The sequence below is a fragment of the Phalacrocorax aristotelis genome, chromosome 2 (genome assembly GCF_949628215.1).
Source record: "Phalacrocorax aristotelis chromosome 2, bGulAri2.1, whole genome shotgun sequence".
Classification (NCBI taxonomy): Eukaryota; Metazoa; Chordata; class Aves; order Suliformes; family Phalacrocoracidae; genus Phalacrocorax; species Phalacrocorax aristotelis.
Window position 1 is genome coordinate 143,659,647 of NC_134277.1, and position 134,692 is coordinate 143,794,338.

General features: G+C 42.8%; 2 protein-coding genes across 9 annotated transcripts in view; one reads left to right on the top strand and one right to left on the bottom strand.

Moving 5' to 3' along the window:
* Positions 1 to 20,398: 20,398 nt before the first annotated feature.
* NIPAL2 (NIPA like domain containing 2) lies at positions 20,399 to 75,635 on the bottom strand. Of its 5 annotated transcripts, XR_012659273.1 has the most exons (13): positions 75,194 to 75,608; positions 56,824 to 57,022; positions 55,334 to 55,402; positions 52,355 to 52,526; positions 42,089 to 42,148; positions 39,989 to 40,110; positions 33,789 to 33,885; positions 29,347 to 29,482; positions 26,879 to 26,967; positions 25,106 to 25,169; positions 23,657 to 23,751; positions 23,147 to 23,343; positions 21,031 to 22,234 (listed from the first exon to the last, which is right to left on the bottom strand). XR_012659273.1 is itself a non-coding variant. In XM_075085479.1 (12 exons), the coding sequence occupies exons 2-12, from the start codon at positions 56,824 to 56,826 to the stop codon at positions 23,249 to 23,251; spliced, it is 1,002 nt and encodes a 333-aa protein (XP_074941580.1). In that variant the 5' UTR covers positions 56,827 to 57,022; positions 75,194 to 75,635; the 3' UTR covers positions 20,399 to 23,248. The 5 variants fall into 5 exon arrangements, 3 of the variants coding, with proteins under 3 accessions (XP_074941580.1, XP_074941581.1, XP_074941579.1); XM_075085479.1 differs by having other exon boundaries at positions 20,399 to 23,343; positions 75,194 to 75,635; XM_075085480.1 differs by having other exon boundaries at positions 20,399 to 23,343; positions 56,824 to 57,055.
* Positions 75,636 to 116,402: 40,767 nt separating this feature from the next.
* The window catches only part of KCNS2 (potassium voltage-gated channel modifier subfamily S member 2), a 25,646-nt gene continuing 7,356 nt past the window's right edge, over positions 116,403 to 134,692 (top strand). The window contains exons 1-4 of one of the 4 annotated variants that reach the window (XR_012659274.1): positions 116,421 to 116,778; positions 118,399 to 118,547; positions 122,940 to 123,027; positions 124,598 to 126,236. The gene's annotated coding sequence lies outside the window, so the exon portion shown is untranslated. Of the gene's footprint in view, positions 116,779 to 118,398; positions 118,548 to 122,939; positions 123,028 to 124,597; positions 126,237 to 134,692 lie in introns of those variants that run through there. The other 3 variants (XM_075085481.1, XM_075085482.1, XM_075085483.1) reach the window with 3 other exon arrangements.

The window sequence follows — 134,692 nt, forward strand, 5'->3', positions numbered from 1 at the left end:
ATTTCTGCCAGGTTTTCATTTTGACACTTCCTGTTACTTTTCTTTGATTTCCATTCTCTATTTCTGATTTATGATTCTTCTCTCTGGTGAGCCAATGAACAGAAACTGGAATCCAAGTGCATCCTGTTCTGTATATCTTGTAATATTGTTACACAGTTGTTTTCCTTTAAGTCAATGATTTATGCCTTAAGACTTCACTCTCCTTGTAAAATGCACTGTGAGCCTGATAAGTTAAAAATGCTCAAAACTCTCAGCCAAAGTTTGTCAGAAAAATACTGTGACTTTATGTAGCCGCAAGGAAATTTTTATCTGTGGTTGGGATTTCCAGATTCTGAGCATCTCAAGGGTGACTTAGTCATAAAAACCGTGTCAACACCAGATAATCAAGCTGTGGCTAATTAAGCCTATGTTATCTGTGCATCAGCTGGACAGCACGTCTGGGTTCATCATGTTGAGTCAGGTGTAGTTTGCAACACACATCTGTTCTTGGGCCGTATCTTACTGCAGTTACTACCCGTCGGTTAACTACCCCAGAGCATCTGGATCAGCTCCCATGGGCTCTGATACATGAGCATTTTTGGGAACCCAGGAAGCTCTTGCTCAGCAAAAGAAGCTTTCTTACAAGTTCTCCATCTCCCATGCTGTTCTCCAGATAACTTTCTCAAAATGGATGCCAGCACAAACCCTTTGCTTTCATTCCTTGCTTGGCAAGAGTTTTTGGAAGCTGATGTGAAGCACAGAAGGCGATTCTGGCATTATCTGTAACACTGTGAAGGGCTTGAATGCTACTGCACTGCTCCGGTAGCTCTTCCTATGTCTCCCTCAGAGCAGCTGAATAAATGCTGCACTTGAGACTCACCTGGTGAAGGGTCTTTTCCCAGCCTGACCCGTGACTTACATGGTAGTTGCCTGCTATGTTAAGACGGGCGCAGTGACCAGCAGACCTACCACACTGAGTCTCGTTGCTCTGAGATGCGCGTTCTTTACCATTGCAAATCCAGAAAATAAAGTTGCAGAGGAGGGTGGTGATTTCTCTGTGGAATGAGGTGAGCTGGGACCTTGGCCAGATTGTTGAGTTTGTTAAAGACTTTCAGGGCAATCAGTTTGTTTAGCAGTGTGTAAGTAATGGAAGAAGTTACCTGGCAGAAAGGCAGCTGGGGTTGTTGAAACAAATCTGGGAAAATAATTGGCAGGGGGACAGATCTCTTGATGGAGGTGGAAGCCTTGGGGGATCATGGCACATGCAGACAGAGGGTAGTCAAATGCAGCATGACAGTTTTCTTTCATTGCTCTGAATCTGGAAGAGACCGGTATGTCAAACCTGATCCACTCACATGTCCATGTGAGGTATGTAGTAGGAACAGGGCTCAGGGAAGTAAACCACCAAAGGCAGGTTTCTGAAGTGCTAAGACTGAGAAAAGCAGAAACGCAATAGTGTTGTTTTATTTTCCAAAAACACAACATGCAAAAACCAACCCCAAAGCCCCCAGAGTCCCATGCTTCTAAATGCTCTTCCCAGAGGTCAACAATCTAAATAGCACCCACAGTTTACCTCTTGCAAATTCAACTCAGCTGTACTAAAATTCTTCTTTGTGAACACTGGTCTCATCAAATCTCTGCAAGAGCAAGTAAACTTGTTCTGAGTAATGGGAACTCTGGGAAAGGCCAGAGGAGGTGAGCTGAAACCATTTTGTAGCAGCTTTGAAAGTCAGAGTCTGCTTGACCATGGACAAAATAAAATTAATGAGTTCAAGGTAGTTTGCAGAGTAGATGGGGTGACAAAAGAACAAATACACAAAACACGGCTTTCATTTATTGCACTGTGTCTCTTCTTAAACAAATACATTTTCTTCTCTAGTAGGAAAAATGCCTACACAGAATGGATTTTTTTATTTATTTAATTTTTTAGAGACTCCAAGATATGCGTAACATGTACCAGCATCAACTTGCTTGACACACTTCTGTCTTTTCATCATGGGCTTACAGCATTGCTGCTGATCTGACAGCCTTCCACAGCTAAGCCCGATTCTTAAGAAATACAAATCAAAAAGACATCCAGGACACAGCAAGAATAAAGCAGAGAATGAAAAATCAGTCTGATAGAAGAGCGTGGCTCAAATTTCATGATCCAAATATGTGAGGATTTGCTGTAATTTCTAGAAAGGATGGTGCAATTCAATATTTCATTTCACCTCAGGAAGATCAAATAAATAGCCAGGATGAGAAAGGCTGTTTGTTTCAGCACAGTCCTTCTCTCAGCATCCTCTTTAGTAGCCCAGAAAATGTTTTCTTTTAAAAAAATATGATGGTTGTGATGGGTGGGAGAGCTCATGCATCTGTAAACCCCTGTGCCTATCAGGGCTCGCTCTCACCCATCACTTCTCTTAATTTCTGGTGTTGGGTTTGTTTTTTTTTAATGTTGGGTAATAGCAAAAAGACTTTTTATTTTTTTGGTCTTTTAGCAAAAGGATGAAGTGAAAGCAAACTTGGACAGGCAAAACCTGAGTTATTTAGAGCTTTATCACTCAAAAATGAGTTTAAATGCCACCTCAGAAATAAGCTACGTCCTCCTCCTCACTTGAGACACGCCAGTTGTTTTAACTAGGTGTCTACAGTTGTAATTAATTATAAATGCCACACGTACTTCTGAAAAATCATACCCGGGTTGTACCAGGTGCCACCCAAGACAGCTTCACCCATGGCCAAAGCCAGTTGCTCAGAATAGGTTGGGTGAGAAAAAGGGACCACACGTGTCAGAGTCTGTTACCTTTCCTTAGCACTCAAAAAAATCCAGAGTATGTGCACAGAAGAACAAGTTGTAAATCTGCAATTAAAAATACACTTTCCAGATTAGCAGTTGCTTAACACAGTGATTTTTAAGTTGTTGTTTCCTTTTTTAAGATGCATGTGGAAGTGGTTTTGATACAGGCCAGCAGGAGTTAAAGGGTTAACAATAGATCATTTATTTTCCTGTAAGACAAAATGTCTTACAGGAATCGATTGCATCCAGGTTTTCTGAATATTTTTACAATGCAATAATTCTTGTAAATTAGTTGGCAAATATATCAAGGGGGTTCCAAATGAAATCACAAAAATATATGAAATTGGCTAAGAACTGTAACCAGATTTTTTTTTCAGAGAGAAGCAGGTGAAAATAAACAGTAGTGCATCAATAAAATAGTAGTCCAGGGAAAGTCTTAAAAGAGAATTAATTGTAGTTTCCATTAGTCCTTTTAAGACTTTCACTGAGCTACTGTATTTTGAGTCATTAATGTTTGTAAGCATTAAATTCTTTTTAAAAAAATCAGCTGTAGTTTCTATTAGTGTCTCTGAGAACTTAATTTTGTGCCTATAGGTAGCGCACAGTGGCACACCTTCTAAAATGGCAACCCCAAAACTATAGATTTCTGTAGCCCCTAAAGTGTCCCCAGACCTGATGCTGGGACCGAGGAGGATTCCAGGGCAGTCCCCAGCCTGGGTGCACACGTCCAGCAGCCGCCAGCTGAGACAGGCCCTGGGGTGTGAGAAAATGACCTCCGTAGAAATTGCTACTGGAGCAAAATGACAGCACCCTCTGTCAAAAGCTGTGGAAACCCTTCCTTTCCGGGCTGATGGTGAAGCTCTGGATGGAGTCCTTTGATTCTGGAGGAGGGCAGGTAAGTCTAACAAATAGCTCAGAGATCCTGTTCCTGGCATTCCAAATAATTAGCCAAAAAAAAAAAAAAAAAAAGAAAAAAGGTTAAAACACTCATTTTTTTTAGGTTAGTAGACATGCAGAAGGCTAGTTTTACTCCTTTTTAACTTGTCCAACAAAACTGGAAATACCCAGAAAATAGCAATTCCCTGCCTGAAGGCTTATTTCTTATATCATATGCAATCAACCACTTTTTGTTGTACAGCACGCTGGTGTAAAGCTAGAGCTCGCCAATGTTACAAGATGTTCCTGTGCAAGTGCTTGCACACAGGCAGACACACCTGACAAACATGGTAAGAGGGTTCCTAGTGGACGTGCTCCCTTGGAGCAAATAATTTTCTTTGATTGCCTGAGGGGCAGGAGAGGCTTGACACAGCTTTAAAATCAGAACCTCCAAAGCCAGAGGTGTTTTTAATCTCTTCTGGTAAAAGGATTATGGTTTGAAACTTGAGTTTTGTCTTTATTTAGAAAGGTAATTTGAATATTATTCTATATTTCAACTTGCAAAAATGCCTCAAGTTCAGTTCCTTTTTCTTAGTGGAATGTGTCCTTGCAGCCTGTTGAAATTATATTGCAGATACAGTAAAATAGATTGCATGGAAAAATGGAAGTCCTGGGAAAGGCCACCCTGTGATACAGAGCATAAAAGCATACTGCAGCAAGGCAATGTTTGGGGAAAATGTTTTGTCATTCACATTTTTAAACAAGGCAGAAAGATGCTCCAAGTACTGTCTTCTGGCCCACCCGCAGTGCCTCAGGCATCCATCTCTCCCAGGGCTAGAAAGGTGGATTCAGTTCCCACCTGGAGTTTTGTCCAAGACCTGTACTCGTACAGGACAGTGAGGAAACTGATGCACACGCCACCAGCGACACAAACTTCTGGCTGTTTCTCTGGGTGGGAACTAAGCCTGATTCTTGGAGCATCCTGTGTAAAAAGTAGCAGTCATCCATTTGCTGTTTTGATTTTTTTCTATTTAATTTTTTATGATTTTAGGGAACTTTAGTTTTTTAATGGTATTGCTGTCGCCTTGGGTTTATTTTTTTATAGCATGCACACTATAGCACATACACTTTAATGTGTACATTAAAACACATCAAATGAAGAGTTAGTTGTAAGTCCACAGCATTAGCATATGTCTCAAGTAACAGATCTCTTTCGCTAGTTAAAATGCTTGGTTTTTGAGAGCTAAGTATTTCAAACGGGCAGCGTGTGGCTGGGCAGCACCCCAACGGGGACCTCAGCCTCTGTGGAGGTTGCGTCTGCAGCCCCCACTCTGGTTCTCATCGGATCCTTCCACGAGGTCCTCTGCTGACTTGCCCCCATGAGTTCATACTCAGTGCCCTCACCATTTGGTGTGGAACGGTGTATTTTTTGACAACTTTACTGTTGAAGTCCAGTAGAAACCACGGAAGAGGGAAAGGCCACATTTATGCTGTATCTGTGTTTTAAATTCCATTTTGGTCCTACTCTGAACAAATCTTGGCCTTCATTTTGAAATACTGTGTATTTTTTATTCAGATTTCCTGTAAAAGGCTATCAAAAGCTGAAAGATTACTGTCCCACAGTACAAGAAGGGATGCTGTTAGTCTGGCCAAGCAGCTATCAAAAATATGCAGGAAATACAACATAAATTCATTTTTCTCCAAATGTGTTCTACAGACAAGATCCCAGGCTATTAGGTTAACTCCAGGGACAATAAAGACAATAACTTGAACTAGAAGTCCCAGGACAGTAGCCAGGTTTCATGTGGTCTTCAGGGATGAGAACGAAAAACCCTACCAAAAATAACAACTTCCCGTTCACCACTGAAAACAGTGAACTCCACATGTCAGCGAGATTTCAGGGTTTGTTAAGAAGAAAGAGAGGTGACCTCTTCTATCTGCAAGGTCATTAAATTGATGACCATTAAACATTGATTCTCATCCAGATCCATTTGTAAAATTAATTTGCATATTTTCAAGAATATAAATTAGCCTATGGGGACTTAGACTTGGAGAAAAACATACAAGTTGCAGTATCTGTTTCCTCCTTTTCAGTCCTCAAAATGTTAAGACCACTGAGTATTGAAAAATATGAAAGGCTTCAGCCAACCTCCTGACTGAAGTTTGAGTCTCCTTCTCAAACAGGAGCTAAACAGGGTTTCTGACCTCACAGAAAGGATATACTTTTATCCCATAACATAAAATGATAGAAAACCCTTAAAAGATTCCCCTTTGAACTTTGATTGCTGTCATTAAAATTTCTTCCCTTTAGGCTGTCACCTACCTTCTTCCATAGACTGCTGTAGGCACCCTTCAATTAACGGGACAGTTTTCTGTATGTACCTTCAGTTTTTGGTATGGCAAAATTTTTTTCAAGTGGAAAATAGAAGGGGGAAGAATGAAAAGCAGATATTTTCTCTGAGCCTTTAGACATCCATTTTTTCCCAACTATGAAGCAATACATCTTACAGAAAACTCTGTAGGAGTATGGTAAATTAAAATATTAATTTAAATAAAAATGCAAATATTTATAATAAGTTTTCTGTTTCTACTTTCAAGCCCTGAAATACCCTTGCAGGGCACTTCTCTTCCCTAAATCTTTTTTGGGCACCAGCATGCACTCCGAATTGATTCCTTTCTTCTAACAAATAAAACCATCAATCTCTATTTCCTGCCACTTCAAATTCAAGCCAGATGCTGAAGGAAGAAAACTAGTCATTGGCAGAGCTTGGAGAGTGAGCCAGGGGGAGCGAGGAGTGCCAGCTCATCCAGCAGAAAAACTCATGTGAAACAATTCCTGGTCCAAGGAAACCAGACCAAAACTCTCACTATTAACATCCATCACTGATAGAAACAAAAGCTGTCGTGCTCCTGAGTGTGTTCCAATTTAATGAAGGGACAAGCAACCAAAAAGAAAAAAAAAAAAGAGAGGAACCCCCAACTGTGGCAGCACATATGAACAACATCTCTTCACGAGGGATATAAAGCACTGAATTAAAATTTATGGCTTCCCAGTAGCATTACATACCCTGGGAACAGTGAATGTTTTGTTCCTTCCCAATACAACAAGTGTTAAGATCATAAAATCAAGCTCAACTGGAGTAGCAAATTGATTCTAGACTATCTAGTTCTTCCAGGCTGTGTCATGCCGAGCAGAGTCGGTGGTTGGTTGCCTAGGGTAGCAAAATATTAGGAATAACACAGTATTTAGTGACTGTTCCTTATGAGCGTGCCTCCGAGAGGGGAGGTGCGTTCATGTGTTTCTGTGCTTAGCGCAGCAGAAACCCTAGAACTGAGTCAGTCCTGAGTGTTGCCTTTCTAGCCAACTTTCCAACAGCAATGAACTAATAGCATTTCCAAAGGTTAACATTTCTGTAAGTTTGCCAAATGGTAGGGTCATGCCCTGTTTTTCTGCTAACACAATTGACTTCTCTCATTTTTTTTCTCATGACCTTTTCCCCACTATTTGCCACCATCCATTTTGGCCCTCTCCCCTATTCCTACAGACCTGTAACTTACTGCTGAAATTACCAGCTTCGCATTTGTGTTTTGTTCCGTCTGTGCAAGTAAGTGCTGCAGAACTGCTGTAGCTGTAAGGAATCTGCCTAAGCCTTTGCTCCAGTCATGCCTAAGCCTTAGCTCTGATCATGCAACAAACAAGGTAGCCTCTTAACTTCAGATGAGTGCAGGGTTACTCATGTGTACAGTGTGTTCAGGGCTTAAATCTGGCTTTAATGGAATATTAACTTGTCAGCAGTAAGCACATGGAGACATTGCCCTGGTGTTTACCCTTACAATTTGGTGGCACATCCTCCCCCCCCCCCCTTTTTATTTTTTGTTTCAATGAGGCAATGCTGCGTTCATCTTAGAAGAATGTGTTCCTAGGAGCTTTAACTCTTGATAAGAGGACCTTCAACACTTTCACTCAATGTGCAATTACCGGATACAGGTGTTCTTGCCCTTTGCTCCGGCACCACCTGGTTGTGGCCGGAGATGGGATAGTGATCTGGATGCATCACTGGTGATAACTGATGTTGCCTGTCTTATATAAGTTTAGTAGCCCTTCAGTGTTGGAGGATATCCAACACATGGTTCTCACCCTCAGAAACTCTTCCCACTAGGTCTAAAACTTTTTCGTAACAATTTGTTTCACAAGTAAGGTGTCTGCAGGCACCACTAGCAGAAGAACTTAGACGGTGAGCAGGAGCTGGCCCACAAGCTTCGGTGAAGCTCTCATCTGCAGCCAACGGATAGCCAAACATGCCACACTGAGGCTTACAGTGGAGGGCACTACTGTGCAATTTTGTGATCTGCAAGAGCTCACCCCGGGCATGGGATCTGTCCTTCTCTCCAGACCTTATTTCTGGAGACAGCAGACCTGCATTTGGTCGTTTGCTGCACAGAAATGCACCAGGTGCAGGTTTAATGAGTGAGTGAGACAGCAACACCCTACTCCACAGGCTCGTTAGGTGATTTCCAAATCCTTGTAACTATCAAGTCAACAACAAAAATTTCCTCCGGGACCCAGCCCTGTGCTGCACTCCATGAATGTATTTCCATAGCAAATGTCACTGCCTGAGACTTTGCTTTGAAGTCTTGCTTGGAGGATGGGGGAAGGCAGGGAAAAGGTCTGCGTGTATTTTTATAATGAGGGGAGGGTTTTTTCTTCACTTCCCACTGATGCAGTAGAGGCTGAAGTTTGCTTCCTTTCTTCTTGTGAAGGAAATGTTCCAAAACAAACAAAATCACGGAGTTGCAAGCAGCCACAACACCAGGAAACCTGGAACTGGGAGGCAGCAGTTTCCTAAAGTTAGGGACTGAAAGTGAGGTTACAAGCAAAGCCTTTTTACTCTGTTGTCACCCTAGGTTTTCATATAAACCATTGCCTAAATAACTTACACAAAGCCAAGATGAAAAGAAGCAACAAGAGAAGGACATGTTGGCAAAAGTGGGGTATTTCGGATATGTCAATAGAGGGGCGGTCCACAGAAGATGCGGGAGAGGCAGAGGAGCTTTGCCGTGGTGCCACATGCTCATCCACAAGTGCCAATGGAGGGACCGAAAGGGAGAAACAGAGAGGCTAAAGGTGCTGGGGCAGGTTAATGGGAAGCCTCATGGGAGGAGGGACTGTGAGAGAGCTGGCAGAGGCTGTGCATCTGAGACCAGGGGAACGTGCCTCTCCGAGATGTGAAGCTGAACAGAAATGAGAGGAAGGAGGTCCCAGCCCACCTCCTCCTGGGACCATCCCGTCTGACCGGCTGGCCCTGTCCCACCCGTGTGGTGCTCACAGCCTGGCCCACCTACCCCCAGCTGTGCATCAGCTTCATACTGGGGCCAACTATTTTTCAGCTGCTTCTCAAACTCAAGCTTGGGACCTGTATTTTAGCTGTAACATAAACATTTTGAAAACTGTCTTCTTTCTCACAGTGCAGACATGAGGCGTTTTTAATTATCTTAGGGAAGCTTTCCTTGGCCAGGCCAATTTGTTCACTGTTTCTCATGTGTAGTTGGTCTGTTTGTCTTGTGGAGCTGGCCTATAAACCAACTGTTAGGAGTTTATTGTATAACGTTATCAAGAAAGTAATCTTTGGGAAAAAAAAAAAAGAAATCACTTATAACAATCCTTTTTTTCTCTTTGCAAATAACTTCATAGGAGCCAAATGATTTCCATAGCTGACCATCCAAACCTGATAGAAAATGCTTGGTCCAAATGTTTTAGTCCTAAAATGTTTTAAGTGATGATTTGGGCAGGAAAAAGAAAGTTCTTCCTCTAGGGGGGTGATAGGGGAGAAGGAAGACTTCTTTATTTTTCAGAATGATATATTTTTGAGTCATCAATATATGGTGTTTGCAGAGACAAGCAAGTCCTGCTCTTTGCTAAATTCATGTCTGGTTTACACATACACACAGACACACACACCTTCACGTACTCTTATATAAAGAAAGCAAGCAATGGGGACAGAGAACAGCAGTGATTATTACACCTACTGGTTTTATTATTGGTGTGCAAACTCTGAACCACGTGGGTGTTGATGGTTGACATTTTAAGAGACAATGAAGGTTACCTTTGGAAATTTTGGCGTCCATGACGATGAATGTGCTACTCACTTGGAGAAATTCAGTTATCTTAAACAGACTATAACAAAAATTTAATTTTCCTTTTTTTTTTCTTTGACATACTTCTGCATTATCCCTTTTCAGAGCTAATGCCAGTATTTTTCAGGTGACTGTAATTTTATTGCTCTCTTACTGACAAAGGGAAAAGTGGTAACTTTCTTAAGTGCTTCTCAAAAGGACCAGAAAAGCAAGACCGTTGTAAGTACCAAAAGGAAACTGCTCAATATTTAAATTTCATTACTATTAAAAAGGAAATTTGAGGGGGGGAGAGAACTGATGCTAGTCAGACTTCCCTTTTATGTCTCATTTCTGAGGCACCTCTCATTCAGTGAGAAAATGTTTCCAGATTCTTAAAAGGCTACTCCTCAACCCAGAAAATGAAAGAAACCCCTTAGGAAACCTGGTTCTTTTCAGGGGTCTGTACATTTACTGTACGTACCTTTTAGAGCCCACCCACCTTTCTCCCTTGGGATGCTCTTACACTGGTGACTGCTAATCCAAATTTCCTTAAGATCTATACTCCCTCTCAGTCTTGCATGTTTTGATCATCACTGGTACCAGTTAGAGCCTACAAGGTGTTGAATGTATCGTCTCTGATTTTATACTCTAGTTCATGGGAGTACCCAGGAGATCTTACATCTCAGGCTTTCCACACATGCTTGCAGAAGAACAGCGTGGGTTACATTTGCATTGGGGTTTAAACATTTCCTTCGCTATGACAACAATTAGAGCACTATTTTCTATTTCACTGTAAGTTAGAGCTGTGAATAACAATGGAGAGGTCTAACCACCCCCTGCTCTCTGAGCAATCCCTCACGAACTCAGCAGCTTTAGGGAACAATGCAGTGCTCTCAGATGTTATTGTATCTGTGGGAGAGTATTTCTCAACCTGTGCTCTGGGGACCGCTTGTGGTCTGAAAGACTTCAGAGAATGGTTTGTGAGATCACTCTAAAACAAAGCAACTCCCCTCACTATCTCCCCCACCCCAAAACTGCCCAACCCCCCCACCATGTTGTCACAACTTCCAAAGGGCAGCCTAATTTTTAGTTTATTATTCATGAAGACCACTGCATTAAGACTGCTCAAGCAGCCTGCAGCTCAGTCCTCCAAAACGTTCAGGGATCTTCAGATTAAAAAGCATGGAGAAACACTGGAGAAGTAAGTCCACTGTGTTATTTATTTGGGAAGGTGCAAAATATCTGCCTCATGCATTGTCTGTACTCTTCAGAGTCAAAGACAGATTGTTGCATCAGGTTTCCATCTTCCACCAGGTGCTTAATACTCATGAATGAAGCATACTAGATGCAGCCGTGCTAGTAATAAAAACAAGCAATTTTATATTCTTTTACTCCACTCCTTTTGTCTCCTGGACACCACCTCAGATGCTGCTGAAGGCCTTACTACCACTGTTGCATTAGGCTGGGTTGGCTTTTCCAGTATAAATATTGCTCCTGGAATATCTCAGCTACTGCATAGCCTCGGCTCAAATGCAAATCTTTTCCCTTTCTCACAGCTCCACTACACAGAAAGGATGTGCTTTCTGCTGTGCACAGAAGTTCACACTGCAGCTTTATAGCTGCAGGAAGCCAAAACTAAATGTAACAGCTGCATCAGATTGTGGAGCATAAGATGGGAGAGACCTCCACATCAGAGGCTCCTGTGCTATTACAGAATCACAGAATCCCAGGTTGGAAGGGACCTCAGGGATCATCTAGTCCAACCTTTCTAGGAAGAGCACAGTCTAGACAAGATGGCCCAGCATCCTGTCCAGACGACTCTTGAAAGCGTCCAATGTGGCTGAGTCAACCACTTCCCTGGGGAGATTATTCCAATGGTTGTCTGTCCTCACTGTGAAAAATTTTCCTCTCGTGTCCAGTTGGAATCTCCCCAAAAGCAACTTGTGTTCATTCCCCCTTGTCCTCTCCATGTGACTGCTTGTAGAAAGGGAGTCTCCATCTTCTTTGTAGCTGCCCCTGAAGTACTGGTACATGGTGATGAGATCCCCTCTAAACCTCCTTTTCTCAAGGCTGAACAAACCCTGTTCTCCCAGCCTATCCTCATATGGCAGCCTTCCCAGTCCTTTGACCATCTTGGTGGCCCTTCTCTGGACCCCTTCCAGTCTGTCCACATCCTTTTTGTAGAGCGGGGACCAGAACTGTACACAGTGTACAGTTGTCTGTTGCAGACAAACAGATCATACATTTTGCAGGTTCCATCTTAAGACTAGTTAGGTTTCTTGTTTCCACTGATTCTACTGTAAAGGTTGTTGGAGCCTTGATCCACAGCTTGCTTCTATCAGAGCTTGCTGGAAACTTTGTAATTCCAGACACATTTTTATGGTACATATAAGCCTATTTATTCTTGTGTTCATGCTCCCTTTTATCATAGTGAATTCTTTGCCCTGCAGTCACACCCATGGGCCCTACCCAGACACTGCCGAGCACCAAACAAACTTTGCATATGGAGCTGACCCAAAAGGATTCAGTATGAGATGCTAAGCAGAAGATGCCACATGCAAATGTGTGCAGAGGAGTCAAACTGGTGTCCTGACTACTGACAGCCCTGGTGCTACTTCCATCACAGCGAACATAGAAATACCCCAAAGTCCTGCTGTGAAAGGCAAATGGAGGGAATGGGGAAGAGCCAACAGGAGTGGTTGTTCCAGAGAGGAGGGGCCCCACTTTTTATGGCTATACCTACTTCACCTGAATTTGATTATTTGGGAAAAGGACCCAAAACATTGCCGTACCCACAAGCATACAGGAATTCAAGATTGACTCTTCCTTGTGCTGGGGCACTGTCTGTTGTAAGCGCAGGCACAAGGCAAGGGTCTGGATGCCTCCCAGTAATGCCCCCAGCTCACCCCAGCAGTTTGGTTGTCAGTTACTAAGCACCTGAAAGAAAGCACAGGGACTCTGGTATCCCTGTGGCTTCTGGGTTGGGACAACCCCCGATATCAGTACAGGCTGGGGGATGAAGAGGTTGAGAGCAGCCCTGAGGAGAAGGATGTGGGTGTACTGGTGAATAAAAAGCTGGACATAAGCCAACAATGTGTGCTTGCAGCCCAGAAAGCTAACCATATCCTGGGCTGCATCCAAAGAAGTGTGGCCAGAAGGTCGAGGGAGGTGATCCTGCCCATCTACTCCGCTCTGGAATCTACTCCACCTGGAATGCTGTGTCCAGCTCTGGAGTTCTCAGCACAGGAAGGACATGGACCTGTTGGAGTGGGTACAGAGGAGGGCCACAAAAATGGTCCAAGGGCTGGAGCACCTTTCCTATGAGGACAGGCTGAGAGAGTTGGGTTGTTCAGCCAGGAGAAGAGAAGGCTCTTGGGGCACCCTATTGTGGCCTTTCAGTACTTAAAGGGGGACTATAGGAAAGATCAGGCAACCTCTTTAGCAAGACCTGTTGCAACAGGACGAGGGGTAATGGTTTTAAACTAAAGGAGGGTAGATTCAGACTAAATACAAGGAAGAAGTTTTTTATGATGAGGGTGGTGAAACACTGGAACAGGTTGCCCAGAGAGGTGGTAGATGCCCCATCCCTGGAAACATTCAAGGTCAGGCTGGACGGGGCTTTGAGCAACCTGATCTGGTTGAAGATGTCTGTGCTCGTTGCCAGGAGGTTGGACTAGATGACCTCTAGAAGTCCTTCCAACCTAAACTGTTCTATGATTCTATGATTCTGCAATATATGAGCACCAAGATTTGCTGACATAGCGTTAGGTCCATTCCTATCAATTTTTTAGCATAACTGTATACTTGCAGGTTGATGTTGAGGTTATTGTAACCAATTCTTCACTGCAGTGTGTGTTGCATGTTTTACCCTGTTTCATACAGCCCCAACTGCAGCCTAGCTCTGCCATGGCTTGGTGTGTTTAAACCCACCATTTAGCAAAACAAAACAAATTAGTATAGACTTGAGTTTTGGCCAGCCAGACATGATACATTTTTAAGTTATGACTTTGTTTTGGCCAATGGTTAATGATGACACTGTGATTTTATTTTGCATTTGAAGACATTTATGCATAGCAAATAAGTATTTTTTCCAGTTCTAATGATATTTACCACGTGTTTCACAACTTCAGTCTCTAATGAACACATGATAGGGCTGGTACCCGTGAGATCTTAATCTATGCCACACAAGTACCCAGTAAACTAGACACATCCACAAACACTTTTTTCCTCCAAATAACACTATTTCAAGAAAGCAAATGTCCCAGTCTTGGGCACAGCTGGCAGCACTGCTTTGTTCTCTGCTGTAAGATCCCATTTTAAGCTGATGATAGAATTGCCAAATTTCTACCATCTAAGCTGAAATTTTTCATATGAGGTGTTTACCTCAGAGTGCTGCTGATGGTTATTAATAATCAGTTGATTTAACAATATAATTTAACATCTTCAGAGAAAAAGGTAGTGAAAACCGCTTATTTCTTAGCAAAACAGCAACACTGAATTTCTTTTCTCTTTAATGTAGGAGGAAAGAACTGTCTTGTCCTGATGGCCATATGAAGTGCCATCACCGCACCCTCCAGACTGCAGCAACAGGGTCACGGCCAAGTAGAAGTCCTTATCCCCCAATAGCCCAGTTCTTTCAGTTCCTGAAGACGTAGCTAGTGGTCTCCAGTTCAAACTGAAAAAGGATTTCAACTCAGACTTTTAAGCTTCACATTAATTTTTTGACCACTAAGAGGTACTCTGGAGCAGTGCATACCCTGAACTCACTTAGGCCATAGAAAGCCATTTGTTTTGTAAAAAGTGCTGCGTCCTTTGAAGCCACGCCCACCTCCTCGGGCCAGGGCTGCAGGGCACTGTCCCAGTGTAGCTGGTGGATGCAGTTATGCGAATGGTCCCTACTCTACTTTGAGCAGTGGTGGTGAGACTAGCAGAGGTCTCCCTTCATTGACAGTGAAGGCAACACGAGGATGCTCAGCGTGCACTGTGTAATGGCATTGGCTTCAGCCCGTTCAGCTGGCAGAGCTGTGGAGCGTGATGGCAGGCAGGCGGGGGAAACACCATTTTTTACTCAGTGCAGCCTTTGCAAAATTATGGTTTTTCTGCGCTGTAAGTAAAGTGTCTGTAAGTAAGGCAGTGTCTGGGAAGTACACATCCGGGATACTTCTGGAATTCATATAAGTACTTGTTTGACATAACTGGATTCATGAAAAGCTCAGCTCAGATAGACATCTGCAGCATCAGACCCTGAATCAGGGAGGAGGGAGCTGATGTTCAGATCACTCCTTAGCAAAATTGCCCCAAAACTTCTCTCCTTCCTTTTCCTTCTCTTTCAAGGGTGCCCTTCTGTGTTTGCAAATGAAGACTTTGCTGACTGCAGCTGGAGAGCAATGGAGCTCAATAAACAGGAAAGTAAGAGTCTATTTATCTCTGGCGCACCCTGCCTTTTTCTAGTCTGGATGGAAAAGAAGACGAAAGTCCATGGAGCACTTGAGTGAACAACAAATGGCATAAGAACAAATGCAGCAAACGGGAATGCCAAGGTTGTCATCCCCTGTCAGCGGTTTGGATGGGTTTCCTCCTCAGAGAAGCACTGGGGAGGCTCGAGGCGGGACCTCATGCAGGAAGCAGGTGGTTTGCTTTACTAAGAGCCATGTGTAATGGTCAGGGAGCTGCACTGCTCGCCGGGCCAAGCTACAGCAGATGGGCTGCAGTTCGCTCCGCTCAAGGATATTTTTCATGTTATGTGTGGAAAAGAGCAGTAACCCTTGTTTGTTATATGAGGCCTTGTAGGACTTTGTTTGGAGAAAAGCCATTTTGAGATAAAAAAAGCCATTAAAAATGTGAGTCACTGTAATCACATTCAAAGTGCTCCAGCATGGCCTTTTATTGCAAAGACTTCACTATTAAAAGCAGCTTTTTTTTTTTTTAATGAAGAATTCCACCACAAATTATCTTAGGCTAATTGAGGTGACTGATCCATTCATTTGAAATTACTAAGAAAAACCACCCCGAACACCTCAAAGCACTGAGTTTAAGCTATTCACATTTGCAAAGGTACAGCAAAATAGCTGTGCCTGCTCTGTGGTGTAACACAGGACCTTGGGCTGTAAATGCACCACAACGTTCTATCCAAACAAATGCATTTCAAAACCTAGATCCCCAAAAGGGCTGGGGGAGTCTTGTCCATTTTGCAGGGAGAAGAAGCAGGACCAGAAGCACAGGGTCCACCAAGGAAGCAGGACCCTGTGGGGAGCCTTGGGCACCTCAGGGTGGAGACATCCACAGCCCAAGCAAGCAGCTGATCACCTGAATAAGCCAAAGAGACCAGGGCTGGCATGCACATCCTGCTGCTCTTTGAGGTTTGGATGCCCCATTCAGTGCTAGCAGATGCTTGTGTCCTCTTAGAGAGATGCCCAAACTGCTGCTTTCAAAACACATCCTCCCAGTGAGGCTGTGAATGGCAAGGGGCAGAGGGAGCAGCAGCCCTTCTGCCATGAATATCATCATCTTCTCTCCCTGGTGAACCATCACCATCCTTGAGGCGAGAGAAACTGACCTGGGCAGGGTGTCCCCACATCCAGGCACCCCTCCCAGAGCCTATATACTTACTGCACCTGAAACAGTCACCGAATGAGTCACCCTCCTTTCAAACCCAGGCTGAGCTCTCAAATCTCTCAGGCGCTGGAGAAAAAGCAGCTCTGTGAGATTGCTTACTATCCCTGCCAGGTGCCACCATGTCTGTGCCAGTCCATGGGCCAGAGGGTTTTGGGGTCTCCTGCTGTGCTGGGCCTCCCAGAGACCTCTGAGCAGGGGCACCTACTCTTTGGAACGTCACCAAATGCAGCAATGAGTCAGAAGCCTAATCACTGAAAATAATTGAGGCTGCTGCATCTCTGGGCATGCAAAAGAGCTGCTGTTAAATTACAGTGTCAAAACAGAAAGTGTAGGCATCTCCTGGGAGAGGTGTCAGGGCTGCAGCTGTGGGAAGAGGGGAAGCTGGGCACCCGATCATGGCATGCTGGGTCTGGTCCAGTTCTGTGTTACTTGTTCAACACTGATAGGATCTGATTTTTACTCTGTATTTTGCCACTTGCAGACACTGGAAAAATGGAGAGAGAACCGAAAACAACCACAGAAAACAATCTGAGGGCTGACAGAAATGTCTGATGGTGAGAGACTTAAAAGGTCTGTCTGTTTGGCTTAGCAAAAAGTCCAAGTCATCTTACTGTATTTTACTAGAGGGACTTACTAAGTGCTTTAAATCACTGGCAAAAGACAAATAGCTGCAAGCTAAATCCAGACAAGTTAAAATAGACATAAGGCACAGTTCAAAAGCAAACAATGACTCATTGCTAGTACAAATTACTAATGGCATTGGTAGATCCTCTACTTCAACTAGTAGGAGAGGACGGGGTGCCTTCTTCTGTAGACGGGCCAGAGGGTTCACACAGAAGTGCTTGGAGGAGCTTGCCTGACTGGAGCTGTGCAGGAGGCCAGGCCAGATGACATTGAGCTGCCTTCTTATATGAACAACCTGCCATTATTCACACTGTTGCATTGAATCTTGCAGCACATCCACACACCCAGCATCCAGTCAGTGCCTGTTAGTTAACTGTTAAATATTGTCTGGAAAAAATAAACACATGGGTAACTGTGATGCTTAGTAATAGTAAATCATATTCCTCAGCTCCTTTCCCTTGTAAAACACAGAACAGCTGTCCTTGGAAAACTGAATAGAAGCTCCAGTACTTTGTTGTTGTATTCTATTGCCATACGACCTGTTACCAGCAGTAATGTTCAGTGATAGGTAAGAACTGCCTAATTAGCAAACCCTGTGCCATGCAAGTTTTCTCTCCTCCTCTTGGCTGAGAGCACCACAGAACATGATGGCATAAATCTCTGGGCCCAGTACACGTACTATTGAAACTCAAGAAAAACATTTACATTTTTTTTTTTCAAATGGAGAGAAAAGTCCTGATCTTGTGTTCATGCTGCTCTGGATTTATGTCCACCAGCTATCAAACAGAAGAAAAATGACAGTGCTGTTCTTTCAACTAGTTTAATGATTCTGGCAAAAGACCTGGCCGCAGACTCCAAAGATTTCATCTAGGCAAGGCAATGCCTATTCCAAGACTGGAAATCTCCAACTGGAGCTCTGGCAAGCACATATTTGTCCTGGAGGTTTAAATCAATCATTTCTATTTTTCCCAATGTGATCTAGCAAAGTACAGAAATTGGGTCCTTCATCAGTGGCCACAGGCCACTTTTCATGTTTAAGGTATTTGTGCCATGGGCTACAGTAATACACTCATTTCATGTAGAACAGCCAGTGTTAGAACCACCTATTTAACCATTCCTTTACAGTAGCTGCACTTAGAAAACAGTCAATAAATGCCTTGTTGACACTGTCAACAAGAAAGCTGGGAGACCACTGTACATTAGTGGTCCCCTGGAGTCATTCCTCTGTGTTCATGCAAAACTCTTCTGCCACTACGACACATTTTTGATTCCGTTGTCAAACACCATTCCCTCCTTGTTACCTTGTGAACTGACACAAATCCCCCTGGCACCGATGCCTGAGTCCATCAGCAGTCAAAATGCTACTGCAGATTTAAATACACTTTCTCCCTCAAAGGCTTGGACAAACTTTAGGGGTCTAACTGAAAAACTGGAATTTAGATTAAATACAAAACCTAGTCAGCAGCCACCTAACTCTCTTAGGGTCCATCTGTTGAGCCTGGAAGTTCCTGAGGTGCCAATAATTCTGCTTCTGGGGATACCCAAAATTGCCCTTGCTTTCTCTGGTGGGAATTGCAAAATAAAAGGAACGCAACCAAAGACTGTAGGTTTGTGTAACTTCCTTGTAGGGCAGTACCCTATAAACACTTCCCCAGTCAAGGGAAATGCCCTGACAATACTGAATCTTCTAGTCAGAGTAAGCCTGTGGTGTGTACTCACCACACAGTCTAATTTCCACACAGGGAGGACCTGGCAGAGCTCTGCATGCAAGACGGTACATGCCAAAGAGGCATCAATATGATGCTCAAGGGGCCCAGACCCCACAGACTGGTTCAGTGTGCTTCAAAACTACATTTATGGGCAGCCTAAGGGGCCACATCAGCTACATGTGCTCTGAACAGATTTAACACATGACAAGAGGACAACGATCCTTTCTAAATGGATATGACTGCTTAATATGTAGTGATGTATTTGCCAGTGCTGCCTTCTTGTATAACTCAATGGTTACTTTAGCCAGTGTGCTTGGAAGGTGCATTTACACTTCTCCCAGCTTCAAAAGGTTGAACCATCTCCCATCTGCCAAGGGAATGTCTTATTTCCTCTCTGCATCTCTAGGCAGAGAACAGTCATCCTTCACTCCCAAATCAGTTAGAAGAAAAAAAGAAGAGCCAAACTAAAACCACGTACAAAAATGCAAGGAATCACTATTTATTCATTGGTGTCCCTAATTCTATCCCAGAACCCAGAAGCATTTCAAACACGGGATTTCTCAAACTCCTGAGAATCCAGAACACTAAACATTTCTCTATCTTTTTCTCCTGAAGTGGCTTCAGGTTGTAAATCTTCCAGCCTGCCCCTCCAATAATAATTATGGTGGTTAGCCTCTCTCTCCTTTGGGCTAGTTGCTAACACAGTCCAGCTGATTTCTCCAAAAGGAATAAACAATCCAATTTAAACACAAAAAAAAGGCCAAGCCTCAGAGGACACTAACAAAAGGGCAAATTGAAAGACAACTCGGTCTAATCAGCTGCACCCCAGTGTTGTCAGAGTCAACATTTTTCTCTGCAAATAACCAGTGATCCTGCATAAAGTGGGTTGGAAGGAGAGATCGCAAGGGGAAACCATTCTGAGTTCAGAAGACTTTTGGTCCCAGTCGATCCTTCCAGTGCTGTTTGTGCACCTTATAGCAAACAGTCAATTGAAAAAAAAAATCAGTCCTTAGAACAAGTTGTATAGTCAGACATGTGCCTGGGCTTCTAGCTGACCCTAGGACACTCCTAGTGCCACAAGATGCCTATCTTAGCCCCATGAGGAGCCTCTCAATGCTGTCTCGCTCAGGGTTTTGCTGCAGGATTCAGACACTTAAAAGTGATTCAGGAAGCTCATAACTGCTGCATTTGGGACATGGTGATACATGAGGAGTGAGCTTAGCAGGATGCTTTCTGTACAGTGAAAAGTTCCTCAGAAGGAGACAACTAACATAATACTTCCCCCTAAAGAAGAGAGGTCTCGCTCCCTCTCCTCCCTTTCCCCTCTTCCCACCAAATGCTCCAGTCAGCCTGGTTGGCTCAGCTCAGAGAGCCATCCCAGCAAGGAACAGAAAGCAGATGGTTTCTGCGGAGTGAGTGAGCTGAACTGGCTCACAGATAGCCAGAGGCCGTGCAGGGCCTCACAGCCAGGAAAAAGAGGGTGAGACTTTTAGCAGCACTGAACTGTTCAAGCAGCATACCAGGTGCATGAAACCACAGAAGATCAAACCCCTATAATGTCCAACCTCCTTTGGCTTTTAGGTGACCAGTGCCCTTGCACAAAAAACATGAGGCCACCAAAAGCTGGGCTGTAGGGAGGAGCAGGCAATAAGCCTGCCAGGTGAACACCAGGCCCCTACCATTGGCAGAAATACAAATCCCATCCAAAATTCATTTATTTTTGCCAACTGAAGCCATTTAGTAAACATATCCTGATATTTTATGGCAAAAATTAAATGGCCTTGCTCTACTCCAGAGCTCCCATTTCCAGGCCCATGGCCAGTTAATACTTCATTTCTCACTGCAGCGTGACCAGCAGTGGAACAAGCACTAAACAAGTCCTGCTGGTTCTGATCTGTCAAAAATCCCAGGCTGGAGCCTGGGAGACCATGCGAGCCACCGCCTGCCCACCACGCCTTCCCATGGTTTGATTTCCTCAGATCCCAAGGAGGATCTGTTCAAGAAAGTTCAGCCTGCAGGTGCAAGTTTTGCAGTTTATATCTTTCCCACATTTTTGATGTCAGGACAAGGATCATAAGAAAATAACTCATTATTAGAGAGAAGGGCTCCAGAGACTTTTTTGTGTTCCAGTGAAAAGGCTTTTCTTTTAGCAGGCATTTGCCTGTGGTGTTTGCAACCTAAATATCTCAGACAGAATCTAAAAATGACATTGATTAGAAACTGATTCTTGAAACGAATCATGTCCTTTTCTTGGCAGAGCAGTAATGAATTCTCATCACTGAGTTTTTCCGATCTTGTAATACATTAATGAGTTGGAACATGCTCACTTCTCAAAAATCATGTCAAGTCACAAGTTTTAATTGTACGTAATTCCCACCAGTAATTTGCTCCATAAATTACTTTCAATTTCATTCAAGTTTACAGAAAACATTTTAATCTTTATAATTTTTTTATAAACTCATAAGAAGAAAATAAGTGTTTTTCAAGAAGAAATACAGTAGTTTAAAGTAAAGAATAACTTTTGCCAGAGATTTTTACATTTGATTTCCTGCCTTAAAGAGAAAATCCTATGTGTGGTAACCTTTACTATCTCCTTCAGCACTCCTGAACCATGGAAACAGATTTGGGAAAGATGTCCAAGGCCAATCATTTAAAAAAAAACAAACCAAACCAACCAAACAAAAAAAACCCCAAAATCAAACAACAAAAACCCCCAAACAAATAATTTCACGCAATTTGTTTCCCAGGTCACAGAATGAACAACTGTAGGCCTTCTACTTCCAACTTTAGCACACACTGTCACTTGAGACTTAGAAAGTGGCTTAAATCTGACTTGCAAAAGAAAGAGGCATGCCCTTATTCTCTGGAGAAAGCATACAAAAATAATATGCTTTTTTTTTTTTTTAAATTTTAAGCTTCAGAAACTTGAACTCAAGCTGTAAGAGGGGAAAGAAAGGCCACAGCCAGGCAGCTGGTACAAGTAAGGTGCAGCCACAGAGTCTTGTGCCAGCTGGAAAAAATCCACACTGGAAAAAAACATCACAACCCCCCACCACGCAGCCTGGCTCCTGGGACAATGCTGCATAGGAAAAACTGCAGCTCTGTGGGGTTTGAAATGAAACTGTTTTATGGATCTTCAGCTGTACCTGTCTTAAAATGAAATAAACAACTGTTTTGGAAAAAAAGCGACCTCCTTTCCTGACATCCCACTGAAACAAAATACACACAGTGTGTGGCCCCTGTCCGTTACTGCAGATTAATTCAAATCTCAAAGAAGAATCTTGTCCAAGATGCAAACACTTTTCAAGAGCACTTTCACTTGTTTCTGCAGAGGAGGTGTCTAACTCCTGCTGTGCTGGCTGAGGTAAATCAGTGCTACCAGGCAGGGGTAAGTGGACCCATGATGAATTCCCGGAAGAAGGTTTCTTGCTGGGAGATTGGGACTGAGGGACACTGAGACCTCCCAGACCTGAACACAGAGCCTGTACTGCCGTGGTTCCCATCACTGCTGGCTCTTCAAATCAGTGTGGAGACACTACCATTTAAAGAAGGAGAGAAAATGTACTGTTACCATAACTCTTTGTGATCCTGCTTTTTACAGCTTTTCCTCATCCAGGATTACCAGCTGTTTGGGAAGGAGGCAGGAGTTGCCCTACTTTTCTTTTTTAGGAGTATTTTTCCAAGACACTTCAAGGGAGGGAGCCTGGCCACCATATTCCCTCTGGAGAACTTAGCACTTTCTTTACTAAAACCTTGTTTTCCTGAAAACAGCGGCTAAACCTCAGGCTAGACTATACTAACAGATAGGATAGCCCAGCCCAGCCCAGCGCACCAGACTCTTCTGGGAAGATGTAAAATGTCAAGCAAGGTTCCATAGCTCTGCCTTGGCTGGGCACCTCAAATGTGTGCAGGTGCACATGTGCCTATATTTATGACAAATGCTCTCTTCCTTTCCGCTCCTCACACAGGTGTTTATTTCCTTGTAAGATAAGAGAATTAATCTGATGGTGGAAATAGCCGGGATTTTCCCTCTACACATAATATAAAATACTTTGTGTATACATGTTTGTGTATACTGTGTATATGTCCACAGTTCTGACTCCAGAACAGGAAGGATCAGATTTTTTTAAAGGTATTATATATATAGCAGAATACTTTGAAGTCACTTATGAAAATTCTTCTCATTTGCCACCATTGTCTTTAAGCATCTACATGGACCTGGGAGGTTTCAAATGGGATTTTTTATAATCCTGTTTTGTGCCTGTTTGCATTTCAAGGCAATCAAGACTCTAAAAATACCCCCAAGAGCATTGATACTAGGAGAATATTCAGTTTCATGAATGGTTATTTAGCTTTTCTTAAGGCTTCCTTTATCTTCAGAACACATTTGGGACAGCCATGGGATAAATTAAGTAGGATTAAATAATACTATGGCTCATCAACATACGGAAGTTCATAATATACTTGAATATATCCAACAAAAAGGTGCTGCTGATCCTTGTTCCAGTGGCATTCCTCCTGTTATTGGCATGTAAGGTGCTTGTTTCTTTCAGCTTTGACTTTTCACCGAGTCATCTTCATTATTTAAAGTGCCATAGCGTGAACTGTGAGAATCTGGTTGTATTTTGCTTGTCATTTTTTGTCCTAAGGAAATAGGGTGAGAGAAGGGAAAAACAACAACTCTGTGAAGAATCTTAATAAAACAAATCCCCCACCAATCCATCATTTCAACATTCTTTGCTCCAGTAATCATTGTTTTCGTTTGACTGGTTGTAACAATAGGTTGGAAAAACTCTGAAAAATTCTTTGAAAAATCTGTTGGGAGCAGGAATAGAAAATAAGGGAACAGTATATTTATTAAGTATGACTAGAGCACACTTGTGACTCAACTCTCCTAGGTCATCCCATTATCTGATATCTCATTTTTAAACAGAGAGAGAAAAAAAGCCCTACTTACCAGGAATATGCCCACAGTCAATAAAAGGAATTTGTAAATGCTCCTCTTTGTTGTTTCTTGCAATTACAAATACACCAAGGAAAGATAGGAGACACCTGCAAAATAACAGTGGCATAGTATCATTAGAAACAGTTCGCTGTGTCTGGGATGAGAATTTCTTTCCAAGTTTCTTTTTCAAGGACTTCCAAACCCAAGCTGCTCAGTTTATAAAGAAACTTTTCTTACTGGCAGCTCTATAAATTCATCTTGGGCTCCCTTTCACACTAGTTTTTGCTTCCTGAAGCTTCATCATCAGTTCCAAAGGCTCTGCAGGTAAAATGACACTTTCAGCAATATATACCTAATCAAATGCCTGTGCGTGTGAGACCACAACATTTGAATCCCTGAGCAAATCTTCACAGAACATCTAAGCTAGCGTTCTAGCATTTGCAATTTCATTAACAACTCAGTCTAGCTGCAGACAATCAACATCTCTGTTGTTTTTCTCCTTTGACTGTGTGTCTCAAGGGCAAGCTGTAAGCCAGGAGCAATGAGAAACTGCTACGCTTGGATAAATCTTCTATCCGCACTGTGTTGGACACACAACCACTAACTCCTGCCTGCCAAATACATGGGTTGAATTTGCTCATCTCCATTTTCTGTCACTTTTCCTGCAGTCAAACAAGATAGTGGTTGTGTGCACTTACTCCGGTCCAACTGCAGCGCCCGAAGATGGCTGCAGCTATCACCCCCATTTATTTGGTAGCACTGTGGCATGACACCTCCAGCAGTTCTGGGAGATCACAGAATCACAGATGCTTTTAACCATCTTGCACCCATTATCAAGTAATTGCCACCTGTCCCCAGAGTTATTACAGTCATGGTAGCCAGCAGAAGGTTTCTGCTCTCGCAACATCTAGGCCCTTCTTCAAACATCTATTGTTTACAGCTTCTTAGCATGCTCTGAAATTTTCCACGGGCATGCTGTGTCTTTCTTGGCACAGGAGGATGAAGAAGAGACATTATAGTACTGCCTCGTAGGCAAGCGACTCATGTAATTGCCTGCACCTAATGGCAGCAAAGACCAGCCGGACACGCAAGTGGAAGGTAACATGGGAGGAGATTTCTTGCTGTTGTAAAAGCACTCACTATAACATGACCTTTGGTGTAGAGCAGTGATTTCTTTTTCCTGCTGAAGGAACACATGCTGCTGGTTTTTCATTCCATCATGAGATTAGTAGTTCATAACTGTCTCACATTTTTACATATTTGGATTCAAAACCAGGCCTCCAAACTCCCAAAGCACAGACATCAATCTTTCCTTTAATGTTTTTTTATCCTACTATAATGGCTATTCCATAATACTTTAATAACAAAATGGGTTTCTTCTTACTGAGAAAAGAAAGGATTTTGTAAGGCAATGCTGTTTCAGTACAAATGTTAGTGCAGATTTCAGGTCAATACACTTACCCGAACAGAAACATGAACACGCTCAGAGAAGCTGCGCTTTGGAATTCCTGATAAAATACGACCCCTGGAATGTGACAGAAACAAGAATTGCAGATCTTGACTGGCTTCCAAGTGATATGAATTACATCGGGGGGTGGGGGGGGGTGTCAGGAGCAGTCTCATGCTCAAATGGAGGGAAAAAATCCCAAATAAGGTATTAATACACATTGTGAGGGGTTCACTTTATGTGCCCATATGCTGTTACCTAGGCTTTCTCAAGGTACTGCATGGGACCGGAGAAGATTTAGTCTATCAGGTTGGAGCATGTGCTGTGTTAGTAACTGCACAGATGCGGGTATTTTTTGCATTGCCAGCAGCAGTTTTTATGCAGGTCAAACTCAAGGTCTTATTCACAAGCGGAGTCATGCCAATATAGCTAACAGGTTCTTCATGGATTTAGTTAAGCCACTCCAACGGACCATGTGGACGTCTTAACTCCAATTGGGAACCAATTGTTTACACCAAGTTAAGGGCTCCAGCAGCCAAGTGTGCCAAATCTTTCTGGCTGAAGGGATCACTAGCTCTTTCTGGTCACCCCTCTTCTAAGAATTAGCGCCTCTGCAGCGGAGGTGACAGAACCAGATGTGTATCTGGATCTCAGCTGCCCCAATTCACAACTGAGTATATTAGCTTTAAACCCGTGATGAGCATAGTTTTTCTTAGAAATGCCAGAGTGTGAACCAGTGCAGCTGAAGTGTGACTGTATCTTCAAAGGCTGTAACTGGGGCAATCATGAAATGAGGTATCTTCTACGAGCACCCCAGCAAGATTCAGCAGAGGTTGTTCTTCTAAGCCCTACACTGGTTTAACTAACCTGGTGCAAATGCATGTGTATCCAGTCTCAAAGCTATTAAGCCATTCCTGAATAGGGACTTGATCTTTTAAGGAGGCACAAGGCCAAATTCCCCATATGGTCACAAGAACGCAACCCCTTTTTGGCAAAAGTCTCCTCTCAGTCACAAAGTGTAGGTCTCTTCTAACACAGGTGCTGAGGCAATCTGTGCGTGAAGCTAACTCCCCTTCTCATTAATGGCAGCTCTGCATGAGAAACTCCTGCACAGCAATGACAGGAAAGCCCCCAGTGTGTGTTAAAATGAGTCATAAATGTTCTAACAACATGATCATTTTGGCTCATTGCTGATACAGCATCTTAGTCGTTCTCCCTGCTCATGTTCTTACGCTGTGCACCATTTCCAAGATTTGCAGTCCCTCTTTAACAATGCTGAGTTCAAAGTTCTCACCCAGAATAAAATGTTAAATGCTTAAAAGGTCTTTGGAGTAATTTTATTTCCTTCACTTAACCTAGAATTCCACCTTCTGAAATGGAATATACACTAACTACTATGAAACACAGCTGGTTGTCATTTGAGTAGTTTGCCAGGCTGTTAAAATTACTCTACCAGTTCGGATATGAAGAGGCTGGTGTGCACATGGTAAACGCATTTACTAGATGTCAAGATGAGGCTAGGATAAATGCAGGTACTTCTAGTAAGCCAGCAAGGCACAGTAAACTGTACACATCTATTCTGGAAATGATAGAATTTGATTATTTTTATTTTGCTTCAAAAATTGTGAACTTACTCATTTTTCAGAACTTAAACACCTATCACTTAGGAAAAACTTCTTTTTACAAAGACAAACATGACCGGTTTGTGTTCCTGTTCACAGGCAGTAATTCTTGGAAACCTGATGTTTGGAAAATCATTCTGTGGAGGCAAAAAGCCAGAAACAAACCTGAGATGATGGCACTGGTGGTGAAGAACACAAAATTAATGGGTACAACTGCTGTCACTTCGTACAGATGCATTGCTTGATTCAAGAACCTGGAAGACAAGCGTTATTGCACCTCATGCCTATAGGAGGTTCATTGCAATTTAAGTGAGGTTAAGCCACTTTATGTCGGTTTAACAATAAGTGTGACCATTTCTTACCACAATAGCAAATAGCCCTGGACAGATGCATACATGTATTGAATTTACCTTCTGGTTTTGACTCTGCAGAGTACAAACAAATAGGTGAAAGCAAGAAGGTTGGTGTGGATTATTCTGGCCATAGGCTGTCATTGGAGAGTCCTTTGAAGCAGCATTGGAAAAATTTTGTCTGCTGCAGATAAGGGAGGAATGCTAGGGTATTACTGCTTATGGTCTGCATTGGTTCTTGGAAGCAGTGCTGCCTGCGAGCAGCCAGGGACAAGCTGCTCTAATTTAAACAGATTGTGTAAGGGTATATTTGCAGCATGGATATGAACACGCAAGTCCTCATAGGAACTGTTTCACTTTGCTGAAGTCCACATTGCTGCTACTGCTCAATCCAACTTGGCTAAAACACATATTTGTATGTTTATCCATGCAATCATACCCCAGACACACTCGCTTCTGCTGGGAAAGTCCAGGAAGGTGGCTCCGAGCCTGTGCTCCTTTGGTTGGAAACTCTCTGCAGTGTCTCTCAGAAAAGCAACACAAACCCTCAACCAGAATCATGAGCAAAGTGTGCAGGAGCATACACTGCACACAAACCTGCAGGACCAAGACATTGGCCATGGGGCAGCCTGCACAGTCTGCATCAGCAGATGAAAAAGGCAAAGCAATTAACCCACTTGCACAGAGACCAGACCTATCAACATTTACCCATAGGGTGATGAATCATGAGTGTGAACTCTCAGATGCACCCGTGGATACCCTGTTATGTGAACAGTGTGTTTCAGACCGAAAGAAAAATCAGGAGGCTGCAGAGTGTATTCAAAACCTATAAAAAGAACCGTACTTAAATGTTTCACTGGTACAATATATGTGCGCAGTAAAAATCCAAGCTTGGATCTGTTTTAGCCATTAAAGTAATTGCATGGTTATTTTAGCAACTGTTGAACAGTCTCCATGGTGCTTTAAAAATAAAGAAATCCTACATATCCACAGGATAGTCAGGATTTTGAAGTCATTGAAAACACCTCGTTATTTTCTCCCATTTGCAACAAACTTGGTCAGAGGGACTAAAACAGTGATACCAAGGCCCAGCATTGAATCCAGGAGGATGTTGCAGCACAGGCTGTTCTAAGCTAACACACGACAGTCAAAAAAAGAAAGAGAGAAAACAAATAAAGCAAAAAATTCAGCCTGACAGCACTGTCTCTATTAGAAAATGTGTCTAACAGAGAACAGAGGAAGAGACACTGAGCCCAGGGAATAAAATGGGCACATTTCACTTCTGTTTTAACTTTGACCCAGCAAATAAAAGAAGAAAAAACTGGCAAGAAGGAGAGGTTAATTCAGCAGCTTCCTATTTACCGATCGTTCATTTCGTATTTTAAATGCCCTGAGCTGTTCTCCCAGTGAAGACAAGCTGGATGTAAATCACTCTATAATCTGTTACAGGGGAGTTCCTGAGTCAGCCATGGAGAGTCACTGCGTAATAACCCATGGACTTTCTGATTCCACATGGGAATGGTATGTTCTGCCATGAGAAAGCTGAGCTGGCTCTTCTACCGGAAAATAATCATGCAAGTAAACACTCAGACTCGCACTGGAGCAGTCTAGATGAGATTACTGAATGATGCTATCAGCACCTGAAGCAGAGGGACTGGCATAAAGGGAATGGACTCTCTGTTCATCTGCAAGCCATATTTTACCCTGCTGCCACTCCCAGCAATCTGTGAAGGCAGCATAGAACAATCACTTAACAGGCCAGAGGCCAGCAGGGAAAACTCTGATGTCCACTCCACACTAAAAGTTAACTGTTTCTTAAAAAGGTACAGACATACAGGGTAGCAAAGCCCAACATGCAGATTTAACAGAGGCAGGGAGAAAGTTGGGGTAAACTCTCTTCTTTGGTTTGATGAGTGACATAAGCTAGGGAGAAGACATGCATAACAAGGATAAACATGGCCATTGGATTATTAAGGAATGAAGGTTGCTAAAAGTAAAAAAAAATTACATAAACATAAATTTCATTTCATGAGTTCAAAACCTGTGCCAAAACTAGAACTACATTTAGGAAGACCTTGCATAAGGTGATAATGAGATGGGGTAACATCTGTGTAATTAATCACTTATAAACTGATAAATAAAGCCTAAATAAACATCTATCAAGGGTCTGCCAGGAATGTGTTGCCCTTAAGTGCAACTTGGATCTGGAATCGATATTGGTACTGAACAAAACTGACAGATAAATGGGTACAAAGGTTAGAAGATAAGTAGAAACTCACTTACTTGACTTGGAAAGCACAAGAAGTTGCCATTAAAACAATCATGATGTAGAAAACAGGGTAAGTTAACTGCATTTTCCCCTTCACAGAGAGTGTTATCATGCTGGCCACAGCCTTTACAGCAATGACAGTCAGTGATGCTAAAAGGGAAAGGGAGAGATTAGCAGGGCAGGATTCACAGCAGGGACCTCAGAGCACCAGTGAGGAAGGACAAGGTTCCGGGTCAGAGCCACAGAGCTGATCACCTAAACATGCACTGAGGTAGGATTTTGTCACCTAAAGTCACGTGTGTGATTTTATAAATGCTTGTTAAGCAACTGCCTAAACTCAGAGCGGCCTTAACTTCGTGTGTGCTTTGTGTTTTGCTTGGAAGTTCTTGCAGCACTGAGGTCTGCAACCCTGCATCTACCTAAAATTTCCTCATTTTCAATAGGGTAGCTGAGGTTAGAGTCAGGTAAAATCTTGCAGTAGGACTCTGTGTGCATGTGTGAGAGAGGCTGAGTTCAGGTAGAGGAAAGAACTGGATACATTTCCCACTGCTGGGCATATGTCCTAAACACTGAAGTACCTACCAGTCAGAGGTGGTACAACAGCCTCCACATCTTCCAGACATACTTTTGAGCTCCAGCTGCTAATTTGGAGCCCGTGTTGCATTATTCAGGAGAGGTCTGAGAGGCCTCATTATCTGTTCAAGGCAGCAGGGGCACCTAATAGCAGCCTGCATGTGACACCAGCAGCCTAAAATAACTCCTCACCCTCAGGATTTCTCTACTGAGACAGGAGCTGGCCAAAGCAGGCCAAAGCTGACTTTCAGGATCTCATCACAAAGCACCTAACTCTCCCCACTGGTTATGTACTGAGAGCAGAACACTAACACGGGGGTTTGTGTTTCATTCCAGGGGCCAGGCTCTTAAGACTATTACTGGATTTAGCTCACTGAATAGAATACTTCGGTAGTGTGTTTTCAATCCATTTAGTCACTGTCATTGCATTACCACAAACAAATCTCCGACAGCAGGCAATGTTTTTAATACATGTTGCCAGTTCAGAGAAGTCTTGCAATATACATCTTTAGAAAAGTGGCTGACAGTTCAGCTAAGAGTTACTTTAGATTTCCTTCTGTAGTGCACTCCTGGTTTGTTGAATCTAACCCAAGTAGGCTGTGATTACTGCAAATAAAAAGTAACAAATTCAAAAGAAACTAAAAATTATAAGAAGAGTCAGTGTGCAGAGATGACCTTTGAAGAAAGGTAATTAATCGTCAGGAGCACCGTCCCCCAGCTGGGATCCAGTTCCACCCTCTTCCAGAGCTGAGGAGTGTTGGATTTCGGTGGTCTGATTCATCTTCCTGTAACTGCAAAATTCAGATTGGCAAGGAGAGCTGTACTGTGCAAAAAGTTCAGGCCAAGGGTTGGGAGAAAAGGTGGGGGAAGAAGAACAAATTCAGGTCTGTGGTTTTGATTGCGAGCATTTTTCTTATAGCAAGTCCAAAAGTTCAGGGGGAGTTTAAGAGTTGCATACATCTTGTGATGATCCTGTTCATCATCATGAAATTCACTGTTTTCATGACAACCTTTCCACCTAGTACTTCACTTGTTGCTCTGTAATGGAAATAGGTGGAGCAGTTTAACAAACACAGCAGTAAAAGTGAGCAGAGGAGGTAAAATCCTGGCCTGCAGTGGTGCTAATGGTATGATAAAAAGCCAAAACATACACTCAAGCCGCAACAACCAGCCTACATAAAAATTGAGATTTGAACTCTAAGAAGGGGGATGTACTATTTTAAAAGAACACTTAGAGGTGAAAATTATTTGTTTGAATTATCCCACTAAGGGTAAAGATTGCTGAAAAATTGTTTCTGATGAAAGGGCAGTTTCCACGTCTTACAATTTTAACAAAACAAAAAAGAAAGCATTGGGTGTTTTTTGTTCTCTTTTTTTTTTGTTGGTTGGGTTGTTTTTTTTTGAAAAGTGGAATGATCTTTTCAGTTAAAGTAGCCCTGGAATAAATTTCAAAACCTAGGAAATGGTTTTTCTATCTCTGATAGAATGACCCCCCCAAGGCTAGTGTGACAAATTATGTCACTTTCCAGCTGTTAGGACAGGAAACTCAGAAATCCCACTTTAATCTGAAATATTTCTCCCCAAACTTGTAAGTCCCAGTATATACATGAGGTAAGATCTTTCTCACCAAACGAACTTGCAGAGTTGTACTAAGCAAAACATTTGCAGATTTTCCGATCACCTTTGTATTTTCTTCATAATGAAAGTAGCTCTCATATCCAATGAAGCACAAAGGCTGCCTTCTTTTTAAAGAAGCCTTTCTACTTTTCATTTACATCTGTACAAGCCCTGCACCAGGAATGTATCTGTGCAGATATGAGAAAAGGCAGAAATCCCCTTCCATGAGCTGCCACTAAGAGTTTTCTGCGCAGAGGCCCTAAGCCTTGTGTACCCCTGCCGCAGCTGGGGCCCTCTAAGGGCAGTGCATGTGTCAGACAGCTGGGAGCAAAGAGAGCTCCCAGGGCCATCTCTCAGCCCCCATCACTTTGCTCAGCAGAAAGATTGGAGACCAAGCAGAAGGCTCTAAGTGTAGCTTTGTGGGCCTTTTCCAGGCACCAGGATGGCTGCAGGAACTGGAGCCAACCACATTTCTGGGTTTCCTGCTCGAGGGAAATGTCAGTATTTCTAAAGTTCCGATGAACCAGGACTTGTTTGTTTATGTCTTTTTTTAATAGAGCAGAAATAATGACACATTCTTCCTGAAGCTGCATATGCTCACCAAAACCTCAGCAGCCACCAGCTGAAACTGTTATTTTTGGTTGATTGCAGCCTGACCACCAAACTGCAGTTAGTGCCTGCTGGGGCATGGATTTGCAGCCCTGCTGCTGTTCAGCAGCTCCATATGTCCCTTTGGCACCAGTGGCATCAGGGCTGGCTGGCTCCACAGCAAAATAAGTATGCAGGGCTACACAGCCCAACGGCCCAGCTCTTCTAGAGCCATGTGTTGACCTTGCTTGGAGCAGCCTTCATGGTGGGTCTGCCCAAAACCACAGCAGTCTAGTATAGAAGTCCATCCAGGAATCTTCATGCTTCCAACTATGCGACAAGGAGACTGGACCCACTCATCACTCCTCATGGCAGGGTTGGAAGCTGCAGATCAGCTCAAGTGAGCTCTGCCAAAGCTCCCAGGCTCCATGCTAGGAGCGGAGGGATGGCTGGACTCACACTGCACTCCTCCAAACCAAGAGTAGTTGAACAGTGAGACCTAACGCTTTTGGGGCTCTTCCATCTCTGCTTCATGCAGGGAGCATGGAAATCCATCAAGGCTTCTGCAAAACTACAGATCCTAATGTTCCCAGCACTAGGAAACTTAAATGGGAAGACTGTCCCAAAAAAGTTGATCTGAAAGTCTGAGCTTTCAGCTGGGTAAGAAGCCAGTCAGGGATCTGAAGGAAGGCAGTTAATAAATCTGTGAGGGTTTTTCACATTCAGTTAAATCCAAATTGTGTACCTGGCAAACTTTAGTGAAATTCTGTTTTATCAAAACACTCATGACCTGCTCCATTAGAAATGTGCTTTATAAGTCTTTGCAGACTGATACATGCACCCACTGAACTCAGTGAAAATATAACCATTGACTTCAGTGGCATTGTTCAAGCACCCTTCACTTCAACCGAAGAAATGCAGTGTCCCATCAGGGTTTCACGGAGAAGTGACAAGGCAAGGACAGGAGAAGCCACAGGGTGTTGACAAATTCTTAATCTATGCCTACAAGCAGTAGAGCTTTAGAGATAGTCTCCTGACATTTTTCAAAACTGACTCAAGTTTAACTTTACTGAATGCTGCCTGATAAAATGATCTCTCTTGTTTCCCTGGGTATTGATTGTGGCAACATTAGTCAGAAGGCAAACTTCAGTGGCCCACTGAGTTCTTGCTATGCTTCTGGAAAGGTGGTAAAGTGTGAAATGTTGCATACGCAAACAGGCATAGATAATACAAAGGAAGGTTCCCGTACAGACACAGCACATCGCTGCATTTGCTTACAGAGCACTTACTTACAAGGTCTTAAGCTGCTCTGTTTTAAAGAACTGATTTTCACATCTAGCCTGCTCTCTAAAACAAAGTTGCAAATAATCCCCTTTCCCAGGATCTAAAGCTAAAGCATTATTTAAAAAAAAGCTTCAGAATACCATTGCACACAGCATATTAATTTCAGGAAATCTGTAAAAAGAAATAATGCCAGCAATAAGCATAGAAAGTATGTTCCATAATCAGCTTTTCTCTTCAAAAAGAGACCACAGTAAGAATCATGTAAAATGTTTCAGTGATTCTCCTTCAGCACGCTGCTTTGAAATGTCCCTAATCTAAACTAGCTGGGGAGACTGAGTGACAGGGAATTATCAAGTAACAGACAGGAACATTAAAGTGAATAATATGTTCTTACCCAGCAGTGCTACCATCATTAACAAAACCACGATGTGCTTCACAGCCTTTCTTTTGTAAAAATAGAGGAGAATGCAGAATATTATAATTCCTAAGATCTGAAAATAAAAGGGAAGAAAGTCAGAACTGTGAAACCATTTAATAAATGCTTCATTCAAAGTCTTTGAGACATCATATTAATTTTCTCTGCTCTAATGGTTCAAAGGCGAATTACTTTATTGAGCACCTTCTGCTAAAAACTAACCTTATTGCCAGTTGACTGAACTATCAAACAATTGTTGTCATTTATCTTTCCTATTATAGCAAAAGTTAAACTTTGAGCATTTCTTATTTCTTTAGTTTTAATTTTTGCACTTCCAGCTCTATCTTGTCACCAGTAGTATTGAGAAGATTTTTTTTTTAATGTGACAGCAAAGATACCCATGTTTATTCGTAATAATTCTTCCAGAAACTGTTTATAATTCCCATGGAGTAAAGCACTTACCTGGAGGAACCGCAGTCTCTCCTTCTAGCTATGGTATTCCTAGTGTCACTCTTTGTGACATGCAAACTTATTTTTGCTATTCCTAGTGTGACTCTTTGTGACATGCAAACTTATTTTTGCTATTCCTAGTGTGACTCTTTGTGACATGCGAACTTATTTTTGCTACCTTCTTTGCCCTTCTCCCCAGTCCTACTAAAAAATTCCCCCCAAACACTCCTTTTGTTCAAACTTTCTGTCATATGTTGTAAGGAGAAAAATACTTATTTCACATGGTAGTTCTCAAATCACAGGTACCTGTCAGGAGTTTACCTTGAAAAGCTCAATGACACACTACCAGACCACACTGCAGGACATCTGCAGCTGCTGAAGCAGATTTACCTACACTGTGCATGGTTCAAACTTGCTGCTTCAATAACATCTGACAGCTAAATGACAGACAGTTAAATTTACTGACTTGCTATTAATGTGTCTCTTGCAGAGACAAGTTACCCTTAGTAACTCTTGCCTTTTGCTATCTCAAAAGTGTGGGAATTCTCTCTCCTACCCACATTGCCCAAATACCCCTCCATGCCTAAAGAAAACAGCAAGTGCGAGAGCCAAAAAGCTTTTGTGAAACCCAGAAGACTCATGAAAACAGGGGTGATGGACCTCTGCATTGAGAGGTGTTCAGCAGCCTGGTAGCCTTAGAGACTGCATGGAGAAAGAGAAGTTCGTTTGTGCATGTTGAAAAGTAATTGAATAGGGGAAATAAGACAGAAAATGAGATTGTCATCATTAACGAATCTGGTTATTGTAATTTTCTACCAACAAAACAAGTCATAGAAAATCCTCATGTCTATCTCCTCGGTTTTGTCACCAACATACTAATTTATGTTTTATAATGCTACTCCAGTCTTAAATCAACAGTCACCATAAGGCAGCACTAGACTCAAAAAGAACTGGGTATTGCGCTGATGAAATTTCCAAAGAAGCAACTGAACAGTTGCTAGCAGTGGTTAGATAATGTAACATAGCGGATTTCTCATTTTGGATAGTAACTGCAGCAGGAAAGCAGTCATCAGATACATTCAGTTACTAAAATTCTCTGCCACACTCACACCTCCCCAAATTTAGTAGTGTTCAAAAATATGAACAGAATATAGTTATGCTTTAATTCATTTTTTATTTACCTTCACATGGATCGCTTGCTCCCAAAGACAACTCAGAGACAATTGCATCTCAGAACATTAAAAGGACAAATTTGACTTTCATACCACCTTCCTTTAAAAAATGTCAAATATTTATTACAAGATTAAAAAAAAAAAGTAAAGTAGTGGGTTTTTTTTTTTTGTAAAATGTGTGGAATATAATAAAGCATTTTGCTGTTAGTTAAAAAAAAAGCATTCCTGGACTAATGCTTGTTTAATAATCTTTTCAATCTCTTGTGGAGTGCTGGTCTCCTCTCCCTCCAGAGCAACATCCCTCCCCACTAGGCTTGCACCCAGAGGTGAAAGCTGGGCCATCAGAGGGTGGAACAGAGGTCTTTGCCTTAGTCTCACAGTAAGTAACCTGGCCAGCCTCCCCAGCTTTATCCAACAGCATAACATGGGGTATGTCTAAATCAGAAACCAAGTCATGTTACAATCTGCACACATGTGAGTTCATCTTGGCCTGTCTGTGGAAAACTATGACAGGGTTTTGAGGGAACTCGACAGCAGAAGTAAAGGTAGCAGCTTTGCTCTTCACGCCACTGGCAAACACATCTTAGGGCCAGAGGGAATATCCCGTTATAAGGTTACAGCTACAACAGCCACCAAACAGCTTCAGTTGCTATTTTGACAGTGAACAATTCCTAACAGAATGGAAGACAGCTGCGCTAGATAAATATTCCCCGCACGGAAAGGTACCCAAACTAAAAAAGACGTTCCAGAGATGTCCCAGGTGTCCTCTTCCGTGACGTGCCAGTTCAGGACTCGCACACAGGGTGGTGTGTCTGGGATGGGGCCATGGCACCAGGTGACAGAACACTGTGAGACCTGCTAACCCCCAGTGCAAACCCGAGCACCCGTCACCTCTCCCACACCCTCAGGGTGGTTGCCAGAGAGTCTGCAGAAACCCATGAGACAGCCCTTCTGTAGCCAGCCAGCTACACCTCAGGTATTGATTCATTTTATAACCCATATACAACTTTAGTCAGAACGCCAGTAGAAGGAGGCACCACCATCTGCCCTGCGACTTAGATTTCAAACTATGCAAGAACGGTCATCCAAAAATAAGCCCAGGGACAGTCGCTGGCTCAAACCATTCCATCACACCAGCTCTGGTGCTCCGCTCCCTCTTCCACCTCACTCCAACACCCAGAGTGGCAGGTAGTGCCAAGCACCACCAACCTCAAGTGGGCCAAGTCACTGTTGCTGGCTCTGTCCGTCAGCCCTCCATCAGTCCTCATCCTGTCATCAGCTTTTCTCTTGCTAACACTACTGTAAAGCTCCACTGTGATCTCCTCCTGTTTAAAAGCAAATAAATGCACCAAGAAGACTCACTTCTAAAAGGAAACAGCCAAGCAAAGCTATCAAAAGGACATAAAAAAGTCCCTGATGGCAGCTCTGGAAGGGGCGCACAGGTCTGTGTGCTTGGCTGCTTCTGTCTTCTGGGGAAGCCCCAAGAGCAGCAGCAATGTAGGGCCAGAGCTGGCAGTCCTGTGGCTGAATGTGGGGACAAAGCTGATGTTTGCTTTTCAGAGCTGTTATTTAAGTTTCTTCAGCTCTGTCAAGTCTCGCACACTAAGCATGAGATTCAAACAATTAGTTCTCATCTCGTGCTGCCCAGCAGCCAAACTATTCTTCTATGATTCTCTGCCAGTCAGTGACCCACCAACAGATCACCTTTAATCACAAGACAAGAGAGAGGCCATCATCATGCAAGCAGAGTGCATGGGTCCTAACAGGACCTCAAACAGACAGGGACTATCTGGGGGTGCCCCAGCTGTTACCTATGATTGTGTCCTGAGAACTACCCAAAATAGTGCTCGGTCTTGTAGTTGATAACTGTGATAGTGTTAAAGACAAAGTCCAGGAATGGGAAGTGCATAGATTATATCAACTTCACATATTCTGTTTAGAGGAATTGAAGGAACTTGACCTGCTTACAATCATTTTTGCTATTATAACTAATCTCTACTGAAGTCTCCTCAAGCCCACATCTCATCAACTTTTTTTTTTATAGTCATGATGTTTTCCATGTTTCTAAACATTACCAGAAGGCACCAGAACAAAATATCACATTGTCTGCCTCAACTGTTTTTATGGGATATACAGCAACATGGGGATCAATGAACCAAGAGGCTCTTCTAGGCACTTGAAAGAAAAGCAGAAATGCTTTGAACCTGATTTTACAGAGATTAAATATTAACAACCCAATACTCACTATGCTTCTGTTTAGGCAAACCTAAGAGCTTCATCTATAATTAATGTCTTCTGTAGTGACTCAAAGTGCACACAAGGAAAAGAGAAAAAAACAAGCTAGAATAGTCATTCTTGCTCAGACATGGTTATGCTACTGCAAAATCTCAGAAGGTGACTCAAAGTTGTCTCATGTGGGAACTAGAAGCTATTTCTACAGAACTCCTCTGATGCCAGTGGAGTGCCACATGGGGATGGTGTATCACCCACACAGAACATTTTGTACCATTGGGGCTTTGTATTTCTCAGCAGACCACACTTCAGGGCTACTTGTAGAAAGACTGTTAGACTGCATTATACTGCTGTACTGTCTCCTCGCTATATATTTATACTGGAAACTCTGCAACTTGTGCTGCGCTTTTTTATATCTCAGCAGCCAACCTGTGCTAGGCATTTTACAACCAATTATGAAGACCTACCTCTCTGTCCAAATAAAACGTTTATAACAGAGTTTTCTTCAGCTTCCAGAAGCATACCAGGGTAATTAAGCTGGTATCTCAGAGTCTCTTGTGGAGCCTTTCACTCCTCCCTCTTCTTTAGACAGCGGAAGCTCAAAACAGATGAGTCCAGGGAGCAGAAGGAACAAATAAAGCCTGATATGTTGTTGAGTCAACAAGATATGCTGTGTACTTGCCCCATCCTTGCCTGCAACCCATGTTGTACATGTAGAATTGGATGCTGGCTGAGGCAGGGAAAAGAGAGAAGGGGGGAAAGAAACCCTAGGGGTTACCTACCACTCCTTCATAATTTCTCCTAAGAAGAATACAGCACAGCCTTCCTAGGCATTCAGCTGTGTTCTTATTAACTTTTCCTTAAACAAAGTCAAAAAAGTCCTCAGATGGGGAAAAGCCCTTTTCCAGAAACCTGTTGGTTTCAAGAAAATGTGAAGACCATACAGCACGGAGATTTCTGGTGTAACTGGGCATAGATGGAGAGTTTTCTCACTCCACCACCTCTACACAAATGAGTGAGGCCATTGTGCCTAAAATGCCAGGCTGTTTTAGTATCTATAGGTGGAACTGCATGGTAAAGGGGGATATCGAGTAGCAAAAAGAGAGTAGCAAAAAGAGTGAGCACCAAAACCCCTGTTCTGAACCACCTCCTAATGAAGTCCCTCTCCCTCTGCTGATTACATGGATTTGCCGAAGCTACCCTTAATGAGTACCCCAAAACTCTTGGGCATTCCCTTCGAAAGCCTCTCTACTGTCTGACTGAAAGTGTATGTTATGATTTATGTAGCATGATCATTACCTTCTTCCACTGAGCTGTATCACCATCTTTCAGGAGCTTTTAAAATACACAAAAAATTGAGCAGGAGGGTCAAGATTTTTTTGTGTTAGCGTGTAGTTTCTGCTTAATCAGTAGCCTCATGGATAATGAAGATGTATTTAAAGCCTGCAGGCTGCCTAAAAGATTAAGGTCCTTAAACTGTCTACTCAGTGGCTTTCTAACTGAGCTTCCTACTGAGAAAAGCCTGGGCAGTAATAATCTGACCCAAGTGAGTCACTTTACTGGGAAAAAAGTAACTGCTTCTGAAGCTCCTATATTGTGTCTTTTTTACATTCAGCCAGAGGAACAAATTTTCAGCATTCCAGAAGAAAAGAGAGAGAGAAACTCCTACTCACTCTGGTCTTGTTCCTGATGCTAATTAAATACATCAAAGAAGATGCATGGTATTTGAAGTTTGTATACAGATACTTTAATCAAAATGTATTTTTGTATTTGAATTCAAACTCAGGCTCAGATTAACCTGAGTGGCAGTGAAGCAGGCTGCCTTTCCACATCTCAACTCCAAGTAAAGCTCCTTTCAGCCAGGCTTAGCAACATAGGGATAAAACAGAGTAATATTAAAGAAAAAAGCAGAACCAAGAGCATACATAGTCTGATTTTTAAAAGCACAAGTCCATCACATTTCAGAAAAGCACTGTAACTTAGATGTACATGCAGACAGCGTGGCATGAACACTCATGTAGGAAATGTAAACAGTGCCAATATTTAGGTTATTTCCTCAAGCCCACTAAAACCCCAAAATCTTTCCATTCTTGTTCAACCTGCACAACTGTGACTTTCCTCTGGCTCGTAGTTTGAAAGATAGCTTTTGGTTCAGCATATTTTCAGCATGGGGACTGGAGTGACAACCCAGAGACTTGCTCTCTCCTATGAAAATCACACAAATCATCTTCAGGGCCAGGTTTTCTGCCACTAATTCATAATGCTGCAAAAAGCCCGATACCCCAGTTTTTCTGATTTAGGGAGTAGTATGAACCAGATACTCACCAAATATAGCAAAAAAGGCCAACTCACTAAGTATTTCTGTACTCCTCTTGCTGTGAGCTCTTGGGGTACCTTTGGAGCAAATGTCACCAGCAAGTATGTCCCTGTTACTGTCAGCGTTCCTCCTTTAAAGAAAAGAACTCATTATTTTGGTAATACAATATTTGTTAATTGGTCATCTTTGCTCTCCAGCTAACTTGGAAATAGTTTCTACAAGAAAATTTAAGTCCATTTAATCAGATCTGGCTTAGGTAATTGGGTTGCCTTGCATTTGGGGTCTTATCTAGTGTAATTTTTATTAAAGACTCAAAGGAGTTTGGAAATATGAAAAAGTTGTCAGTAAAGCCTCATGAATTAGGGTTCCAACTCAGCAATGCATTTCCAAATACTTCCTAATTCTAATCCCAGGTGCATCACAAAGGAGAATTGATCCTTTGTATTTCTCACAGGCACAAAGCAGGTCACATAAACTTACCCTAAACTGAAAGGACAAGTTGCTTACTGAGGCTAGATCATTAACCAGGGTAAATAAACACAGTTCTGAAGTCAGTATGGCCACAGAGATCTGCACCAGCTACGGACCTGCCCTGGAAACATTAAGCGCAACAGATATGTTCCAGTCCAATGCTTATGTGAAGCTGTCACGAAGCCAACATGTTGGCTGCTCCCTGTTGTATTTGCAGACCGATGAACTGTTTTATAAAAGGTTGATTTGCAAAAGACTCTTCAGCCATTAGGTTGCCAGGGCCCCTTTTCAAGGTCAAGCTTGCATTATTGTGCTCTTAATAAAAATCTGGAAGTTCTGCCTTATGGACAGCCAGCTGACAAACACAGATGTTCATCGAGGTATTGAGACAGAAGTGAGCTGATCCTGAGCTCATAAACTGTATTGGATTAAGGAAGATATTAGCTAATCAATTTTTTTTTCAAGTAAACTTTAAAATTCTTGGCAAACCTATAAATTGGTATGGAATACAAGGCTCAGGAATACAAAATAAAGCACATCCGGAGGACTTTGCTGGCACTGCTATCACACACAGTTTCTTTGGAAAAGCAGAACTGTTCTATATTTATGTGCTTGCAAAAACATCACCATATTTCCCATCATACAGCTCATTCCTATGGAATGTAGCAACATTGTTAAATCCTTCTTGCAAAGTCAAACTTACAGAAATAAAATAAATCAGTGCTTGAACACTAGTTAAAGAAACACACAATGTATAAGGCCATAAAGGAAACACGATCAGTGAAGGGAGGGGGGATTTTGAATGTAGCAGCTGAGCTGGCAAACTTGGATCCCAAACATGAATAAATATTATATAGTATTCCTGGAAGAATACTGAACAGATCTCTCCAAAACATTCATGAGAACAGCTGGGACAGCCTTGTTATAGTATGGACAACCAATCCTAGACACTAGCAACCCTACAGAAATACCAGTTGCCCTGTAGCAACATCAGGTGCACTGTCCCAGTCAAGATGGCTTGTGTAAAGCCCAAATCCTGAAATATGCTTGTCTCTCACTATTACTCTGTTTAAGCAAGGCAGTTTCGATATGCAAAAGCAATCTTGGATACAGACAAAATGTTGACATGCTTTTACAGTGAAGACTGTGTTTCCCACAAAAACATTGACAACATGTTTATTTGTTCTTTGAAGTGATAAAATTAATACCAAAAGGGAAGTTGTCACTTTTAATTGAGCTTGAATTTTTGTCCAATGTGTATGCAGTAAGAAAAAGAAAACTTATATTTGAATGAATAACTCAATAGTTTTATTGTTTTTATTAAAATTGTGTTGTACTCGTAAAGATAATACTAAATACAACCTCAGAGGCAAAAATAGACAATGAAAATAAATTTGAGCAATAAGGACACATAAGGAATGAGTTATGGTATAAGAGCAGAGGATTTGGGAATGCAGTCCTTTCCACATGCATTGAAGATTTGCTCTCTTTTTGACACTTCTTGCCAATTTTGAAAGTATCTGCCTTGAAACACTTGCTTGGGAAAGTGGGACTGTGAAGGTGGGGGGCTGTGTGAGAGTTACAGCTTGCAAAGCATATGGCAACACACATGTCCATATTAGCAAATGCTTACTTACCCAATATATCAGCAGCCCTCATGGTCTTCTTTAGGAATAAGACAGAAATAAATGCACTACCTATAACAGAAATATAAAGAGATTTTTTTATATTTGGTAGAATATAAAGTGCTATAGCAGAAAGCTGCCCTGGGCCAAGTATAAATATATCTCATGGCCATTGTTGTTGCACCATACCATGATATAATCAGCCAGGAGTCCATTCCGGCAACAAACCAACCCTCAGTTTTTACAAGATTTTATATGTATCCAGCAGGCTTTTACATGGTTGAAGAGATGCAATACCCTTCCCATCTCCCACACAGACACTGCTTAAACTGCTCTGATTCAGTCATATGTGGAAGTGTCAGGAAAGCTGGGCACTGATCAGCCTTACTGTTCTACTCCCCATTTCGCCACCAACTCACTGTATGGACTTGCTCAGGGCAAATTGCCTCATAGAAGGATAAAATTCTGCTTCTTTAGACTACAATATGTTAGTATAAGAAAAGTAGCAGCAGTACAACCAAGAGGAAGAAAGCCACTGCAAAAGCATAATATTTAGTATGAAGTAAGAGAGTGGTCATGATGTCTGCAAATAATTAGGTACCAATGTAATGTCATGCAGGAGCACTGCCCGTGATCTTCTGGAGTGACTTCTAATGAGGAAGGAGAAAAATGGAAATGAGCCCTGGAAATGACCTCCTGTTCCTTGGGCAACTCTTTCCCTTGTTCATCCCTTGCATCTCCCCTCTGCCAGCTCCTAGACCTGCCTCTTTGGGACAGGCAGCAGTGGGTGGGTGAGCAGCAGTAGTGACCAGGCCAGGATTTCTGGTAAGCAGCTCAGTGTGGACATGTGCTAGAGAGGGAAGAATGGGTTTGGTCTTAAGACAGATGAGGCTGTTGACCACCTGGGAGAGATGGCTCTATTCCAGCACACAATGTTAGAGCATCTACCTCTAAAGAAGCAAAAGAGGCTGAATAGCTTCTATGTAAAAGATGAGGAAAGGCCCTTGGGAGAGGTGCATCAGTAATGTTAGATTCACTCAGAAACCTCAAAGAAAGACTCTGCCCAGGAGGGACAGTGGAGGACACATTGAACCTAAATCATGGGAAGCTGTTATAAGAGCCCTGTTCCTGCCTACGGCATGAAATTCTTGGTTTATTCTTGAAATAACAGTTCAACATTTTTGCAACCATCTTTGCCTCATTATCTCTATTGTTCAGATGGAAAATTTAATTTGTGGTTAGCTAATAGATGTACTCTAGATAAATCTAGGGATGTTCATAGCAAGAGTTAAATAGAGAACTGGAATTCAGAATCATGTCTGTGTTATCCAATCAGTAGAGAGTCAGATATAGCAGAAGTCATAAATCTAAAATGTATCAAGGGTGATGGAGATCCGTGCAAATGAATAAGTGCAATAAAACAATCTTCAACTGAAGATATCACATTGAAAGTAAACTGCCTGACACGGTTTTCTTTATTCAATATTTCAGTGACAACTTTGCTAGAGAAAAGACACTGGTATCCAGGCAACACTGGTAATAGCAGAGCTACCTACGTTTGGAAAAGAGAGAGGACAAAAACCAGGAAAGAAGCAACAGCAACCCAAGATAATGCAGGAATTAATTACTGCTCTGTCTCCCTGCTATTGTAACTCTCCAAAATTCCACTTCAGCCCACCCACCCAGGCAGTCACTGTCACAGCAAAGACCTGTTGCTTAATGAACTGATGCCTCAGTGATTTTTTTGTTTTTTTTATTATTATTACTCCTTTGTCTGGGCTCTCTGCATTCAGCATAGATCTAGTAAATGCAATTTACTGCATTTACAATGCCTACTTCTCTGGAGATGACAAATAGCAGCTTTGGGGAGATCACAATCTCTGAGGCTGGCAGTGGGCACAGGGAGGCACTGGAATGCATCCAGAGAATGAAACTTGTCACTCAGTCTGTCATCCGTTTTAATAATGCATTCAGATGCAGCAAGCTCTTTCTCCAGAGATAGCTGGCAATGCACAAGAGATCATGATCTTAACAGAACCTATGTATAATTAATGCTCTTTATGATGTGTAATACATAGAGGAATCCAAAAATAGGAGAGGTTTTCAGAACATATATTAGGCCATTTGGGATTGGAGGAAAAACTGAAGTAGGGGGGGATGTATAACACTAAGGTGAGGAGGCTGAGACCCAGGAGAGACTCTGAACTCGAGTCTAATATCCCTTTGGATACGTCCCCAACACTTCATATGCATTCAAATGAAGAAGAAAAGCAAATGGTGTAAATCTAAGTGAAGAAGCAGAGAACAGTTAAACAGATCTGATGGCATGCTAGAGGATGGTGATTCTGTGATCCTGTGACATACATGACTGATCAGAAGCCTGGCAAGCTCTGGCTATTACCTTCAGGGCTGAATTTTAAGTAAGTTACGGTAGCAGAGCTGAGAGAGCACCTTGTTATTACACACTGGCTAACACAATATTTTAATTTTATTTTTATTGTCCTAATTTTCTGGGTTTTAAATTCTAAAAGTTTGAGTTTTAAATGGTCTTTTCTGTTCTTCAATTTGCAGGGTGGGTTTGAACCAGGTTAAATCAAAGAAACCAAGGGCAGATCATCTTGATGCAGACAGTGGCTCACTAGAAGTGACAGGCCAGAGGAGGAGGAGTATGAAGGGAGCCTGTAAGCCCCAGGAGTGCAGGCTGGCTTTTGCTGGTTTTGTCCTCTGCTGGCTTTCCATCCTTCCCTGGCCAGCAACAAAAATGGCAGGCAGCGAATTATACTCCAGGAGTCCAGTGAGAAATGCACAGCCCTCACAGCTGCCCTGCCCCTCTTCCTTAACTCCTTTGGGCTCCAGCTCACAGTCTTAGGTAGATTTAGCTGCTTAAGACATTAACTCTTCCAGAAAAGGCAGTTTAAGACAATATGCTAGATGGCCAACACATTCCCCCTACCATCTCCTCTCTGCCTGGTGGCCTCCAAGATGACCTTGCTGTGAGCAGGGGGTTGGGTTAGGGACTTTCCTGAGGGCCCTCCCAACCTGAGTTATCCTAGGACCCTGTGAACCCCTGTCAGAAGAGTAAGTGGGCATCCAGAGGCCACAGCTAAGCCCACCAGATCTATGTGTTAAAGGCCTTACTGCATCCCAAATTCAGCTCCTAAATGCAGCCCTACTGAAACCCCTGTGTTCAGCTCACCAGACTTTCCACTTCTTTCCCACCATCCCTCAGACCACAGGCAAGGTGCTTCCCATAACCCTACCTCTCCTCCTCACTATCAGTGATGTTACACCCTCACTCTTTCCTCCTAGCCTGCTTCCCCTTCACCATGATTTCATCCCATCACTGCAGCATGAGTCTAACTTCCTACTGCCCAGCCCCAGTTTTCCCTTTCCCACTCCAGGGTCCTCTTGTTCCCCTGTCACAGAAGCTGTGTGCCTCGTCCTCCTCCACTGTTATACTGATGTGGGAAGTAAATCACTGAACATTATGTTCAACTCTACGAATGAATAGACTGAGGAACTTGGGCAATTGCCGTGCTGAAAAGTATTAATGTGTCTTTGCAACTGTTCATTTGTTTGCCTGTTATTTTAAAAAAAGCTATAGACATTTAATAGAGATTGTGATCTGTGTCAGAGTGAGGAATAGCCTCTATTATTCTTTTTGTTGGCCAGCAATAGAATGCAACAATACAGAAATGCAGACAAAAATTGTGTCAAAGTGTAAGCTGGCAAGAGCTTGGCAACAAAACAAGCAGCTTCTCATTGTTCTGGAGCCTCGCTGGTTTTGAACCACTGATGTTAACAATACAACACATGCACAGCTCTAAGCCTGAATTGTCAGCCTGTAAGTCATTGAAGCAAAGACTGCATCCCTGGTCGTATGAGACGACTTGTATACTTTTGGGTGAATCAGAACATTTTTAGCTTTTTAACTAATTACTGAGGTAAAACTTTCAAAACCAAGCACAGATCCTACTCCCACTGAGAGTGGTGGCAGATAGCCTGCTAGTTCAAGAGAAGGGCAGAAAATTTGGGAGATGATCTGTTAAGGATTAAACATTATGGAACAAACACATCCTAATGAAATCCTTGAGTCTATTTAATGCCTTTATTCCATCATGCTTATATTAATATCCACAATTTAAGAAGTACGTAGGTCCTGTAAAATATCTGTATCTATATGACACGGCCTGTCTGAAGGCTCATGAAACTCTTCAATCTGGAAATACGGAGTTAGTTTTTCAAATGAAAAATATTATCACTTGGCACTACATCAAAATCATGATAAATAAAAACTATTTGGTAGAAAAAGGGAAAAAGAATTTGTTCAGGAGCTTAATTGTTATGTTGAAACAACTTCATCCTGTCATACATCAGCATAAACCAGGCCGGTTTGTATTCATTATTGAATGAATAAATATTCACTATATATTAAATTAATATATATTCACATTATTGAATGAATATACATCCACTGCAGCAAGTGAATTTCAATTTAAATTGGAAAAATGGTAGAAAATGTCCATTTTCTGCATGATATCCAATTAAGTGCCTTAAGGTGGGTGCTGTAATGGTGCTACACATATCTTAGTCAGCCGCTCATTCCCTTAGGAGAGTAATCATTTAAGGTTATCTCCATATGTAGGTTTTCTCCAGCATAAACAGAAATAAAGAGTAGTGTGATATGTGGGTTCTGCCACTAGCAGATACTGAATGGTGAGAAACAGCTCACAAAACAACTCCCCTGCCTCCTAGACATGAAAGCTGAAGTTTGGATTATTTCTTGTTTGTTTCTTTAGGAGAGGGATGATACACAACAGAAGTTAAAGACAGAAAATATGTACTGATTCACAGAGTGTATTTTCTGTATTTTGTCCAATCCAACCTGAAAAGACTCAAATGAAAGAGTGTCCATCACTTATTTTTCCTACCCAAAACTATTTCACAAATAAATATATTTCATTACTTTTTCCTGGTACTGACGCTATTTATAAATCTCATCTTTTTACCTTTGTTTTTATGGTCAGGGCTTATATTAAAGAATTCCTTTCATAACTGTTCATAACTTCAAATATTAGTGTATCCTTCCTTTTTGTCTTTTCAGTTCTTAGATGAGCTTTATGTAGTATTTAAAATAGATTAGGACTGTCCTCATAAATCATAGACTGCTTTTACTTCTTCTGTCTTGTCCAATAGTTCTCCAATAAAAAACCTAAAAATTTAATATTTGCCTCAAATGTTCATTCTGTTAAGCTTAACTGATTCAGTTGGGTAAAGGTATTTAAAACCACCCACTTTGCAGAATATTTTTGTACCCATTTCACTGGTGGTCTGGATGAGATACCAAAGGAGGAGTACTAGCCATGATTCAAAGACTATTTTTTAACGTTTGCACCTCTCCCAGTTTGTGCAACAAGAAAAACATTTCACTTTGAGAACAAGCATTTATGTTGCTTTATGCAACTTAAGGGTCTGCCTCCATCTAATGAAGGAGTTTAAACTCACCCAGCTGATTTTGCACTGAATCTGTTGAGCAGTTCTCAAGCTGTGAGGATGCAGTTGCTGCTAGTCACATTTTAAAATGTGACCGTAAAGTATGCTTTATACAGACAGACCCTCAGTCTACCTTTCAAGCTGAAGAGATTCAGTACCAGCCCAGTACAAAAGCACTTAGAGATGCTTTAATCCCTCCCCAAACTCAAGCTATTTTAGTCTGCCACATAGTCAGGAAGATCTGGAGAAATTACGAGGCAGGTAGTACATTTGATCACTGCAGCTCAAATGAACAGGAGTTTCAGGGGGCAGAGAACGGGGAGCAGGTCTTCCTGGGCAAGTACCAGTATTTCCACAGGGGATCCAGAGGCTTCACACTAAGAGGGGGACAAAAAAAAGGGCTGAACTGATGACATTGCCAGTCACGAGAGGAATGTGATTTAACTGAAGGATAATGTGAAAAAATTACCAAAAAAAAATAAAAAAAAAAATAAAAAAGTGCCCAAGCATTTTTATTAAGCACACTCAGAAGGAAAGGAGCTGGTTGGGAGAAAGGAGCTGTGCTCACAGCCATGGAGCAGCCTAAAATACCTCTCTTCCTTGCAAAGGGCTACTGGGTGGGGTCAGAAGGACAGGAAGCACAGATGGCCCCTAAAACCCGTGCACAAAGCACAAAGACAGGCAAGCCAATGTGCACTCTGCAGGCACTGACAGACTAATCACAGGTGGCTTTGAGTGCTTGTAGCACTGGATATAGACAATTCATGCTGGAGAATCTCCCTGCCAGAGACTATCAGCTTAAAACCTCCGTCGTCTTATCCTGCCTACATCTCAGATACATTGTCTTGCTCAAGGGGAGGGGAGGAGCTCAAGGAAAACCAGTGTGCTGACCTACTGTGGGTCATTTTGGGGTAGGCAGGGGAGAGGATCCAGGTATGAGGACGATGGATACATTTAGAGCTGGTGGGACCTGGGTATCCTTCAGGGCCAGAGCTCTGTGTCAAGGGAGGATTAACACAAATTTGGAGAAACTTAAAGAATACATGTATGCGTAACCAGAGTTAAACAGAGACCTAGCCCTGCCCAGGACCTCTTGGAACAAATTCATCACAGCTAATTGACTACTCAAGCCTATTCTTAGTTTATATGAAAGATATTAATGGTGCACTGAATACAAAGGAAGATATTACAGAATTTAGTCAGTTGGTGCATGACCTCTTGATAACTATCCTGCACACTGAACGTGTAACATTTCTAACATTATTAAATACTAGTACTGGAAAAGTGGTGGACAAAACATGAAACATTTTCCCCCATCCTTAATGCCAATATCCTAATAAAAAAGCAAGCCAAATATCAGAGGAATTGCTCAAAAGAGAGACCATTAAGGTGAGCTTAATTCTGGAAACTGGGATAGGACATACACACTGTGTAGAGAAGGAAGAACCCTGAAAATCTTTTTGTTGCATTTTCTAGACAAGTACAAATGAAGTATTTTAAAGAACGGTCAGGTGAATATTTTCCAGTTCTCATTAGTAACTGAGTTCTCAAAATCCCAAGTCTGTGGGCCATGATAGATTACAGTGAGTGGGAGAAATCCATTTCTACAAGAATATCTGAGAATCCTTTTCCTAAAGCACCATCAGGGATATCAATTTTCAAAGCCTAAAGCAATTTCTTGCTCCACAGCTATTTAGAAGGAGCATATAAAAATGCAAAGGGATCTCAACAATGTCAGTTTAAGTGAGTTAAGTGTAAAACAGCTCTCTACAGAATGATGAAAACTGCAGAAGAAATGATCTCTGATACCACTGGCCTCTCCTCATCCCCTCCAAACCCCCCAAGTTATTTCTGCAGGCAAAAGCAAGACAATGAGCTAAAAACCACAGCAGCCTAAAATTACTGGAACTACATGTAAAACATGATTTTTAATTTTTAAGTATAAAAAGCTTTTTAATGATCACATCAAACATGTAGTACTCCTCCACTTTTAAATAAAAAATTTACCAATTTATCCTCTTGAAGAAAACAACTGCTGTCTTCTTGAACTATTTAAAACCCTGAACAGATGTAGAGCTTGCATCATTGCAACCACACACAGAAATACTTCCACTGTGTAACAAGAAAAATATAGTCTTTGTAGCTTAATTCTAAGAAGAAAAAAATTAAAAACTACTGGTGTCATGCCAATTCTTGGTCTGTGGTGCTGGATTCTTTCTAAAACCAGCCATCAGAAGCACCCAGCTCAATAGAATGAGGCATAAACTTTTCACTATTTAATTGATACCGGGTTACGTGCAAAATTCAGTTGGATGCAGTTAAATGTGGTAGCAGAGCATAATAGATGTTGGCTCCATCTATTTTAAGACTCAGGATGCTTCCCGTCTCAGAGGTCTGGAGATATATGATGGGTACAGCCCAAATCCGTTCTGGGTAGACTCCAGTCTGCCTTATCCTCCTCCAAAACCCTGGCTTCAAGCAAAGGAAACTTTTCATGCAGACCCAGAGTTACAGACATCTTCAGAGAATCCCCTAGATGACCAGGCATACTGCAAAGCTCATTTGCCCTCAGTACACCATAGGTACTGAGTACCCAATGTCAGTGAGAGTCAGGACTTACCATGCACCAAATTGGGAAAAAATGCTTATCAGAAAAAGTGGACTTAGGGTTCAGAAACAAATTTGGAATTTTTTATCAAGTGCTTAATTTCTTCATTTTAAAAATTAACTTATGAAAGACACATTCAATAATACCTCAAAACAACTGCCAACTAGACTGTGCGAAGTCCACCCTCCACCACCTAAAAGAGGTCATAACTTAATGAGAAAAATATTTCTTGATCTTTTACATTTGAAGACATGCTGCCTAAACTAACCTTTGCAGATGATGCATGTGCATCTTGGTCAGTTTGTCATCCCTAAATTATGAACACTTCTAAAATTAAAAGGATGCTCTCTCTCTGTGTCTTTAATTTCAGAAGACAGGAAAGTGTCTAGTGGTAGGAAGTGTTACTGGGAAGTTATTGTTGTAATTGGCTGTCTACATAATTTTTACTTTCCCTTCCTTAAGGGAATACTTGCTAGACTAAATAAAATTTCAGATATCTCTATTGTTTGGGCTATGAAATGGATACTGTCAGCTGATATATGGGAATGAATATAAGATATTGAAGTGCTTTCTGGGGTCTTCCAGGACAAGCAAATTGGGTCAGTTAAAAAAAAAAAAAAAAGTGGATGAGAATTTTGATAAGATATAACAGTTAGTAAAATGGTTTCTTGGTATTTGTTATAAGTAAGGGGAAATGGAGAATGAAGGGAACTGATGCAACATTTCTTCACATATTGCAAAGGTAAAGAAGAAGGAATCTGCCCAGATAAAAATCAACCCGAAATGTGACCTCTTCTTTGTAGCAGTTTAATAACCTATGGAATTTTTTCCCATTCCACTGCTTTTCACTTCTTCTTTCTAGTTTTCTATACTTGCATTTTATTTAGTTTGGGAAACAAATTAGATTGGTCAATGTCCCTTTATATTCAGAGACATCTGAAAATGCCTACAGTTGTTAAAGATATAACTACTGCTGCCAAAATCACACTGGGGTATGTCATACTAATTTACATTTTAATGTCAGGTAGTATCTCATTCCTTTCTTTGAGAAATCTTTTCTATGAAGGTGAACTACTGTGGCTTTACATCTCTTCTCCAAAATTCTGCAACAGTTTAACATTAAAGGTTACAGTAAATTACCTGCAATTTCCTTTCCCCACTATCTCCTTGCTAAATTGCACCCACATACGGTTCACTGCCTCCTTCCACTACAGCTGGGCAGTCCACTGGGGAGATAATTCATCTTTTCTACTTTCCTATGGAGAATCACTCACTGCAGTGTCACTTCCAAGCATGAAACTGGTAGCTGGAGACTGACCATGAAATGTTATCACTTGTCAATAGCAAGCGAATGAGCTCCTACACATGTAGAGCTGTTGTGATATCTCAGCCCTGGATGTTTCAGCTGTGGATATGAAGCGACTCGATTAAGGGATACAGCCGCACCCTGTATTCTTGTATTCACAGCCTCGGTACAATATTACCCTGTCCACTCTGCTTCGCATTAGCACAACATGATAACATATTTTAAAATTTATGTTTCTTTAACAAAGAAACAGACATCTCATACTTGTCAATACCTTAATTACAAAAAACACATGAAGAGTAAGATCATATCAAACGAGTCCTAAGGGTAGGAATTCCACTAAGTCCCATTAATCTGCACATGAAGGAAAAAATTAACAACTTTGATAATGTCTATAAATAAACTAAACATTTCAGGAAATTCCTAGGCCCTTTTTGTCACACACTACAGCGAGTCAAGGAAGTTTGCTCATGTCAACATGAATCATGGTGATGGGCAGGGGACAGGCAGCAGAAACCACTTGGTGTGACGGTAACATAAAAAACACATTGTAGATACTCAGGATCAGACCACAGCTCTGTGCAGTCAGCAGGTACAGCACTGGGTGACCAAATGGCAGGAACCAGCAGAGCACAGAGTGACACAGAAGATGAAACTATGGATAAAAGGAAGATATTAGAAGAGTCTCTAAGTAGAGGGTTTCTGTTAAACTGTCAGCTCATATAATTATATGCATAATTTCTTTTCAAACCACAACATTAACATTTTCCCATTGTGTTTCTGCTGCAGTTCCTGTGGTATTATTCCTTTAGTCACAAACAAGTGTTCGATTGAAGTATGTACCCAAGCAAGAAATGGCAAACCATCTCACCTATGACAGATACACATCCCAGTGGAGCAACAAGGGCAATGGGGGCAAATCCATAGGCTGTGAAATTGCCCATGTCTCCAAGCCCCAGGAGGGTAATGCCACACCACCACAGCTTGCTCGTGTAGTAGGGCTTCGGCTCTGTTTGGCAAGCCAGTCGGAGATGAGCGTATTTCTAGAAAATTAATTATTAGGAATAGGTATGAAAAGAAAGACTTCCATTGTGTTCTTATGTCTGACAAAAGTGGAATAATTAAGGGGGCTGTCAACTTCAAATTCCAGGTGTGTCAAGGTTTTCTTTTTAAGCATCTTTCAGCTTGTTGTTGCAGACACACTGCTTTGTGTCAACTCAGTACTGCTTCAGATGTGTGCTTTCTTAGCTGTGCTGGAAATGACTGAAAAATTAGACATCTAAATAAACCTGAAAAATATTAAGTGAATACTAGCTAGTGTGTCCTAGCTATCACTGCACACCTCTGTCCTTCTCTTAAAGCAAAGCTCAGCAGTTGTGCTGTGAATCTGGAAACACTCAAACACAGGAGGTGGGGCAGAATCAGAATCGTAGAACCATAGAATCATTGAGGTTGGAAAAGACCTCTAGGATCATCAAGTCCAACCATCAACCCAACACTATCATGTCTCCTAAACCATGCCCTGGAGAACTGTTGCAACAAACTGGGAGAAGGGGACCAGACAACATGGTGTTCCTGCTCCATGATACATATCCTCACCAGAAACACAATTTCAAAATGAAAAAGGCAGGTCTCTAATCACATGCTGTAGAAAGGACTCTAAATTTATTAGGTAGAATTTTGGATTTGCCTACAGTCTCCTGTTTGACCTTGGAAGAAGCTCTCAGGTAAAGCATTCTTTTCAGAAGGAAAACCAGCTCTACCTGTATCAACAGGTATAATAAATACTCAAGTAACACCTCATCAACACTTCTTGTAACATGTTGTAATTGTTTTGTCTCTGGCTGTACAGCAAGAACCTGTATATAACAAAGTAATTTGACTTTGAACATGCTGGTCTTCTGAAACAGAGTCCAGGCAGTCTCCATCAGGAGGGTGTCATGATTGGGAAGGATGCAATGTTTGCCACATTAGTTCTGCGGAATATGTTTTCCTTTCTCAGATTCCTCACTAGACTTCCTGTACATGGGTCAAAAAAGTTGGAAACCAAATGATTTAACTATTGTAGTATAAATGGTGGTAGAATATCTTTTTTCCCCTCCATCACTTGATATTTGAAGTGTTGCTGCAGAACCCCAGGGAAGTTGTAAACAATTTTCCTTATATTCCCATTCTACTCTGTAGTATGGGCCATACAGTAACATCTATGATACACCATAGTATCAGTCATTCCTCTTGTTGAGAAGATACAACACATTATTGCAGCTTCATGGTGTGGAACACATTGAGTGATGAAATCCTAGGAAGAAGTTGAGCCCTCCAAGGAGAAAGGGAGCATAAGGAAATCAAACTTCCCTGAGCCACAGACCAGCAATTCACAGTAGTATCCAGGATTTTGCATGTTTCATTTTTATAAAAAACAAACAAAACAAGCCCAAAAGAGAAAGGTATATTAAATAATATAATGAAATCAAGAATCCAGCTTTTTGCTGAAAACCAAATAGAACAAGTTCTTAACTGAATCCTAAGCTCTGGTTTCTCCCCAGATTCTTGTAGGAATAACTCTTGAGGGCACAGTGTTATTCAAAAGATTGAAAACACGGCAGGGTCAGCTCAGCAGCTACCCTACAGCCTTCTTTCTCTAGATTTCTGCCTTCTTTGCACAGTAATGTTCGTGGATGGTATTTAGGTGGAGGCTGTTTATAATCCAGCTGAAACACACTGCAAATGGTGGGCTGCTCTTTAGCTGACAACCAGCTAGAGGGAGGAGAGGAAGGATAACTGACTGCATGGTGTTAAAGGGAGAGAGAACAAAAAAATTTGGCCTGTCCATTTAATGAGCGTGAAATGTTGTGATCTAGGGAAAGTCATTATTTGTATTTATAAGACATTGTTACTAAATGGAGAAAAAACTATTTTAGAAGATAAATAAAAATTTCATTTGAAACTGTCTGTCTAATGGTAGTACAGAACTATTGGGTTTTCCTAAGCAGCATTTTAAAAGCTGGAAGATAGTTCAAATCCAGTAAATGCTGTTAATCATTACAAGTCAGTAGAAGTCTGTCTGCATGCCTCAGTACATTCCCTGGCAAAGCATCCACTTTGGCACTCAGTGTCCTTAGCAGACAAAAGATACAAAGTCTGAACAACCTCATTATTATGGGCCAGACTGAATTTCCACTTCACCAACAAGAGTTTTTCCATTGAAACAGAGCCTGTCCTAGTACTGTCACCATCAGCAGGTTGGAACTCATATTGGAGAGGTAGCAGTTGTCTCAACATGCCTGCCATCTTTGGCTAAACAGATTTCTTTCTATGGGATTCTCCATCTAGAGATATTTAAGATAGTAGGGAATTATTGAAGAACCTTCCAGCATTAATAAAAAGGGTTATTATGAATAGAAGATTTCATATTCCACAGCTTTCTGTGAAAAAGCAAGAATTAACTTTGTATGAGACATATACTACTCATAAAATACAAGAGAGCAATAATCCTTTTTCTGGACAACTTATGCAACAATGTCTTCTGTGCTTCAAAAACTTTTGTTAGAAGTTCTAAAAATACCATGAAGTCTACAAGATACAGATTATAATGAATTATTTATCCTTCTATTGAGTATGTGTTCTAAGTATTAATACAGAAAGGATTTTATATATCTCATCCTACAACCTCTTGCCATAGTTGTAAGGTCAGCATTTCCCATTGCTTTTATGATTTAAAGTCATATTTACTCAGATTATTTAATCTTAATTTGTATTTTGAAATTCCATAAAAAACATAAAAACAAATTGTAACATAAATTACTTGCTAAATATAAACAGCTCAGAATAAAGAGAAATAATTTTATACCTGTATATTCAAAGACACACTGATCAGAAAATTTGAAGCAGCAGCAAGTAAAACTCCGAAGAGCTGAGTCTGCAAGATCACAAAACAAAGAAATACATAAATACTTATTAGTTTAAGAAGAGCAATATCACAGTGGTTTTCTGATAACACATTGTAACCCAATCAAAAACAAATTATTGCACTTTTTAGTCACTCAGTTCATGCTGCACTGAGTAAACTGATTAAAAAAATACCCCTGCACAGTTGACTAGGGCTTAAGTAATAAACAGCTGGGAAAGGAAAGGGAGTTCTAGTGCAGAAGGTGGTTTTGCTGTCTGTCAGTAGAACACCTTCTTAAATCTCATGAAAGGAAAAAAACTAGACAGGTCTCAGCTGAACACTACAGACATGTATTCCTCTTTTCCAAAAAAAAAGTACTTGTTTTATTACATAATCCAGAAGAAAAATCAACCATAATCTAAACATTCATATTGGACCACAATTATCTTACGTGTTAACATATCCACTGTTTGACAGGGCAGCCAGGAACATTGGTCTCCTGACAGTTTCTTTAATGTATTGTGTTATTTCATCGAATTCTTTTCTAATCAGCCTGTTTAATTTTCAGTAAGATTTGCAAACTTCCTATGAAGCTGAGAAATTAAAAACATTCAAGCAGGATTCATTATTTTGGAAAGAAGCCATTTAAAGATGCCATTTCAGCAAGCTCAAATAACAGGTACACAGCAGAGCTCCCTGTCTACTTTCTAAATGTTGTAACACTTTGTACATTGTCATAAGTGTATTCAAGACCCATTCAAGGTCATTGGTAGCACTGTGAGGAGCCCCATTAGCTTGTAGAGAAGACAAACATACAATCAGTGAGTCTTTATAAACTAGGTCATGGTAACATAACCCAGCATAACTATTGCTTGCAAGGTGTAAAACAGCATCCAACTTGGTGCTCACAGCCTCAGCTTTTTAGACTTCTCTAAGAAGGTCCCTGGGCACCTATGAACAGCCATTGCCTGCCAGCCACAAAGACTGTTGCCCCTCGACATTTATAAACAGGCAACATGTGGTCCAGCAAGCCCTTGGAGATGACAATAGATTAGGATTATCATTGTGGCTGGATAATTCCCAGACCAGGAAAGGGCATCCCCAAAAGTTCACAGTGTGTGGGAAAAGGGACAGGCCACTTGGGAGGAATATAGGAATGTTGTCAGGGTATGCAGAGATGCAATGAGGAAGGCCAAGGCCCACTTGGAACTAAGTCTGGCAAGGGATGTCAAGGATAACAAGAAGGGCTTCTTTAAATACATCAGCAGTAAAAGGAAGACTGGGGACACAGTGGGCCCACTGCTGAACAAGGAAGGGGCCCTGGGGATGCAGGATGCAGAGAAGGCAGAGTTACTGAATGCCTTCTTTGCTTTGGTCTTTACTGCTAAGGCTGGCCCTCAGGCATCTCAGCCCACAGTAGAGAGAAAAAATCTGGAGAAAGGAAGACTTACCATCAGTTGACAAGGATTGGGTCAGAGATCACCTATGCAAAGTGGATCCTCGCAAATCCATGGGCCCAGATGGGATGCACCCGCAAGTGCTGAGGGAGCTGGTGGATGGTCTTGCTGAGCCACTCTCCATCATCTTTGAAAGGTCATGGAGAACAGGAGAGGTGCCCGAGGACTGGAGGAAAGCAAATGTCGCTCCAACCTTCAAAAAGGGCAAGAAGGAGGACCTGGGAAACTATAAGCCAGTCAGCCCCACCATCATCCCCAGAAAGGTGATGGAGCAGCTCATCCTGGAGGTCATCTCCAGGCAAGTAGAGGACAAGATGGTTATCAGAAATAGTCAACATGTATTCACCAAGGGGAGATCATGCTTGACCAACCTGAGAGACTTCTGTGATGGCGTGACTGGCTGGGTCAACGAAGGGAGAGCAGTGGCTGCTGTTTATCTTGACTTCAGTAAAGCATTCGACACTGTCTCCTATAGCATCCTCATAAGCAAGCTAAGGAAGTGTGGGTTGGATGAGTGGACAGTGAGGTGGACAGAGAACTGGCTCAACAACAGAACTCAGAGGGTTGTGATTAATGGGACAGAGTCTGGATGGAGGCCTGTAACTAGCGGTGTTCCCCATGGGTCTGTGCTGGGTCCAGTCCTGTTTAATATATCCATCAATGACCTGGATGATGGGATAGAGTGTAACCTCAGCAAGTTTGCTGATGATACCAAGCTGGGAGGAGTGGCTGATACACCAGAAGGCTGTGCTGCCATCCATGAGACCTGGACAGGCTGGAGAGCTGGGCCGAGGGGAACATCATGACATTCAAGAGCAAGTGCAAGTTCCTGCACCTGGGGAGGAACAACCCCATGCACCAGTCAGGCTGGGGGCTGAACTACAGGAAAGCAGCTCTGCTGAGAAGGACCTGGGAGTGCTGGTGGACAGCAAGTTGACCATGAGCCAGCAATGTGCCCTTGTGGCCAAGAAGGCCAACAATATCCTGGGCTGCATTAAAAGGAGTGCGGCCAGCAGGTTGAGGGAGGTTATCCTCCCCCTCTACTCTGCCCTGGTGAGACCACGTTTGGAGTCCTGTGTCCAGTTTTGGGCCCCTCAGTTTAAGGACATGGAACTGCTTGAGCAAGCCCAGTGGAGAGCTACCAAGATGACCAGGGGGCTGGAGCATCTCCCTTATGAGGAAAGGCTGAGAGTCTTGGGTTTTTTTAGCCTGGAGAAGAGAAGACTGAGGGGAGATTTAATCAATGCCTATAAATATCTAAATGGTGGGTGTCAGGAAGATGAGACTAGGCTCTTTTCAATAGTGCCCAATGACAGGACAAGGGGCAATGAGCACAAGTTGGAACATGGGAGATTCCAGCTAAACATGAGGAAAAACCCTTCTTTCCTGTGAGGGTGCCAGAGCAGTGGAACAGGCTGCCCATGGGAGGTTGTGGAGCCTCCTTCTCTGGAGACATTCAAAACCTGCCTGAACACGGTCCTGTGCCCCTTGCTCTAAGTGTCCCTGCTCAAGCAGGGTGGGGTTGGACAAGGTGATCTCCAGAGGTCCTTTACAACCCCTATCGTTCTGTTGATTCTGTGGAAAGTATGAAGAAACAACAGCCAAATGGATGATTCTTATTTAAGAGACACAGGTGAATCCAATTGTCTCCAGCCTAGGCATTTTGGTACTGGCTTAGACTCAGGAGATGCAGACAACATAATCACTCTGGGTGAAATGCTTAGCCAACTGCCAGGTGTCACCAAGACATGACTGACGGGTACAAGGCAATGCAGAGAGGGGAATGCAGGAGGTGAGAGGGCTCCCTTTGCTCACACACCCTCTGTGCTAAGTCATACAGCACCAGTGCCCCAGTCTGGGTGCAAGAATCATCCAAGAAGCGTTACTCAAGAATTTTGCCCATACCCTCTGGTGCCTGGCCACTGGAGGTCCTTCCCATCCTGCACCCTCTCCCTCAGACTGGTATCCCCCAGTGGATGCTCCATCATCATTTTCTGGGGTCTCACACATGGGTATTCTCCATGCTCTGGGAACACCCTTCACTGGGAGCAGTGGGGGGTGTGTGACAAGACATTTCAGCACACCTCGACACAGAGGTCTGTGCTGACATTAGGCACTAACTGTTACAAGGACACGAGCAGCCTTGCAGCCTCCTTACACACTGTGGAAGTGCTGTCAAATGGCCCTCACCCAGGGCTCCACAAGAGCAGAGGGGATGGTTTTTCCTTCCTGAGTCTTTGCTGCTGGTGGTACTACATCTTGAACAAAGTTTGACCTTTTCACAGGTGGATTATTGCAATTCCCTCATCATCCTGCACACAGAGCAGCTTCAATAAAACAGCAGTTAAATCAAAATATTTTTCTTGCTCCCAAAGACTTGCTCTTTTTAAAGGACAACATGCTCCCTTATGAGGCAGTGGAGAAGTGGCCTTGTCAGCCTTGTCATGAAGGGCTTAAGAAAAAGGAGACAGCAGGGAATAGGAAACAGAAACTGCCACTTCATTTACCTCATCATTTTATTGCTTTCACATTAGTTATTGTAATACATCTACACTACTCCTAGCAGAGAACCCAGTCTCTCTATGAATTTTTCTGTTTCATCAGTTATTCCTGCCCTTATGGCTGCATCTCTGGATTACCCCTTGCAGCTCCTTGCTCCCAGCTTTCAGCTGGGGTCACAGCCACTGCAGGATTTAGGAAGCAACCAGCACCCCAGGGAGGAAACATGGCTGGTCTCAAGCTAGCCCAAAGGGGGGTCTGCATCCAGCTCTTGAGTAAAACTTGCATGCAGCTGGTGGGCAGAGGATGGGGCTATGTGTTCCATCTGTCATCCAAATAAATGTGCAAAATCAGACCCATATACAGGTTCTGCTGATGACTTGAGTACCTCCCTCCAGACACCATGAATCAAACACCCCTTTCATGGCTTTACACACTGCATGGACAGGGATTCCAGCAGGAAGTCTTCCAATGCCCTGCATCACTGGTGTCCTCTCCAGAATTGACTACTTTTGTACCATGGTGGTTGCTTCCTCAGGTACCTGTGAGCTTGGCTCAGATAGCCTTGTGGGACGTGCAAGATTTCTAACCTGATGACCACCCTGTGTCTGAACATCTCCCAGAAGTAATGGCGCTTACAAATCAATGCTTTCCTTACAGATTCCAGAAACTGCCAGAAACAGGAAGCATCTCAAAAACTTTGGTCTTGTCAGACTTCTCCTCACATTCTGGGAAATACTGAGACACATGTAGCCAATCTTCTTTGTAGCTACAAAGAAGACGGAGACTCCTTTTTTACAAGCAGTCACATGGAAAGGACAAGAGGGAAGGGACACAAGTTGCTCTTGGGGAGATTCCGATTGGGCACCAGAGGAAAATTTTTCACAGTGAGGACAGACAACCGTTGGAATAATCTCCCCAGGGAAGTGGTTGACTCGGCCACATTGGACACTTTCAATAGTCGCCTGGACAGGGTGCTGGGCCATCTTGTCTAACTGTGCTCCTCCTAGAAAGGTTGGACTAGATGATCCCTGAGGTCCCTTCCAACCTGGGATTCTGTGATTCTGTGATACTCCCCTGTGAAATACAAAGATCAGTATTTTCCTTAGCATTGCCACTGACATATCCCAGGGCGAGCAGTGTCAGGGGTTCCGCATGGCAGCAGGAAAGGACCTGGTAGTTCTGGCCTATCCCCACCCACCCAGGAGGAGGGCAGCTGGGGGCACCAGGGTGGCCCCAGCCCCAGGCATTGAGTACGTCCCTGGAGGTGGGGACAGACCAAGGCTAGGCCAGTACATGGGCCCATGGCTGGGCATGGCAAGGCAGTGGGGAGCTGGAGACAGGTCCTGCTGCGGTGTTGTTGGAGCAGGGACTGATGGCTCCAGGGGCCTGAAATGGGGTCCTGGGCTGCAGGTAGGACCACAGGGCTGTGGGTGTTCTCAGGGCCCTGTCAAACACATGCAAAGCTGTTGAGGTAACACTCCCTTATGTCTAACTTAGGCAGCTTTGTGTGTCTGCACATAAGCTACAGGAAGAACAGTCTGTGTTTTTCGTAGTGGTAGTCTGGGCTCAAACCTTACCCTCATTGCTCAGGTCATTTTATCATAATGACCACATGTTTCACCTGAGCATTGCTGTTGGCATATATACTGCGCTGCCTGCTCCAGACTGACATGTGTTAATGAGCTCTGGTTAATATGGTGATAGCACCATATTTCCAAACCCAAGGCTGGACAGACCCCTAAAGATTAAAAACAGTGTACGATGCCCTAAGGAGGTCAAATATCACATGGATCCATTCAGGGAGATGAAAGTACAGTAACGCCATGCAGCTATAGCATGGCAAAACGGTCTTGTACAGGTTCATACTCAGACATGCCAATATTAAAGAAAACAACAGGGAACAAAAATGCAGTAAAGAAGAAAGCTGGATTGCAAACTTCACAGATCAGAGTGCATCTTAAATCAGCAGGCATTTTCTAATTCACAAGAGCTATCATACACAGCAGTGCTCAAAGCAGGAGAGAAAAAATATGATACCATATCTCAGGCTAGTAAAACCATGCATGAATGAAATATGACCTGCAACAGAAGATAGATCACCTTATCAAACTAAAAAAATAGTTGCTATATTGCCCTGAAGGTCACCAGGACCCTTCTGTTCCCATCTTTTCATGTAAAAGGCTTCATTATTTGTGCTGTGTCTGCCATTCAGCATCTAGAGACTAGAGGACTGGTGAAACCGCCAGTTTTATAAGTAATAAACATTATATTCTCTGAACACAGAGTTTCCAGTTGTGATATCCAGTTGTGATATCATCCACAGCACTGCAGGGCTTCCCACACACAAGTCTTGAGGCAAACCTCCGTGAGGGAATTCAGTTGCAGACACAACTTCAGAGCTATGGTGCTACTTCAGTCAACTAAGGACTTCTACAAGAAAAATCCTTACATACTCAAAACTGTTGGCATAAAATGCAGGTCCCTTCATCACCGAAACATCTGTCTGAATGTACAGGCCACTTTGTTGGACCCCAGATTTGAACCTGTTGACACGTTCTTCCAGTGCTTCCAAATGCATGAGGTTTGTCACAGAAACATCCTGCCCTTAAGTTCTCCAGAAAGTAAAAAAACACCACAGAAGTTTTATTTCTTTCACCTTAATGTGGTTTGGAACAAGCTATGAAAGTCACTTTCTGGCTTTGCAGTCTTTTCTAGACAGTTCCTGAACGCACACACTGTGGACTGAGGGTGTGGGTCTGCCGGCATTTTCCTTGGTGGAAGAGTTTTCTTGAGGAGTGACTTCCCTAGCCCCTCATTCCCTCACTGTTTCATTTGCATTAAAACAACTATTTGTGAGGCTGGCAAGGCACTGTTCCAGGTTTGAAATAAACCTCCCAAAATATACCCCATTAGCATTATGTTCTTTATAAGCCACCTGCCAATGTTTAACACTCAAGGCAGATTAAAATGTACAAGCCACAGCAAGGGTTTTGAAAAGATGACCCTGCACAGTTTGCCAGTGGTGACAGCAGCCAAGGGGACGTGGCTGTACAGGGGGCTGCCACATGGGAAATAGTTTGAGAAATGGCAAATTCATCTCAAGCAAGGCACCCTCAGCAATCGCGGGGCATCTCCCATCCCAGCTGCACAGGGCTTTTGCACAAGCCCAGGCGTAGGGAGGGAAGGCTTGTAGGATCGGTCAGAAGGCATCCATTTCCCAAGGGGAGTGGCAACATATTGCTATTCAAAATAAATGAGTGGTGGTACAGCATACCGCTGTATACAGTCCTGCTTTGAACACTCATGCAGGACCTGAGGCTTATTTACTCTAACAGCTTTTCATATCATTCTGGCAGTGTTTTAAAAGGCGTTTTACATGCAAGGCCATTTTTTTCTTGTCTAAGGAAGGGGTTTATGACAAAGGACAGCCAGGCTAAAATCTAAATCTTTAGCACTAATTCTAATAAATTTATCTCTTGCAGACTAAAATCTGCACCAGAGACTCAGTTATGCAGTGAGATGCAATTTATCCATATTACATGTATGTTTTCCTAATGCACATTAAACTGCAGTTGCCAGGCCTGTGAAACAAAAACTTAGAAAGATTAACTTAATTTGCATTGACTAAAACGTATATGGCTACTATTTATGGAAACTTGCTATGTCTATAAATTGAACTGATAAGCAGAAAAAAACAGTTCAAATGTATGTTGTCAGCTCACTCATCACGGCTAGTTAAACTGTCCCTCCTATTTTTCTTTATTTCTGCATTTATGTGTGACCTAAAGGCGTTCCCAAAAAATTTAATGACATATACTGCTTCAGAGACTACACATGGTTTCCACCAATAAAGATTTTGTCAGATCTCAATGAATCTTATAAAAAAAAGAGGGGGGGCAGGAGGGGAGGGCGGGAAATGCCTCCTAAACTTCTAGTTCTAAGTTAACTCTGAAGAAAGGGCAATTCAGGGTCCTTAACAAAAACCATATTTTTCAAAGAGCCACCATGTGGAATTAGGAGAGGCTTATCATTTAGCTATTATTATTCACAGAGTTCTGGCTGTACTCAGTGCTTTACAGATGTATAAAGAAAACAAGGTCCTTATTTCAATGGTTTTCATAGTGCAGTTCTTATATGCATATATGGGTTCAGGTCCATATAAAGGACCGGAAATAAAAGGGCAATTACCACTGTTGGAATATGTAATGAAAATACATTTGATTGGTTTGTTGTGGCATAAAAGAACATTGTTCAATATACAAGAAGGAGAGAATTCAAACATTTGGTATCAGTTTTGTTAGGAACAGAAGGAGAGAGGAGAACTTGATAACAAATTCTGGATAAATTTGAATGGAGACAAGACAGTTTGTAGGTTTTACACAGGTCACCAGGCTGGATTCCAGACCACAGTAGATAAAGTTCCTATCTCATCTCATTAATATTACAGTACCCTTGCCTTCACTAGGTTTTTACCTTTCATTACCTCAGAGATTTAAAATACATCTTTTTCCAGAAAAGAGACAAACTGTAGAGGCTGGAAGGAGAGCCTGGTAAGTTATCAAACAGTGTAGGAACCAGAGAGGATAATGCAACTACATAAGTGGGATCCTTCTATTCATCTCGAGGCTTTAATCATTTTCATGACATCTTATTTATATTTACCAGTCTGATTAATTAATGTCCATAATGGATAACAAAGTTAGATGAAGAATATGAATTGTGAAATATACTAAAGTAACTTTCGATATGCTCACTAAGGTTATATACAAACATATCCATCCACTATAATGTTAACAAGCATTAGGAGTGGTAATTTTTTTTTCCTTTTTGAATAGTTACATCCAAATCTCCCAACTCCTAAATTTCAATTTCTTATTCTCCGGAAACAAATTTCAGAATTAGATATAAAGGGGAGAATGGGGAAGGGCAGAATGGATTTTTACACTGTTCCTCAGGTGAATAGCCTGCGATACTTTGGTGCATAATCAAAGACCATTTCAGGTTTTTAATACTGCCTGTTAGATTGCAAATAAAAACCTCTCCAATGACTGTGTAACAGAGGCTCTAAAAATTTCAATCATAGTTGATAACAACTTAATACAAAAATTTTCTCAAGGACCATCACATAACATCTCCATGGCAACTACAGAAATTACTTACCAGGAAAAGCAAGAATAGGATTATAAACTTTTGCCAGTTTCCAGGTCCTTCAGGAGAAACAAGGAGACAAGCCAACATCGCCTGACCAACTTCTCCCACAAATCAGCCAGTTGGCTGTTCCCTCTATTGCTCAAGAGCAGGTTTTCTGGAAATTTCTGTTTGACCCTGTCTAGTTCCTGGTGTACAAGGTAAGGTTCAGGCCAGACCATTCAAAGCCTAGGTATATTAGTTCCCAGAAACTACAGCCTGGCTCACATTGAGAGGCTGTGCTCCTCCTCTCCCTGTTTCGTGTGGCTCCCTGGACCCCCAAATCGAGAGCCTAGGAGGGGACACGGGGTCAAGGGGAGCTGGAGTGTACCATTTCATGCCCTGGGAGATGGAACTAGTTCTGCCTGTGCTCATAAAGACAGGCAAGCTCAAACGGAAGCTATGTGAACAACTGAGCAAATAGTGCTGTTAAGTGTTACATCAAGTTGCAGGACAAGGCACGAAGAGTGCTGTTGAAGAGATGGCTTGCTCTCCATGTACACACAAACATGCCCCCAAACCAAGCATAGCTAGCTCATTCCCTCGTGTTATTGTAGCACAAGCCTTGCTGGAGTACAGATAAGCTATTTCTAATTCCACTTAAATCAGATACACAAAACCCTAACAGCAGTGTAGCCAGCTTAATACATTATTTACCAAATCCCAGAAAGAACTTTTATATAAAAATCTCCCTTTACCAGCTGAGAGGAGCAGGGGATTGACATGCCTTTTCCAGCAAGCATCTCCCCAGCATCACTTTCCAGCAAAGGCAGACTTATCTCCCATCCTGTCTCAATTAATCCTCTGTTAGCTATAACTAACCCTTCCTTTGATGTGCACAGAAAACACTTCTCCACATTACAACCCGAGTGAACATGCTCAGTTGTTGAACCCCCGGTGTCACACATGCGGGCCAGTGGTAAACGTACGCTGGAAATGAGTACGCTTCCAAGCCAGTGGCATTTCAGAACAGTTTCTAACAGGAGTAACAACAGGGGAGGGGAAAAAGAAAAGATCTGACTGCATTTAGAATGAAGTTTGATCCATCTGTTAAAAGAATTACTTGATTTTATGGTAGGGGAACGGGCAGCCCAAAGGCCTTTCCAGTCTGCTGTTCCTACAGAGGAGGGGTGCTGTACATTAGTTCCTTGCTTTCCTTCCTGTACCTCACACACTTGGCTCTCCTAGTTTCATTTCCACAGAGAGTGTTAATCATTTACAGATAGCTCCTAATACGAAAAAAAATGACTGGACTCCAGAAGGCAGAACCTTCTGGTTAGTAACATTATTCATTTAAATATAAACAACTAACAGGTTATCAGTGATGATTTAAAAACAGGTCTTGCACTCTAAAACATTCACATATATGTATATGGGTGCATACACATACAAACACAAAAATGGATGCATTTAATTGTCAGATGCTTCTGGTCAAAACTTTAAGATGCAAATCTGAGGGGTAACAAACCCTTTCAAAGAAATTATCTCATAGGTGAAGTTCTTGCAGGGGCCTGAGATATAGGCAATGGACTCAGGTTTTCCCAGCTCTCTCCCTGTGACACATTACAGTTGGGCAGTTTGATCTTTTACTGCAGACTGTAACCTGGTTTAAAGTATTGGTTACCATTTTCTAGTTCATAGCAGGTGTTGATGTAAGAGGTCGGTGCCTAGTTCACAAGAATCCAAAACGTCTGCTACATAGTTGCCTTCCGTTGCAGAAAACAGAAATCAGTTTAGCTGGATGATCCCTTCTAGGTACCTTTATCGCCTTTTTGTATTCTCTGTTGCACTTAAAGAGACAACAAGGTGGTGGGTTTTTTCACCAGTTTAGAGTATTATTGATCTTTCAGCAACTGTACCTTATGTGGAGTCTCCCATATAGAACTTGGTGCCTTTTGTTCTGGTATTTTAGCTTTAGTATAGGATATAATAGTTAGAAAGTTCATTGTTGACATGGATTACTATAGAGACGGGGCCATGAAGATAAATTCTGCCTTCTCCCTTTCAGGAATTAAAAAAATGAAGGAGAAGTGAGTGCCCTTTTTCTGAGTCAGACGCTATCATCTGTATGTTTTGTAAACCACTTATTGCTTTTTAGTTTGTCCTAGTAGCCTCTGATCTGTAGTCATTGTGGTTTAACTACAGCCAGCAGCTCAGCCCCACACAGCTGCTCACTCACTCTTCCCCAGCAAGATGAGGGAGAGAATCAGAAGGGTAAAAGCATGAAAACTTGTGGGTTGAGATAAAAACATTTTAACTGGTAAAGCAAAAGCTGCCTGTGCAAGCAAAGCAAAACAAGGAATTCATTCACTACCTCCCAGTGGCAGGCAGGTGTTTAGCCATTACCAGGAAGGCAGGGCTCCATCATGTGTAACAGTTACTTGGGAAGACAAATGCCATCTCTCCAAATCCCCTCCCCCTTCCTCCTTCTTCCCCCAGCTTTTATTGGTGACCATGACCTCATATGGTGTGGGATACCCCTTTGGTCAGTTGGGGTCAGCTGTCCCAGCCATGTCCCCTCCTTTTTGTGTACACCGAGCCTACTCACTGGCAGGGCAGTGTGAGAACGAAGAAATGCCTCAATGCTGTGCATGCACTGCTCAGCAACAAAGAAAACATCCCCATGTTATCAACACTGTTTCCATCACAAATCCAAACTATAGCACCGTACAAGCTACTATGAAGAAAATCAACTCTGGCCAAAAGAGTACAATAGTCAAGAGATGGAGCTATAGGCTTGATTAGATGAAAGCTGCTATTATTTGTTTGACTGAAGCTTCTGCAGACACTACAAGCTTTGCTCTCCATCATCTTGACATTATGACTGAGTCATTGCTGCAAGATAACAGACACTGAATGATAATATTCATAGTGCTTTAGTCACTGCAGGGAGCAAAAGGTTGTCACTGAAAGAGAGAGAAACAAAGCAAAGCAATTAATGTCATTAGAAGTCAATACATACAAGAACTTTGTGACGATTCCAAAGCAGAAAAAAAACCCCAAACCCAAAACCCCCACAAAACCTGAAAAGAAACCTTAAGAAATAGTAGGTTAGAGTCATAAACCAGAGTAAATGGAGTCACAATCCATTTACTCCTGAGCTGGGGCACCAAAAAATAAAAGTAGGCTTTAATTGGGAGTTAACTACCCGGTACAAGTCTGTTATGTACACAAAACCTGTATTTTTGTTGTTTTTCACAAGAACCTCTTTCCAGTGGAGACAGCCTTGACTGTTGAAGAAAAAGGCTTCAAGTGCAATACATATCAGCTGGCAAAATGATTTTGTTTTGAGCAGGATGACAGTTCAGTTATTGGACAGGTTAGCTAAGATTCTGTTGGAGATTTTAGCTGCCATAAAGCTTACTTGGTTCTACGGGATTGAATGTCAGCAAGAGCTAGGTTTGTCCATGAAATGAGATATACTTCTGTGTTACTACTTCACCTCAGCCAGCATAAAGATGCCATGTCCAAGGAGCCAGCATTTGCTTTGCTGTGAGTCATTGCTTCCATACATGGAGGAGTTTCCTCCAAACCTTGCACTCATCATGGTCCAGACTTTGCATTCACCACAGGCCTCTGCATCACAGGGTTGTTTCTGCAGAACACAGCAGGATACTAAGGGGAATATAGCCAGAGAGTCACTATGTGCCTCACCCAAAAGTTAAACTCCAACAATCCCATGATTCCTCTCTATCACAGTTTCTTAATCTCTCTTCATTTCCCCATTATGGGTTAAACAGTTCATATCACCAAACAAGGCCAAAGCTTCTAGCCTAAATGATGTATATTAATCATGGACATCATGGAGGAGAATGTAATTACACTGGTATAACCTCAATTTAAACAGTACACATCTCTTTGGTTTGATATTGACTATTTACTTTTGAGCATAGTCTGCAAATATCACTGCCACATTTCTTAAGGTCTCTGCTCCAGGACTGGCGTTGATTCGCACACCAACTGGCTGTCTTTTGAAGCTGCTGGCAGTAAGTTTCAAAGTCCAGATTAGTCACAGAATGGAAAGCATATCTCCCAACTGTTCACGTTAACAAATCCCATTCTTCTGGGACAATCTGTGGTGACATTATAAACATAAGTGTAACAGGTTATACATGTCACCAAAACTCCAAATGGAATAATCACAGCCTCCAGTTACTAGGTTAGCCAAATGTCTTCACCTCCCTTATGACTGAAATGCACAGTCAGCTGTTTGCTTATCTTTCTAAAGCCTTGGCTTTTGAATTTGGTCAAATTTCTACTTGAGTCATTTGGATTCTTTTGATTCCTTCAAACAGGAATTAATTGGATCCAGCAGACTGTCGGAGACATGGAAGGAAAAGATTCAGACATTTTTTTTTTTTTTTGATGCCCAAAGCAGACTTCAAGAACATAGGAAGAGAAAGATCATACTTCAGCTTCAAAGAGCAATAAAGTTGTCTTTGTCTTCTTTGGGTCACAAAATCGTAAAGGGCCACAGTGCCATAGGTGAAATTTCATGAGACGGGCAACTTCTATTTAAAATATTACATCAATGAGTATTTTCCTGTCCATTAACCCAGACAAACTGTCTCATCAAAGAGTCAAATGAGTGCTGGGGCAAATGAAGTAGCAGAAGCACAGATTCAGGATGGGAGCACCACCACCTCTTTGGGTGGCAGCGGTGTCCTAGATGAACACAGCAATTTAATGAAATCTCAGTAGCAGACAGGTGTTTGTCTGAGCAGCCAGACCATCATCCTACATCATTTTACAACTCCCAGGCAAGGCTGTGAGACACCAAATCAACACAGTAGCCACTGCCAATTTAATTTAAAGTCCATTATTTGCACAGTAGTCTAGAAGCTGGGTGCAGAGAGGGCAAAGCACTGAACTGAGCCAGGCACCTCCAAAGCAGGGTAGGGATGCAGGCTCATCCCATGCCTGGTACTTCCTACTCAGTGCTGAATAAGGGAAGAGGTGCACTCACCCTACTCTGCTGGCTCCAGACTAAATCTGATTCTGCTGCTTTGGATCACTGTGCTGAAGAGCAGTGCTTATGTTTTAAGCCCTTTATTCAGTGACTGAGCTGGATATCAGACAGAGTCTGCAACTATGCCCCCAATCTTTCTGTAAAATACCATTTTGAAGCAGCCAAAGCAAACTAATTTCTGCACTAGGTAGGATATGTATCACTTGTGACTCAAGTTTCCTTGAATTTGTCTTCTGCACCCCACTTTCTGACAAACGACAAGAATTGTAATGTTCCTTGTGCCTAGAAATTTCCAAATTTACATTCTCAAACCTCTTGAAACAGTTTAGCATAATTATGAAGCTCCTGTTTATCTCACTGTCATCTTAATCATTAAAAAAAAAATATCAAATGCACATGTTCTTTAATGTCCTCAGAAGAACTGAAAACTCATTTGACCAAAGCAGCTGTTTGGAGGGGAAGCATTTAAAACACCCCAGTAAGAATCAGAGAACAGGCACTCAGCAAAGCTATAGCTGGTGCTCAGCAGGACCCCAGCCCTGTGACAGCTGTTGTTTTCAATGTCCTGGCTAAGGTGTCCAGGAGGAGCCACCAAGAATGCTTTGGTCAAAATGAACGGTTAGTCAGCCTAAATAAAAGGGCTTTTCTCACCATTTTCTGTTGGCTGTCAAGCTAGGAAGCACTCATTCAAGCAGCTCTTCCAGCAATGCTGAAGAGATGAAAGTGTCCAGAACAGATGGAGGATGAGGTCTCCCATCAATAGCATTTGCTTTAGGTCTGTGTGTCCCAAGCTCAAAACGTGAAGCTGAGTTGGTTTGCTGTATCTGCTGCCCAGCACCGTGCTGGGCTTTGTGGGGAAACAGTCACAGGCACCTGACTCCTTCCAGCCTTGATAGGAGAAACCCAAGCAGGGTAATAAGGGCCTGCCAACAGCACTGCACTAGGAAATTAAGTTGTTCTAGGACCCAGAGTAGTGCCTGGTGGAAACCAGATAAGCAGGTCACTCCTCAGGCTGTCTCGGAAAGCTGCATGCTACTTCCAGTCTTCGGACTACTATCCCAACCAAAGCATCTGTTCCAGACCTGCTGCCCCATCCCCTGCATCCTCTATATTCAGAGGTATAAACAGCTCCATGGCTTACTCCCACTCTGCCTGCAGTGATTGAAGGAAAAAAGCAACATTTCCCTAAGGAATTTGAGTGTGGCAATGAAACAAACATGCTTATGGTACCATGCAACGGGTAAGGCTCTCCTGTGCTTATATCCCCTAAGTTCCCACGCAGCAGCTGATCTTTATTTAACCTGGAGGCTGCAGCTTACATAAGCTGTGTGCTCATTTCACACCAGACATATTGCAATCTTTACACCTGCAGGGACAGCTGATGTTTGGCAAGGCAGAATGGATGTATGAGGCTGGTAAAAAGATATGGGTGATCCTTTCTAACCAGTGCTCTGTTTTGCTTTCTCATGTCAGCTTCTCACTCGCAATAAAGCTGATGAGAGCACAACCCCCAGCAGACCAAACCCACAGCTCTGGCAGAGCCTGAAAGCCTGGGTGCAGAGCTGGCCCAGCTGACAGTCCAGCATTTATGACCCAACGCCACACATCATTTTCTAGCAGAGCTTAATTAAATGGGGACTAAGCCATGGAAATGCTGCTGGATTCCCAACAGCAGAACAACACCAGAGGAGCGAGCATAGGTGCAGGCAGCAACTGTTTGCAATGCTTCTTCATTATAACCTTTGACTTTTGGATTCCCTATGACTGATTGAAAAAAAATGGTGTATCTGAAAGGCTGAACAAAGTCCTTTTCCAAACTTTTGATTTATAAGGGCTGAAAATAACACACATTTCCCATCTAAGAAAAAGGTATGCATTTTCTCCCATACACATTCCCCCATAAGATAAAGGAAATTGAAACTGTGTGAACTCTGAAATCTGACAGGTAAAGAACAGCACAATGAAATAGACTGAATTGAAAACTATTGTTTTGGTACCCTTGTTTGCTTTCAGTGAACAGTTTTAGAAAGAGGAGTTGAGGGGGAAGAGGGAAAAGTTTTCACCATAGTTTTCACAGATGAATACAACAGCAGAGACCTGTGTGAGGACATGTTTGTCTCTACTCTCCCATGCTTGAGGACTGGTTTACCGATTAACTTGAAACAGTTAACATCTGCAGTCCATCAGGGAGCAGACTGCAGCATGAGGTACCCTACAGAGACTGAGAAAATGACATTTAAAAAAAACCCTACAAAACACTTGCAGTGGAAAAAAACAGGAATGTTTGCCTTCACCTTTTATAGCCTGATAATATCTGGTGGTTGCTTCTTGCAGAGGAAAGCTGCCCTGGCTGAAACCTACATGCGCTGTGGCCATGCTGCCCTTTTGGCTCCCACCCGCACTTCCATGGACACCATGGCTCGCTCTAGAGCTTGCCCTGATTGAAAACCATGGTTGGAAATGTCATTGTTTAAGTGCTTAGAATATCCTGGTGAACATTTGTAGGACATGCCATGACAACTTTTTCTCTGGTGGCAGTGCCAGCTGAAGAGGCCCTCACTGTTTCTGGGGTGCTTCTTTAGCCAAGGGAAATGGAGAAATAACCTTCCTCTCCATGGTGGCAGCTCTCTGCCCTCCTGCACTGGGTCTCTCACAGCACAGAGGCAACAGCCCCCATGGTGGCACAAGTACCAGAAGGGACTGTGCTGTCACTGGAAGAAACTGGGACCAAACCAGGCCATCACCTTGCTGAGGCTCAATGGCACTAGACATCAAGCCCTTAGCAAGGTGGGGTGAGTTCAAGCACTGAAGACTTTCTCCTTGAACAGAATGAGCTAAAAACCTTAATTGTGGCACTTCACATGAAATCTAGATTACCTGTATATGACAGAAGGAAGCATAGAAAGACCTTACAGTGATGTGTTTAATCTGTGGGATTTCTCAACACACCTGACAGCAGCCACCACTGCCTGCTGATTAGAGCACACCAAGGATCAGGTTTCTTGGCTACACATACTCGCCATCTGCACGTATGGCCTGTGACAGGCTGTGATATATTGTCACGGGACGAGAGGCCACGGATCCATCTGAAGAAGCTGTCAACATTTTAAACCTCAAATATAGAGCCAAAATGATTTATTATCACAACACACGAAATAAAACAACCGCTCGAGGCGAGTGTCTGGGCAACTGGTAATAACTGAGTTTTTAAGAGACCAGCAACAGAGGAAAAAGAAGCAGAAGCGAAATGAATTTCCATCTCCAGTTCAGCTTCTGCACTTGAACAACTAAACACAGTGACTACACACAATGTCCACGTGAATTGTTGAGTTATGGAAGAAGTCTAACATCCGAGCTTTCATTGACTGTTGCCACCCAGCTCTTTTCTCCTTCTCTGATACAAAGTCAAACCAAGATCAATATTGTAGTTAATAATCTCAACTGATCTTGCAAAATATTTTTGTCCATAAACAATAATATTGGAAATAAACAACCTTTTGAGAAGTGCTGAGGGAAATAAAAAAGTATTAAACTGAAGCAATTACATACACTTTCTATTAAGCAGACTAAATCCACATGTGATAGCTTCTTAAGTTCATTCATCCAGCAGACCCAAAAATATTACAATAATATTAGTTTGCCAGGAAATACTTCAGGTAACTAAGTATATATTTCATCAGATTTTACTGCATCATTAAACACGCCCGTGTCCCATGACAAACAACACAGGGCTGAGACAGGGGAGGCTGTGGGAGCACAGGATCCTGTGTTGCACATTTCAGAGGTGCAGTTCCTCGAGCAGCTACATCCATGGTGATGCCAAGAAGAAGTCCTATGTCCACCCTTTTTTACCACAAGGATGCACTCCCACTGCTACCCTCATGCCGACAGCTAGCACCAATTAGCCTGATCCTGGCAGGAGAATAACCCCAATTATAAAAACCCAAAGAAATTTAATGCCAGCACAAGGAGGCATTATGCTACACAGCCACATGGACACAGGCACTTTAACTTCTTCCAGGGAGCTCTGTGTTTACAGACATTGTTTAAGGCTTACTCTAGTACCACGGATTTTCCTAATGCATGTGTCAGATTTGCTGGTCCCATATGAATGTCGCTGATGCCCATGTGGCACTAGGCAGCTGTGACTGGAAGCCATGCCAAGCCCCTCATATCTAGGGGCTCTTGAAAGGGGATCTCATTCTTTCACCACCTGATGTTTCATGGGGCTGAAGGAGCTGAAAAATATCCCCCCCGAAAGCAATTCAACTCAGCTTTCCTGGGATGTTTTCAGGCAGATGAGAGCTGGTGCAGTTATGGTCTCTTGTAGAGGCAGAAAACAAAGATCTCCTCTTCAAACCAAACCAAGAGGATGAAGTGGCCTTAAGAGAAGGGGAAGGGAAAAGACCCCTGTGTGAAGACCTAACTTGGACTAACCCGCTGAATCACAGCCAGAATAGCTGTGAATGGAGTGATGAAATGGTTTCTGAGGTTCCCAGAAATGTAACGTGTGAAAATGGGGGTGCACAGAAGAATTTAACTATTGGGAAAATGAAGGCTGGCAACAACACATGACCCATAGTTACCCGTTACCTGCTTCAAAGCCTCAACTCTACGAGTAAATGGGAGCACAGAAAACCAGTCTCACCCGCTGATACCCAAGTAACACCAAAAAATTACTCAGGTCTTTCCAGAAAACTACCAGGCTTAAAACACTGCAATCCGCACACAACCACCCCAAGAAGTACAGGAGCAGGGTGGGGATGTTTTGTAAGCAAACCAATAAACTCCCTGTGATGTGCAGGTGGGTGTCACAATGCCAAGGGAGTTCCCTATTGCTGCCTTCCTCTGGCAGCTCTGCAAGCACTCCCAGCCCCAGGGCCCTGACACCCAAACCTACAGTAACCCTTGGCTCCACACTGTTGTATCCCATAAAAGATCCCAGCTCCGGTCCTGGGAAGCACCGTCATCAGCCAGGAGTCCTGCTGCTCCTGGGACCCAAGCACAGAAATTCAGTTTTCCTTTCCTCTGAGAACATGGGGCTGAGAAATGCCTTCTGCCATCTGGATATTGACCCAGTAGCAAATGCAGAATCCAGAGGGGAAAGTTTTTGGGACCTTCCCTGCGTTATGACCCACTACTGCGCTGCTTGCAGAGGAAGGAGAGCAGTTAGTTGCAAGGCATTTTATGCACAATTTATACTAATAGTTTGCATTGTAAAAAAGTGGTTTGCTTCTTATGCAGTGAAAAACAAGAATGTTGAGTATCCTCCAATGCCTCCTAGTCTGTGAAGCAAAAGCAGGGAAAAGGTAAAGGGTTTAATCAACCTCCAATTCACTTTTATTGTTAGCAGATGCTACAACTTGCTCGTTCTCAGGGGCCACTTCAGTCTCTCTTTTGCAGTTCCCCTAATACATTGTCAGCACTGACAGTGACAGAAACACCAATGACAAAAACCAGCAACGCTCTAGTGCAGAACAGCACAGCTCTCTTCCCGGTTCCTACTCAGAAAGGACTGCTTGGAGGGGGAAGCCAGGGAGGCACAGGCTCAACAAGGGGCTGAAGAGGGAGCAGGTGTCTGCAGCAAATGGGCACTGGAAGGCAGCTCTTCGGAGGGTGGTGAGGAGCGGCTGAAATGATTACCCTGCTCTCCCCAAGCCCACTCATTCCTGGTCCCTAGCATGGTGCTGCACAGCAGGCACTTACCTTGTGTGTGCCAAACCAGGGGCCGGAGAGGGACCCGCTCCCGGAGTCTGACCCCCCAAAGGATGTGTTCCAGGATACCCACTCCAAAATGGGGACGATGCCCATGTCCCTGCCCTCAGGCCCTGGCCGCTGGCCATGCCATGCACAGTCACACCAGAGGAGACAGGTGGCTGTGAGGAGAGGTGAGCAGGACCCAGACAGACTGGGACGCGGCACTCGCTTCCTGGTGTGGGAAAGGCTGCTCGCGTGGGTCACCCCACATGCAGGTGTGTGGGGCCGAAGGCTGCAGCTGTTGGCAGGCACTGGGACACCCTCAGCAGGGGTGTATTTGTAGCATAGGAGAGGAAGGGGAGCTTGACAGAAAGTTTTGCTGCTCCTTCCCAGGGCATTCAGGTGCCTTATTTTTCCTCTCTCTGACTTCCCCAATGCCCCACCCTGCTCTAAAAGGGCAGCCTGGGAATTTAACTCCTTCAAATCAGTGCCTAAATCTAAAGGTCAATTATTAATACCTCACTGCTGGGTTGCAAGAGTTGGAAGTTGTTCTCATATGCATAGTCACTTGCATAAATTCTTAATTCTGTCATGTGTTCTTCCCTTCTATTTTCTGAATAATTTCTTTGCAGAGATTTCAGGTAATGGGTTTGTTCCCAGGATGTGGCTTCATCCATTCATTCTATTAGTTTTGATTTGACCACTTAAGCTCTCCTGGGGAAAACAACAATTAAAAAAGCTCCTTAAAAGGGAGAGTAGCAGCTAGCAAGGTAGAAGCTTGGCAGAATTACATGGGAGACAGAATTAGGCTTCTAGGGAAGCATAGAAAGGAAGAATTGAGCCACTGTGTCTTCAGACTCTGGACAAGAAAATTGCTTGCAATCCAGAGAGATCATACTGTATTTTGGAAGTGTTGGGCTGTACTAGTTTATCCTGTTGGTCAGCTGGGCTTGAAAATGTCCAAAGTCCTGACAATTAGTGTAGCAGACAAGGGTCAGCAGAGTTTTCTCCTATTCTTAAGAAGTGGGATTCATTGCTTAGTTCCAGTGGGACTGGTTGTCCTACCATCAGCAAGGTGCATCTAGAGAGAAGAGAACAAGTCAGCATGCAGGAGAGCAGTCTGGGGTCTGAGCTTCCAGCAGGCAAGGAGATAGAATACCTAATAGAAATGAGAAGCAGCAAAGTTGACAGCAGGGAGGGAAATGAGGGTACAGATACTCAATCTGATTAACTTGTTCGAAAATAGAGGGACCATGCAACTACTGAAAGAAACTGAAGCTAAATTAATACTCTCCTACTTGACTACATAACAAGTGCCTGAATTAGGCACAAGGATGTTATTTGAATCCATCCAGAAGGTGATATAGGAAAGGCAGAAGTGGAACGGTAGTGCTTCAGTTAGACGATGGTATAACACCTCAAAATACAAAACCTTGCCTTATAACAAGAAATGCTTTGTTCATACATGTGACCTAACTTGAAATACCAGTTTCTGTGATCGCAGCTCCAGTGAGCCCTCTGTAAATACTGGAACTAGCTGCAGCCATGTATACATAGGTACACTGGAAAAAACCAGCTCCAATATTCCACGGCTATGTAAATTGCTGCAGACTATTTTTACAGCATTGCATAATTATTCTCCAGAGTCTAAACTTACACGAAAAAAAAAAAGTTTCTAAGCAATTTGGGTTATGGTTGCAAAAAACCCCCTTTAAAGTGGAACTGGAGCGTAAACTGCTGTAGTGATATTTGCCCAGTCTAGAGAGAGTTGAAACAATAGCTCAGAGGGAAGTGTGAATGGACCCATTCTTCTAACTGGAGCACTAAACTGGAAGTCTGCTGACAATTTAAGTGTCAACATCAGCTACTTCAAGAAGGATCATTTTAGCAGAAACACCAGGCTAATGTTCTTATTTGTCATCCTCAATTTGCACTTGTTGGATAGCAGATCCTGGGGTGAAGAGGAAAAACAGCAACTGGTTGTCAAAGGTTGCTGGGCTGAGGAAAGTTCTCCCATTCCTCTGCCTCCTTCACCCACAGTCACCTCTGCCCTAGCTCAAAATGGGAGGCAAAGAGGTCAACACTTCCCCAGGCTGGGGGAGTTGTCTTTGGTAGCCAAAAACTGCAGCGGTCCCCACCAGCCTGCTCATGACCTCTGCAGTATGGTTGTCTGTTGCCAAAAACGCACAAACTGGTAAGAGATTGAAAAGGAGTGTAAGGGGAGTGGGAGGAGAGGAGGAGCCCAAAATATCTCTTGAGGACATTTCTTGTTTTGCTTCATTCTTGTTGGTTCACTGCCTGAAATACAAATGTGACTGTGGTTTTCTCTTGCATAAGAAAGCTATTGGAACAGGTTTTCTGTAATGTTGTCTAAGTGGAGTGCTTGTTGAATTGCTTTTGAACTTGATCTCATAGTGATGGATCACTGCTCCACACTGGGTCTAGACATGCCTGCTCTGACTAAACTCGCCAGGGCCCTTATGGCATCCTTTATTTATTAAAAATCTCTGACTGTCCTGCATGTATAAGAGCCCAAAGTTACTGAGATGAATTTAACCTTTCTTTACATTGTAAGCCAGTCCTATTGAGAAAGTAAACAGCATTTTAGAAACTATTTCTGCTCAGTTACCACCTTCCATTAGAAAAACCAATTCAGTATGTGCAAATGTCCCTATACATGTACATTGATGTTTTTGGGCTGAAAGTGATGGTGAGGTGATTAGCATAAAGGTGTTAAAGCCCTTGGGACTGATGCTTAAAACATCCTGAGGAAATGTCCCATGGAGTGGAACCAGAAAATGGGATCTGCAGGATGTTTTGACTGAGAGCACTATTCCCAGTTTTCAGTGGCGCTCGGTTGTGCTGCAAGCTTCTGCCCAAAGCTGAGCTCTGTTTAAGGGTCCTTCAAAGCAGGGATGTCCTCTGCCAGGTGGGCCAGCAGAATAGACTAAACCACTTCAAAACCAGGGAAATAGAAGACGTTTTCAGTGGACACCACAATACATTAGCAAAAGAGCACAGCAGAGATCTGGCACCAGCCAGAGTCAGGGTCACATCACTGGGAACATGTTCAGAATGCACCATGCCTGATTGCCTGCATGTGTATTTTCACTTGTTCTTGTTGTACTGTGGGGAATCTGGGGTAGCTCAAGAAATACCTCAGGGAAAATATCTTGAGGAAAATATCTTCAGGAAGGTAGCCTGACTTGCTATTGCTGGCTCAGTGTGTCTTTACAACTGGGCAAAGGCAACAGAGGTACAGGTTTGTGTCTGGCTGTGGTGGCTGACCCACATCAGAATCGGGACAGGACTGATTCTCCCTGTGAGTAACATCTCGCTCCCTCTGAGTAGCACACAGCAGGAGGTAGCACCTGTGAAGATGGAGTAAATGCTGCTTTAGTTGGTTTGCTAGAATATCTCAGGGTTGGCTAAACTGAGTAATCTGCAAGGTGGCAATCTTTGACTCCTCCCATTCCATCGCCAGTCTCATTTTGGGGCAGAAGGAGCTACACAGCCTGAGAAATTACATCCAACTTCTCTAGCCGTTCCCATCAGGCTCATAAGGGCTTGGGTTACCTCTGAGCAATAGAGACACAAGTTACTATTGTAGGTTTTAATTGCATGTATTCCCTTACTTTGATGCTGTATTTCTATCAGATATTCTTTGGACAAGCATGGGTCTTTGTTAACAGAAGATGACATTCTTCTGTTGCGTCCATGGCTTTGCAGACCGCAACGGATGCTTTGTCAACCTTGGGTTCAGATGGTCTGGGACAGTGATCCATGTGTCTCCCTGAATTCTGGGTCGTCTGATATTGGGGCCAGTTGGTAACCTGGCAGTTACCAAGACCCCATAAGCCAGAAAATTAAAAAGGTTATGGTTTCCTCCTCTGTGAAATAGGAAAACAGCCCTTTCTCCAGGGTACCTAGGTGTTCCCACCACCATCTGCTCTCCACTGTGAGGTGATGGGAGGTTCACTGCTAGGATGGTTGGTCCCAGCTTGGTGATGCAGGAGAAAGTTGAAGACCTTGCTTTTACCTGCTGCTCAGAAGATGTGGCTGCTACTGCCAGATTTGTTGAAAAAGTGCTAAGCTTGTGCAAGGTGATCAGACATGTTTCTGAGAAATGTCTGCAAGAAGACTTTGGCTGGGTTGGTTCCTGTGTGTAAGGCCATGCCTGAAGGCCTGAACCTGTGAGCTGGGGAATCTGCCTGGGGTGGATTGCGGACAGGGTATACTGTGTAGTGTTAGTGCAGGACAGCTTGTGGAATATGTGTACAGACAGTCTGTTGATTTTTACAAGCAGCTTTCATCTCCCTTCCCCAGCAGCTTTACAAGTCCACGGTGCAAGTATGTACTTCTCCATATGCTATCAATTACAGTCCTGACTGGAAGTTGCTTTCCATCTTGAAGTCTACAAATGTACGAAAACCAGGAGTCCTGGAATCAAGATGTACATTACAGACCTTGGAGAAGGCTTTTGTCCTTCTTTTCTGGATGGTGGATCAGTGAGAGATTTGTAGACTTTGGACATTTTCATTTTTGCCTTTTAGTCCCTACCAATTTAGGCTTAATCCTGATCCTTTTAAAATCAATGGCAAAGTTCCCACTGACTTCAAAAGAGATGGCCTGAGCTCTCAAATACGTTAAAGAACAATTTTAAACAAACAAATCTAAGATGGGTAAGAATTGCATTTTCTCTCTCTATTAGGCATACATCTTATTTTCTCCAAATGTAAACGTTACCTGAAGAGCTAAGCAGTGATGTGTTTTTTATTATTTCTTTAGGAGGCTACAGTACCCAAAGTATATTCCATACATACTTCTTCATTTAGGAGCCAAACATAGCTATGTAAAGTGAGCAGCTTGTTTACAGTAGGCCCTTATGGCTTGCTATCAAATTAGTGGCAAATCAGGACTGTAGTAAACAGAGGTCAAAGATCAAACCCACAATTTCACATAAAATTCCAGACCATGTACACAAAATTTAAAATGCAAAATCTTCAAATCACAAGACCATCAACTGCTCTTAAAACTAATCAAAAGCAGGATAAGGACTGGAGGAAATGAAATTTAAACGTGATTTTAATCCAAATTTTAATGGAACAGCTACATCATGGATATCTTTTAAACCATGACAGCTGCCTCCATGCTACTTATTCTCACTTGCCATGAAACAAGGTTTTGGTACTTCTCACTCACTAGTCATACATGCTTCTTTTTCATTGTGCTTCTTTTTCTCCAGTTTGAAATAAAGACAAAATAAATTATATGAGAAGAGTTACCACCTAAGGCTTTGCAGTGGCTTGTTCCTGCTAAAGCCCGTGGTAGTTTTGCATCACTAATTTTTAGTGCACTGGTTCTCTGTGCTCAGAATGGGAAATGGTAAGGTGCCATTTGCTCTGTTTTGTGCTGGAATGACTGTGTTTGAACACAGTCAGGTCCTTTGGCTGGTGGTCCCTTCCTTACCTGGAGGCCAGTGCCCTTGCAAGTGTCTCACAAGAGATCCAGAACCATGCCAATCCCACACGTGTGTTAGACTAATCCGCAGTCTGAAGTGGTCTGGGAAGAATCCTGTTTCTGGACCCAACTAAGGGAAAATAAGAATGCAGACTCCTTAAAGCTGAAACTTATTTGTTTAACGAAGATTTGGTTACTGAATGCCACCAGATGTCAGCATACACTATATGATTAAAAGCAAGTGTCTAAGACCTCTGAGAAGTGAGCAGTGATAAAACTGCCTTCTGTCTCATGGAAATTGTGTACCAGATCAGCTTTGCTGTGGGAAAAATTATGGTGGGGATTAGCTGGAAGAAACTGCCTGTGGGGTTTCGCTCAAATATCTGCTCAATTCTTCCGTCCTTGGGGGTGCCCATCTGCCTTCCCTTCACCCCTTCTCCCCACCCGCAAGCCTGCAAGAGGTCTGAATCAGCTCTATCCCCAGTCTATACCTTCCTGGGGTTTCCCAGCATTAGTGCAAAGACCTGCATCTTCCTTGGATCCAGGGCAAGGGGAGGAGCTTGCTAGGGATCCAGAGACCTGCTTTTCATACACTTAGTTAGGGAAGATACACCTTGACCCCACATACCACAGCAGTATCTGCTCTGGCTGTGTAGGAACATGAGAACTCACCAAGGAAGTGGGCACAGAAAGTGGCTAGTGAAAACTTAGGGAAAAAATATGAGTAGCAGGAATAGTGTGGTGTGATTTTCTTTTCCCTGACATACTCTTTCCCACTTAGGCAAATGCCAGAAAGCCAAAGCTGTTCTTTGGATCATCCAGTTGAATACCTGCTCAGAACAAGTTTTAGACTATAATCTACATATATGAGGGCTCTATTTTCCTCTGCTGAAATCAATGACAGCTCTTCAGAGTAAGGGCAGACCTTTGGGAACCTGCAGCCAGGCATCTTCCCTGTCTCTTCTTACCTGTCTTATGGCAGGACCTGTAATACGACCAAACATGCCCAGTCTTCATACTGGTGGCTTGACAATCTAAAATTTGCTACAGGTGGGCACACATTACATGTCTTCCTTTTCCTCTAGTCATATGCACTTTTTGAAACAGGTAAAGCAACAAGGCTTTGTAGTGTAGCCCTGGCCTGAAGGGCCCTTTCAAAACTGTTTTTCTTCATGAACATGTACAGAGCTGAAGCCATTATTCTGCCACTGTAAATTTTGACCTAAATCTGCCACTGTCCACACACACCCCAAGAAGTCAAAGAACATTGATCTATCAGAAAGTACGAGTCCAAATAAGATAACCAGAGCCCAAGGGACAGCCGAACAAGGTGATGTTCCTCTGGAGCTGGGAGCCAAAATGCCATAGAGCTGAGGTTTTCAGCACGTGTCCTCTTTTTCTCTCTCAGAGATTTAATTTCATTTTGAGGATTTCTCTGTGTTTGGCTGAGTTTCTGGGTGTACAGCAGCTTTGGTTGAAGGTCCAGTACAATAGCTCCAAGTGGACTGGCACCCCTCCAGACTTCACAACCGTGGCTACTGTGCTGTAGCAGATAAATTCTGCTGCAGGCACGTGCTGTTGTCACCACATACCAAAACAGCAGATCTGATGCTCTGGGGCAGCTTCACATTGTTCATAAGGAAGGCAGAAAAAGCATAGTGCTTCTGAACACTACCAAGACCATTGCCTGCATGCTATTCAGCTGCTTTGCTCCCGCTCAGCCAGTCTGGTGTGTCCCAGAAGCATCAGATGTCCACACCAGAGGCATATGTATGCAGGCGATGTGTGCAGCAAGCTCACTGCACATGTGTATGCAGTAACAGCACAGAAACTCAAGCAATTCAAGGGCAAAAACTCCACCAGGTGTTTCAGTCTCATCCCTGGCATGAGCTGGAGTGGTCTGAGGATGGCTCTGTTTGCATCAATTGAGTGTCACCTAAAAAAGGGCACGTCCGCCTGTGACTTATGTAGTGGCCTAGCAGTAAGGCTAGGGGACAAGTAGTCATGAGGTTGAGTGGGAAGTGCCTGAGTGCCTGTTTAACCTGGCTTTAGCAATGGTTGAGGGAATACCCCTGCCTTTGAAGGGGATAAAGCAGGCACCTCACGTCAAATCAGAATATCCTTAAACAGGATTTGGGTGCCTTTGTGCCTTTGAAGATCTGACCTGTGCCTCAGAAACCTTATTCCACTGAATAGCCCATTGACTTCAGAGGAAGGAAACAGCATATTATAAAATCTGTATTCCAAAACCACAGTGAAACCAGCCCTGGAGCCAGATACTTTATGTATTACAGCCTTGACAACACTTACATATGGTGGCAGTGAACTGAAACAGAGTATGATAAGGTCTGATCTGGATTGGATCTCTCTGGAAAAAAAAAAAAGTGATTTAAAAATAAAAATTATGGTATTTTGGTAAATCCATAAAATCCCTGCAATATTAAACATAAAAACTAAAATAACCTGAGGCAACCTCCAGGATAACTGGACTGAGAAAGCACTGGTTTCTTCCCTCCAAGAAATAAATTGTTAACATGAATATCACATATGTTTGTGTGTGTGCGAGTGTGCTGGGAGCAGGGGAAGAGCTCAAATATGTTTAATAACCAGTCAATTGATATCACAAAGCTTGTATATACACAATATTGCTTGTTAAAATATTTCGGGAATTGGAAACAAGCTTTCTTCACATTACAAAGGACAACATCTTTTTATGCCTTTGCGTTTTAAATTAAGATTCAATAGGTTTATTTCCTTAGAAGTTCTGTTTTCATAAATGTACCATTTGCCTTCTAAGAACAGATAAGATATCCTGGTTATAAACTATCTTTTATAAATGCCAAAGATTGAAGTCCAATGTTTTTTGCTTTAACTGCAGCAATACTCACTACAGTGTTTCAGAAATGCTGTTTTCATCCTTGTAAAACCATCCAAGCAAACAAAACCTGTACAGATCTTCAGAGGTGGAGATAAACTCTTTGGATTATTTGGACAACACAACAGTAAATAAAAATAAATCAATAACATGGCGATAGATTTCTTTCTCAGAGAATATCTTCACTGAGGTGTATTGACACAGATGTTTTCTGAAAGAGCAAGTAGACATCCCTGAAGCATTTGCTGTAGAAGTGCAGATGTTTTCTTTGGTGAGGAATACTATCACGGTAAAAATAAACAGGATTTTGCAGGGGTATCTATTGGGGGGAGGTATGTATTACATTTTCTTTAGGAAAATGATGAATTTTAAGGACTGAAGAAGAAGTTAATGAGATTAGTGGAGAAAATATGTGATTTGCCTGAGATTTGGGTTTTTTCTAGCCTAGACAGTTTTGTTAGAATATGTATTCAATTTCTTAAAAACAATTCATATAGAAAATACCTCCATCAGGGATGCTCCATGAGCTTTAACTTCCTTTGGGGAAAGTATCTGTTTTCTTGCCAGAAATTTGGTTCCTTATTTAGAGTCTGTAGAACATTCCTTCCTATATTTATTATATCTTTTACCATATTATAATAATTTTAAGATGAATAGATCTTTTTTTTCACCTCAGACTGCGTGACAGTGTCCCTTTTTCAACTTAGACATGAGGAATTGATCTTTCTTCTGAAAATACCTTTTTTATTATTAGAAAGCCATTTGTGATACAGAGTTTACAGACTGTTTATGATAGTTTTGAACATGATGGAAAGTAAAAAAGAGCACTATAAATTGAAATCAAGCTCTACCAGACAAGGAAACATATTATATGAGGAAAAGATTTACAGTATTTCAATCAAGAGTGGCTTATGTGTGTAACACATGGAGAGGTTTCAGGCTGGTTGTTGTGGATCCTCCAATTCCTCATTCAGTCTTTGCACATGTGGAACAAATGGATTCCACCCAAATCTCAAGCATGCAGGGTTTTCCTTTGCCCTGTAATATACTCTCCTAAGCGGAATAGCTTTTGTGGGTTTCTCCTAAAGGTCGGTGATCAAATCCCAGATGCATGTGTGGGTGGGGAGAGCCCATTTCCAGTCCATAGTGGAACAGGTTTTTTCAACTATTAGCAGAGTTTCATGCAGAACCCTACTCATCTCTTTATAAATCAAATGCAGCGATTCTTGTTATTGAAATAAGCACGGTTTAGAGTGTGCACGAATATCTTCACTTATTGCCATGGTTATATAGATCAGGTTTGTATCTGCTAGTTTGCTAGCTCAGGACATGTGCAACTGAAATGTATGGCAGAAATCATGGAGAGTGGCTTTATCAATAGCTAAGATACAGGTAGAAACTGGATGCCAGAGAGGATTTTAGGTCATTGACGTTTTGAGGAGGCTTTATTTTTTCCCTTTTTACTCAAGGATAACTTAAATTCTCAGCCAGAAATGGTATTTTGGAGTTTGAAGGCTATAATATATGTCTCTTAACTTTTTACATTGGATGCAAGCTGTATTTGCCGTTTCTGTGAAGTCTTGTCTCGCTCCCCTGTCTTTCCTATTTTTGTGTTATCCTTCAGGATGAATCTTTTGTATGTGTACATCCTCCCTTTTCCCCTCTGTCCTGGGGTAAGGGAATGGCAAAGTAAGGATTATGTTGTTAAGCCTGCAGTGGACTTCTGAGATCGCATTTATTTAACAGCTCCTGAGTTTGCTACTGTTGAAAATCCAAATGTAGACAAAGACTACTAGAAAGAAGAGGGAAAAAAATGTTGTAATTGTTTGCTAAAAGGATTGCAGGGTTAGCTTGGGAGACAAGAAACCCCGTGGACAGGCAGGCACCATGCCAATGTCACAGCCCTTCCCAGTCCTATCTCTGGTGGCAGGAGGGAAGAGGGATTTGGCACACACTGTCTTTCAGCTTTCAGTGGGGATTGATGTGCAGCAGCTTCTGCTACAGCCTGCTGGAGACACTGCCTGGCATGCTGCAGAGCTGTACAGTGCAGGGGATGGGGATCAGGGCAGCAGGCTGCTGGGTTGGACTCTTTAACAGGGTTTGTAGTCCTACACAGATATTCAGGTCAAAGGAGGCTAAAATAACAGCTGTCTTTACCTTATCTATCACTGAATGTGAATTTTCTACCAGTAGCAATCATAGCACCAATAAAGCTGCTAGGAAACTAGATTTTTTTTTTTCAGTAGTGCTTTTTTTTTTTTTTTTTTAGACCTAATAAGGAGCACAACTCAGTTTCAGGTTTCCAAATGAACATTTGAAAATTGTCCAGGAATGAACATCTTGCCACAGAAAAGTCAAAAAAGAATGAAGAAAAGTAAATTTTTCATTTGAAAAATTTCAATGGAAAACATATTTGCCAAGCATTTTAGCTTTTGTAGCTCACCCATCAGCCTCAGGTATGGTTTGCAAGTGTTGCCTGTGTAGATACGTCAGTGATTTTAAATAGCATGTTGCAGATATCAAGCTTTTGTATTAAATTAGTTCAGTACCACTGGCTCAATTTTATGTTGTCTGAAGTTCTGAATACAGTTTCCTCTAAACCCCATATTTTCAACAAAGACGGGTGTATTTGGTGTCTGTAGTTGTTAAAAATTTGCATTCTGGTAGCACCTACAATCCACCAGCACAGACCAAGACTCCACTGTGCAAATGACAAAATGATAATTCTTTCCCCTAATAATGACTTTCAGATGGAGACCAACAGCAACTTTTCTTTGCTCTGTGCAGCTTGATTCAATGCTCCAAGGTACTGAAAGCAGCTACTTCGAAATCATGATAGATCTCTGCATGCGGTCACATTATAAGCAGTTTGTTTGTTTAGGATTCCCCATGTGTAGCATACTGTCTAGTGGTGCATGCTTATTTTCCAGCACATGCTGGTGCTGCTGAACTGTCAGAGAGAAATTCCTTCCTTTGCAAATGTAACAGTATCTTTGAAGTGGTTCATTGTGAGCTGCTTCTCAGTAAAACTGTATGCGATACTAACCACAAGGGGAAAATACACAGGCATTGAAAGGGAGGTGTTTTTAAATTAAGTATGGAGAAAGCTCCTCTAGGCATGGCTCAAGCCTTGAGTCCCTGCAAGGCCTAACTCTTACCCACAGTTTATGCTTTCTATTTATCCAGTGGAGAATAATTATAGACAAAGACTTTCAACCGACTAGGGGTTTCGTAGGCTTTCATTTGGGTAGTTCATTTAGCAATACTATATGGGGACCTGGCTCTGTAGGAGCTTTGTACATCTCATCTTGAAAATCTAATCACTTCAGGGCACTCCATCCAGACACTGAAGGCTCTGAAATCACTGTCTGCTTTCCACAGGACCTTTAGAGCTGCAGTCTAGACTTAAGTAACAGAGATGTGTATAAAGCAAGCCCAAGTGTTGCACTGCACCTGAAGAGAGCCCTGTGTCCAAAGTGGTCTTCCTGCCATCTCACATATCAAGGACTGCCCCTGATTTACCACCTTTCAATGTTTGAAGTTACTCTATTCCAAAACTAATCCAGATTTCCTCTGCTCCTCTCACAACTTTCCCAACTTTGTCCTTGAGCAAAAGTTGATCTTAAAGGATGTGACTGGTCCTGAGGTTTCACAGATGACTTACAGCAACCTGACATGGATGGCTACTGGAAGAGATTTTCCTTTTCTCCAGACACCTTTTGCCCTGCCCTGGCTGCATGCTCCTTCACTGCTCTCATTTCAGCTCTTGCAATCCTGCAGCCCTGTGGAAAATCAGAGCCGCAAGCTGATCTGGTTGAAGAATTTTTTTTCCTGGGTTAGTTTTATAGCTTTTTCTGCTTACACTTACCCTTATCTTGATGTGAAAAGCTCCTACTTCACCCTATAAAGTATGCACACACTACAGTATGCAAAAATAACATGTTACTTTAAGTTTGCTTAAGAATCCGGTGTAAGAAGCCCCACAACCACCACCACTCACCAAAGCGCTGTGTAAGGCAATGCAGCGTGTACAGAGGGTGACTGAAGAGATATAAGCAGAGTGCTGAACACTTTGGCATGACCTGGGAATAATTAACCTAACCTGAAATACAGCCAACTATCCTTTGGTATTTAGCCTTTCCTTAGATATAATTAAACCATAGGTTCCCATTTAAATTTTAATTTAATAGTTCTTGAGGTGCTATTTTTTCTTACTTCAGAGTTGCCTAATGGCAGGGAGCCAATGAACCTTGCTTTTTGGAGCAACTGATTTTTAAATAGTGGAGCCTCAAAGCCTGCGCAATACTTTGCCATATTTATCCTTGCCTAAAAGCACTGACTGCCCATTCAGTCACAGAACTGAGCATACACAGCCTGTTAATTGACATTTTCCTATTCTGATCTTGGTTGCAGCCTGCCAAAGTTGTTGGGAGAAGAGGGGAGATTTTGCTTGTTTCGAGACTAAAAATTACACATGATCTGGTTCTCTGAAGGTCATTAAAAAAAAGAAAAAAATAACTTGTTGGCATTTATAGCCAGTAAGCCAAACTGCACAGCATGCATGCACCATGCCATTGGAATGATGCTGAGGGCTGGGGCTCAGCCCTGCCCTGGCCGCAGAGCCTGCAGCATGCGGCTGAGTCACCCGCTGACCAAGGAGCCCAGACAGGAGCAGGATCAGCCCAGTCCGCTGATGCTCAGCCTCCCAACAGCTGTATCACAGGCCTGCTTTATGACGGGAAATTACACTGTGGTAGTCACCAGGAGCCCCGAGCAACATGTTCTAACATGATGTAATTTCCCAGTGTAAACCATCCCACTAGTGTCTCTTTCCAGTTACAAGGCCAACAAACAACGTTAACACTGGGCTCGGTTGCTAGTATTACAAAAATGTCCGAAGATGCCAGTGCGAGGAAGGCACAAGCTCTTTTCTCATGTGCTTCAACCCCAATTTAATGCAACAGTAACAAGCCCAGGTGAGACTTCACACCTGTTCTGCATGTACAGAGATGCATCTACTTAATTACATCAGCTTTAAAGGATTCCATTAAGCCAGTACGCTTGTTCAGATTCAAGGTTGCAGCCTGCCTTTCTGGGTGCAGCTGTGATTGCTGTCCTCCCGTCTGTTAGCACCACAGGGGGTGTGAGCATCCCTGTCCCTCCAAATAGGCAAGTCCAAATCATCCTGGGTAACTTAAAACAGTTAAAATTGTTGTCCTGATTCAATGCTGGGCTTAGGCTACAAAGCACTTCCACCTGCAGCCCCACGAGCAAGATGCAGAGATGAAGAACATTGACACCTGCCAGCAGCATCTTTTCCATCAAAACAGCTGAATACGGAATAGGACATCTGTCCTTTCTGAGGAGTGGAAAGTTGCACTAGATACCTCCAGGATGAGCAGAGCAAGGGAGAGCAGGGATCTGAGCAGCAACATTCACCTCCGTAGTGTAGGCACTTACACAGTCTCACAGCTCTGAGTTACTTTCAGATTTATAAGATATACCCAAACAAATAGTGACATCCCCCCTGGCTCTCTATCCCACCAGTGGTACTTAATGATTTCCCACAGGCAAAAACAGATACTTCAAAATCCCAAAGCCTCAGCTTCACATACAATTCCACATTTACACTTGACAAAAAGTGCTCTCAAGACAGCGTGGTGAGGGACAGAGAAGCAGAGACAGGAGAGCACAGAAGGAAAGGAACACTGAAAATTACTTCAATGTACTCAGTATCTTGCCACATGGATGCACTTTGCCAGAGGAAAAAAAGATTATGGTAGTAATAATAATAATACTGCTTTGCAATTGGTACAGTGCAAGGGCTGAAGCAAGGTCTGACCTCACCCTGTCAGCAGGGACAGCAATGGATTATCTTGACTATTTGGTCTCTCTCGTGACATTTTTTCTTACATAAAACATCACAGCAACTGATTTACACCTCAGTAAACAAAATCAGAGCTGTTGTAATTTCTTGGTCCTCAAAAGATAGAGGAGAATCCTGTTTTAGGGTGTTTTTATTCTTTCCTAGCTAATTGATAGAAGCCAGCATTTTCTGTCAGAACAATGTCAATGCAATGTAGCAATAAACATTTGCAGAGCTGAGCCTTTTCATAAACGCCTTCCAGGTTAGGTGGATCACTGACTGCATCCTCAGCACATCACAGATGAATTTATCCTTCTTCTTTTAGTGTTGGCAAGCAAAGGCACAACAGCCTGAAGTGCATATCTCCAGGGCCAGCATGGTCCTCGAATACAAACGTGATTGCAGATGGAGAATTTAGGAAACCCAAATGCCATAGCATTTGATAAGCTTTACTTGATGCTTACATTTGGATTTCTCACATTTTGCAGCTAGGACAGGCAATATATTTGTGTTTACTGTGGAAACCTGGAAAACCTGGACATAGAAAAGGATGCTGTAAGAAGAAAGGTTGGTGTTTGCTTTGCAGTACTGTCCTACCGACAACTGCAAGTAAGATGTATTCCCTTTATGCGTCACATGAATCCACAGTGTCTCTTTGCCAGGCTGCAGGCATCACTACAGCCTTGTGACCGTTGCTTGATGCCCTCAGCTCCACCCCTGCAGTGCTTGATGGCAGCAAAGAAAGCCTGACCGTAGGTGCAGGTATCCCTGTTACCTGCCATGCTGGACTACAGGGTCGAGGGAGGCTGGCAGCAAACACAGGAGCCACAGGCGATGTTTCCCTCTCCAAAGGCACTTGACACCTCTGAGGTGCATCAATGATCTCCTTCTTCAGCTGGTATCAGCAGCAGAGGAGGTAAACACGCACAGTGTGAAAATCACCCATCTGCAAAATCCAGAGTGCTTGAATTGCATCTAAATACCTCTGCACAGAAATTAGTTTCCTCTGCAAAAAGCATCTCTCTTCAGACAGCAAATACTATTTTAACACTGTCACTTCTCACTGTACAGCCAGAGTTCATTGGTATCAGCCACTCATGTTGTCCTGAGCCTGGTTCTCTCTGAGTGACAGACTTGATACCTTTACAGGACTGATGATGTAATCAAACCCAGAGAAATTAATAAAAGGTAAAATATTTTCTCAAGTTTTCCATTACAGCATAATGTCAAGGAGAAAAAAAGTGCCATTTTTTGCAGAGTAGTTGGATTTAATAATGAGATTGGGATCTTGATGGAAGCTTTTATTTTAATCTGTTGCTATCCTTGGAAGAGCAGGTGTTGCTGAGTGGCCTAAATGGCATATTAATATTGAGATCTTTAGCTTGTTTGCAAAATTACCACCAACTTAAAGCTTACAAAGGTTACAGCAGCAACCCATGTGTCCTCCTGTATAAAGCCACTGATCTCCTCAAAATTTGTCTGTGTGCCTGCAGAGACATCATTAAAACTGCATGATGCTGGAGGCTGCAGTGCCCAGGAACAGCCCGCACACTGAAAAAAGCAAAAGCTGGGTCTGAGTTAAAACAGTGAATTTGTATTTATTTTCTTTTATTGCTTACTCATTTATTAAGTGGGAGAACATTTGTCACTTGCTCAGTTTTTCCAGCACTGCACTGTCTCTCCCTTTCTTTCTGCATAGTCTTCAGCTGGTTTGTGTAGGACATACATGCTCTCTCCTACACCCACTTAACACCCAAGGTCTCTGAAATGCCTACACCCTTTATATCCCCTAGAATGTTTTTTTTTAAACTACAGCAGATGCAGAGCCCCACCTCACAAAGATCCCCCACCCCTCTGAGAGGCAGAGGTCACCCACTCCCCAGGGAGTGGAGGAAGGTGCAGGCAGCGTGTCCTGCTCTGCAGAGAAAATGTCCCATGTCACCCCCCGGTGAACCACCGCACCGTGCTGACCAGAGGAGCCCCGTTAGCAACAACCACTCTAAAAGCCAAGGTAGCCTTGCTCTTGTAAGTAAGGGTATGCAAAATGCTGTCACTGTAAACAGGCCTGAGGGAGTCGAGATCATTAACACCACTAAAACAAAGCTTCATCTCTTCATCCTTGCAGGGCTGCAGAGCAGCACAGGAGGGTGAGAGCACCGGCTCCTGCCTCCTCGCTGCACAGGCACAGGGCAGGCAGCCTCTTTCCCCCTCCGGGTGGGTGTCTGTCCTGCAGCAACTCTTTCCAGATGCCCCTGCCCACACTGCCTTCCACACCAGTGTCCTCCTGGCCTGTTGATCTCCTTTGACCCCCGTGCTGGGATCGGTGCAGAATTACACATCACAGAGCTGTTGTTCAAAAAAGATTTCTTGTGGTAGCCACCATGCCTCCCCACCAGGAAACAAAATCTCCCGCTGGTAACAAACCTCACGTGCACTCAGAGCCACAGGAAGGCCCATTTCCTCATCGATCTCTTCCCATCGCTTTCTCTGGGAGTCTTGGTATTCTCCATGATGGGACCTTGGACATTTATACTTACTTATGGCTTTAACATTGTTTCATTTCCTGCTAGTTTCTCACTAACAGCCTGCTTTGATTTAACTCCATGTGGCCAGGCAGGATATGATCAACCGGGAAAATAGAGAGGGTCTTGGTATTGATATTGATGTACTGATATTTATGAAGAAAATAAAAGGAAATTCTTTCCTCCTGGGGTTTCCAAATACACCTTAACTTATAGCAGTAGCATAGTAAGGAAGAGTCCCATCGTGGGGGGAGAACAAAGCCAGCTCTTTGCCCCTTCCCTGTCTTTTAGGAAATGGAACTATGACATCTTCTGTGATCTTTCATGTAAGCGAAAAGTTAAGGCTAAAGTCTTAGAAGAGTGTGCATTCATTACCTGACGCTTTTGTTGCACTCAGGATTCATGAAAATTGGACTGCAATTCTGAGCCCTTTCTGCTTCAAAAATTGCCTTATTTTTAGAAAGAGACATTCCTGCATTTATTTAGTCTTTGTGTGATAGGTTTTTCCCTTCCCGAGCCTAGGACTTTGTACTTCCTTTATTGAATTTCACCTAATTGCTTTCAGACCATTTCTTAAATTTATCAAGATCATTTTAGATTCTTCTCCTGGCCCCCAAAGAGCCTGCCAGTGTGGTGTTATGTGTGAATTTCACAAGCACGTTTGCTTTACCATCATTTAAGTCATTTATGAAAATACAGAACAGTTCCAAGCCCAGGACAGATTTCTATGAAACCTTATGCATGCAGCTTCTTCTGTTTGTCAGCAAATTCTTGAGAACTACTTTTCAAGTACCTTTTAAATTACATTTTCCAAGTGTTTGTGCATCCTCCCCACAGCAGTTTCAGCTAAACCAGAGCTCCTGCATGAGAACATCATATAGAAAAAACTCGAAAATCTTACTAAAGTCAAGATAGATCACATTGACTTCTCCCTTTCCATTATGTCAGTTTCTTTTCAAAGAGGGAAAGTAGATTACTTTGATGTGATCTATTCTTGACAATTCCGTGTTCCTGTTTCTTATTTTTTCCATGCTGATGCTCCTAAATAAATGCATTTATTTTAATAACTTTGAATCATTGCAAAGCCGTCTAAATTATGAATTTCCAGACCCATTCTCCATCCCTCACTCTTTTAAAGGCAGGTATTTTTATGTCTCTTAACTCTGCAATATTGACACAATTCAAAGTCAGTTGCTTCTGGTCACAGATTGCTTTTGATAATTCTTTGACTCTCCAAGTTTTATTAGGTCCTCCTGCATGAAATAGCTAACCCAGTGCAATTAACTTCATATATTGCCCTCTGCTTTGTCCAAGGGCGCTGTCCCTTTGTTACTGTTAATCACATTGTACATCTGCTAAAAACTTCATATTTTCCAGGCTTTTTGATAGGATTTCTCCACCTTCTACATCAGCTGCATTTGCTGAAACCTTTTTGGTTTGGTTGGATATTTTTTTGCAGCTCTTGCTGTTGGCAACAGCGTTGAGGCCTTTAAGTCTCATTTGTATGTTGTAGTTCCTATTCAGCTTAAGAACGTGCCCTTGTTTCTCCCTTTTGGATTTCCAGGTGAAGAGGAGCCCTTGGGTATGCTCCTCCTAAGGGCAAGAAGGTCCAGTAACCCCAACAAAAAGATTCAGCTGAACCTGGGGAGGGTGATGCTCTGAAGAATGGTTTGACACTGACCACGAGTGAACCTATGTGCAGGTCATTGAACAGGGAGAGCAAAGGTGTTGGGACAAGGGCAACTCGTTTGTGGGCCCAGTGACGTCTTTTAGAAGTGAAGATGTACTTTAGGGTTCCTCCAGTGACCAGGCACATATGCAGGAGTCTCCAAGCATCTCCACCTGCAGTTTTTTCCCCATTCCCATCATCAGGAAAATGCAAAACTTTAGCCTGGATCAGGGAACTGATCCGGTAGAAACAAAAGCATACTTTAGCAGAGCCTTTTCTTTTAATTTTTCACTGATCTGGTTCAGAGCAAAACTACACAAACCACTGAGCCAGTGCCACAGAGGCAGCAGTAGCGTAGCTGGAGGCAGGGAACAGCAGGAACCTCTTAAATCCCCTCCCTGGTGGGGACAGGCTTTCCGCAGGCCGGCTCTGAAGGGGAGACCAACTTGCAGATCTGAAGTAAGCGTCAGTGAAATGCCATGCAGAGCAGAGCTGGTCAGGAATTTTTGCTTTAATTATTTTTCCCCACAAAAAAAGTTTACATTGCAACTTTTGGCAGGAACAGGGCAATGGCCAGAAACTTTCTTTTTTTAATGTTTTGTAAATAATTGAAATAGGATAGTTCAAAGGGTTTTGGTTCAAAGCCAGCTTTTTTCAATTGTAAGTTAATTTGTAATTTTAAAAATATGATATCAACATCAGAGCTATTTCTAGATTATTACTTAGGCTGTACAGATGAAGGGGACTCCATGGATTAATGGCTGCTCCCTGAAAAAAAAAGCAGTAGGGTACCTTTAGGATGGGATTTCCATCTTCTTCTTCCCTTCTCAAACACAAAATATTTAGCCCTTTTTGAGAAGGAAATGTAGGACAGGCAGGAGTAATTGCTGTGGGTCACAGAATGAGCCAGGGTGAGCCAGATCAGAATTCAGAAGTTAAACCTGACTTCTCCAGGCTGCACCCTGATGAAGTGGGAAACCTTCTGCTATTCAGTGTTTCTGAGATGAACAGTAATAAAAGCTTTAACTTCAAGAAAGGCTGCCTAAACTTGACACAGCAAAGAAGTGGACCCAAGCAGAATTGGTCAGCTGAGGGGGCTGAACAGTCAATCCATGATTTACCCTTGTAAAAAGTGGATTATAAAAACACAAGGTAGCTATTCTGGTTAACAACATGCTAGATAGGGATAATGAAGCTTTGCATATGTCCTAAGTAACATCAGATAGCTCAGTTAACTCCTGAGATACGTGCCAGAGAAGTAATGGCAGGGTCTGGCCCTGCTGGAATGTGATGACTTTTAAGAAGTATAAAAGTCAAACGAGTTGTTGGTAGTGAAGATATCTTCCCAAGACGTAATCATGGAAAATTCCTTTCAAGAGCTGGTGTTTAGACCTCAGAAAATGCACAGCAAATTGCATTGTGATTTATTTGTCAGTGTCTTTATAGGTTGGGCGTTACTTTACCCCACAGCTGGAGTCAATTTTTAATATTTAAAAGTGGAAAGAAAGCAAAACCTAAACACATACAGATCTGTCTGTTTTAGATTGTACTTTTCCCAAACATTACTGTTTAGAATTGAACCCTGAATAGATTTCTGCAGAGGCCAGCTGGCAACACAGAATTAAAATAACTGGGACTGGGTAGACTGTATAGAAAGACCTCCTAAACTGCAGTTAGCTGATCTGGTATTCATAGTCACTCCAGAAATAAATCTAATCTTTCCCTTCTTCTGATAAAGGACATGAGATTCCATCTTCCTTTTTTTTTTTTTACCTCCACCTCTTTCTCTTCATTTCTCTCTTTCTCTCACTCTTCCATAGCAAAGCGCTGTACTGAGTAGGTGTGGTACAGTGCATTCTTTAAATACAGTAGTTGCTGGTTACCATGAGAGCCTGCTGAAGAAACAGATAAATAGAGTGAGGTGGCAATGATGATTTACATCACTCTTGAATCACACACATTCGGAGCAATTAATGGAGAAATAGACGACAAAGAAATTTTCCGGTGCCCATCAGCTTTTACTCGGTTAGCCAGGAAAGGCTAACAAAATAACAGCTGGAGTCAGAAACAGATCCTATTTCAAAGCCCGTACTGTACCTACACTAGAGAATTCAGTGTCCTGTGATTCATGCTCAAGCTTTGTCACGAAGTTGTGCCTGGTTTGCTGCATCATTAAATGAACTGACAGGCCAGTGCTTAAGGCACAGCTCTGAGGGCCAGGATTTGGGAATTTTATTGCTTGTTCTGCCAACAATGTGCCAGGTTATTTCAAAGCTTAGAGACAAAAGCAAGTTACCATGATATAGCAGATAATCATGCATCAGCTAAGCCACAGTAACTGTCTGTACATGTGTTTATAACCTCTAAGTCTGCTACTGAAAGCTAGGTAACAACTTGATCCACAGAGAAAGACAGTTAAGTTGGATCTGCCATGGACTGAGAGCAGAAACGCAGACACAGCTCAGCTGATGCACAGTGAGTTGTTAAGCCTGTGTTACCAGCTCCTGTGTCTAAATGCTGGGGAAAAAAAATAACTTTGCTTCTTCATATCTCAACTACAGACTGCAATGACATCGCCTGACTCACAAATGTGATGTTACCATAGTCCTTACTAAGGTCTCAGAGCTTCCCAGACAGAAGGGAGCAATGGAAATGTTTTAGCCGCGATATTGTTACTGACTCTCCCAGCTGAAACCAGGACACTGTCAATCCCCTATACAAAGAAACAAAAATTGCTAAGCCTATTCTCAATCTTCCTCCTTTTTTTAGGGAGAGGTAGGTACCTGTGGAAGAATCGTTGTGCCAACTGCCAGCAGCTTCCAGCTTCTCAGAGCCTCTCTGTGTTATAGTAGACTACACATGGAAACAAGACCATCTTTGCATGGCATATCGGACTTCACGCACAATTTCAGTCTCCAAGTTGCTGGTGAGTGGCCCTGGCACCCCTGCAGGGAGCCATGGATATGTTTACCAACAAAAGAGCTCTGTAATATGCAACATATGGCGATAGGAAAAACAACTCTAATTGGGAAAGGCACAATCCCATTTGGTAACATTGTTGTACCTCTTAATAGTATTTTATTTATTCTCTCTTCCCTACTGAGTCATGGTGGATGCCAAAAGCCAGGACCACCAAGCAAAGCTGGCTCCTTCCCAAAAATATGCCTTGCCTGAGTGGATTTGCTCTGTGAAGGATTGCAGGGAGATGTTCTCCTTCAAAGATTTTTATATGATTGGAAGGGATGTTGTGAGATAGGCAAAGAATGCTTCCAGCTGAGAAAGGCTTTAGCTTCCTGCCTGTCTAGTCCAGAGCAAGAAACGTTTTGGCTGTCTTTGTGGAGCTGCTGTCTGCAGACCACAAGGCTCTTGGTTCAAACCTCAGCTGTGAAAATGTGCACTAAGGAGCATTTATTCAGCAGATGGGGGACATCTCTGAGGAAGGCAGCTAATTCAGTGTCTGGCCAGCAGCTGGCAGTCCTGGCAAATGATATATTTTTTTAAAATATCGACTCTTGTGGCTTGTTGTCCCCATCATGAATTTTCACATCGCTTCTTTGAAGATTAGCACAATTACAAGAGGTTTCTATTACAAACCTTTCAGGATCAGAAGGGATTCTTAGAGCAACTCCTTGCTCGTAAGGGCATCTGGTCTGGACTGGTCAGGCTCCAACACAATGGGATTAGTTTATCTTTCACAAATATGCAGGAGGTAACAAAGGTAATACAAATTGCTGTAGTAGCTAGTAGGAAACACCAGTGAGGAGGGCTCATTGCTTCATACCTTAGACTCTGTATGCATTCTTTGAAAAGAAGCATCTTGCTATCTCTAGAGGCTACCTGTAGTCACAGGAAACATGGCAACGAATTTTCCTGACAAAACTATACTTCATGGGAAAATCTTTTGTTTCTACTCCTGCAATGTTTTCATTTGAAAAATATCTTGTTCATTCAAGTTTTCACCAAATTAAATGAGCACAACCCTGCCTGGATTCTGGGCAGGCTATGCAGAACCAGGGCCCCTCTCTCTGGGTCCATGCTGCTGAGCCAGCCCAGCCGGCCGGGTCTGCCATAGGCTCTTGGCAGTCAGGACTCCTGCTTGTAGGCAGGGCAGCCCCGGCATCAGGGCCTCTGGCAGCCAGCCCTGATCTGCAGGGCTGGGGAAGGGATGTCAGGCAGCACGCCCTGAGCCTGGAGACCCAGCGACTCCAAAAAGTGAGAAGCTTGCAAGCTCTGGCTCTGACCAGGTCTTGGCTCCTTAGGTCAGGGCAGGGATGCTAGCATCCCACAGAGCCTCAGGTGGAGCTGCTTGATTCCCAGCTGCAGAGCCAAGTCTTGCGAGGACCAAGGCAAGCCCCGGCATTTCTGTCTACAGGGCAAGATAGGAGGGTGGGACTGCTGCAGCTCCTGCATGTAAGTAGGAAAGACAGGAAAAATGTTTTCAGGCCAATTTGGCCCAAGCCAATATTTTACAAATTTTTCTCAGATCAGACACTCTGGTTTTGGACCACCTCTAGTGACACAACAAAACTCACATGTTAAAATGACTTGCAGTACTAAAATGAGGAATCTAGTCCAAACTAAAGAGGCCACCTAAAGGAGGCCATCCCCTTCCCTGGCATAAATGCAGTCTTATTGTAAGCTGCATTTGAATCTTACTCATATGAAACATGCTTAGCTATCTGGATGGAAATGAGTAGATTTGGACTAGATCTATCTTTTTGCAAGAATGACCCAAATCTTACCCAAATACTACGAAATTTTCATGCCCATACAAAAATTCTCAAAACCACGGAAATTAAAGAAAAGCACTTTTTGGTGTGCATTGACAGCACAGGAGAGGGAAGAGAGAAGTACATCACATACAAGGAAAATATACAAAAAATCAAGTCAGACCCAGAAATATAAAGGGTTCTGCCTCTCTTGGGCCCCAACCCATTTTATCCACAGTGTGTACATGCCAAGAGGCATGCCATTCACATGTTCAAGCCTTTTTTCTCTCTGGGGCAGGGAAGACATAGATGTAGAGTCTAAGGATGGAAGGATACTGGAAAATTATGTAACTGGATCTCGTGCGACACAGAAAATCTCAGAGGCTGATCTCTGCATCAGGTCTCAAACTGATTGTTGAACACATCCATACATAGATTTGATCAAGAGAGGCACATCCCTAAATATACTGCTCCAGTGTTAAATTATCCTCAGTAGTAAAAACGTGCCTGCACATATCTACCTGGTAAGATCTGTTTTTTAAACAGTGGTGTGGCAAAGGAAAAGAGTTAGGGTATATTATCAAGTTTTGTTCAAGATTCAGATATAACAATGGTCTCACCTAGCTGGGACCTGAGGTAGTTTGGCCTAACTACATTTCTCTAGAGAAACCAGTGTGTTTGCATATCCCCAAGACTGACTGGAGTACATAAATGTGAGCCAGGACACCATAGCCCTGCCAGTGTTTCCTCTGTGCAGCATCACTTCAATGTGATGGCCTTGATGCCGTTACTCCAATACCTTAGCCATGGAGTTGTCCTAGTGACATGCCTTTAAGCTGAACAAGGGAGTCTCAGAAAATCCTTTCCTAATGCCTGTGGTTAAATCTCAGTCCCCAGGGTCACGTGTGCTTAAGAGAATGAAAGGGAATTTTCCTTCACCCCACTCTACCCAAAGCACTTCTTCACAACCCAGAGGAGGTAACACCACCAGCAGCCATAAAGGTCTGTATGCAGGTAAGCTCTGTCCTGTCTGAGAAACATCCTCAGTCTCAGAAACTTTTACAGAGACTCTCTGAAAAATATCAGGGAAACAAACTATGGAACAGTTTCATCCTCCCAATGAAGCACTCAAGCGGATCAGCTAGAAATGTGGTTTGCAGGAAGAGCCTGAATGGAGGCTCCAGGTCACTTTACACGCAATTGTACCTGTCACATGGTACAGATGATCCTTCCCAAAAAGCAAAAGACATCTCTGTACAAGAGGAGGCATACCCCAAAATATGTCCTCATCAGCACAAATAGTTCAACAGCATGCAGGGAGGGAGCAATTCCAACAGCAGTAGTGAAACCAGCCTTCCTATTCCTGGCAAAATATGACTGAGGTGCTCCCTGGAGCAGCTCCTCCAAGCAGTACAGCATGGTGCTATTGCTGGGTATAAAGAAAAGAGCATTAACCTTCAGAAAGAAATCCTCCTGCTTTTCTGTGTCAGGTTTTATAGCACAAATAAGGAACATGCCCGAAGGGTCTTAGCAACACTCTTATATTCCCTTTTTACAGTTTGTTTTTAAATATGCCCAAACAAGCTGTTGTCCATCTCTCCCAGTTGTCATGAAAGGAAGCCATAGCACTGTAGCACTTAAACTCCTGGGTGAAATCTTGGCTGCACTTAGTCATTGAGGTATTTGCTATGTACTTCGACATGGTGAGAACTGCATGGCTTTTACTTGCCTGAAACCCCAGAGGGACTATCTGCAAAGTTGGCTGCAGGAGGCTTTCACAGAGCCATTTCATGTGATTTTTGAGACTGCTGCCCCAGGAGAGGGATTCCTTATGGTTTCTCATCTGGCAAATTTGTGCTGCTTTTAGATTCTGCTATCAGATACACATGAGCAAACTCCAAAGTATGAGGTGTGAGTATGCACCCCTGGACAGAAATTGCTTCTTTCGATAAAAAAATGTCACAGATTGTGTGTGAACTCTTGGACTTGTGAGTGCTTTCGAGCATCTTGGTCCAGGTACACACCCAAGCTGTGTCCCCAGTCTATACTTGGACAAGAGCTGCCTACAGATGATTACTGTTTCCTCCTACACCCCAGAAATACACCCAGAAATGGGGTTTAAGCAGAACCCAGTGTGTCCAGTCAGGTACCTGGTGTGAATAATCAGTGACTATATCTGAGTTGCACAACACAGCCTGTCCACTACTGCTTATGGAGATGGCTGGTGATGCTCCACTGCAGTTCTTAATTTTGTTATTCTTTACGTAATGCTAGTCTCAATCTATGGGGCACCTATATTCTAGCAGGCACCTCTTGTGAATGTAAACGTGATCTGCAAAGCCTTCAAAAGTGAGATCTCTACTTTTCTGCACAGCACTACATTTGTTGAATTTATTTTCTGGGCTGAATTACCAGTTACTGATAATGATAATAGCACCTAGCTTGTATATAGCATGCTCCAGCAAAACATCACAAAATGTTTCACAAAGCAACACAAATCCCTTTTATTTCCATATGCCTCTGGAATTTCCATATTTCTAATTTAGCTTATTGCTTTACACAATCTGATACAATTTAGGAGGAACAGGCAAAGAGGGAGGCCTTCACTTGCTGTTTTTACCCAAGAGAACATCACTGCTACAACACAGATGGAGAACCTGCAAGAAAGGGTAGGTGCAAATGGTCAGTGACGAGGGAGCCAGCAGCTCTGTGGACCTAGCCCCACACTCAGGCACAGCTGTGCTGAAATCATTCTTGTCTTTGTGTAGAAAAACCTGTAGCCTAAATTTCACCTATCTCCTTATGGCAGTGGTGGAGCCTCAGGGAGTGATTCATAGGACCTAAATAAGGCAGTAAGCAGGCAGCTGCCTGGAGCTAGTCAATAGGAACATCAGGCACAGAAATGCAAATGGAATTTAGCCCCAGTGGTCTAATATAAAAGATCTGCCAGTGACCAACTCACTGCTTGGGTGGTTCTTCTGATGGCAGTTTGTGGTTTCAGTTATTACTTTCAACAAAGGAATGAGGATAATAAAGATTTCTGAGTCTAAATTAATCTTGTGAGGCTTGTAAAAGTTATATTCTGTACCAGCTTTTTGTTAGGCACAATCCAGTGGCTTTTATTTGCCTGAATGTCCTCAACTTCCATGGTACATGGAGATACCAGATTCTACAAGAAACACAAAGATCAAATTCATGCTTATTCTGCATTAAAGCACCCAGTGTTTAATGTCAAAGGTGTGTCAGGAGAAAGTTTCTTGAAAACAAAGCATCTCAGAGCAGGATCAAAGTTTTACTTTGAATTTGGAGTCAGACGCTGTATTTTCAAAAAAATAGCCATACTCACATGACTAGCAAATAGGCCAGAACAAAATGAGAGTTTTTAGATAAATTATGCTCTTCTGCCAGCTATTGTGAAACTCTGAAAACCTACGCATGCTTGTAAATAGATCACACTTACATGGAAGGAGATCTCTAAATGCACTGTGACTCATACAGCTTAAATATACAAGGATAGATCGTACACTGCACAGTCCTGGAGTTTCTTTCAGTATTCTACATTAACAGACTCATGGTATGCAGTCTTACAAGGGAGGGTTGGTAAGAGCACTGGGGAAGGAGAGTGACTGTTTACCTGGCAGATTTTGAGGAATAAAGATCCAATCATCATTTTACTTTCCTTCTCAGTAACTACTAATCAATCTAATAATTATCAGCAGGACATTTTTAAAGCTTTGGAAGGTCTCATTTCACTCAATAGGAAGGAAAATATACGGTCATCCTCAGAACATCATTCTGCAGGCTTATGAATCTGCTCATCAATGCAATACAGGACAGCTTTTCTTCTTTTGATTCCTTATAGTTATGAATACTCAAAAATTAATTGCTTACAGGCTTGAAGTTAAGTGCATGCTAAGTGCTTTCCTGGACTGTTGCTTTGCTTAAGTGCTTTGCTACATTCTCAATAGACTGTGGGCTCAAATCCTCATCTGTCTTCCCCATGATTTTGGCATCTAATCTCATAGTCTATGTCTACATAGCTCTGAAGGATGATGGGCTCAGCAGCCTGTGCATCTCCAAGTCACTTGGCTGCCACAGTGACCACTGGCTGGTCGCTTCTGCATGACTGCCTGGAGGGCGGGTCGTCATGCGGCTGTGTTTGGACACGTATTCCCACGTCCCCTGGAGCATGTGTGTGGGCTGTACCTCAGATTGTGCCAAAGAGGGTAGGAGTAAGGGTAGCTGGCACAGCCCCTCTTGATGGGGGTCCTGAGACTGCCATTACAAGACAGTGGAGATGTAGTCCAAGACACGCATGTCTTGATTCAAAGCTTGTTTGAGCAGAAAGTCAGGAATCTATCCATGGCTTTCTGAGCATTGAGAGTCTCAAATGAGCTCCACTTGTCAAAAACAAAGACTTAAAGACAGTACTGACATGTTTTATACATTTTTCACGTTATTTCACAGTAATGAGGACTATAAACATCCTTTATTCAGAATTGAAAGATGAGATTTTTGGAACATGAATCTTTGGCAAATTTGGTAAGAAATTTGCCTGGAGCACTGAGTTTGGCTGATGAGTGTACTTACAGGCTTGTGAGCCAGGATGGGGCAGTATCAGCAAATGCTACAGGAAAAAAAACCAAATAACTCTGTGTTGTACACATCTACCCTGGGACCCTGCTTTCAGCCCTGTCCATTGATCAGCACATGCTTGAATGCTTCCTTTAACTGGGGCTCTGAAAAAACACAAACCATTCGCTTTGAGGGAGGGAAGGAACTCCTGAGACTTCTGCAGCCTGAATTTTGAGCATCAAACGCTAACATCATTAATTGCTTCCAACCGAGCTAGCAAAGCCAGAGCAATGCACAGACATCTGTGCATGAGCAGCTCACATTGCATACATTTAGGAACATTGGGGCAAATCTTCTTGGAAGGCCAGTAATGTTCACTAGGCAAGTCAGTTGCTGCCAATTATTCACTGTGCTGTAATTCAGAACACGGTCTTTATGTTACAGATATAGTGATCTCGGCCTCTGTTCAGCATGACTTAAAAATGCAAGGCACTCTGTGTACAGGCTCTGGCTCTGCACAGAGTTTCATCCTGTGTGAAGGACACCTATTTTCATTGGAAGAGACTCGCCAGCAGCAACTGTCAAATTTTGGCCCCATGAATTTTGCTTGTGAAAGGAAAATTTTAAATCTATTATTTGACTTGGAAAACAAACGAGTATGAGTTTGTGAACCATCTTGCCATTTGAGGAGGCAAATTAATGAACCCTAGTAATACATTAGTCCAATAGCCTCCTTTCTTCTATTGAAAAAAAAGGATAACATAGAAAGAGGTTAAAAAATGTTGTCTGCCTGTTGAGTTGGTGCCTGTGTTTCTTGAGTTACGAGGTGCATACATTATGAGCCTGGAGGGATGCAGACTTTTGAGTGCATTTCGATGCCTTACACTCACTTTGCCATTGAGACATTTGCTGACAACCTAAGGGGGTGGAGGCACCTCTGCAGTTCTCTCTAGGGGCTTTTAAGGTTTATTTTGTCTTTGTGTTGTATTCCAGGCCTGCAGCTGTAATTTTTCTACTGTCCTTTTGATATTATTACTGACCATGAGTTAATTTCCTTACCCACACTGGCTGAGGCCTGTTTGTAGCCATCCCTTTTGCTTGCCACATTTCATGCATAAAGAGGCATCTCACAGCTGGTGTATCTGTGCCTCCTGAGTGGAAAAGTGGGAACACCCACCTGGAAGCCCCACTTTCCCCTTGTCACAGGCAAGCATCCTCTCTGGCCTCAGCAGGACCGTGCAGTCCAGGGGCCATGGAGGTGGGACTAGAGGTATAACAATGTACCTGAGAGGCAGGCAGGACCACCACCAGCTGTCATAGGGAGACCCAGTACAGCCACTAGATGTGGATCAAGCAACTCGTGTTTCCCACAGACCAGACATACTGCTCACAGCCCACTGCTGGTGTAGGGGACTGGTGCCCTTTGCCCAAGCTCATGCTGCAGGAGCAGCTCTGCAGAATCAGGCAAGCCTGCAAGGAGTCTCTGGTCTTTTACATGCAAGGAAAGCTCTAAGAGACTCTGTAACCCCAGGCTGTCCCCTCAGCCCTTACCCAATCTCACATTTTTCAAGCCCCAAGGTCTTACACAAGCCCCCAACATACCATGCCTGCACCAGGGCCAGTGCAAGGAGGAGCTGGGTTTGGCCACAGCCGAAGCAGCCGCACCCTGGCCTGCATCCAGCTGGCATGGAGCTGCTTCCTGAGTGTCCGTAAACACAGATGCTAGCTTAAAAACAGCGTGCAAACACGGCCAAACTGCTCTTTTACCTGGGCTGGCAAGAATGCCCATGATACTGTAGCTCACTAACTCAGGTCCCTTATTGCTTTCCATTTGGTTTCTTGCTGCAGCATCTGAATAGCCTAAAGCTGTCAAACACCCAGGAGATATGCCTGAAAAATAGAAAACATTAAATTAATTTAAGTAGGAGATTTTTAGCAGATCAATCAATCCCTTCAATGTTTGGTTTTTTTCATTTTTGGTCTGTCTTCTGAGGCATTAAAGTTGCATGTGCAGCATGTTGTGAGTTTTTCCTCTGCTGTCCTTCCTTTTTTAAATAAAACCTAAGATTCTTGCTCGATTACTTTTCTCAGCAGCTCTAAGAAAAAAAGAAGAGATATGATGGGACTTGTGTTAAAATCAGTGTTGGCAGCATTATCTCATACGCTGAGTTTTTCCATGGCGGAGTACCTTTGCCACTAGCCCAGAATATGGATCAGCATATAGTTTACTCACAGAATCATAGTCTGGTTGCCAGCTGCCCCTTATTCTAGGCATTTATTACGTTAGTAGCTAACTTCCCTTGGCAAGTTGTTTGTCATATGGATGAAGAAAACAAACCTTCACTTCATGGATTGCGCTTCTCATTTGAGCAAATAAACCATTATGATGCATTGACATCGGGTAAGATCCTGTTGTAACCCCTCCAAGCCTCTCCCACAGCCCTCACATCCCATTTCCAGTTGAAGGAAAGCTCTCAGCACCAGAGTCCTTCTGCACAGAGCTGAGCTCTCAGAAAAGCTACCACATTGCTTTATATGTATATAAATAGCCTGTATTGTCATCATGAGGGTATCCCATCCTCTGCAGAAGACAGCATTCAGTGCCGATATTCACTGTCAGCATTGGTCCTTTTGAACTTTCTATGAAAGTATTTTTAATTGCCTGGACTTTGCCAAGAGGACGATAAATGACCATTGTGTAAAATTTCCATATTTTAATGGCACCCATTTTATGTTCAGGCACAGGACTTAGAATAATCGAGTTAGTTTCAATTCTGGTTATAGCTCATTTCTGCTCAATTTCCTCTCCTGCCTTTCCTGCAGTAACTCAGCATGGCAGGGCTTGGGCTGCAGATTCCACGGGAAAATGCTTAAATCCGAGTTAAAATTTGTTTCACTAAAAATACACTCACAGTTCATACAAACCTATTTATTCATCCTATTTCCAAAAAGCTTCACCTGTGACCTAACTGAACTAGACTACAACACTCTAAGCTTTTGGTGATATGGATTTTCTCAGATATTGCTTACTGTCTGTTTCTAATTCATATGCATGTTCCTGATCTATGACAACTGGCTGGTTTATTTTTAATATCATTGCTGCACATGAGCAATAAAGGGTGACACTTCTTCAGAAACCCACAAACTAGCAATAAGCTTCTTCAGTTACAAAGGAAAAGAGCAGAGCCCTGCCAACAAGGACAAATCATCAAATCTGGAGGAGAAGTTGCAAAGAGAAGAAAAGGGTTTTCACATGGTTTGCAACCTATGTACTTTTTTGGGGTTTTTTTTGGCCGCTCAAAGGTTTCTTGCAATTGCCAGCCAAGTGCGACACAGCAAGTTCCAGCTCCACCGGTGCTATCAGAGCTGCTCTGGCACCCTGAAGTTAACCTAAAGCTGGCTTATGTAGCCAGATTTGTTTTTTCTAATTGCAGAGGATCATTGTGGAAGGATGGAGAATGTCACTAAATGGACACATGTGGGGTTACCATAGCCTGTCGAAGGCTCCTTTCCTCCTGGGGAAAGACAGGACATTTCACAGGGGAGACTAACAGTGACTTTCACAAAAGCCAATCACAGATGAGAAAGTTCCACCTTGGAGCTAAACAAGCACTTGGAGGACAACACTAGGCTGGCCTAAAGCCCATTTTGCTTCCTCTTCTTAAACTGAAATGAATGTAAATAAAAGCCTCCTCCCCAGTGGCACCATCTCTCCATCCTGCTGAAGTGGAGCAGGACAAACAGCAGGAGCGGGACGGTGGGCACAGCTGCTCTCAGACGAGCTGTGGATGGAGAAGCTGAGCCCTCCATAGGTTCTGGGAGATGCTGGTGGCCATGAGCTCATGGCTGAGACCACACCATCAAGATACACACTGAGCAGTTATTCTCTCTACAGAGTGAGGGGATGTTACACTTTAAATTTCTACATCTGATCCAGGCTTATTCAGCAAATTCACAACTATACACAGGTAAAGAGCAGTTCTTTTCCAACAACCTCACTTTATTTTTCATCACATCTTTGGCTGGTAAAGGCAATCTGTATAAATAATACACTTCCACCTTGGCAAGGCACTAGATCTAGTGTTACACAATGCTCTGATGACAGCATTTGAAAATATCAATAAAGTGACCACTAAGCTGATGAGGAACTGACATATAGTGACAGCTATTGTCAAATCAGGCTGGCTTTATTAAGACTCTGTCAGCAGGGTGCTGAGCCTGGCACTGTTTGATATCTTCACTGGTGATTTTTAAGCATAAAATCATTGATAACAAGATATTTGGTAACAGAAAGTTAAATAATTGTGCAGGCTGGACAGTTAGAAAAACTGAAGGTCTGTGCTCATTCTATCTAAATACTCTTTAATACAGGTAAATTCTATGTTATATACTGCTGAACAAGGAGCAGAGACCAAATCTTTGTAGAGACAAGGGATCCGAGCCTGGGATGAGTGACTCAGACTATGTCCCAGTAAACAAATATCTTACCAGAAATTCCCAGTGCAATATTGCAGAGGATTTGATGATGAGCAAAACTAACTGAAGTCTGCCACCGAGTATAGGCACCAAAACCACAGTACTGTGTATCATCAGCATTTTCTTTCTCAAGTTTTTTAGAAGGCTTCTGGGGAACTGAAGAAGATGCAGACACCAAAATATTGGAGGGCCACAGAAAACGCTTGTATTGAGACACTTAAAAAGATCAGCCTTGTTTAAAGAAAGAAGACAAAGAACTAATTTGCAAGCATGTTACTGGAAGAAAATACCCATTTGAAGGGGCATTTTGTTTTCATGGAGAAAAACATAACGAGAACCATGGATGGGAGATGAAGCCAGATGAATTCACACTGGAAATAAAGGACAGATCCTTAGTAGTGAGAACAATTAACCACTAGGAAAAAAATTGGAAGGGATGGATTTTCCATAATTTTCTCATATTGTCCCCTGTTCATGTCTGAATGCCTTTCTGCAAGCTAAATTTTAGTAAAAACTTCTTGTTGGTCTCAGAAGTAATGGGAAGCAATTGAAAAGTTGGAGGTACACCGGAGGTCGGGCTCAGCTGGTAGTCCCTTCCAGGCTTAAAAATCCCCTGCACCTATGAACTGCGTTGCTAAAAAAATTGCCTCATCTCCTGACAAGGGTAATAGGCAGAGAAATATTCTTGGAATGGATAACTGTAAGTTTTGATTGGCCAGATACATATCACTTAATGAAACCTAAAATGAGGTGACAGATACTGTCAAAACTATCACTGACAGAAATTGTTCAGATGTTTGTTGTGAGCCTCTGTTGTTATATTTCTTTGTTTGTATATTTGCTCAAGGATTTCTTGGCCTGCAGAGGTGATTATGTGCCTTATTGTATGGATGGGAAGAAAGCACTCTTTTCATGATGATGATGCAGACCATATTGATTGTAGTAGTCAATTTATTAGAGAAGCAAGTTCCAAAATGCATACCATTTAGTTGCTTGGGGATTATAGTCAGTTGCAATTTTTCTGTTAATTCAAGTTACTGTAGAAATAAAAATATTTCCATGTTGATTTTATTTCAAGAGCAATGAGATTGCATGTCTAGTGCACGGCTTTATTTGACAGAGAAACTTGCATCTGTATTATATCACTGACAGCTAGAGCATTTGCCTGCAGAATACTACGGAAAGGTCATGATTATCAAGAGAAACATAAATGTGTATGCACTTACTAGCTTATTTGACTTGGAAGCTTACAGCTAGATATAGCTGAACAGAGTATTGCAATAGGTAGGAATATTTCTCAGAGAAGGGTGTAACCAATTTGTAATTTTTAAAGAAAACCATGAATGTGTAGGCAATCTACTGTTCTTGCCTTCAGTTGGCTTGTTGGTCTGTGTTACATTATTTTAAGCAGCAGTTGCCTATTACGAGATTTGTGAAGGTCCTGCTGATTCTGAAAACGCAGGTTTCATGTGGACAGATTGAATAATAATACTGTGTTCAAGACTTCGCTTCCCACTCTGATCAGTTTAAATTCTTCAGGAAAAGAACGTATTCTTATTTGTAGGTATCTCATGCAAGTCTCTTTCCTTGGCACATAATAACAAATACGTCCCCAAAGCTGGCTTCATCAGAAAATGTAGCCGCAATTGCACTGAAAGACTCAAGCTCCGGAGAGGGTAAAAGTTCACCTCCCTTGGTAAAGCTCAGCATGCCTCTGAAATCATCCAGGCTCTCAGCTCTAACTGCCTTTCTCTCCCCCACATCACAAAAATAGCCTTTGAGTTCAAAATGATCACATACTCATCTTACATAAAATGCACAGGTTCCCAGAGAAGCTTGTCCTATTTGCTGAGGCATTTACAGAATGATTTCAATGCCTGCACATGATGGAAAAAATTCAGGGCTTGTGCTACTGTTTTAGAACAAATACATGGGCTGGTAATGATGAAAAATATGATGGCAGAAATAATAATGGGAATAGCACTTCTACAGGTGGACCGTCAAAAGTAAGACTGACAAAATGAATCCTTGATTCAAAAGGAAGCTGGGATTCTAGGTATTATGTCCATGTCCATATTACCTGCCAAGCCTGGACCTAACGCTGTGTTTGAAGCCCAGATCACCTGCCATGGGTTTTATGTGATCAATGGAGAGCACTTGGCTCTCTTCTGCCTTACAATGTGTGGATAGCACAGGTACATGAGTGCTTGAACCAAGTCCACTACTATACACTTACCCTCTCAACCCCTGCAGTGGCATCCTATAGCCCATGTCAGGCAGACAGGTGTGCTGCACAGGGCTTTCTATGCAGGTTTGACACAATGTGCATTGGATGCTTGCTGGGCAATCCCTGCCATAGTCACCAGGGCTGCAGCAGGGACTGAAGGTCTGTGAGAAACTTTCTCTTTCAGCTCTGCAAGGAGAGGTAGAAGAAAATCCAAATCCGTCCTTTTCTGCCTAGCTTGCCAGCTCCCCAGCAAGCTGAAAATGGCCAGTACTGGCCCTTGAAGGTTAAAATCACACATTTTGGTACAGGGGGTGAAGAGGACAAGCCATGGTCAGAGATAACACCTCAGTCTTTATACATTCACTTCATACTTTTTGGGTCTCTACTTCCACATATGTACCGAGACAGCAGAGCATCTCCCTTTACACCTGCTGCAGTGGGTGCTGGGCTGTCCCAGTTCTAGTCCTCACCCCAGTCCCTGGCTTATAGGGCTCACAACCCCAGCCCCACCTCCCCGGTCCTGCTACTGTGAACAAGTGGAGTTTCTGTGCAGCTCACCTTGCTCCTCTGCTAGCCTGCCTGAACTTCTGGTGTTGGATCTCCTGCAGGTCCACCTGCTCCCACTCTGCCTTCTGGAGTTATTTGGGTACATTCCCCATTACAAACATCAAGGTGCATTCCGCTCAGCCAAGGGCAGGTAGCCACATGGTACAGGATTTGCCATTGAATTAGACTTCCCAACCTAATGCCTTCCTTCAGGCAGGACCTGGTCTCTCTGGCAAAGGTGCTCCTGCAAAGCACCTTGTGCCCAGTGCACTGCTGGTTATTAAGCTGCGTGAGGGTGGAGGAGTCCTTTCCCTGGAGCGGTTTTCTTCTCCTCTGCTTGGTCTGGGTGGTCTGCTAAGCTTAACTCTCTCTACAACTCTGAAGAACGCTCCCCTATCAGAGGATCCCCCTGTCTTCTTTCAAACCTCATTTTTATTCACATGTACCTGTTTAAGACCAACTCTAAATCAGGACCCAGCTGAGCTTTCTGCCTCCAGCAAACTGGATTGCCCCAGGAGGTGACAGTCTCACAGTGCTCACGGTACAGCAGGCACCTCAGCTGAGAGCCTGGTGCTGCTGCAAGGCTCCTGGCCCCGGCTTCCCTGGTGAACCAGCAAGGAGCCTGCAGGAGGTGCTGTGCTGAGGGGGAGTACTGTCTTGTGGCACACTGTGTGGCTGTGGCTCACTGCCCAAGGTAGCCAGGAGGAAACCCAGCACAGGGGAATGGTCTACATCTCACTCACCTTCACTTGAAGACACTACTCTGGGCTGTACCCTAGGCAAAATGTCTTAACCTCAGGATTTTAGAGTTAGGACATCTTGGTTCAGCTTATCCTACTGGACAGCTACAGGCAGTGCCTGGCCCTATGTGCCAGGTAGCTCAAAGACGAGAGCCTCCAACCTGCCTGTGTCTGCCTGCACTGCTGTCCACGCCGGCACACATGGTTAATGTTCTGCAAGGACACTGCGCAACAGTGCTGGGCATCCCCTCTGGTTTTAGGAACACAACACTAAGTTCCAGCAGGTGTCTGCCTTTCTTACACCTTTCCCCCGGGACCTCCGATGTCTCCAGAATTAGACAGTTACTGAGGTAAAGTGTCTGTGAACCACATAGTGTGCTCTGTCTCCTACAGGACCATGTAGACAGGACCCATGTATCCAAGTCCTTTGGAGAATCCAGCCCCAGAAAAAAGTCTCCTTGATGGCTTTTCTGGAGACCAGGTGATTTTCCAGCTCCAACCCAAGATTAATACCTTTGAGGGGCAATTGATTAGTCACAGATGGGTACTAAACACAGACCCCATCTGTTGAAAATATTATCTTTTTTTCTATTTTTCCAAAAGAAGGAAGTTCCCAATAACATAATAGCCAATGTGATTTGCATTAAATGGAACACATTGAAGTCCCCCTTAATTAACTACAAGAGGCAGTATCCTGCTATCAATGCCCTACTGCAGTTCAGGGATTTATCCCAGTAAATACTAGCAGGAGTCTATTTAATCAGCAGAGCCCAAACTCAGAGTTTGCAAACAGTCCTTAAAATAAAAAATGTAGAAGTCAGCTAGACTGAGCAGGCAGCTTGGCATTCCTTAACACAGAGGCAATTTGTTTTCATAACTTCTGTAACTCCAGCATCTCACCCCTCGGCACATAAGCGCCAATCAACCTGCAGGGAATCATTAGCTTAAAACAATTACCAGCAGGTTTCTTTCAGGTCTCAGGAGTGCTGGGGACTGCAATGCCTGTCATTTGACATTCACTGCATCCTTAACCTTTCCAAAGGCAGCTAGAGAAGGCAGAAACCAACAGAGAGCCTTTCAAAAACCTTTTAATACCTGCTTTCTCCGTTTGTGTTTATAGCGACCATAGCTGTTGCAAAAAGCTTTCTGAAGCACTCCAGATCTCCCTAGAGCAAAGACTGGCTGGTGCTGGGCATTGTAATAGCAGCACATCATTTCACAGGTGCAAAGTCACTCTAAACCCTTCCCTTTTCCTCTCTCTGGAGACCAGAGCTGGCCATAACTTTCTGCACCAAGCTGTCTAAGCCTAGTGTCATTACTGCAGATGTGGTTTAGGCACAGTGCATGGGGCTGGGAATTGCACTGGCAGCTCACTAATGTCGTGTCTCTGCACTGGGGACCCTGTCATTAGAATCACCATGTTGGCTGAAAAGTAACATTTTTAATGACATTTGCAGATATCAACCAAAACATGGGTGGCTTTACCCATTTAAACATAGCGCTTAGGCTATGTGTCTTGGTGCAATAGATGCATTGTGCCTTTATAAGCATGGTTCTTGAGAACGCTTTTCACTTGTGGGCGGAAAAGTCCAGAGCCTCCATAGCAGCTGAGACTACGTAGTAAAACTGAGGAGCAGGGACAGCAGGGACTAGCTAGTGGCTTCTAATCTTCTGTTGTACTCTGGCTTCAGACTGGGTTGGAGAAGCTTAATACCATTTATTGCTTTTAGCTGCTAAAGGATTCACTGGAAGACATGCACATATTCCTGCTACAGGCTTAGGTGGAGAATAAAGCTGAAAAACTGCTCCCTAAAAGTAATGGAAATGTGATTTTTCTGCACAATTATTCCCATGTAATTGAAGAACCAGGGTCTCTGTGCGACATCTATGCTGTCTATGCCAAAGAGCAAAAACTACTGATCTCCTCATGCCTCAGTTGGTGGATATGCAGCTACAGCTGTCTTGGTTACGTGCTTTTTACATAAGGCTGACAAAATCACCAGTAACCTTCATTCACAAAAGACGTATCTTCAGACTGTAGCCCTTATCATTTGAAGCATCCTCACAGAAAGGATGTGGCTCTACAATGAGACTTCTGTTAAGGCCAAAAGATCCAGATCTCATTCACAATAATCAGTATCTCCAGTGGCACCTGTGAACCAAGCCATGAGAGGTCCATGATCTTTCTGCTCCCCCGCTCAAGCAACAAGAACCAACCCGTTCAATGGTGCAAGGCAAGGTAAGAAAATGCTCTTTTTATTCATCTCCGTGCATGTGCATCCCAGCAGATTCCTTGCCAACATTTCCAAAAAGTGCTTCACAAGGTGACTGATCCACTGCCTGTCCTTACACAGCTGTGTGCCAATGCTTGTCTGCTTCCCTTTGAGCAACTTTTAAAATTATATCCTGGTCCCAACAAACCAGACATAAGGTAAATGTATTGTTGGCTGTGGGTTAAGTGGAACACACCATGCTGGAGTTTAGACAGGCACTTCTGGTTTCACCCAAAAGCACGCAGACAGTTGCTGTCTTTGTGGAAATGATGCAGAGCTGACTTCCACATCACAACCTGTCTTGCTGACATAACTGCTAGACATCAGGATTTTGGGGAGAGTCCAATGGAAGACTTTTAATAACTCCCTTGGAAACCATCTTTCTGTTTTGGTCAGTACAGATGACCAGTAACTAGGTTTTGACTTTTTTGTAAGTTCTTGCATCCATACACTCCACGTTTTCCTGCTATTTTTTTCCTGTATTTTATTTCTAAAATGTGACCTTTATGAGGGAATTCTGATGATGCTTTATGCCTGTTAAGCTTTATTATGAGAGAAAAAGAGCCTCTGACCCAAACCTTCCGGGAGTTGTCACTGAGGCACCATCAGCCCCATGGGCCAGGGGTGACAGCCAGCAAGGCGAGTCAATGGAAAGGCTCTTCAGAGCACCTTCCAGGCTGAGGGGAAGTATGGGACTTATTATGGGATGATTAGAAGGACCACAGATGGGAAAAGGGATGGTTCAATATTGTTTTGGAGGAACAAGCATGAGAAAAGAGAGGGATAAGGGAATAAAAGGAGCTGGTTGCATGTAAACACGTGGCTGGTCAGTATGTTTGCTGGGCCATGCCCTGCACCTGATCAGCGCAGTCTGTCCTCTCTTCTCAATAACCTCCATCTCTATTTTCCTGGGTGAGGGGACTCTTTTCTGCATGCAAGAGTATGTATGGAGGTCTAAGTACCAGGAACTGGATTTGGACCACAAGTTATAAGGGCCATGTGCCTGGGGTGCCAGAAACCTGACCAAGTAAAGGTTCGTACATCAGCGTGCCCTTGTTAGCAAACATCAAACCAGACTAGCAGGTGGGTACAAGTGGCCTGGGAGCTGAGTATCAAAGTGGCCATAAAGCCTGGGCTGGGTATGTGCATGTCTGTGAGTGATACCGCTGCAGAAACCGGCTACTGGAGGCATCAGGAGGTCCACGTCAACTCCTGGAGAGACCATGGTGTCTCAGGGTCAGCTGCGAGACCTGCTTGTTTGTGTGTGCAAGTGCATATGTGTGTGCATGTCTCTGTGCAGGAAACAAGATGATGCAAGGTCTGGGTAGGCTTAATGTCTGACCTTACTGGGGGATCCATAGGGTGCCATGGGGCACTGGGGGGCACGTGTGTGTGTGTCTGTGAATGATGGAGTCTGTAGCAACTGGAGATCGGCCTTTGCTCCAAACCCTGGCCTATACTTTGTTTTGTCCCTTGCTGTGTATAAAGCATAATCTGTGTAAGTAAATTGAAAAGCACTGGAGACTGTTCCTAGGCACTGAACTCAATCACAGCAACTGTAAGGTTGTAAGAAGAACCCTTGTCGTGCCTTGGATCTGTGCCAACAGACACTGCTAAACAGTTTGAAGGCATGATTTGAGATGTAGCTCAAGTTAGGATTTGCATGCAGTCATCCTTTTTTGGAATCTAAGCGGACTTAAGGCCCCTCCTGTGCCAGTTAGCGTCAGTGCCCGAGATTCATCCTGCACACATTTAATATACTGACTGAGCTGTAGACACAGAACCCTTCCTTGGGTCCTGCACCCTCCACTTGGTCACTGAGCATGGTCCCCCTGCACCAAAAACTTCTGGAGATGAGCCTGCCTGGACTATGGTCACTGACCTGCTTCCTACCCAGCTCTCTGCTGGATCAAACATTAGGTCGTATCACCCACCCTCACACTCAGCATTGGCCCATATTTTTGCTCACATTGCCCTTTCTTAATCTTTCCATTGAATCCCCTGGTCTAGAAGTTCCAGCTTTTGTCTGTACTCCCTATCAGTTTTTCTCACTCAAGATTCATAAACGTACACATACTATGCTCACCTTGCAACCCCTGTTTGCAAATCCTCTGCCCCAAAGCCTACCCATCAAACACTTGCAGCAGCTAGCCCGCTAATGGGCTGAAACTACCGCTGACCAGGGTGACCAGGATTGTTTTATTGTTTCTTTGTGCCGAAAGGCTGGAACTCTGCCCCTAAGATAAGGGGCAAGACAGTGAGATATATTTCTTGTGGAAAGGAAATATTTTTTTACTTGCGTTTCTCAGCCCTGATGGACTTCAGAGAAATGAACAGAAATGCCTGATGGTGGAATGGAAACCCGCACAGTGTTTCTCCTCGTAACCTCATCAGGTCTCAGTGATGTTAATCCCCATGTGCCTCTTTTTTTCTACTGGATCTTAGTGATTCCCCTCGGTGCCTTCTCTGCACCAACCTGCATGGCTCAGCCATGGCAGCAGCATGTTGTGGAGTGCCAAGGATAAATGATGGGGTACAAGAGCTCCTGTTACCTGATCTTGCCTTCAGAGAGTGGGTTGCTGCAGTCATATTACAGGTCCTACTGCAATGTGGGAGGGGTGCTGGCTCTGCTGGAGATAACATTTCAAGCACATGAACCTCCCTCCTGCCTCCACCCTCCTAGATCGGTCTCAATTTGTTTCTCAGAATTTGCCAACGGCAATCTCTTTCCTCTTGCTATAAATTTGAGACCTTCCTAAGCAGAAGGATAAAGTATTTGCTGGTAGGAGCCAGCATGGAAGAACAACCAGATAGCCACCAATACCCATATTTTACATTGTTAAGGGGTTGGATTAATAAATACAATGGGATTAATAAATTCAATAAGCAGTGAAGAGCACAGGGAAATTTCATTTTTGGTGCAAAAGGGAGCACATCCCCCATCACCAATGATGGTGCATTTGCTTAGCGCCAGCATAAAAGTCATCCCAGAGAGTCAATAAAGACTAAATGTTGCCAAACAAACATGATTACTCCTTTCTTATTGATTTACAAAACCAGCAGATGAAGGGAATGAAGAAGCAGCCTACAGCCAGTCCTGAGAAAAGCCTCAGCTACAAAACATGACTTGAAAAATGAATGCAAGTTGGCTGGGAAATGAGCACTGTCACAGAGATTGAACACAGGCTGTGAGTCCATAAACAAAGAGGAACAAAAGATAAACATGAACATAAAGAGCCAACAGGAAAATATCTGGGGCAAGGATTGGGTGTGGGGAGGGGAGGAAAGGAGGGCTAGAAATCTGCTTTAAGTCTGGTTTTATTTAATGTCTATTAATGATCTGGAAGGAAGCAGTAAACACCGCATTCATTCCATTTATTTTTGATATAACGGCTCATATGAATTAGAGAGGTGTTGTGTGAACCAATGGGGACAGATGCAAAACATAAAGAAACCTAGACAAGCTGGAAATAGCAAAACGACAGCCAAGTGGATGGGCACTAAGCAATAGTCTGCAGCAGGAAGCTCACCACAGATAGAGACATGGAGTGGAGAAATGTGCTTAAAGAAGGGAGACAGAAGGTCCTAATAATGGCAGAGACCAACAAACTGGCTGTGAGCTTGTGGAGCAGACTCATCCCAAAGGAAGTGAGAGGGTAAGTATCTGGGACCTATTGATTTATGAGGAATTAAGTCAATGAGATGAGTTTGGCTGCATGACAGCTGAGCAAAGAGAGCAGAGTGTGCTTAGGCGTTAATGTTGAGACAATCTGCTGGAGGTGAGGAACCACCCTGGGGATCTCTATCTATTTGGACAGTGTAAACACCACAAAGGGGGAGGAGGACTGATTTATGGAGTGGGGAGGAACAAGGGTCAGAAACAAGCTAAAAGAAATATAGGCTGGTTCAGTGACAGGGTGAGTTGTATTGCCCTGTGAAACAGCTACCTGCAGAGGGGTCTGACATTTTTTCCTCTGAATCCCTTAAAACTAGATTGTATAAAAATACATGAAAGAACAGGCTCTAGGAAAAGTTTTTGTCTCTGAGAGGATGAACTGAATGGATGTACACGGCAATGGCAGCCAGGGTGACTGCAGTCCAGATAAAAGGGTTTGTCTGCTAATATATCTTATCTGTTGTAAAATCCTAAGAAGAGTTGAGCCTCTCTCTCCCCTCTGCACAGTTGTCTGTGAAGGAAAAGAAAATCATAAAACCAAGGGACAGCTAATGAAAACACAAAGATTAGAGAGAGGCCAAGGAACTAAAGTGAGTTACCTGCCAGCAGGTACTACCTTGGAAAAAAACAGGTTCAGACCAGGGACACTTAACAGCGCAGGGGCTGCAATATTCACTGGGGACAAGGGAGACCTGAGCTTTCTGCCTCTTTCAGGAGAGCAGGCTGAATTTGAGCCTACATCTCCTGGCTCCCCAAAAGTGTCCTAACCACACAGCCTAGAAGAGGGATCAGTGGTTACCAACTCTCCCGTGCATGCTTTTACTCCCCTCAAGGGTTTACTGGGATATAGGATGAGGAATGAAAATTATGTCCTCGTCATGAGGGTCGCCACAGATCTGGCTTACAGTCCCGAGAGAAAATACATCAGCAGTCAGGATTGACTGCTCCAGCAGCAGAATTACTGAGCAAGAGGAAGGCATCCACTCAGTCTCTTCTCCAGAAGGGAGAAGGCGCAGGGAATCTGAGAAACATGCAACAGAAGAAAAGGGCAGGATAGAAGAATGAACTGTGAACTTGAAAGCTGACTGCTCAGCACAATACAGATTTGGGTGGCTCTGGAGGCAGGACTAGAAGCTGATGATTAAGAGGAACTTGGCTGATAGATGTGCAGATGGCTCAGAAATGTAGGTCACCTGAGGGTAAAGAGGAAAGGGCAAGGGAATTTTAAGGTCTAGTTTTGGTTATGGGGTAGGTTAATCTAGCACGAATATCTTACAGTATCATTATTTTAAGGTGTTAAACCTCTTCTGTACATCATAAGAATGTCCAGAATGTACTGGAAGATTACCCTTCATTTATGTAACTCCGTTGCCCAGACAAGCAGCTATAATGCATTATAAAATGGCATGTCATGTTCTGGGCTGAAGGGAAGGAGAAAAGAAATCTATTGAAAATCATGTTTTCAAGCATAAGACACTGGGAACTGGCTTTCCCAGCTGTCTGGAGAAGATAAGGACAAAAGTGAAAGTGAGGAACATTTTAATGTATCACTGGTGAGGGAAGCATTAAACTTGGCAACAAGCTGTATTTCTTTACTTAGGCAATAGTCAATGTTTTTGAAGCACTACACAAGGATGGAAATAAATTTCAAAAAAACCAATTGCACCTTACTGCAGACAGCTGGGAAGGCACCCTAACTCCAGATCCTCATGAGCAAGGGAGAACTCTCACCATACAGGATCATAAAAGGTATTCAAACCTTAAGTATTTCTATTTTGATTCCCCTTATTATATACACAGCCCATGAGTGAAACAGACATCTTCAATTTTAGTGCAAAGACCAGTTGCACAAGACCTTCAATATGCAGGAGGTAAATGCCAGGCAAATACTTTCTACATACAGCTCCTAGAGACACTGAATCACACAACAGCTGAGGTTGGCAGGCACCTGTGGAGATCATCTAGTCCATCCCCTGCCCAAAACAGGGTCATGTTTCCCATGATTGTGTCTAGTAGAGTTTTCACCAGGAATTAGGACTCCATAGCCTCTCTGGGCAGCCTGTGCCAGTGTTTGACCACCCTTGCATTGAAGAAGTTTTTTTCTTACGTTTTAGCAGAATTTCCTGTGTTTCAGTTTGTGCCCATTGCCTCTAGCCCTGTCAGTGGGCACCACGGAGGAGCGTCTGGCCCCATCTTCTTTATACCCCCTTCCCTCCACATTGATAAGACTCTTTCTCCAAGTTGAACAGCCCCAGCTCTCACAGCCTGTTCTTGTATGTCAGATGCTTGAGTCCCTTAGATATCTTAATGGCCCTTCACTGGACTGGTTCCATTATATCCATACCTCTCTTGTACTGGAGAGTCCAACACTGGACCCAGCAATTCAGACATGTCTCACTGGTGCTGAGCAGAGGGGAAGGATCACCTCCCTCAAACTGCTGGCAACACTCTACCTATTGCATCCCTGGAGGCTGTTGGCCTTCTCTGCTGCAAGGGTACATTGCTGGCTCACAGCTAACCTACCGTCCACCTGGACCACCAGGTCCTTTTCTGCCAAGCTGCTCTCCAGGCAGTCAACACCCAGCCTGTGGTGTTGCAGACCATCAGTCTGGGACAATTTTTAAATCTCTTTGGAAATAAAGGGATAATCTCAGCTCTGCACCCTTTATGTGTATGCTATGAAGCAGTCGCACAGATCAACCTTTCTCCCTTTCCCCTGAGGACTAGGCAACCAGTGCAGTAAAGAGGAGATTTCAGTTAGCTGCTGGGAAAGGCTTTTTAATGGTGAGGAAAGTAAAGCAATGGAAAATCATACAATCATGACAATTCTGTCACTGGAGCTTAGGTAAGTATATAACAATAATATATTAGGCCTAGCTGATCCTGCTTTCAGGCAGCAGAGTGGATTAAATTAACTTCCAAAGCCTTTGCCATGGTTCTCTGCTAATTCACACAAAAATAGCATCACCAATATTTGAAAAATCTTACTCTGTTATTCTAGGTATGGCACCTATCATCTGACACAGTGCTGAAACACAGCTACTTACTCCCAAAAAAGGCATTTTATGATCTTCTCCTCTGCAGGATCCTGGCATTCTGCAAACTCTGACAATTTGTCTTCCCAGGGCTCCTGAAGATGAGAAAGAAGTATTACCTTCTACATTTACTCATCGTCATTGAGTCAAAATTGCCAAAAGAAACCATAGACTTTGGTTTCTCATCTGACATGCTTAAGAACAGGGTTTTTTTCAGCATCTAAAACATATCTTCAAAGCACAGTTCCCATAATAGTGAATATTCAGCATATCCCATATCAGATTCCAGTTGTCAGGGTTTCCAGAAAATCAGTTACCATCTGTGAAAAATTTTGAGTGACTAGCCCAACGTTACATAGGAATGATGTTCAGGAGAAGAGCAAAAAAATCCATAATAGCAACAAAATCCAATACCAGGACAACACTCAGTTTCCCAAACCACAGTACAATCCTTTCCTATCTTGAAATCCTCTGCCATCACCCTCCAAATTCCACAGTTTCTGCAATGAGGTAACCATGATTCATCCCACAGCAGGTCCATCCTCTGCAGTGAGGGGGAAAAAAAAGCAAAAAAACCACCAGTCTGTGGTCATGCAATTAGAAATTGGAAGATAATGCACACAACGGACCTGAATTATGGCAACTTTAGTTCTGGCATTCCTTAGCTTGGCTTGGCAATTATTATCCTCTTTTCTTACGGGTTTATTATTTTTACTGTTTCAAGTCATTTCTTAGGTTTTTACAAAAGCAAACTGGAAAGAAAAATGCCTCATATGCAATCAGCTGATCCACAGCTGGGTAAACAGCAGAACTGGAACTTTTGTATCCTCAGCACAGTTCAGCGGGTGCATGGAAAGACACTGGCAGAGCTGCTAATACTGATACGCTGTTATCGTCAGATGTTTTTTACATTTGCATATCTTCAAGCATGACTCGTGGTTCCACAGGAATAAAGTGGTACAACTTCATTTCTTGAAAAAGATACTCTTCAAACAAATTTACCTCTCCTTTTGTCACTCCAGTTTCTTTCCCTCAGGTTTGGTTAATTTTATAGGTATACCAGCATACTGGCTAGTTTCCAGATACAAAAAAAAAGAAACCCATATAGTAAAAAGAGGGTCAGTTGGCTACATTTGTCTCCACAGATTTTAGGGACAAATAACCCACTGTGGGTTTCTAACTGGATAGGAAAGCTAAGTGCCCTCTTCCTGAAATTGTGCATAGTCGCTGTGCTGGTTTCTGAATCTAAAACAAGACTGAAAGCACAGATACACATTCTGATCTTCCACAGTTTTTATATACTTCCAATTACACTGCCTCCCATAGAATTCTTTTCAGATAAGTAACACCAGCAAGTAACAGTAGTGTTGTAGTGTTATACAAATACTTCTTATCATTTAAATATGGCTGTTTTCCCATGCTAAAAATTCACAAATGGTCCAATACATATGTCTGTACGTAAAGGCCCAATTCATTTCTTCTTTTTGGCAATGTATATCTCTTACCTCAATCAAAGTCAACATAGAGACACTCATAAAACAATTAGATCTGAAGTACCTCTGGTTGTTTAATAACTTTAGACCTTTATACAAATGGGTCTTAGTCTTCCAGCTCTAAATACCTAAAATTACTGAAGAATTCTAATGCATTTCCCTGCAGAAGAAAAGAAGCCAAGGCTGGAAGTATTGTATTTGGGATGTAGAAGCAAGAATCACAGAATCAATCATCCAAAATAAATGATATTATTATTATCATCTCTCAGAAGCTGTGTGAAAGAAGACAAGCTGAAAGGATGTGTTTAAACGTGTCAAATGTGTTTGGGATATCTCGGATGCATTTCACTGTCCTCAGATACAAATTTGTTGTTTTTCTATCTAGGGCTAGCTAAGCTATAAAATAAGCCAGTACACTGGGAAGCCAGAAGAAAGTATCAGAGAGAAAAAGGACACATTTTTGCCTGATCATTGCTACTTACAACTCCAGTGATTTATGGCATGAATCCGTGCAAAATCAGTTTTTTACAATTTCTTTGTTTCTAATGACTAGGCAAAAATCCCTAAATGAGGTAACTCTTAAGGAAGGCTTTGAGCCAAGTTCAGGGCTGATGTAGCCCATGAAACAGCAACAATAAGCAAAGGGACCAAAATTTGATCCCACTGATCAAGCTCAGTAGTATGGCAGGAACACCAGTCCTTGAATGGTAGCAAACAAAGCACATCTAATTGGTATCTGAATCACATCACTACTACTTACACGCTCAACCAATATTCATGCTACATACCCGTGCACACATTTACTACCACACATATTCTAGTACTGTTGCTCCATTAATGGTGCTCAATCTCTAATTTATATTCACAGTTTGGCTGCTCACCCAAAGAACCTCATGTGCCTAAGAGTCAAGAGGGTTAACATCTACTTGGTACACTGAAATGCTCTGCTCACCACTATCAATTGTCAGGAAGATCTGCACTAGCAAATACTTGAGATTCTTTAATTTAATCTTATAGAAGGTAGAATTGCTGAGGCTGGAAAGCCCCTCTGGGGAGCCTCTAGTTAATCCCCTGCCCAAAGCAGGGCCAGTTACAGGTGGTTGTCATTGATCACATCCAGTCGGGTTTTGAACATCTCCAAAGATGGAGACTCCACGACCTCGCTGGGCACCCCTTGCACTGAAGAAGTCTTTTTCTTCTGTTTCAGTGGAATTTCCTGTGTTTCAGTTTGAGTCCATTGCCTCTAGTCCTCTTGCTGGGCACCACTGAGAAGAGTCTGGCTCCATCTTCTTTGCACCCCCTTACCCAATCAGGTATTTTATACACATTACTGAGATCACCTGGAGCCTTCTCCAGGCTGAACAGCCACAGCTCTCACCACCTTTCCTTATATGTCAGATGCTCCAGTCCTTTAAACATCTCAATAGCCCTTCACTGGACTTGCTTTATTTACGTCCATATCTCTCATACCGGGGAGTCCAGACCTAGCAGACTGCACACCTTTGGAAGGGAGAAGATTCTTATTCTGCACCCATGTGTATGGCAAATCAGCACCTTCTACTCTGGGAAATTGTTTGCCTCTTCCACATGTTTATTCTTTAATTCCTTCACAGGTAGAGAGTTGGAAGTCCTTCTGAAGATGACCTGATGAGATATATTCCTTTGGAAAGAGAAGGCCAAAGCAACGTACCTGCATTGAAGGTAGGCATACCAGCCTCTTGTAGCTGTTCTGAAGTTAGCTTTAACAAGTAGCCACAGCAGTGTGGTCATAGTGATATGGATCTCAGTAAAGAACAGCAATTCAGACAGTTCTGGGAATGTATATATGTTGCCAACTTATGCTGAAATCCAGACTGGCCTGGCTCATGCTGTCGTTATCCATAAGAGCCAGAGGACAGCTAGTGTGTGAATGCCTCTCTGCATAGTGCTTGCATGTTAATTTGGCTATGTAAGCAAACCCCTTGTGTCTTATTTCTTCTTGGGGTGGCCTATACTCTTGGGCCAGCCTCCAGGAAAGCCCCATGTCCTACACAGAGAAACCTCGTCACTGCTGTCCCTCCGCCTTTGCCAGATTGTGTCTCTGATACAAATCTACCCAGGCTAACACAGGAATTAGAGGAATTGGATCTGTAGATAAAAGACGTTTTCCTGACTTAGTTGTTTGGCTACATTGCAACAAGAATACCCATCTAGAGAGTGTTTCCTGTTACTAAAGGCGTCACTGAGGAATGTTTAATTCTTAGCAAACTGCTGTTCTTGTTCTACACAATCCAGATGATATAAATAAATAAGCCATGAAATGTTCAGAGAAGACAAATCACCAGTCCATCAAAATCCCTGATAAATTAGTTCAACAGACTGGACTACAGACATGTTCAGTGAATCATCATCACCAAGAGTAAATAAATTCAGATTAAGCAAAACTTGATTGAATCATGCTGAAGTTTGGCACTTAACAAAATAGATCAGTCTGAAGTCTCACATTAGGAACACATAATCTCTTAAGATTTATGAGTGTTTTTGCTCACCACATATGTTTCTAGGTTACTGTTTGCTGTGTTGAGAACTGGGTGCTCTGAGTGTACGAATTTTTGCCTGCTATTACACGTTTTAATCTCTGAGAAACTATTCTCTTTGTTCCCCACTTTGGGGTGCAGAACAAAATTTTACAGTAGTATACTTCCTGATTGCTTCCTCTCCCCCAATAAAATCCACAATTTCTCCCAGGTTGTTTTTAATTCCATCTGATTGTTTAATACTGTTTGCTAAGACATCTGTAGCATATAGTGATATAGTCAAAATGCAAATGGACTGAAAGCTGAACTCAGTCTCTTTGGTTCAGCCATTGGAAAGAATGTTCAACTTTTTAAATTCAGTGACACTATCCTCACACACTGGTCATTGTATTAACCTAGTGGTACCTGCATATCAAGAACAACAAATGTCCATGGAAATCTTTTAAACCACAAATCAATACAAGAAGTAACCTCCCCACTTTTTATCAATAATCACATTTGTTTAATTTTTATATTATGGCAATATCCAGAGGTCACAATCAGGGTGGAGATACAGCTGTGCTTACTGCTATGAAGATGGGGAAGCAAAGTCCTTTAAAAAGCAAATTTAAAAGTTATAACCACTTGAAAACCTGACGTCAGGTTCTCCTCTGGTGTAATAGCATAAAGAGTTGGTATTATTAAGCTTATTATACGAAGAGGTATAGTATGCAGTACAAGTTCCAGACTAACACTGGTGGGAACTCTCCTTTCAGCCTTGGGTGACAATCACACTTCACAGAATGCTAAAAACAGAATACCTGGATTTACCAGCCAGCATCATGGATTGCAGGTCAACATTGTCAAAAGTTGATTTATAACCTGAGTGTTATCACACAGGCAACAAAGCCTAATGCCTTTATCCAAGCAACTGCGTGTATTTTCATCTGGAAATACTGATCTTCCCCCATGCCCCCCATACCTTGTTTTACTGAAGGAAGTGATACAGTCTTTGGAGGGCCTGAACAGCTATGTTCCAAATGGTTACAATTAGAATTATAGCTGAATTTAAAGTACGTTCAGTGCCAGTCCAAGTGTGCTCAACATAAATAGCCTCTACAGCTATAGAAACAAGCAAACAAAATCCTCGTAAAAGATTGATTTTGTAACAAAGTCCTGTCCTAAAGGCTAAGGAGCATTGGTGGTTACCATATAAGCAGTGCCTACACACATATGCGTAGATGCACACACACAAATAATATTTATCATGTTATGACAAGGCTCTGAAATAAGCCTGTTCATGGTTTCCTGTGAAATACAAAAGTAATATTCACTGAAGCAAGCATGGCCTTGGTGAACCTAAGGCTCCAGCCCATCTGTAGGGCAGACAGGACTGCTTTATAAGGCAGCTTCTTCTACTGGCTGCAGGACATTGCTCAGTCAGATGTTCCCTGTCTATTGAGACATTGCTTAGTCAGATGTTCTCTGTCTATCGACATGATTCCCGTGATGCTAAGTTAACCCTTTAAATTAACCCCAACAATACTGAGAACGGACAGCAGAATTACACTGCTGTTTTCCTCACTGCTACACTTGGGAGAAGGCTGGCTGAAGTACATCTTAGCACACATTTTGTCCTAGGAGCTGCAGGGAAATAATCTGCAAAGCATGCATCTATGTCAACCTCTCTCCAGAAAATATGGCACAACGTGGACCTCCAAAAGAAAACACAGCTAGTGTCTGCATGTGGCAAGGGGCACTGGGAAAGGAGAACAGGAGAACAAGGGGCAGTGGAGCAGATCAGAAGGGAAGAAGGACCCGTGTACCAGTGGCACAAGCACTGCTGCATCTCAAACAGTTCTTATTTCCAGACACAGCAGCAATACATCTGCTCTACTTGTGGCAGATTGTGTGAGTCACAAATAGGATTTCACAGCCAGCAGCAAACTTGTGAGCCACAAAACCCATTCCCTTCAATTACAAAGCGATCACCTCACAGGGATGTTGTAAGGCTTGATCAACTGATATTTTTAGAGCACTTTGAGATCCTGAGATGAAAGTCACTATAAAAGGCTACAGATTTTTCATAATGTTCAGAGACCACCTGCTCAGACCAGAAGCATTCACTTTTAACATCACTTGAGCCAGCTACCAATCTGATATCTCCACGGGAATTTCCTAAAACAGATGTGGCTGTCACATTTAATCTCTCTTTTACTAGGAACTCTGAGAAAAAGGAACTCCTGGAAAAGGGAATAAAACAAATTGCTTTGAAACTGGTGGTGAGAAGAAGCCCCGTAATTCTGTTCCCACAGCTCATGGATTCTCCATCTGTACCTTTCAGAAAGCTGCCATAGTGACTAACTCTGCGAGCTTCACAAATTAGACCTGACCTAGATTCAGTGAAGTCTTTGTTCAGCAGCTGGTTAGTGTAATATTCCTACTGCAGCTAAGTTCGGAATTGCAGTTTGAAAAGAAAAACAAATAAAATGAATTCAGGTTTTCCTGTGCTCACAATATGCTGGCCCTCACTCGACTTTATTCCGAATGAATCAGTCAGCGAGCCAAATGGCGAAGTTTAAACTCCTGCTGTATTCTCATAATTCCATAGTATACACTCTTGAAAAAAATTACTTCATTATTTCCTCTTACTCTTTATTATAGGAATTACAAACTCCAGGAGAGCAAAGAAAAGCATGATTCTGAAAACCAGAGGTGGTTATAATTAAGCGTATCGTTAAGTGCTTTGTTGAATTGAGGTTAAAAAAATTGAAGTTTAAAATCATGTTAGCTAAGGATAAAACAGTTCAGAGGCTTTTTTTATAAATTGATCTGAACCATATGAAACTCTTCAGAGCATGGATCTGGACTGGCATCCCTTCAGAATAAGGTTTCCCATGATGTTTTGGACTTTCTGCATTGTGTATAGAAACTGAGCACAGATGTCCCAATATGTTTCAGAAACTTTAAAATCTTTTGTTCCACGTTAGCAGTGGGAAACATTAATTAGAATCTTATTTAGTGATCCTTTTTTTTTTTTTAATTGGCTTGTTCTTGTTTTGAATATAATCCAAAAATATCAAAGTGAAAAAAATCCAAAGGAAATGGTTTCTTGGTCCTTCATCCATTAGTGAGAGATCTCTTAACAACCAGAATATAAGGCATATAAGAATGTGCATACTCTTGGTCAGTCCCTCAGATAAGCCAGTCTGACCTTTAGGATAAATTACAGCCCAAATTTCCTTTAAGACACATTTCAGGAAAGGTACTACCATTGCAAAGTTACAGTGAATGACTCAGAGATGGACTGCTGCTGCAAACAGTTCGTTAGTATTTTCAAAGGGGTGGGGGTGCTCTCCCATTCAAAAAAACAGGACATGAGCATTATGCAGGTTATGAAAAAGTTTTTAAATTCCTTTTGCTGTGAGGGCAGGTATTAAAAAATAAATGGTTAAAGTTGATTGTATGTTTTCCACTAAGCAGATTTTTTTAAAAAACCTATAACAATCACAGTAAGCCTCTGCATGGCACAAAATCTTTCTCTTTGTGCTTTAGTTTGTTCCAAAAAAAAAGGAGAAGTTGCTAGAGAAAATATCATCACAGAAACATATTTTGTTGGCTGCATATAATGGTCATGTATCTCCTAGATAGTGCCCTTCCAGGCTATTTGCTACTAACATCCCAAGGAGAGATAGATTTCTCTTAAATTCCCAGCTGGCAAACTCTGCACATGGAGGTTTGTGCGGGAATGGTCTACACAAACTGGGAGGTAGTACTCACAGTACCTGTTTTGGGAAGCTTCAGGAAACTGGTTAGGTGTGATGTGCCATTCACTCGCTCCCTTTGGCGATGTTGGGCAGTGAGGATGTACCTGTGCTGTCAGTTTGGGACCATTCCTTTTCAGGCCCATGCTGCAATTTCTTTAGTCATCCAGAACCCTTAAGCTTCTTCACATTCAGGTTGAAATCAGAGGCAAACTTTGCATTTCTCTTGGTGGAGCAACTGGTACAAATAAATTGGAAACTGAAGAACTGTGAACACCAGAGACCCCAGTGCAACAGTTAAATCTTTCACAAGCAGTTGAAGATCAAACAAAGGATTTGATGTTGGGTGGTTTCATAAAAACTAGACAATGCTGGTATTTCATATCCAAATATTTCTTTTATGAATATTTATTCATATTTTCATATTTAAATATGAATTTATACAATAAATTTAATATTTCATATTTAAGAAGCCGAGACCTACGTTTTGGAGACAGGAACCAGTAGCTTCTGAATCTGTGCTGAGCTGCACTAATACTGGGAGGCAGAAAGGGCTGGAGCCCCTGGCGATGCTCTATGATCAGAGCTGGGTCTTAATACTTATGTTAGCTCCCCAAAATCTTTCCACTCAAATCTCTACAACCTCAGCCAAAGATCCAGCAGAGCTTTCTCTCAAGTTAGAATATGGCTGCAGGCACCAGATATTGCAGCATCAAGCTGTCTGGGCAGCCAGTGAGGGGTGGCAGTGGCAACTCAGGCATGGACAGCCAATAGCGCACTTCTGCTCTCTCCCTGCAGAAGCACCTTTGAGAGGTGCAGGGAATGTTGCTGGTATGCCTGCCTTCAATTTCCTGTGCTTATTTGTTTTGTCTCGTTCGTTGATCTTGCTGAGCTTTAAGGTTTTCAGTTGTAATATAAATATATTTGGACAGATGAAGTGTAACGTTCTCTTATGCTCCCATAACCATATGAAGTTTAACAATGGCAAGTACCAGATTTTACACCTGGGGCACAGCAACCCTGCATGTACATACAGACTGGGGACGAGAGGCTGGAGAGCAGCTCTGCAGAGAGGGACCTGGGGGTTCTGGTCACCAGCAAGTTGAACATGAGCCAACAGTGTGCCCTGGCAGCCAAGAGGGCCAACTGTGCCCTGGGGTGCATCAAGCCCTGCATTGCAGCTGGCCGAGGGAGGGGATTGTCCCACTCTGCTCTGCGCTGGTGCGGCCTCACCTCAAGCACTGTGTGCAGTTTTGGGCGCCACAGTACATTAAGGATATAAAGCTACTAGGCAGTGTCCAGAGAAGGGCCACGAAGTTGGTGAAGGATTTAGAGGAGAAGCTGTATGAGGAGCAGCTAAAGTCACTTGGTTTCTTCAGCCTGGAGGAGACTGAGGGCAGACCTCATCGCGGTCTGCAGCTTCCTCACGAGGGGAGAAGGAGGGGCAGGCGCTGATCTCTTCTCTGGTGACCAAAGACAGGACCCGAGGGAATGGCAGGAAGATGTGCTGGGAGAGGTTTAGATTGTGTATTAGGTAAAGGTTCTTCCCCCAGAGGGTGGTGGAGTGCTGTAACAGGCTCCCCAGGGAGGCAGTCATGGCACCAACCTAATGATTTTCAAGAAGCACTTGGAAAATGCCCTCAGAGATATGGTGTGAATTTGGGATTGTCCTGTGCAGGGACAGGTGTTGGACTTGATGATCCTTGTGGGTCCCTTCCAACTCATGGCATTCTATAGTTCTAATTTCTTTTAATGGTAAACAAAGACGTTTATCATTCCAAGCTCTAACTGGCCCATTGCAGACTAGCCTCACGCTGTGTGGATGCTGGCCATGAAATGATCAGTCTGTCCTTGCCAATAAGTCTAGTGGTGACACTGGGCAACAAAAGGCAAGGGCAGGCTGCCTGGCTGGACCCTTCTGCAGAGCACTCGCAGGTAGCACCTGAGGCAGGCCAGGCAGAGCAGAGAGTGTGCTGGTGAGGCCTGTGCTAACAGGGAGGGTATGAAGGGCAGCGGGGCAGGTCTCATGGCAGGGTATATGTGGTATGATTATATGGATGAGAAGAATTGGACACCCTTCAGAAACTCATCCAAAGAGTTGGGAGGGGAAGTCACTGGATTAAGAAATCATGTTTGAAAGCAGAAGCAGTCTCTTCTGGCTGTTACCAGCACAATTTCAATGTTGTTACTGTTCTTTTGAAACACAGGATGAGCTAAAGGTCTCCTAACTCCAAACTCTCCCAAACAAGTCAGGAAGTACCAAGAAAGGAGATAATACTAATCCACATGGAGGACAATGGTGGCAACAGTGGAGCAGGCCCATAACTGAACAACCCTCACCTGAAGCTTATTAAGTATTGCATGGCCTGTTGCTGCTCCAGGAAGTTAGGACAGTCTGTGAGCTTGGGTCAACTGGCTCGAGAAATTCATCCTGCCCTTCTGCATGCTGGTTTCATAATCAAAATCAGTTTTCCTTCCAGAATTATATAGATGTAAGTTAGGAGGGGGTTTCTCATATTCATGCTTTTTGAGTAAACTGTTCCCAAGTAGGGACTGCTCTTCCTGCTTGTGTTCAACTCATTTTCTTTAGTTAAGTTGGAAATTCTTCTGTCACAGATATATATATATATTCAAAATATATATATATATGGAAACAAGAAATTATCTCAATTATTCTTTTTAGCATAAAGGGCCCAGATTAGCTTTGGGTGAGCTTTTTCTCACTTGCTTAGAGCAAGCAGCATTTTCCCCATCTTCTTCAAAAGTGCACAGAAGAAAAATGGAGACAAAACACACTGCACCATCTAAGCATGAGCCATGTTCTCAGTAAGAGCAAATCAGCTGAGAATATATCAAATCGGGGGGTCTGCCCAGAGGAACTATGCTGTAGCTGGATGGCCTATTGCTTTGTTTGCTAGACACACAGAAGTGTGAGAAGTGTAAGGGAAGAAACACATGGGTAGGTTCCAAATGTGAGCAAAATAGCCTTCAAATGCTCAGCTGACTGACAGCACAGAACTAGGCTTTTTAGTCACAATTTAAAACCAATAGCTAAAACCTGGATCCAAGTGAGATCCTCCTCTCCCCATCTCCATTCAGGCAAATAACAAAGGCGTCATGCCCACTGCTGACTGCACCAGTGCCACGGAGAAGGTGACAACTGAACTGTAGTAGCTCATCATCTTACATCCAAAACTGCAGTTCTGAAACCCCTTCTTTCCTGTTGCGTATTGCTACTGGCAATATTTACTCCTGCAGCTCAGCTTTTGGGCTGTTTTCGTCTAAAGGGTATATAGTTCTCAGAGTCAATGTAAACAAAATCAAGGTAGTGGAGCTGATCAAGAGGGTCACTTCAAAAGCACAGTCCTCATCCCAAGTAACATGCTCATGTAAACATCCTCACTGCAGGCTCCTCTAATATATTGTCAGTGAGGTCTGTAGGTGTGGTTCATTTAACCCGTCTCAGACTTCAGTTTTCAGCAGAGGACCGAAGGTTGAAATTCTACAATCTATACTAAAAGAAAGTCACAATTATTTAATGATCCTTTTTTTGCCTTGCACTGCATGATTCTGGGATATAGTGATTTAATTAAGGAAAACAATGTTCCCCACAGAGCTTGCAAAAGCAAATATTATCATGTGTCCTTCATAGTCAAGAATCGGGGGAGCAGACACAACAGTGACTAAGCAGGTCAACTCACAACAAAAGGCATAATACTGCAGCACCATCACAGTAAAATTTCATTGCTCATGCCATCAGTGCACCACAAATAATCAGTATTTGTCACTCTGTTGAGGCGCTGACAGCCAAAATGACATGTTCAGTTCATGTTCAGTACATGGTTCAATTTCTTTAGCTGCCAGATGGCCTTTCCGTGGTCCACTGGAGTTCCACTCCATTACAGTGGAGGTCTGTTGCAGACATCGCTATCACTGCCTTGTAAACTTCTAGCTAAGAAAGTATTTGACTTGCTTCCCTTCCCAGTTTTATACTACAAATGCCACAAGAGCTTGTGCAAAGCCTTTGCCTCCTAAGAAAAGCAGTCATGTCAGTCCAGACACTTGCAGAAGGAGCAGATTCATAAACAAACTGCACATCTTTTCCGCCTGTGGTCATGGGAGGTTTAACAACAGATGAAACTTCATGCAGTGGGGCTCATCTCAGCTTTCCTTAAACCTCCAGTTAGAAAAAGGTGGCTGTAGACTGCCAGCAACCAAAAGTCATGAGAATGACCAGCTCACTGACATGAGGGGATAAGGACAAAGTATGTTTAGAATGGCCCCTCCTTTGCAATGTTTTCTATCAGTCAGGAGTTTTCTCAAGTTCAGGCTGTACTCAGATCATCTGGATAAATATCCAGAGAGGCACATAGCCTTTATGAATTTGTTTAATCCAATTTCAACTTATTCATTCTTTTAGACTTGGCAATATTCTGCAACAGCCCTTTTCCAGTATTTAGAATAGTATTATGCGCAAAACTATTTTTATTTCTTTTAAACATATTCACCGATTGGCCCTAGTCAATAGTTGTGGCAGTAGGAATGCTGTCATGAAAGGATCTCAGCTTCATTCCCAGTTGCCTGGGAGGCTTTGCAAAGAAAAACAGATCGTATCTACTGATCTTAAACCAACATTAAGACTCCAGGATTTTGAATCAGTCTGATACAAAAGGAAGTGGTCAACAGGAATGTACATTTGAATCTGGCGCCAGGACCAGAGGGGGACCTTCCAGTAAGTATTAAGTTCAGACTAAGTTACACCTTCAGCCTAATAGATGGTTGTGTCCTCAAGTCCAAAGCAAATCTATCTACCACCCAGTAGGATTGCTGATAACACCACTGACATAGGTCCCGTATCTTCCTGCACAGCCTATTCAATATTTCATTAACCCTGTAGAAGCAGTAGTAGTCGTAGCTGTTTCTCTTCTTCCAATTCTGACAGTGCATCTAAGATAAGAGTGTATCGTGCCACATGTCCTCATCAGCATTAATCTCACTGTGGGGTAGCGCCACTGCTGTGGTTATGGGACAGCCAACCTGGACCAGACAGGGGATGTTGTCCAAGGACGTGGCTTCTTAGGTAGCAGCTTCCTACACCCAGTAGTCGGTCACTAGCACAACAATAATTGCACACTCCATCACAGTTCAGGTCACCACAAGCCCAAAGCAGGGTATATAGTCAAATACACTGATCAGTATGTTTCCAGACCCAGACCAGCCCTGACAGGCACCTGTACATATCCCATGTCTTTACACAGCACTGGCACCTTCTCATATTCCTTAAATAACATGGTACCATGTGTACCAATAAACCAAACCCTGTCTCTCTCACACAGTCTCAGAGTCAACAACTATAACAAGCGGAACCAAAGTTAGTTGAGCTTTTGTAATATTGCCCTATTGTAATATTTGTAATATTTTGTAATAGGGTCATATAAGTCACACGTTTATCTCCCTACTCCAACAGGCAATTCTTTCACACTTCCTTACACTTCCACCCCAGCCCCATCTTGTCACCCCTCTTTCATCCTCCCCAGCCCAAGAAGCATCCACAGGGCAGTGGAGACAAAGGGTTGTTTTATATTTATTTGATGTGTTATTAGTGCATCCCAAAATTTGCTCTTATCCAACACATCACAAGCTCATTTTGTGCAAAACTTACATATCTGATTCCTTCTGATGTATCAAAGCAGATCTTTTGCCTTGGATTCCACCAGTGACAGTGCATCTACAGCATCCTGTACTTACTGTTGGGAAAGGCAAAAGCGCTAGGTCAGCGGCAGGATCCCTGTTTGTGTGTCTGCGGAGCAGAGCGCAGGCCTTGCTGAAACATTCAGATGAATTTTGGAGTACTATCTTGGGTGCTGGAAGCACTTTAGCCTTGTTAACAAAGTGCTTCAGCTGAGCCAAATCACCCTGATTACAGGAGCAGGACTACAGAGAGTTGTATCCTTACACAGTAATACTACTTTGCTGTTTATCTCTAGTATATCTGCATAAACTTCACTGGGCCTTTTAATGAGAAAACACAGGTTAGGAAAGTGGCCAGTGATTTTCCAGGGTAAAGATAAGAATGGAGATGGATAAATACACTTCCCAAAATGTGTATGAGGTTGCCTATAATCCTTTTTCTTAGCCCAGCAGCTTAAAAGGCAAGAACAGTGTATAAAAGCTTGAAAATCCTCTAAACATATCTCTACTTAGTTTCTTCCAAAGCAGCGTTACGGAAAAAAATACATAATTTAAGAATAAGAAAAGAAAGTAATGAAAAATAGGGTTTTTTACAAATTTGCTGAAGATGTTTCAGTATGTTTAAAGCCCCCACTAGATACCTAGGATAGCGCAGAGCTGGTGAAAACACACAGACATCGCTTGAATGCACTACCAGCAGCAGCTCATTATTCCTTGCAGCATCACTAAGGAATATGAGTTATTTTTGTTCTCATAATGGTGAGTGGGAAATTACAGCAGAGAAGTTTTGTGATTTACCCAAGCCCTGGGGAATGTGGGGATGTATCCACCTCGGAAATCCTAATGTGGTGGTTCCCAGTCCTGTGTCCTGCCATCTTTGCCCCAGACATTAAAAGCCAGTATAATTAGAGCTCCCCAGTGAGTGGTTTGCCAGCAGAGCCCTGAGTGGGGGAGGTTGTCACAAACTAACCTAACAATTGTGCTGCTGCTGGGAAGCAGGAGAGCTGCCTCTCTGGAGATGAAAAGCTGTTGTTACAGGGATACGAGCAGGTCACCACTGCATTTGCAAAGCCTCTTCCCTGCTGTGTGCAGGCTCTGTCTCCTGTGTGGCCTTACCCACGACAGGAAGAGCTGGGAGGACTGAACTGGGTGGCAGCAGCACTTTTCCTGGCCAGGCAGGCAGCCTGGTGTGCATAATTCACTATGGATTCAATGTCCCGTGAGGTGCACTGGACGTGCAGTGAAGCACGCTGGGACCCAGACTCCCAACCCAGGGCGTCTGTGGCAAAGGGAGGGACACGCCAGAGGCCCATGGGGCAACAGGGAGGCAGGAGGCAGTGCATTCACCAGCAGGAGAGAACAGCAAGAGCGAGCACCAGCCAAGAAAAAGTGATTGGTGCAGCACCTGCAAGAAGC

Excerpts from the sequence above, each read along its gene's own strand:
- NIPAL2 (XM_075085478.1), bottom strand. The coding sequence starts at position 75,298 with ATGGGCATCGTCCCCATTTTGGAGTGGGTATCCTGGAACACATCCTTT. Across the intron at positions 29,483-33,788 it reads AATGATGGTAGCACTGCTGG|CATCACTGACTGTCATTGCT; the intron begins GTAAGAACATAT and ends TTTCCCTTTTAG. Across the intron at positions 23,344-23,656 it reads TGACTGTGGGCATATTCCTG|GACAAAAAATGACAAGCAAA; the intron begins GTAAGTAGGGCT and ends CTATTTCCTTAG.